The following is a 144,179-nucleotide window of genomic DNA, read 5'->3' as shown; positions in this document are numbered from 1 at the left end:
TTAGTGGCACGATAGTCCAGTCGAACGGAGAGTTGCATCCGGTCTTCCCATGGTGAGATAAGCAGTATGCCGATTCCGCTGCCTTGCCAAGTGGACGAGCCATCCATATATATCTTCCATGTTGCCGTCGGCTTATTACTTTGGACTTTTATGATGAAATCTGCCAAGGCTTGAGCCTTGATTGCTGCTCGAGGTTGATACTGAATGTCGAATTCTCTTAGCTTGATCGTCTATTTGATTAGCCTTCCTGATGCTTCTGAGTTGAGAAGGACTCGCCCCAGGGCACTGTTAGTTAGCACGATGATTGTGTGCACTAGGAAGTACGAACGAAGCCTCCGAGCGACGAGAATCAAAGTATACGATAGTTTTTCAAGACCGGTGTAGTGAGATTCAGCATCCTTCAATATATAACTCAAAAAATATATAGCTTGCTGCTCTTGTCCATTCTACCTAACCAGAGCCGATCCAACGGCATGTTCGTTAGATGATAGATAAATCCACAGTGGCTCACCAACAACCGGCTTGGCTAATACAGGCGGAGAGTTTAAATATTCCTTCAGCTCTTCCAACGTCCGATCGTACTCGGCGTCCCATTAGAATTTCGTGGATCGGCGAAGCACTCTGAAGAATGACAGACTATGATCGGACGACTTGGATATGAACCTGGACAGCGCCGTGATCCGACCGGTCAACCTTTGAGCTTCCTTCAAGTTCCGAGGCAGGGGCATGTCTTACAAAGCTTTGACCTTGCTCGGATTGGCTTCAATGCCCCACTCGGTGACTATATAACCCAGGAAGCGAACACTCTTTACGCCAAACAGACACTTGCCGGGGTTCAGTTTTATCCTATAAGTCTTTAGGTCTGGCAAGTCTCGTTGATATTTGCACATAGGTCAGCAGCTCAGAGGAATTTAATCAGTATGTTGTCGATGTATACCTTTATATTACGGCCAATCTATCGTTGGAACACCTTGTTCATCAACCTCTGGTAGGTGGCTCCAGCATTCTTGAGTCCGAACGACATGACGTTGTAGTAGTACATTCCGTCGGCTGTAATGAAGTCGACCTTCTCCTGGTCCTCGCGAGCGAGCGGTACTTGATGGTACCCCTGGTACGCGTCGAGCATGCAGATCAGTTCGTTGCCCACTGTTGAGTCCACCATTTGGTCTATCCTGGGCAATGGATAAAAATCCTTTGGGCAGGCCTTGTTCAGATCGCGGAAGTCGATGCAGACCCACCATTTGTTGCTCGGCTCGGAGACTAGCACAACATTATCTAGCCAGCTCGGGAATTGAACTTCCCTAATATGGTCGACCTCTAGCAGTTTCTCTATCTCTGCCCGGATGATCACATTTTGCTCCACGCCGAAATCCCTTTTTCTTTGCTTCACCGGCTGAGCGTCCGGTCGGACATGAAGCTCGTGTTGAGCCATGCTCGGGGAGATGCCGGGAAGCTCGTGTGTCAACCAGGCAAACACATCATGATTTTGTTTAAGGCAGGTGACCAACTCTGCCTTCTTCTCCTCCTCTAGGTCGGCAACAATGAAGGTTGTTGCCTCCGCTTGGTTGGGATGGATCTAGACCTCCTCATTTTCTTCGTATACCAAGGTAGGAGGTTTCTCCATGATCGTGTTTACCTCCAACCGCGGAGTCTTTCAAGCGCTCCTAGCCTCGGACTTGACCATCTCGACATAGCATCGCCGAGCGGCCAACTAGTCGCCCTTGACTTCACCCACCCAGTCGTCTACCAGGAACTTGATTTTTTGACAGTAAGTAGATACTGTCGTCCGAAACTCGTTGAAGGCCAGTCGGCCCAATATGACATTGTAGGCCAACGGTGCGTCCACCATGGTGAAGTTGGTAGTCCTGGTTCTCCTCAATGGTTCTTCTCCAAGCAAGATGGCCAGGCGGCCTTATCTGAGCGGCAGTACTTCATTCCCCATGAAGTCGTACAGCGAGGTCATCATGGGCAGCAGCTCACTTCGATTAATTTGTAATTGATCGAACGCCTTTTTGGAAATAATGTTCACCGAACTTTCTGTATCAACAAAAGTTTGGTGAATTATGTAGTTAGTGATTACCGCTCGAATGATCAACGTGTTATCGTGGGGGATCTCCACCCCCTTTAAGTCGCTGGGGCCGAAGCTGATCTGGGGGCCTTCAGCCTTCTCCTTTCTGCATCCCATGGCATGGATCTCTAACCGCAGAGCGTATTATTTCCTGACTCTGTTGGAGTCGCTGCCGGTCGGCCCTCCAGCGATCATGTCTATCTCTCCTCAGGAATCGTTGTTCCTATTTTCTTCTTCTTGAGCGGATGGACTATTTCGCTTAGCCAGGACTTGGTCGGGGTCCGTGTCATCCCTCTGCTGATGTTGGTGATGGCGCTCGGGCTCCCTTCTTTCTTCTTCTCACCGCCCGGTCGATCAATGCCTTTGTCACTGATCGAGAGAAGGGGTTCAGCGGTGATATCCTCATGGAGCCGATCGGCTGAAGATTGGTGTTAGGTCGCGACAATCGCACGTGTTGTGGGTTGCCGACTGGTGGAAAGAACAAAACATCGGCATCTATATTTTGCCCTTTGACGCCTTCAGCCGACCAGATGCCACATGCTTTAAAGTATGTGCCCTAGTCTCCTGGTGTGGCCGCACTCCTTTGACCTCGACCTCTTGGGCAGTTGATGGTTGCTCGATGGTCGACGCTCGATCGGTACCTCATTTCTTCTGGCCGCTTGGGCCTCTTCCATATTTATATACTTGTTGGCCTTCTTGAGCATGTGGTCGAAGTCCCTGGACAGCTTCCTGATGAGCGATCGGAAGAAATTTCCCTCGGCGAGCCCCTGAGTGAAGGCGTTCATCATTGTCTCTAATGAGACCGAGGAGATGTCCATGACCACTTGGTTGAAGCGCTGTATGTACGCTTGGAGCACTTCCTTAGGCCCTTGCTTTAGGGCAAAGAGTGTTGACGGTCGTCTTTTGATAGCGTCGGTTGTTGGCGAAATTGTGCTGGAACGCGACTTGGAAGTCTTTGAAGCTCCGTATTGAGCCGTCTAGCAGTCTTCGGAACCAGCACTACGCCGATCCAGAGAGTGTAGTGAGAAAGACTCGGCACTTCACTCCGTGTGTGTACTGGTGCAGCATGGCTTCGTTATCGAACCGATCCAGATGATCATCTGGGTCGGTTGATCCGTTGTATGTCCCGATCGCCAGTGGGGTATAATGTCTGGGCAGAGAGTCATGTAAGATCTCCTCTGAGAACTTCCGGTTGATCCATTTGGGTGACATGTTGCTTCATGGCGCCTTGTCCTTTCGTGCATCCCGAACGGGAGCATCATTCGAAGATGATCCTCACTCTTGATGCGCCTACGCTATTTCTAAAGGGGTTTGGAATAAGGCGCGATGGAAGGGGATCAGCGCGGGCGGCGCTTCCCCCTATGTGTCGGTCGACCTTCTGTTCTGTCCCCATACAAAGAGTTGCTCCGCTCAGTCTTCTTGCCATGCTCGCCTGTCGGCCACCGATGTTGCAGGCTGCGACGCTAGCCGATTGGCTAACGCTTGTTGTTGTTGTTGCTCAATCATTTTTGCTGCTCAGGCTTGAATTAGCATCTCAAGCTCCTCTTGGGTGAACGTTATGGTGGTGAGTCATCCAACATCCTCCATCTTCTCGGCTCGGATGCATGCTATGTTTCCACAGATAACGCCAAATATGATCCTGTCCGAAAGTCAAAGAGATGGAAAGCTGGGGATGTGACACTCACGCTGACCCCTTGTGGACTCTACGCAGACCTGTAACACAGATTGCCTCAGTGCTGAGCCAGGAAAGGGGTCCCCAGTGTTGGCCCTCCAACGCTCAAATCAGTCATCGGTGATGAGGAATAAGGCGGAGCAATAAGAAGATTGTAGCACAAACAGTAAATATCGCGTGTATTGTGTACCTCTACCGATGCTTGGACCCCTCCTTTATATAGAGCTCTGATAGCGCGCGTGCGTGCTTCCCAAGGCGAGCACGCTTCTCAAATTTTTTCCTGAAAAGATTTATCAATAAAGTGTCCCTGACACAGTACCTTAACGGACCGAGCATATCTCTGAAGTGACAGTGGAAGCTTCCGTCGTATGATCTTCTGGCAGTCCATGCCCGGTGTCGGCAGCACCAACTCCCAAAAGAATGTTGATGGATATCCATGTACTGTACCGCTAGGCTGAACGGGTTCACCACTTGACCGTCTAACGCCGCTCTGGTACGCCATCCGGTCGACCAGAACCTCGATACTCCTTGTCTGCTTGACCGAAGTTCCACTCTGCCACTATCGAGACCTGCTGTCAAGCCGAGCGGGGTAGCCGCTCGACCGAAGTTGAACTCTCTCGATGTCAGGCTTTGTTGTTTGGCCAAGCAGGGTAGCCGCTTGACTCAACTTCTGCACGTCATTCTCCCTTGAGCATCAGTTGTTTGATCGCTCCCCGTGTCGAAGAAGTTATTTGATCGTTCGTAAGTCTAATAAACTACCATATTTTGCTTACTCTTGTTATTCTCGTTCTTTTGATTAATTTGTTGCATCTATTCATTGTCTTTCTGAGCCTGAATTTTATAGAGAAGTTGTTTGTAACCCATTTTGGCAGAGTGCTATGGCTGAGGAACTATCTGCTTTGCATCAGAGTCATACATGAGATTTGGTTCCATTGCCACCAGAAAAATATACTATTAGTTCTCGTTGGGTATATAAGATCAAAACTAAATCTGATGGATCTATCAAACGATGCAAAGCTCGTCTTGTTGCTAAAAGTTATTCTCAGGAGTATGACATGGATTATGAATAAACATTTGCTCCTGTTGCAAAAATGACAACTATTCGTACTCTGATTGTTGTTGCTTCTGTTTGTCGATGGAGAATATCTCAGATGGATGTCAATAATACATTTCTAAATGGTGATCTTCATGAAGAAATTTATATGACACCTCCTCTTGATATTTCACACAAATCTAGTGAAGTTTGGAGACTTCGTAAAGCACTTTATGGTCTCAAACAAGCACCTCGTGCTTGGTTTGAGAAGTTATCTACAGTGATTACTTCGTTTGATTTTCATCCTAGTAATCATGATTCAACATTGTTTGTCAGATGTACGAGTGCAAGTCGTATTCTTTTAGTATTATATGTTGATGAAACAATTATTACTGGTGATGATTCTGATGGAATTGCTTCCTTGAAGTCTTAGTGGACTCATTGTTTTGCTATGAAAGACTTGGGTATACTACGCTACTTTCTGAACATTGAGATTGTTTATTCTTTGAAAGGTTATCTTTTATCTCAGTCAAAGTATATATCTGATCTGTTTGAACATGCTTATCTTACTGATAATAGAGTTTTTGATACTCCTATTGAGACTAATGCTCGATATTCTCCATTTGATGGCTCACCTTTGTCGGATCATAGTTTGTACAGAACTATTATTGGAAGCTTGATTTTTCTCATCGTGACTCGTCCAGATATTGCATATATTGTTCATTTGGTTAGCCAATTTGTTGTTGTACCAACTACAGTTTATTGGGCTACTGTTCTTCATATTCTCAGGTGTCTTCAGGGCACTCAATTTCAAAGCCTTTTATTTCCTTCTACTTCATCTCTTGAGCTGTATGCATACTCTGATACGGATTGGACTGGTAATCATACGGATCGTAAATCTACCACTGGCTTCTACATTTTTCTTAATGATTCCCTCATTTCTTGGAAGAGTAAAAAGTAAGATGTTTTTTCTAGATCTTCCACAGAAGCTGAGTATCGTGTCATGGCCTCAACTACTTGTGAGATAGTTTGGTTGCGTTGGTTGCTTGCGGATATGAGTGTCTCTCTTCATCAACCTACTCCGTTATATTGTAATAATCAAAGTGTTATTCAAATTACACGCAATTCAGTTTTTAATGAGCGGACGAAACATATTGAAATTGATTGTCACATTACTCGTCACCATCTTCAGATTGACACCATGACATTGCCTTTTATTCCTTCAAAGCTACAAATTGTTGATATGTTTACTAAAGCACATTTTGCTTTACGTTTTTGTTTCTTATTTGACAAACTCTCAATGCTTTTAACTGTAGCATCGTGAGTTTGAGGAGGGATGTTAGATTATATATTTATTTGTTTATAATTTTTAGGGTAATTTAGACTTTTTTCTTGTTTTTATAGAGTTTAGGGTTTCTTAACTTAACTATATAACATCTTATACTCTATATCAATTTAATATCCAATAATATGATTAATTTTTTTCTTCTTTTAATTTCTACAGAAACTATTGGGGTGGCAGAAAGAGGAGTGAAGATCGGAGTGTCATCCTCCGTTCAAGAAGTGGTTGGAGTGTTCATTGTTGTTTGTTCCTCTAATCTTTATCCAACGATGATGTCGACTCTTGCATTATAAATGAAAGAAAAAAAATTTACGGGTGATCGTCATGACGATTACTTGTAAGAAATTGATAGATTTGCACAAATAATATTCCGATTGATCAGTTTAAGAAGAATATTGAAGTAGTCATGCAACGTCTGTACGATACCAAAATATTCTGGTTTGAATATCTCACGCAGCGTTAGAAGTCCATCCGTCACAAAGAATGATGATGCTGTTGTATCTTTTAATCTTAGTAATCGCTACATGTTAGGAGCTTGGGAGGTTCAAAGGTTGCAGTACATCGGGTAGTCAATGAGTCAGCAACTTGGGAGATCGAAAACTTCATTGGTTCGATGAGTTGGAAAGCTGGGAAGTCAATGAGTCGGCAAGCCGGGAAGTCAGTGAGATGATAACTCGGGAGATAGAACCATAGAGAATAATCATTGGAATGTGCCACATAATTTATGTATTGACTAAAATTGACTTTGTCATATGACTACCTCTATATATATATATATATATATATATATATATATATATATATATATATATATATATAAATAATAAAAGATGATTCATTCACCCTAATACTTTTATCAATCTAGTTTTAAACTGACAAAAAAAAAATCATAATGACCACTAATCATTAAGTACAGATGACCAAACTCTCAAAACATTATACGATAACACCTCATATTTTAACAATAACATCCCGGGAATCATATGACTCATTGTTTGCTATGCCACCACCACCATTTCAATTTATCATATCAAATTAATTTTATTTTGTATAGGTTCTATTTTTTTTAATTAATTAACTCTCGCAAAAAAAAAAAATCAACTAAACATAAATAAACGACGAAGAACACCTAAAACATTCCCCCAATCGAACGGCAGGGGAGAACCGATGGCTGTCTCCGTCGGATATTAGCGATTCTTGTTACCACGCTTAACGATAAGGCCCAACGTTTTACCTGAATTGTTAGTGGAAATGAAGTAGGAACTGGAAGTGTAGACCCATGGGTAGATTAACGTGGCACAGGAGCCAACCTGGCGCTGGTCCACGTTAATTTAATCAGTTCTGTATCTTTTCTCTCGGCGCAAACAAGGACGGAGAAGTGAAGGAAATCTAAAAATAGCAACGTTCGACGGAGATAAGAAAACCTTATCGGTCTTCGTCTCCTCCTCCTCCTCCTTCTCGTCCCCATGATAGGGAGGGCTGCCTCCGGCCAGGGGAATCGCGAATCGCCCCATGGTGGCCTACCAGCCGCCGGCGACTATGATCACCTGGAATTGCTCCATGAGATCGAAGCCTTGGGAAAAGCCCTCTCCCTCGACCCCAAACACCAACGTCGCCGCCTTCCTCCTCCGCCCTCCTCCGAAGAACGAGTCGCTCTCTCTGCCGGTTGTTCCTCACCTGCCTCCTCTGTCTCCTCCTCTTCATCCTTGAAGGGCAAGGAGAAGAAGAAAACATCGTCTCTGTGGGGATGGAATCCGATCAAAAAGGCGCTTTCTCAGATCACCGGCCAGCGTCGCTTCGTTTGCTGCTTCTCCCTCCACGTCCACTACATCGAGGGCCTCCCCACTGCCCTTTCTGGCGTCCCGCTCGTTGTGCAGTGGCGCCGCACCACGGATCCTGCCTCCTCTTCCGTTTCCACCAGCCCCTCCCGCGTCATCCGCGGAGTCGTCCAGTTCGAGGAGACACTTACCTACCGATGCGCCGTGCAGGGCGCCCGCACCGGTCGGAGTGGAACGGCTAAGTACGAAGCTCGGCATTTCCTGATCTATCCCTCCCTCGCAGGTGGCGTCGCTGAGCTGGACCTCGGTCGCCATCTGGTGGATGTTACCCGTGTGCTCCCGGCCACTCTAGAGGAACTCGAGGACGAGAAAACATTTGGAAACTGGAGAACCAGCTACCGGTTGTCCGGGAAGGCAAGGGGCGCATCTCTTAATGTTAGCTTCGGGTTCTCGCTTGTTAGGAATGAGTCCTTGGTCGGGGCTGGTCCTCTGGACTGGGAAAAAGGAGAGAGAAAGGTCTCAGAGGATTCTGAGCTTGATTTGATGAATACGCAGAGTAGTCCGCTAGAGGAAGTGAAGGTGCTTCATGCGGTGTTGCCAAGATCAACAATAGAGATCTCACAAAAAGCTAACGTGGCTGGGAAATTAGACACACAGAATCTTAATACCTCTATGGATATGCTGAAGCCTTGTATGTTGCCGGAGCCTGACAAAGGAAGTGATGAATGGGATTGCAATGATCCTGATTTTATGGTGATTGAGCAAGGTGCAGAAATTTTGTCAGGAGACCAAACATGCAAAGCTGTGGTCGATGCCACCACCTTTCATGCGGAATACAAGGGCAATAAGGAAGGGCCAGGTATGAAGCTCGATAAACCTGATGGTGAGGCCAGAATTGAAAGGCCCATTATGGAATCAGGTAAACCACATATAGACGAGGCTGCTCTTCGGGATAACCTTGATCTGCAAGTGATTTTACAGGAAGAAAGGCTGGGCACCAAGTCATATGAATCAGCTCAGGAGGGGTCTTGTCATAGTAGTCTTAACATGCAAGAGTCTACATTGCTGAATGTGGATACTATGAACCATGCTGATAAAACTCAAGGTGATGAACAACTAACCGCGGATTCAGCAAGAGAAGAGCTGAACACTATCTTCCAGAGTACATCAAATCTCGAGCAAGGGGAATTGGACATCTCTAATATTGGCTACAAGCCAATGGAGCAATTAAATCATGGCGACGTTGATTCTAGTTACAAGATGGCAAGCTTGAGCAGGTCACGTAGCATAGATGCTGTCACAGAGTCCGTTGCCGATGAGTTCTTAAGTGTGCTAGGCATAGAACACAACGCTTGTGGATTGAGTACAGACAGTGAACCAGAATCACCCAGGGAAAAGCTGTGGAAGCAATTTGAAAAAGAATCCTTGGCATCAGGAAGTGATTTCTTTGGTCCTGATCATGGAATAGAACAACTCTCTTACTGGGGCGACTTCTCTGACGATCTTAATCTTTCACTGATGGTCCATGAAGTAGAGAAAGAGCTTCAGAAGATAAATATGAGGATGAACAATAGCAAATCTAGGGTTGAAATACTGGAGGATGCAGAAACAGAAGTTTTGATTCAGGAATGGGGATTAAATGTGAACAATTTTAATTTTTCTCCACCTAGAAGCAGTGGGGCATTTGGTAGTCCTATTGACCTCCCATCAGAGGAGCCATTGGAGTTACCACCACTTGGTGAAGGGTTGGGTCCAATTGTTCAAACCAAAGATGGAGGTTTTTTGCGGTCCATGAGCCCTTTGCTTTTCACAAATGCAAAGAATAAGGGTAAGTTGATAATGCAGGTGTCTAGCCCTGTAGTGGTTCCTGCTGAAATGGGTTCCGGGATGATGGAAATATTGCAGAGATTAGCTTCAGAGGGCCTTGAAAAACTATCAAGGCAGGCAAGTAAATTAATGCCTTTGGAAGATATAACAGGGAAGACCATGCAACAGATTGCATGGGATTCTGTCACTGCTCTGGACTCTTGTGAAAGGTTTGAAAATTTGTTCTCCGGTTATTTTTAGTTTAATTTCTTATGTGAAACCTTTGTATTCTATGGTTCTTTGTTGTCATACTAAACTCTTTTTGTTTGGACAGCCATGTCAAGAATCATTATCCAAATGCTGTTCAGAATGTTTCTGTAAGGAGGAAGAAAAGTAACAGCCTGGCTTTGAGTTTCAATGGCAGAGAAGTCTCAGAATACATTACTTTAGAGGATCTTGCTCTAATTGCAATGGATAAGATTGAAGTACTGTCATTTGAGGGGTTGAGAATACAAACAGGCACATCAAATGAAGAGGCGCCTTCAAATATTATCCCCCAGTCTATTGGGGATCTTTCAACATTGGAGAGTAGAGGAGCTAAAAGCAGCTGGTCACTAGATTTGGAGGGCACAAGTGGATTACAGCTTTTGAATGTTAAAGAAAGTGATGATGACACTGATGGTTTGATGGGCTTGTCTCTCTCGCTTGATGAGTGGATGAAGCTTGACTCAGGCATCATCGATGATGAAGATCAGGACAGTGATCGAATTTTAAAGATTCTGTTAGCGCATCATGCTAATTCTGTGGACATGATTTGTAGTGGGTGGAACGGAGATAAAAGAGGGAAAAGATCAGGAAAGAAATGGGGGTTTCTTGGGGATAACTTCACTGTAGCACTAATGGTACAACTCCGAGATCCCTTACAAAACTATGAGCCAGTTGGCATGCCCATGCTTGCTTTAATTCAAGTTAAGCGTGTTTTTCTTCCTCGAGAGCCAGGAAAAATTTACTGCAATGCCTCAAAGAAAGGAAACAATGAAGAGCAAGACGAGGTTGAGACTGAAACCAAGCCATTGGGTAAGCAGGAGAAACATGAAGAAGAGACTATCCCTCGGTTTAAAATCACGGAGGTGCTTGTTGCTGGTCTAGATACTGAACCTAGCAAAAAAACTATCTGGGGTGATCCCAAGCAACAACAGTCTGGTTCTGGGTGGATGCTTGCTACTGGAATGGGAAAGCCCAAAAAGCGTCAATTAATGAAGTCAAAGACAGTGGTAAACCTTTCTCAAGGAAAAATAGCCACATCACAGCCAGGAGATACACTTTGGAGCATTACATCACTAGTCCATGGCAATGGTGCCACAGTGAAAGGCCTAGCATCTTCAAAGCCTCACACAAGGAATCCCAATATTATACTTCCAAATGGAATTATTAAACTGTCTTAAGTGCATGAAATATGTTACACCACTGATCCACTAGCATACGAGTCTTTGTACAGACGATACTAATGAGATTGATGTGATACACTATATCCATTGTACAAACCTGCAGCTAATCACCACATCATCCCTAGTATGTGTGATTTTCTTTTGTAATCTTGTAGATATCCAAATTATTGATCTGTCTTGTGCATCTTTTAGCACATTGTTAATAATATCTTAATTCTCATTCCTACGAGGCTATCTGTGCATATTTCTATAGAATGTTTTCATACAAGTTACTTGCATTGCTCTTGAACTAAGGATGAACAGAGTTAGATTGGGGTATATTACCATTTCTGTATGACAATTGCTTGTCTTGAGAACCTTAGATCTTTTAAAGATATTTTCTATGCCATGAGTCACATTATTTTAACAACTATCTAAACATCATCAGGGTTATGTAAACTTGACAATGCTATTTTGTTTGAGTCTAACGATCAGCAGAAGTTTATTGGTTGACAAGTTCAAGGAACAGAAGGAATTAATGCAAGTATAATAGGAACATGCCAGTTGAAGTCCAAAACATGTGAATTGTTGTACTGGTGACTAATTTCTTTACTTCAACAATTGGCATTATTTACTTTATGAGATTGCTCTCTACGTTGTGGAAGTCTTGGGTGTAATTTATTTATTTTGGACAAAATTAGCAGATGAATGTGGGTTAAAGCTCAATTATATATGTGTTATTGGCTGCGTCGTGGGAGCTAAAGTGGGAGTGAACGACAAGGAGATGGAGGAGAGGGCCGAGAGCTCCAACCTCGATGACTCTGGTTTGATTGGCGCGGACACACCAGTGTCGATTACTACTTCGATTCCTACTCCTACCTCAATTTGGTACTGCTCATTCTCTCCTACCTCAATTTAATTCTGTATTAGCTTCTTGTCTTAAGAAGGGGAGCCTTGGTCCAACGGTAAAATTGTTACTTTGTGACCAAAAGGTCACGGGTTCGAATCCTGGAAACAGTCTCTTGCAAAAAACCGGATAAGACTGTGTACAATGGATCCTTCCCCGGGACCTTGCATAACGGGAGCTTCGTGCATAGAGTTTTTTCCCTTATTTTTTATGGGTTAATTGCTATTTTTTTATATACTTTATAACTTCTAACAAATCTATCACATATTTTTAAAAATAACAAATCCTACTGTATAACCTCAACGTTGTATCAAAAGATGGGCTTTAAATTTGATATTTACCAAATCATGAATCATAGTTTTCCAAATTTACCAAAGGGTGTGACTCATTCTCAAAATACCCTTGCAATTCTCTTAACGACTCTTAGAAGATCATTTGAATTATTATTTTAAAATATTTACATCAAAAGAGTTATGTATAAATAAAAATGAAATTTTTTAACCAATGTCTATTAGTACATTCATATTTACATTTTAGCCCTGATGCAAAGGACCGTTGTGCTAAGGCAAAATGTACCTTATGATTTACCTACTTGAATCTTACCCTTGCCGTGGGACCGGATATACTAGTTGATATCACCTTTTGCTCCAATATTTATATTTTAACTCCTTTCCTCTATTTGGTTATTGGAGAAGCCAGAACAGATACATTCTAGGTGTTTTTTTTGTCTAAATGGAAATTTTTAAGTTTTTTTTTGGTGATAATTTAAGCATCAACAAGTTAACTACGGGACTGACTCCTTATTTTGTCTTTCTATTTGTAGGTATCCATGAAGTAATTTATGCATTTCTGATTCATGAGCTACTATTGGTTGCCATCTTGTGTAATGTGGTGGTGTAATGTTTCTATTTAGTGAAATTCTTAATATTATTGATTTTTTAAAATTTAGCTTATATTTACTCAGGCAAACAGTTTCTTTGTTTGTTTCTGATCCTTCGTGTTTAGTAATCACTTGCAGATAAACTAAAAGGGAGGCAATAATACTCATCAATATTATCTGCTTTCTCTTGTCATGATTCTCTGCAACCATTTTCCTCAAATTTTTTCTGACAATAGACAACAACCTCCAGTTATAGTGATTTGCTAGTAGCTGAATATTATTTGACTGGTTTGGAGATCATAACAATCTTATCATGCGTATAAGGGCTATTACAAGCTAATAATAGACCTTATTAGACATGACAAGCAGTTAAGGGATGTGCCACATTTGAGAAACGTAAGATTAAATGTAATTTTGTATAAGTTGTCTCCTTTGCTAAGTAGGTTACTCAGAAGCACTCAGATGCTTTTTTTTATTGTTTATGCACGTTTAACTGTTGACAAAACGTTCTGTTATTTCTTTGGAATATTTAGTAGCCTAAACTAAATGTTGTAAGGGAGGCATCTGTATGACATGAGCTTCTTGGTCTGCATCATAGAAGCGTACTCAGTCTGCGGTTATATGCTTAAATTGTTAGTATATTTGTTTACTTGATTTATACTGATAAATTTCCGGGAATCATTGATGATAGTAGGATTTTCATTCTCTTTTAATTGTTGTTGGTATTTCCTATTGCTATCTTTTGTGCTATTTCGAAATCATTTATCTTTTTTTTTTTGATGCACTCGATTCCCTTAACTTTCTTTGTCTGACAGGAAATGTTAAAGGATGTTGTTAGGACAGAAACATATTATAATGTTATTTATCAGAATGCGTTTCTATTCAAGAACAAGGTTGTCCTTGTCTCCTTGATGTGGTTGCAGGAATACACTTGTTGGTTAATCCTAGGAAAACGTACCGGTCCCACTAGACAAAAAAAATTTTTGTACAAGTGTTGAATCTTTCTTTAAATAACCTATTGTGTTCTTTAGAAGTTAAATTAGGAATCGCAGACGGAACTTAACATCATTGATTCCAAATTTAACTTATCTGTTCTTAATGGTTTAGATTTGAATCGCAAGCGGAACTTAACACTATTGATTCAAATCTACCTAAGTTATTAATTTCATTAAATATTAATTTCTAAAATTGGCTTCCAGGACTGCATAGCGAGGCACATGACCTTCTTGGATATGGGAGCAACCACCACCGCCTAGGCAAAGCCTTTTAAGGAAAGCTAATATTTAATTTCCTTAAATAACTCTAAGTTAACCAAAAAGAACAATAGAATCACAAATTCGAAAAAGAAGAAAACACAAACTCGAAAAACTAGATCTAATTGCCTTTTATATTTAGAATTCTTACAAAGAAAATAACTAGTATGATGCGGAAGAAAACTACTAGTTATACCTTCTCTTTGTAAGCTAATGACCTCGAGATCTTCTGCCGTATTCCTCGCCTCGCCTTGAACGTCGTGTGAGCGATGATCCTCCAAGATGAACACCACCCAAAAGCTTCCTCCTCCTCTTCTAAAATCCGGCCACCAACACCACCAAGGAGAAGAGAGCAAAAGGGAAAAGAGAGAAGAGAGGGAGGGCCGGCCACTTGATGATCTCTTGTCTCTGTTTTGTTCTAAAGCAGGGGCAAAGTGTCGAGCAGCATGTTTGATCTAGTCACATGGAGGTTCAGAAATTCACACAAAACAGGGAAGAAAATTATAAGCTACTAGGGAAAAGAAATCCCTTTCAAGATGCTCAAAGAACAGTTCTACATATATAAAACTAGTTCGGGAATAACTATCATTTTCCTATTACACGATTGCTCATTTCACAGATGTGATAGGATTTCCAACTATTTATGCAGTTAATTATTCCATTTGCATTCCATTATTGCACCCAAAACTTTCACAAGTGGTGCACTGGATCAGAGAAGAGAAGGTATTTCAGAATCACAAGTATAGACTTTCCGACTCTGGAGTTCAAGTGTCTTTTTTCTTCTTGTGTCCTTCCATGAACCAAGTTATCTAGTATTCTAGTTCCTACTTGCATATTACTTTAGAATACAATGTTTTGTTTGGAACATGAAACAACAAAAAGTGATTTGTTGCTGTCCTTATTAGTTTTTCTTCTTATTTTTTATTATTTCCCTGATTTGATTGGTGTTCTTGTGTTAAATCTGATGTGCAGGTGGAATGCTCTCAAATGGCTGACATGGCAAAAGAAATAGTTCGATCTGATGGTGACCAGTGATTATCTAAATTTGATTATTGCACTCCTAAGTTCCATCTTACTTATTTGTCATATTTTATCTATACAGTTATAACTGTGTTAAAAGGGAAAGTTGAAGAGATTGGCTTCCAGTCTCATGTAGATGTTATCATCTCTGAGTGGATGGGCTATTTCTTGTTGTTTGAGAACATGCTAAACACAGTTCTTTATGCGCGCAATAAATGGCTTGTAAGTGATATTCCTGTCAGTTTCTTTTCCCCAAACATCAAATTTGCATTTTCTTTCATTGCCATGATCGTACCTACTTAGTTCTTTATATGGTGTTAGGTTATGTTTACTATCTCTTGATGTGCCTCACTAACCCCTAGTGCTCGAACATCTGAGGCTCAGTATAATTGCTCTTAAGTCTGATTAAAAACTTAATGGTCTATTGTCTGTACAGGCTAAACATAATGACAGTATCAAATCTTCCTCTGAATCTTCAGTTTATTCTGTGGGTAATTGTTTTTTGAAAAATTTGTCAAAGCAGGTAAGCTTCTTTGTGTGCACCACTAGCGTAATAACCACATTTGATGTCCTCCAATGATACACCAAAATTCATGTGCAACTTGTAAAAGGCAAAATATAATGATCAATGAAACACATACCACATCATTGTCTCAAAGTGCTGATCGGTCTTGTTGGTATGACTGAAACTTATTGTTCCAACGATTGACTATTATTGATATTGTTAGGTATCAATAAATGTCACTACACCAACCTTGCTGACATGGTTTTACTGGCATCAATTGAGATAGGCTTGTGGATAGTATCCAAATTGACTGATAAAAAATTTGACCAAGGTAGGAATATTCTCAACAACATCAAAGAGGATCAATTATACCACGGCGAGAGAAACTCAAATGAATTTATATCGTGTATTTGTGCCACTTTAATTCTACTTGTGCCAATCTAATTCAACTTTAATGGTTCATTTAGAGATATTTATAGACATGTAGGGAAATTAGGTTCGACATTGAATTTCCTAGGAGCATTATGTAAAATTATGGACTAACCTTATTAGAATGTTATAAGAATCAATACTCTTATCTGTTGCACAACATTGTGGTATTAGGAAAAAACAATTATTAGTCAAGATGCTTGCCATACTTCTATAATGTTTGGCTTTAAAATTTTAATTTAATTGACTCTAATTTTTATAGGCTTATATTTGGAGATGTAAACAAAGCAACTAACAGATTAAAACTCACGAGTTGATCTTGGGTTGAGATAAACTTCAGGAATGAATGATGTTGGACCTTGCATCCTGTAATTTGATAATTCAAAGAACACATACAAAGTTCTTTCCCAAGCTGTTTGTTTCCAAATTTATAAATAATCTTTTCATTAAAAAACCAACATGTAACATGAGTCTAGACTGCCCTGCAGGTCTAGTAAGTTAAATTAAAAAAATAACAATTATGAAAAATTCACAATAAGTCTAACAGAATATTATCTGCAAAATTACAGAAACAACAAAATATACTCTCTTTTTTTTTCATTTTTTAAACAGAAGCACCGCAAATAATTATAAATCACAGAATAGATACTCAAATATCAAAATTGAATATTCATTAATACTTGAAAGAAACAACCCAATATAACACTTCTTTACTAAATAGTCACCATTATTGGCTAATAGAAGAACATCCTTTAGCTCTTACCATAACACAATGTCTCATAAAATTCAATGTTTATTAAAATGGCAAAATAATAAACTAAATATATAAAAAGATAATGCGATAAATCTCAAGATCCACATTGAACTTTACCCTTACTCTCTATACATCAATCATAAAAGCACATCTCTTAATTGAATTAACCCTTCTCTCTATTTGACTTGAGAATTAATCCTTACCCTTACGTGGCAAAAATTTCATTCAATCACCAAAATTGAATCAAACCTCCATCCAATCAAAATCAAAACTCATCAAAAAAAGAAAACTCACCTAATAATAAAGCCTAGCAAATAGTCAAGATTCAAGGGATGCATTTATATATTAACTCAAATATTGATAATTGACTCCAAAACATAACACATAGCTCAAAATAAGTCTTTGAATAACCAAATAATAAATAAAAACAAGTCTAGGACACAAAAGTGATGCATGCATTTTTAATGTTTGGTAGCTTAACATGCATTAGGCAAAAAAATAGTATTCTTTTGAAGATTTGAAGACAATGTTTTGAACCAAGAACCATCTTCTGTACCAATATTGATTTTTTCATTCAACTCAGTTTTGAACGCTTGGGGTGGTGATGAGATTATATAACACCATCAGTATCTTATAAAAGATTAAAAATCACAATATCTGTAAGATAATATATACTTAGTTTGTAAAGACAATTTAAATAGTTTGACCATGTTAAGTTGTGCCATGTTAGGTTAAAAATTGAAAAATAAAATATTATTAGATTGACTAATTTATGAAATAAAAACTAAGATGGGATAGACTGAGGATTGACCAACGTCAGGTAGTGGTACTTGTTATATGGACTAAATATGATATGTTTTATATATATTGAACTACCATAAAATGTAATATCTTACTCCAATCATTCAAGCAGATATTATTTGGTAAAACTTATGAATTGCAGGAGATAAATGACATGTATTATGGATTTTAATGAGAAACACATTATAAGAGCGCCTTTGTAGCTATACAGATGTTTGTTTAGGGTCAATATCTTCATCCAATAATTTGAAAAGATGTACAATCTTTGGTAATTTTGTAATCTAGAACCACCAGAGCTGGGAAGTAGGGTAGAGGTGAGGAGAGGGAAAACTGGACAAGAGAGAAGAGAGGATAAATCCAAAGTAGAGTAACCCCTTACGATCGAAATAGAATACCAAGTATGGTACAAAAGATGCCTTATGTAGACATTCCCATAAGTCCATCAAACTCTCCACTGAACCCACTAAAGTATCCATATAAATTAATTAAATTCCTGCATCGTTGCCTTTTCTTTTGTCTTGGAAGTGTTTAATTTTTTGTTGTTTCATGGTGTTTAACAAAGATGCACTGTTACTAGGCTCGCTCACTTATAAGGCTAATACAGGCAAAATACCAGTTTTATGTTCCTTGGTTTATTCTTCGTCCAGATCAACGATGGCATTATCTTACCAGACAAAGCTTTTCTATTCTTGACAGCGATTGAGGATGTTGAAAAAGAAGATGAGATTGAGTGTGAGTCTGTAGATCTTTTCAGTGCTTGATATTCTGATTATTCTTTTTAGATTCTAATAATTTTCTAATTATTTCTAGCCTTTTTTTATGGTCTTATCCCAGCAGATTCTGTTTTGTCACATTTAAAGTGATTTTACTATTTCTGTTGGAACTATGTTCCTTCTTCCAGTTTGGAACAATGTGTATGATTTTGATATGAGCTACATCAGGAAGCAGCCGATGGTTGAACCACTCGATGATACTTTTGATCAAAAATAAATTGTTGCCTCTGATGTTTTAGTTAAGGTGATTGCTCTTCCTATCTCTCTTTCTTCCATATGGTTGGATGCTAACTCCATGGCAATATTTATGGTTGATTCTCATAGACGATGGACATTTCTAAAATGCCATCTGGTGATGTGTCCTTCCAGACCCGGACCTGAGGTGAGGTCTAGGAGGCGCTTGCCTCGTGCCCACTTCTTAGAGGTACCCAAAAAATTAATAATTTATTATACTATTTAATATTAAAATTTTAATTAAAATGAAAAGTGTTGATCCTCGTCAACCTAATTTTGCCATGACCTCCTCTTCAAGGGTTCTTGTCTCCTACACGGCCGGTGATAGCAGGCTAGCACCCTCTTCGGTTCATCTTTTTTCGCAAGTCTCTATTTTATCTGTCCAGTTTTTGTTTCCGATCAACTTCGTTGTTTTTGCTTGTGGCGTTAGTTCTCTTGCTTTTGAAGCATTGTGTGTCTTTTACAGTTACAAAAGCAGAGGGTTACAAATTTGTTGTCTTTTTCATAGGGCTTTCATGAGGATCTCTTGAAAATGAAGGTCTTATTTGGATGTTTTAGAACCCAATTCCCTAAAGAAAAAACAAACAAACAAGTTTTTTACATTCTCAGATGGAATTCCGATCAAAGTTGGATAAGATTTTGTACCTTAAATTTCTGGGATTTAGCATCCAGAGTATTTCTTGAAACTCTCAGGCAATTTCATTCCCGGTTGTGCCTTCTTTGTACTTTCTCTCTCCACGGCTCCTCCTCATCTGTTCTTTTTGCAAACATATTATCAGGATAACATGAATTTTTCTGAGTTGAAGGCTTTCTCATAATTTGTGAATCGGATAACTTTTTCTTTGATTTTTGTTTGTTTTTATAATTTGCTCAAATTCTCCCTTTACCTTATATAAGGAAGTAGATTAGTGGTGTACCATATCAGCAAGAAAAAATTTAAAAAGTTGTTAAATCAATGTAGCAATTCTTGTTGAATATGTATTGTCAACATAAAAACTGGAAGCAGCTATTAGCTACACATCAATCTTGTAGTAAATGCTCAGCTCACACTATGCATAGTCGATATGAGTGACATGACACTGATAGGAACAGCAAGTCGGCAACATGTTGATGAAGAGGAAAAGTTAATAAAGGCATAAGAAAGTCAGGTTTAGATGTGATTGATTGATGTTGAGCTAGCAATGAATAATGGAGTATATATGTTGCTTGATAGTCTAGGGATTAACACATGCATGGATTGTAGGTCATAGCTAATGAATTAGTTCCCAAGTCTTTGGTGTTGATTACTTTTTATCCTGCCATTGAGCTAGCAATAACAATGGAGAATATGTGTTGCTTGATAGTTTAGGGACTAACTCTTGCATACCTCATAGCTAATGGATTATTTGTTGTTGACCAAGTTGTGCTTCTCCTAATGATTTGGATATGTTCTTTTGCAAATGCTTATGGTATATAATCATGTCTCTAAAATATTTATTTGGATCTCAAAAAAGAAAAAGAAAACAAAGAGAAAAACACTTATTCAAAGACAAGCAAGAGATTAATAAACACTTTAATATCAATTACAAAATGACTATGGAAAAGAATATTAAAAACATGAGGGGTACTGAATAAGAAATTGCGAATGACTTGGATGAAGAAGATAATAATAATATTTTTGATGTTCAACCTGAAATTATAAACCAAGAGATTCCTCACATTTAAATATTGACGATCCTAAAAAATGAGAAAAAATTGATCAAAATTTAAGAGATTTTTTAGTGGAAAATGGTCCGACTAAAATTGATGGCATCTTGTTTCCTAAAGATAAAACTAATTGACATTTTGATGCATTGCATTATGAACAGATATTGCAAAATGGAGAAAAAAAGATAGAAAATGGCTAGTTTATTCATCTTCCTTGCATAGAATATTTTGCTTTTGTTATAAGTTCATAAATCACAACGACACGAATATAATTAGTCAATTAACTACTGAAGGTTACAAGGATTGACATAATTTGATTCGATATCTTACAACGCATGAAGGAAGTAAGGAACATATTGGTTGTATGACAATATGCAATGAATTGAAAAAAAAAAAAGATTGAAAAAATAAGGCAATCGATGAAAGAGGTTAATTGTAGAAATTACAGGTCATCCTAACATCAGTTTTTTCTTATGTTTCGACACTTCGGCTATGATTGCTTGCGGTTGTGGGTTCTTTTGGGGTTGTAATAGTAGTCAAGATTCTGGTCGTAGAATTGATACCATCAGAAGTAGTCGTTCGTGTGTTCACTGTGGTCATTCCAACCATGCTTTCGAGAAGTGTTGGATAAAGTTTGGTAAGCGAGATTGAGCTAATAATGCATCTACCAAACTATCGACTCCATCACTAGATACTGGATTATGAGAAATTGCTTCACTCTTGTACTAGCATTCCCTCCACTGCTGTCTCATCCTCTCTAAGTGTGTTTGTTCTATCTCGTGATAAGTCTTGGATGTTGGATTTCAGTGCGTCTGCTCATATTACTAGTAACAAGTCTATTTTCTCTTCCTCTTTTATTTCCTCATCTTTATTCCCTATCCATCTAGCCAATTGTACATATTCTCCGATTATGGAAAGAGGTGTTGTCAGACCCACTGTAAATATCACTCTTGATAATGTTTTCTTTGCACTTAAATTTCTTGTTAGTTTATTATCCATAAGCCAACTAACAAAAGTTTACAATTGTTTGTATATTTTTATCCATCCTATTGTATTATTCAAGATTTGCACACGAAGAGGATAATTGGTGGAGGACATGAGAGTGATGACCTATACTATCTGGATTCGGTTACACCTGTAAGTTATTGGGCACTCTCAGCAGTTGTGTCTCTTTATCAGTGGCATTATCTTCTAAATCACTCATCTTCTTCCCCTCTCAAAAGTTTAGTTCTCATTGCATCTATTAATTTCTAGTGTGTTCTATGAGTTTAGCAAATACCATCGTACTTCTTTTCCTTATAGAGTTGATAAGTAGTTTTTTTACTTTTGAACTTGTTCATTGTGATTTTTAGGGATCTAGTAGAGTTAAGTTGAGAGGAGGTTTTCAGTATTTTATAATTTTTATTGATGATTATTCTTACATGACTTGGTTATATTTACTCAAAAATAGGAGTGAGATTCTTGAGATGTTAACATCATTTTATAACAAAATAAAAACTCAATATTTTTTGCCTTGCGCATTCTTTGTACTGATAATGCACTTGAGTTCACTCAGAAGACAGTATCTACATTCTGTAATTCTCATAGTATAATTCATCAAACCTCTTGTTCATACAATTGCCAACAAAATGGAGTTGTTGAATACAAACACCATCATATTTTAGATGTAGCTCATACTCTTCTTTATCACATGCATGTTCCTAAGTTTTTCTAGGGTGATGTTGTACTCACAACTTACTTTCTCATAAATAGGATGTCTTCTACTATGTTACATGGGGGTATTCCCTTCTCTTGTCTTCATCCTGAAAAATCTTTTTTCTCTATGTCTCCTCGCATATTTGATTGTTTATTTTGTTCATAATTTTATTCTTGGCTTGTATAAATTGTCTCTTCGCTCTATTAAATACGATATTGATATCCTGATTCACTCACAAAATGTAGTTACACTTGTGTTGATGTTATGTTAGCATCTCCTCCATTACCTATCCCACCATCCATGTCTCTCCCACTACAGATGCTCCATCTCCTAAACCATTGTAGGTGTACACGAGACATGCTTGGCCAGAACCAGATTCATGTCCCTCGCCTCCTTTTCCTACAAATCATGATGCTCCTCACCCCTCCAATATTGATTTGCCTATTGCTCTTCGTAAAGGTATTCGATCTTGCGCTACTCATCTTTTATTAATTATATTTTGTTTGATTACCTTGGCCCTGCATTATGCACTTTTGTTGTTTCTCTATCGTCTACAAAAGTGCCAACTTCCTACTCCGAGGCTTATCAACACTCGGCTTGGCGAACTACAATGGATAAGGAAATGTTTGCCCTTATCTCTCATGGTACTTGGGAGTTGGTGGTCGCACCACCTTTTGTTGATATTGTTGTTTGTAGTTGGGTATTTATTCTGAAGTTTAAAGCGGATTGTACTATTGATTGATACAAAGCTTGTCTGGTGGCCAAAGGATTTACACAGACTTATGATGTTGATTACTTTGAGACGTTCTCTCCTACTGCTCGCTTGTATTCTATTAGAGTTATGTTCTCCTTGGCTGTCAATCAATCTTGGTCAATGTATCAGCTAGATGTGAAGAATGTCTTTCTGTATGGTGATCTGCACAAGACTGTGTTTATGGAACAACCTCCAGGGTATGTTTATCAGGGGAAGAATGCTACTATGGTTTGCAGACTTAAAAAAACTATATATGGCCTTAAACAATGCCTTAGAGCTTGGTTTGATAAATTTATAATCAGTGTTGTTGGCTTCAAATAGTATAAATCAGATCATTCTGTATTTGTATGACAGAGCACGAATGAGATTATCATTCTGCATTTGTATGACAGAGCACGAATAAGATTATCATTCTTATTATTTATGTTGATGACATCCTAATATCCGGTAGTGATATATGTGGGATAGACGAAATTAAGAAGTATTTATAGCAATACTTTGTGACGAGGGATATGGGACGTTCTAAGTATTTCTTAGGAGTTGAAATTGCTCACAACAAATTTAGAGTTTCATTATGCCAACGGAAGTATGCTATAGATTTACTTAAAGAAACTGAATTGCTTGGAACGAAGCTGGTTGATACACCTATAGATATCAATTCAAGTGTTTCTGATGATATTGGAGAGTTCTTTGAGATAAGAAAAAATGTAGACGGCTTGTTGGGAAACTCATCTACTTAACAATAACGAGCCCTGACATCTCTTCTACAGTTGGAATAGTCAGCCATTTTATGGATAAACTGAAGCAAGTTCACTAGGATACCACTATCAGGATTCTTAAGTACATTAAGAAATCTTCAGCAAAAGTGTTAGCATTTAAGAGAAATGGACACATAAAGATTGAAACTTATTCTGATGTAGACTATGCTGGATCTAAGATCGACACACGATTCACTTCTGAGTATTGTACTTATGTAAGGAAAATCTAGTAACATAGCGAAATAAGAAACAAAATGTTGTTGCTAGGTCGACTGCCGAAGCTAAGTATAGAGTCATGGCTCATACTATAACCGAGATTTTATGACTGAATATTTTACTTGAAGAATTAGGGTTCATCTACAATGAGATAGCGAGAGTTTTTGCTGATGAAGTAAACAATATGATTCATGTGGACTCTCATGCTTAGAAGTTGGAATTGTTGTGTTAAAATATTCTATAGTAGTTGATAAGTTTTTAGAAAATTATATAGGGAATCATTTTTAGTAAAGTGCGATTACGTTCATTTTAGGCACCCCTCGCACTCCGTCCTAGAGTTATATGAATAGAGGTAAATCACGGGATCCGTTTATAGCCGATTGTCAAGTGGATAAAGGGTAAAAGGAGTTTTTGTCCGAAGATCCGCCGAAAATTATATTATCCTTGTTGATTAAGATAAGAGATATTAATTGATGTTCCTTTATTTGAAGCTTCTTCTCACAGGACAGTTGTATCTTGTATGTGATCGCTGAATTCTGTTTGCTTAAAATGGTGTATGAATATGACTACTTTAGATTAACCTTCTTTGTTACCATAATATAACACCAACACTAATATAATGTACTAGCGAAAATAGAATGAATACACAATCCCAAACATACATCCTCTCAATACACAATCAGAACAACTTTTGATTTTTTTTTTTTTAAGCTAATTCTCCTAATACACAATCAGAATAAAAAAATAAAAGAGTTTTTTTTAGCTACATGCTCTCAATACACAATCATCAGGAAAACAAAATTAGTTTTTTTAGCTAATACACATCATTAAAATTATACACAATCATCAGAGATCAAATTCGTCGTCCAAAAAATTTTGATCCAGGTCTTCCTAGCTACACGAATCACTTGCTTGTCCTTGGTGAAGTGGGCACTCTCATGACTACAACGTCCGGAGTGGTAAAGTTATTGCATTCATTTTCTCCCTCAAACTGAACCAACGAGGTAAGAATCTCGTCCGAACGCCTGGTCCACGTGATCACAATCACGGGTAATGGTCGAAGAAGGAGACTGTAAAAGAAACAGATGGGTGAAATCAAGGTTGGCAGCCAATTACACGCTCTTGGGCTGCAGCGCTACAGAGATGCATTTAGTAAACAAAGCAGTGGAAACAGACTCAAACGGCTCATCGTTGGAAAGTTGGCGGCCTCCTGCGATCGCTTCATGATCTTGCCGCTTGCCGCCCCCTGGGGTTATCCGGAGTTTAGTGCATAGAAGATTGCTCAATGAGATCGTGAGTTCGAATCGCGGGGTAGTCAGGGTGTAAATCCTTGGTCCCCATGTCTCTCTTCCCACTACGTATTAGCTTCTCCGATTACCGTGATTAACTTCCATCGTAATGATCTTGGATAAGGTACGGCGGGGACATTGGGGACGAGCGTTATCGTCCTTGCCGCCCTGTTTTTGACATGACAGAGGACTCGGGTCTGGAAGATGCTGCCGAGTAAAGTTCATATTCGTGCATTATCTAACCTAAATTTTTATTCTTGCTGTCGTTGAAAGACAAGCAGCTCTTGCAACCCACAGTGATCTTCCGTTCATCGGTATCCAGCGTGGTCACAAATTCTTCTTTCTTCTTGTACCGGGTCCAAGTCCCTGTTCGATAAATGTTTTGGGAGTTTTGAAAATTTTATTTTGTGCATTTTTTTTTATGATCACAAATGTTTTGATAAAATTAAAAAAATAATTTCTTGAATTGAATTATTCATTAACCTGATTTTCTCCATTTTTACTTAGGTAAATTTAATGTTTAGACTGATCATCCCAGGATTAAGGATTAATTAGTTTGAATAACTAGATAACAAACTAAATTAAAAAAAACAAGGCATGGTAAAAGAAGGGTTTGTATTAGTCTCTAAGATTTTTCATAACAAATTCCATGGGGTTTGACTTGACATTGCGAGCCCAGAAGAGTGACCTCCACACGCTCACAGTTATGTCCAGGTCAAAATTTGACCGCATAGCTATCGAGACAAATGCTTATATCAGAACACTGGGCTTCCATATATGTACAATCAATTCTGCAACTATAATACCTATGAGATAAAAGCTAAAGAGCATTACATTACTGATGTTGTTGTATTCATGCGTAACTTCAGTAAGTTTGTATATCAAGTTGCCAAAGAAAAGATCAAGAGCATAACTAGGCGGCAGAAGAGAAATATTAGCAAGTTGTCAAGGCATTCAGGAGGAAGTTGATCCCAGTTCAGCAAGTCTGTTGATCAAGAGTCATGCTGCTGCCTCTCTTGTTGTATCGATTGGAAAATCCGGACAGCGGACTCTGTGGCAGACCTAGCATTGTGAGGCACAACCTTAATGACCCGAGTTTGGCTATCCCTTCCACTGGACTGGGATGGGCAATTAAGGCTGTTAGCTACTGGAGATGTAGGAAGAGGAGGTATTTGCAATCTTCCTTCTGGACGTGCTGCTGCAATTGGACTGCTTGCAGTACTTCCTTGCAACTCGCTGTTCTTTGATGCCTGAAACTTTCCAAGATTGCCAGAAAATACTTTATCCCTTGGAGGATGGAACATGTTACAAGAGCCCCTGGAGTACTGAACACTTTGGCCATTGGCTTGTGAACCAGCTAGATTCCTGACCTGTTCAACAGCAGAACTTGAGATGATTGGGTTCAAGGGTCGGAGGTTGTAAGGTAAAGGATAATAGTGGGGTGGAATCGCAGGCGGACCAGACAAACCCATGTTTGGTGGTTGATGAGATGCTGGAACACCATAGGCTGGGTTTACAAAGTCCACAGGAAGAGGAGATAGTCCAAGAGGAGTGCAGCCTCCATAAAGAGGGGCCATGAAACTACCAGGTGATGGACAAGGTCCAGAATATGGTTTGTAAACAAGTCCCTCTGATGGTGACATAACTGGAACTAGCCATTGATTTGCCAAAGGAGGAAAACTCCAAGGACTTTGTTTGTCATCAGGAGCCATTGGCAGTGAAGAAGGAATAACAGAGTTTTGCCCAACTTTAGAGACTCGAACTTGTGGACTCATTATTGATCCATCCTCATATGCAGGGAACACTGGGACTCCATCAATGTCATCCTCTGTTGGCTGCTCCAAAGTATGTTTTGTTGTATGAAGATCATCTCGTCCCCTTAATTCCACTGGCTGTGAATTAGCATTGCACTGAGGTAATTTGGTATTATGTGGAGATTTTACCAATGGTTTGTTTAAGTAAGTATTCCCTTCAAGAAGTAACTGAGGTGATGCAGCTATCAACTTCTGAACCTGTTTCAGTAGAATGTTATGGACAGCGCAAGAAGATAAAGGACCAAATGAACATAATTAGCTGAGCTGTTGAAACGAACCTTTATCAACCTGTGAAGCTCAAACACTTGCATTCCAAACACTCTCTGCTGACTAAAGAATAGAACAAGTGTCATTACTTGACAGCATTCCAAGAAAAATGACCCAAAATGCAATACATTTAACCATTGATATCACGTTTGAGGTGTAATGGCAGGTGTAATATGCCAAAAAAGAGTGCTTAACATTTTATACATATATGAGCACTGCCTATTGGGTAAAAGAAGTTGAGGAATTACTATTTCGTGAACAACAAAAAAAGAGCCTTCCCAATTTCACATTTTTTGTGAATTGGACAAAAGAGGTGGTGGAAGTGATTATGAAATTTCAAAGATAACTACTGTGCAGTATGTGAACCTCACCTAGTGGCTAATTGACTTTTGATGCTTACAGTACCTCACCATATCTCTGCCCGCATATGTGCATATGCATTGTAACTGCATAATTATGCTTATGCTGGTTTAGATTATCTAGACTTTAGTATCATCCCGTGACCGCAAAGGAATAGAGATGGCAAGGATCCAGAAACCTTTGCTAGAGCCCTTTCCCTGTCACTCCTATAATCTAATAGTCTAATTCACATCCAAACACCCCTAATACCTTCACATTTCTTTACAAGCCCAACACTTCAACACATTTCTAAAGCAACAAACTACTTGTGCTAACTTCTCCCCAAGTTCATGATCTTAATGGCCTATAATGAACTTATCAGAATGAATAAGCATTTTTCTGCCAGAGTGTATGAAATAACCATGCATTATTTAAGACAATTCTAATGCCCTTTTCCATATCTCCATAATTGATTGACTCAGATCTAGACTAATCAAACAGTGGGCTCTACCGAACCAGTAAATTGACAGGTCAGTTCAATTGCATTGGAAGAGTCAAGCCCATTACTTAAAGCCCTTTAATTGGTGCCTCAAATACGATTCACTGGTTGTAAATAGTATCAGACATACAAAGGACAAAAATTTGGTCACTCATAATATGAAACAATAAAGAGAAACAATGCTTATTGGTAATCTAAGTAAATGCCACCTAAAGGGTAAGGCACAACATAGATTGTGAAGACCATTCTCAAGAATGTGCCTCTAGAAATAGTAAATCAGTGAAAGTTTTATACATACTTGATAATAGCTCTTCGGGCCTTCCAAAAGTGCTTGGTACCAATTACTCCAACAATATCATCTGGGGATATTTCCAAGCTTGAGACTGTCTCACCCATTGAGGGCTCATATGCATCATGTTGCCTCTCAGTGACACCAAATACCAATGACCCATTTATCTTTGCATCGTCCTTGTTATGGAAGTCCTTAGATAAATTTTTTGAACTTTTTCTAGATGACAACTTGGAATACAGATCAGTTTTGGCCTTCAGAGATTTTCTACTATCAGAAATAGCAATATCACTAACACCACCATTTTCTCGACATAATATTGTATCTGACTTATCAGTTAAATGAAAATTATTTGTATCAGTCTTAACATAATCTTTTGAACTGTTTGGTTGTTTAGCAATATTATTGGATGGAGACTTTTCTTTGGTTTCCTTGGTCTTATCAATTGCTGAAATTTCTTTAAGATCTTCAAGATGAGTTCTATCAGAATTTTGTAATCTAATTTCTGTAATTTCAGTTTCTTCTAAGGACTTCTCATCTGAATTTGGGTATTGAAATAAGGAATTAACAGCTGTAAGATTCTCTTGCATTTTTGATGAAATGAAGGTAGTTAACATTCCTGCATTTGTCATATCTGTATCCTTTGGCATGGATGCAACCATTTCTGACTGATCAAAGGAAGGAACCACTATATCATCTGCAACATTCAAAACCTTCTCACTAGAATTTCTCATCCCAGGGTTTTCTTGTCTCTGAAAGCTACATTCAGCAGCTGATCGTGTGCCAAACAAATTCCCAGAACTAACTTGCTTTGAGGGTTTTCTCCCCAATTCTATCCTTTTTGTGACAGGATTCATACCATCAGAAGTTCTAGAGGTTTCTGCTGAACGAACAGACACTTGAGGGGTCATACAAAAAGGAGAAATTATCTTCCTCAGCTGACCACATCCCTAAAACATAAATGCTTGTCAACTCTTAAAAAAACTGAAGAGATCCAAAATATATAATAGCAATCACCTTTTGCTGCTTTGATTAAAAAAATATAAGGAATAAGAGCATTTGAAGTACACCATGGTTTTAATATTGGACCACACGAGATGATACGGTCAGTATAGAAGATAGCACATCATTGAAGTCCCAACAAGCTTAAAAATACTTAAGGAAACAAAAAAATATACCAAAAAAAAAGTAGCCTAGGGAAAAAGATATAAATTCAACAGCATATTTATTAATTGTATTATGCAAGATTACTATATGCAGTTTGAATCTTCTTTGAGGATGCTATGTGCACATTTCAAACTCAGATGCTGCAAGCAGAGTTAAGCCCTAGTGCAGGTACATGTAATTTCATTTTCAAAATGAAGTCAATCATGGTTGATTTGTTATGCAGAAACCCAAACCTGACTACCAATATAGATTAAGGCTTAAATGTTAAGTATATGCATGCTCCTTATATATATTATCTATTTTACATCATTGGTTAATATTGATTTATTCCTATTAGAAAGTATAGTTTAGATGGGTGGATTAATATTCTTTATTAAATCTATGAAGTTTTAAGATTTTTATGCTTGACAGCATATACTGATCACCACAAACTTTTTAATTTTTTCATGCATTTCTGTTAACCACAGCAGTTTGGATTTGAACATACACTTCTTATTTGGCCTAGGCCAATATAATTCGTTAGTGTTTTTCCTCCCCTTACCGCTCGTTTTACCCATCTAGCAAACAAAATTAAAAGATGATACATCATAAGAAAATCTTCCTGTCTTGATTAGTTTCAAATAGTACCGACTAAGACAAACATTGTCTCTATTGGTACCATTTAGATTCTGTTGGCATAGACAACATAATGACATTTACCTTGTGTCATCACAATTTTGGTACAATTAGAAATAGAACAATACATTCAATGTGTCGATTGATACCAGTTGATACTTGAAACCATGCTTGGATGTTGATATTTAATGAGCTCATCTATTGAGAATTTGAGATGTGAAAGGGTGGAAGAGGAATCAAGGTGACAAAAATCAAAAGAGTGCATACAAAGAGAGTGTGACATGCATGCAAGTTAATTTCTTTCTGAAATTTCATATTTCAACAATAATTCAAAAACAAGTGTCATTATATAGAAAAAAAATAAGCTTTGTTTAAATGAGTTAATTAAAACTTCAAAAACAAATAAGGGTAGCAAAACATTAAGGAAATAGCACATATTACACTGCTCCAAAATTGCAATTAATCTTTTTTTACCATTCCTTTGTGAATTGTGGTCGTACCCATTACATCCGTTTTAACTTCAAAGGAAAAGAATAAATTAAGTTTACAGCATTACAATGATGTGTCATGCAAAATTTACTTCTGTGCAATACGTTAGATGAATAATAGCAGCAAGATAAACAGTTCAACAAATTTAACCGAGCTAGAAAGTGGACAAAGGGCATCACCAACCTGACTCGACGAAAGCGAAGGAGCCAAACTGTTGGTGTTCCGAGAAGGAAATGGCATGGCAGAGGAGGTCGAGTTGATCCTCTGAGAAGGGATGCTTAGCTGCTCGTATAGCGCCATCTTGTTCCTCGGAGGCGCCCTCGGACCCCCTTTATCGGTGTCTTTCACGTGCAGCCTCGGAAAGAGAGGCCCCATGACCTTGTCCTCCTCCCTCGCCCCTTTCATATCACTCGATTCCCCCGATCTCGAAATTCTAAGAATCAACCCGTCTCCACCGAAAAACCCCTAATTAACCACTGAAAAGAACAAAACCCTCAATGAAAACTGCCAGAGAAAGCAGATAGACATCCAATCCCTCAAAGAATCTTTAACCAGTGCCGGAAGCCTACAACAATCCATCTGTCAATTTGGGTAAAAAAAATCCAAACTTTTCGGCAGAGTTCGTGAGGGAAGAACAGAAACAGTACCTGAAAGCGCCAACTCGAGCATCATAGACTCCACCGCGACAGCTGAGCGGCAATCTCGAGCAGGATCTCGTGACGAGGAGAATCTATTAACAGTAATCCAATAATCGGCGGAGAAGTAGCAGCTATGAATCGGACCGAATATGGGAGAGAGAAAGGGTTTGGGAAATAAAGATTCGGTGGAGATCAATCGGGAGTCGCTTTTAGATCCTCATCCCATTTCATCAATTTATAGATGCGAATAAAATAAAATTTCACTTTACAGCTCATAATTTACAATTTATTATTTTATTTTTTATTTAAAATATTACATTTTAACTTTTATGTTAATAATAATAATATTAATAATAAATTCTCTTCTGCTGCAACGCCCACAAAATTTAATTGACGTTATAAAATGGAAAATTTTACATGTAATCTCTAAAGCAAAACTTTACCCTCTCTATTAAAAAAAAATCTTTATTTTAATAATCTTTATTTTCACTCTCTAATTAAACATAATATATCAATTTATCTAATTATTCTTTATAATTTTTAGATATAAAAAAATCTTAAAATGAATATAATTCCTCTTAAATTCAGCATGTTAAATTATAATGTAGTCTATCAAATTGAGCATGCCTCTTTTACCATCTTAATAGGATAAAAAACTAGATTTTTTTTTAAATAGTATTCAATTAGATGAAAAATATATTAGATTTTCTTTAAATTATATTGAATTAGGTCTAATTATATTTATAAGCGAGAAAAAAATCATACTCAAATTTTCACTCCCTAACCAAACATAATGGATATCAATTTATCTAATTACCTTTCATATTTTTTAGGTATAAAAACTATAAAAATGAGTATAATTCCTTTTAAATTCAGCACATTAAACTAGAATCTAATATATTTTCTATTAAATTAAGTACAACCCTTTTTCTACCTTAATTGGATGAAAAATATACTAAATTTTTTTTAAATAGTGTTGAATTTAGTAGGAATTATATTAAGTAATAAAAAAAATAGTGATCAATTTGATAGAAAATATACTCGATTCTAGTTTAAAGTACTGAATTTATGAACAATTATATTTATTTTTAAATTTTTTATATTAAAAAATATGAGGGATAATTAGATAATAATATTGGTATGAAAGAGTAGAAGTAAATAAAATTTTATATGTAGAGTGGAAATAAAATTTTTTAAAGATGAGAACTATATGTAAAATTGAAGTTTCATTTAGGGGCTTTTATCTAACTTACTGTTATAAAATATAATTTCAATTTACATATTTAATTATTTAACTTACCTCTTAAATCTTTCTTCTCTTAGTGTCATTTTTCTTTTTCTCAAACTATTTTAGTCAAATCATCATATAATAATTTTTTGTTCGAATTTATCAAAGGGGTTGTTACTTTGTTATTTATGGAAAGATGTATCTTTTTATATATTTCTTCTATTTACTTTCCTGGTTATTTTTTTTATTTTCTCATTTCTCTCTCTCTTCTTTTTTTCTTCTATGCATAAAACGTTTTTCTTTACTTTTCCTTTTTTTTCTCTCTTTTGCACATCTATTCTTCTAAAAATATTTTAATACTTCTAAGAATTCGAAATAAATAATGGATAACATATTTGAACTCCTTACAACTTTAGAAATCTATAAAAATTGAAATGAATGCAATCGGAGCTCTCTAGGTCCATTAGTGTATTTCGACCAAAACTCACTAATAGATCTAAAGAGCTCCGATTGCACTCATTTCAATTTCTATGGATTTCTGAGGTTGCAAGGAGTTCAAATATGTTATTCACTGTTTATTTCGGCTTCTCAGAGGTGTTAAAATATAAATAAGGAAGAATCGTTAAAATTTTCAACGTTGGACCTGATATAGAATCATATCAGACCCAATGTGGGCCTGATATCATTCCATATCAGGCCATTTCAGGCCTAATGTGGGCCTGATATCATTCTATATTAGACTCAATATGGATAATTTTGGTGATTCTTCCTTATTACATTTTAACACCTCCGAGAAACTGAAATAAACAATAGATAGCATATTTGAACTCCTTGCAACCCTAGAAATCCACAGGAACTGAAATGGGTGTAATTGAAACTCTCTAGGTCCATTAGTGGATTTTGACCAAAATCCACTGATAATCCTAAAGAGCTCCGATTACACCCATTTTAGTTCCTGTGAATTTCTGGGGTTGCAAGGAGTTTAAATATGTTATTCATTGTTTATTTCGACTTCTCGGAAGTATTAAAATATAATAAGGAAGAATCGTCAAAATTCTCCACGTTATGCCTGATATAGAATGATATCAGACCCACGTTGGACTTGATATGGAATGATATAAGGGTCACGTTGGGCCTGATATGATTCCATATCTGAAAAATTTTGACGATTCTTTCTTATTACATTTTAACACCTTTGAGAAGTCAAAATAAATAATGGATAGCATATTTGAACTCCTTGCAACCCTAGTAATCCACAGAACCTAAAATAGGTGCAATCGGAGCTCTTTAGGTTCATTAGTGGATTTTGGTCAAAATCCACTGATGAACCTAAAGAGCTCTAATTGCACTCATTTAAATTCCTGTGGATTTCTGGGGTTGCAAAGAGTTCAAATATGCTATCCATTGTTTATTTTAGCTTCTCAGAAGTGTTAAAGTGTAATAAGGAAGAATCGTCAAAATTTTTCACGTTGGACTTGGTATGGAATTCTATCAAGTCCAACGTTGGGCCTGATATGGAATGATATCAGGCTCATGTTGGGTCAAAATTCTTCACGTTAAGTCTGATATAGAATCATATCAGGCGCACGTTGGGCCTATATCATGCCCAACTTGGAGAATTTTGATGATTCTTTCTTATTACATTTTAACACCTCTTAGAAGTCGAAATAAACAATGGATATCATATTTGAACTCCTTACAATCCTAGAAATCCACATGAACTAAAATGGATGCAATCGGAGCTCTCTAGATCCATTAGTGAGTTTCAACCAAAATTCACTGATGGACTTAGAAAGTTACGATTGTACTCATTTCAGTTCCTGTGGATTTTTAGGGTTGCAAGGAGTTCAAATATGTTATCCATTGTTTATTTTGGTTTCTTAGAGATGTTAAAATATTTTAAAAAAAATCGACGTACAAAAGAAAGGAAAAAAGATAAGAGGGAAGAGAAGAAACATTACATGCATAGGAGGAAAAAGAAGAGAGAAAAATAACAGAGAAAGTAAAAAATAAAAATAATCAAGAGGATAGAATAGAAAATAATACTATAAACTAGTATATCTAAATAACAAAATAATATATATCTTTGGATAAATTTAAAAATTTGGATACATCTTTTGATAAATTATTTTTGAAAAAAAAAATCAAATATATAAAAACGGATTGGATTGGAGTTTTGAGGGTCGGTGATGCAAACAAATTGAGCAGGTTCATAAAGTTTTTCCGACAAGTTCAAAAACTACTTAATTTATATTTAAAATTATCAAAATCAAACTCAAACATGCTCCATGATTTTTTCAAACCAAATTTAAACTCATAATATTTTATTCAATTACACACAAACCATTTATAATTCAAATTAAATTCTAATTATTTTACACAATTTTAATTTAAATATACTTAAATTAAAATTTAAATAATTCGAATTGAATTCAAATTTAAATTTTTTCAATTCGTTCAAACAATTTGAATCGAACTGAAATTTTATTTTGAATCAAACTCGAACTAAAATTATTTATATTTTTAAATTTTAAATTGAGCTTAGTATAGCTCAAACTCAAACATCAATATTTTCTTATTATTCAACTCGATGTAATTTGTTTACCCCCCTAATCACTATACTGCGATAATCTAGTTTGAATCTAACCACAACAAACAGTTAATTAGTGAACTTAATAGAGGCCATGATGAACAGTTCATTAGTGAACTTAATAAAAGCCATGATGAATGGTTTGTCATCCAATAATACTGGAAGGCTGGTAGCCAGCCAACCTTTTACAGCAGAAGCAGAAATAAACAAACAATACACGGCGCTTGTGACAGTCATAAAAGCAGAGGAGAGATGGCAAATTCTAAATAAATTTACAAACACTGACAGCTCCTCAGACCCACCATCAATCTACTGTCTGTGAAAGAAAATTTCTCAAATCCAGTTATCCAGAGTAATATACCAGATCAGGTGAAGGCTGCTGCAATCCTTGTGTTCTAAAAATTTTACAAAGATAAGAGACCGCGACGTGAAGCTTTCTTGGCAAGGCTAATACTGGATCCGTTCCTCATCGTCAAAACTAAGGCCCTCGATCCCTCTGAGAGTCGACTCGAAGTTCTTCAAGTTTGGTTGGTTCCTTACCTGGGAAGAGTGTCTGGGTTCTGCAGAACTAAACGGGGAGCTTCTTTGGGAACTTGAAATTTTACGGAAGGTCCCAGGACTGGCCTCCGTAGTACGAGTTCGTGATTGATCAGCCTCAGAGCCTATTTCTCGGCTGCTAGAAACAACAGCTCGCCTTGAAGATCCGCTTGATTGACCCAAAAAAGTTGAACTGGAAAACTACAAATGCCTTTTCAGTGTTAGAAGACATAGAATCAATTAGCACATGCAATATAACATGCCCTACTAACGACTTGGAAGCTAGACAATGTAATCAGTAGGTAAAAAGAGCATGACCAAATGAGGTCGTAAAGGTTGTTAAACATTCCCGCTTACAACAATAAATCACCAAGTCGATGGCATAGACAAACAAGAGCTTGAACAGAGAAACTCTACTAAATGTACTATTGCAGAAGAAGAACAAGACATTCACAAAAGTTCAAGGCAGGCATGTAATTCAAGGTTTGTGGAAACTATGCTCTCATAGAGCATTGATTGTCTGAACAAAGCTCACAGCCAGGAATCCAATACTACAAATAGAAGGACAAGGCCCATTAAAAATTCACTTGTATGATGCCCACCTTAGTAATTGACATGGCTGAATAGGAAAGATAAAAGCAAGGATGAACATGAGCGATTCCAAGCAACTTGTGTAACACACATTAACTTCAAGAATGAGAAATGTTCAATAATATGATTTCACAAACATGTACATAACAATTGTCTCAATTGACTATCTTCATTCTTCACATCCCAATTAAAGAAACAGAAAGCCCTCAAATTTCTAATGGGCCCAGAAACGAGTCAATTAATACATGATACGAATATTCAAGATCGTAGAAAAATTGTTGCTAAGTGAGACACAAAAAAGTTATTCTACGAAGAGTAATCCTAAGCTATGTGTTTTAGTAAGTCATTAAAGTAGGGTGAATTACTAAGCAGGAAAACCTTAAAGATAATCACCATCATTCCCTTATTAAATTACAAGAACAAGAGATTATATCTACCTGATTTTTGCACCACAGAAGAATAGGGTAAATCTCTAAAAATTTAAAGGTAGATACAAATGAAAAACAAGAACCAGGAATATAAATTTCATATCAATAGAGGACCATCCACATGGAACAAATTTCAAAAAAGGCATTTTTTTTTAAAAAAGAAACAGAATTAGTTTTTTTTTGATGGAATAACAGAAATGTTGAGCATCTCAAGCATAGGAAAGTTACAAATTTCATCTCCTAAATGGGTTTTGTGACAGAATGGGATTCTGCCAAATTCTATGAAATCTTGACTAAATCAAGCCATGTGATTCGTGTCAAATCCCATGTGTAGAGAAGATTCTCTTACAAGGGCTAAGTTGCAAACTTGAGTGACTATGCAATATAAACCATAGTTATATCCAAAAAATGGTGTTTATTAGATGTTATAATAGCCCAAACATGATAAGTGAGACTTTTTCCTAGTCTAACATATAGCAACACAAACTTCTAAGCACCTGACACCGACTTAGTTTGATGCATGTGAATTCACATCTTTGTCAAACTTTGATACAATAGACCATACTTATATTAACTAATTCATCGTAGTCCATATCAAAACAAATTATTACAACCATGAAATCCAACTTTTATGAAGACGACTTTTGAATATCTATTCCAACAATCATAAACCATGCTTGCTACTACACAGAAAGGTGAAAAGAAGATACAAAACTCACAACAGCTTCTTTGTTTGCAGGTGAATCATGACCAACAGGAGCCTTCTGCTTGGTCAAGTTCCCAGGATGCACAGCTGGAGGTGGAACTCTTGGGCGATAAGTGGGGTCCAATGTTGCCCAACCACTTGTCCTTGCTTCTTCACCACCTAACAGAACAAAAAAAGAACAAATTAATCTGTTCAACCAATAATGGTTGGAAGAAGTTATGATTTGCAACCTCCAATTGGAACACATACTGCACTACTTTGAATGTTGTGTCAACAACAAGAACATTCAGATTAATAAACTATCTAACAGCAAATTCATGTGAAGGTTCTTTTCTAAGTAATGATATTTCAAATGTTAGTGAAACTATAATTCTGCATTGATTCACAATAGCACAGAAGTTATTGCTTATTTCTGGGCAGATTATAAGTTGGTAAAGACATATGAGTAAATTCTAAGAGACAAGACAACATATATGTGCTGAAATCATGCTAAAAGGATTAAATTACATGAAAATTATCAGATTTGCAAAACCTAATTAGATATGCAAGCTAAAAACCAGTAACTATAGCACCAGGTAAACAGGCATACCAGGCTGTCTATCATTTGTAGTAGCATGAGCCAAGCCAGAACTAGGTCCCACACCTGGTCCCTAAGAAATAAGAGATAATACAACTTAGTCACTAATGCAAAAGACTATTTCAATTTATAAGTAAACATGTTCTTCAAACTAACAATAGCTCGTGAAGGAGCATTAGCACTCTGTGATTGTTGGTACTTCAAAATTGTCCAATCAAAAACATAATCAAACTGAAATCCTGCAACATATAGCAAGTGTTACAACCATTCATATAAAGATTAAAAAGTTATCAGTTATGAGATATCTGACACAAGTTTGGAAAAAAAAAAAAATCTAAGAAGAAAATTAACCTTCTCGGATGAAGAGGTCCCTGAACAATCTCTTAAGGTATGCATAATCTGGCTTATCATCAAAACGTAGCGAACGACAATAGTGGAAATATGATGCAAACTCTGAAGGATAACCCCGACATAAAGCCTGATTGCACCAATAGCTCTCCATCCTCAAGTGAAAATGTCAAGGGAAAAAGAACTCAACTAGTGACATGAATAAAAACAAACCTCAATGGATGTGGCAACTTTTCTTTCACTAATCTTTTCATACTTTTGTTTCTTGGTTCCAGCTTTCAGACCTTGCCATGGAAGACTGAAACAAAGAATCAGCAAATTTATATTAGAAAAGTTAACAGATATAGGAAAAGAAATTTTGGGAAACCCAAGTGCACCTTCCCCTTAAGAAGTACATAAGAACATATCCAAGAGATTCCAAATCATCTCTCCTGCTTTGCTCTTTGCAGTAAAAACCAGAAACATAGAAGTCAGACTATGGATTCATAATGAAGAGCAAAACTGAAAATAAATCAACCAAAATTCAATTTAGCAAATATTTATCATAACAGATAGATCCAGATTAAACATATAAATATTGAGTGAAGTAAAAATTAGGTTCCATACCTATGCCAAGATGTGTGTTAACACTTGCATACCTTGCTGTTCCAGTCAGGTTCTTATTCTCTCTGCGAAGAGGATATTGACAAATGAAAAGGAGCATCAAGTTCAAACAACATGCTAATGAAACTGAGGTAGAATATAAAGAGACTACTACAACAACAACAACTAAGGCTAATCCCACTAGGTGGAGTCGGCAGTATATAAAGAGACTACTAAAAATATGAAAAAGAAACAATGTTAAAACATGATAAAATACGCACACTAAAAGGAGAATCCATAAAGGTAACCCCACTTAGTAGGTTAAAGGCTTGATTGTTATCATTGTTGTTAGCAACTGAAACTGCAGATTCTGCTGACAAAAACTAGACAACACCGTTGCAACTATGGACTGCTTGGTTAAGAACTTGATATAAACTAGTACTATCAAACATTTTTTTTTACTTGGAATTTTTCGAGATGTCACATAACTGTATATGGATTTTGCCAACCAGTATTTGCTGATACAGATACGAGAGTGGAATGGCCATTCTTGTTATGCCTTCCTATAAGACAGCTTACTGGTGCTGCAGATCTTACAAATTTGATCATGTGCAGAAAACCTCCAATATTTACAATGATTCTAATAGATGAAACCTATAATTGCTAATTCTCCTTCTGAATAATATATATGCTATAAATTCACACAATTAACTTCCTAACTGTAAGTTCACTTAACTAAACGCACAAAAGGTTCTAATACTGACTGAAATATAATGTTGAGCAAGATTTTATGTGATACAATTATTGCTAATTATTACATTTCCTCAACTCTGGGGAAGAAAGGTCATCTCAAATCCTTGTTAGTTGGCAGTAATTACATTTATCATCAAAAAAATTCTTCTTCAATCAAATAATTAATCTTCCTTTCCGATATGTCACATGGAAACATAAAGCCTGGATGGGGGAAATCGATGCCAATGCTACCAGCTGATGGCGGATATTTCATCTATCTTCTTCGTCTCTCCTCTTTCCTCCTCCCTCACCCCCATATTCTCCTCCTTAAAGTAAATAAGATTTAATCCCTCTTCTCCTCTCCCCTCCCCTCCTCCCTCCTCTCCTTTCTCTCCAACTTCTCTTCCACTAAGTAAACATAGCTTAATAATTGGAAGGAATAGACATTGTCCTATTTTGCATGTAAGACCAAAAATAACACTAATATGGAAAGGCTATGACAAAGGAATACCTGGAATTTTTCTCTAATAAAGAATAAGTATATGGGATTAGAAAAAAAAAATTCTAAATCCAAACCAAGTGCTCAAGTAAAAGGGGAAAAATCAAAAAATTATTATTTCCACAATGATAACTCTTGGCATAACAAAAAAACTAATTTTCCCATGATTTGGACATACAACCATGATTCTAATGCCTAATACCAAAGAAGCAGCCAAAGCACAAAAGGGTCATACCAATTCAGATATTGGGAAGTGTCATAAGGAATAAACTCCACTTCTCGAGGCACTCATTTCTATAAGCCTCTACTTCAAAAAATAGGATATTAACATGTTTACAAAGTACATCACAATAGAACTATAGAAGTCTCTAAAAACATGTCAGCTATCTGCTAGTGCTTAATGCAATAGTTCTGATCGAATAAATAGAAGAAATGGCCATAAAGACTTACCTATAAGGAATATGCTGGTGAGTAGAACTATCTCTATACTTCTTGGCAAGTCCAAAATCAATAATATAGACCTATATGAAAATCCAAAGTAACTTAACAACAAGGCATAACACACGTGTATTTTATATGCATGGTAGAGGGAAGTTAAAATCTTACTTGATTAGCTCGTCTCCCAAGACCCATCAGAAAATTATCTGGCTTGATATCTCGATGTAGAAAATATTTTGAATGAACAAACTCCACTCTATTTATCTGATAAAAGGAATGAAAAGATTCATCCAACAAGGAAGGTGAGCCAAAGTTGTAATATTAAGTACTGTGCAAACAACGTGGCAGTCAAAATGGCAGGTGCATGGAAGGCAAGAATCAAGAACAACAAATAAGTTGGAAATTGCTCAATAATCCCCAAAAAACACAGTATTAATATGAATTTTCATACCATCTGGTCTGCAAGCATTAACACTGTCTTTAACGAGAATTTTCTGTTACAAAAGTTGAACAAATCTTCAAGACTAGGTCCTAGTAAATCCATCACCAGAACATTGTAGTCACCCTCAACACCATACCATCGAACATTTGGAATTCCAGCTGCCAGATCAATGAAGGAAGAAAAAGGAATGAAGAATTAGAATGACAAAATCTAATTTCCAAAACTAACAAACGCATAAAGCAGTTTCATACTTCCTCCCTGTAGAATCTTGTATAGCTTTGATTCATATATCAACTGTGGATGCTTCGTCTTAACATTTTCCTAGGAAAATAAATAGCAAGTGGCCATCTTAGGGAAGGTAGAAAATCCAAAACTTGGACCAACAGAAAGAAACTCTTGCGATCCAATGGGAAAAAAAAACTTACATATTCTCTGTGTAGTGTGTTGCATATACATTAGCACAATTTCAGATTACAAATAAGGAGTGTGAGGTATTTATTTCATATAACAGGTGAATCCAACTGTAGTAGCCATCTTCAGGGTTTGTGTTAATTTAAGCTTTTAATGGCTAAGATGTTGATCAAAATGGCATAATAATCAGAAGATTAATACGCAGTCTAGTTTGCCTACATTTAATCAATAGATTAAATGAGAAATGCTATCTAACTATGTATTTATGTATAAGGTGGGCTGTGTAATATAATTAATAAACAAATTTAATTAGTATATAAAGTAGTTTATATTATTGTTGCAAATGTCTCATGACAATCATTGAGTATTATGTTATAAATGCTTGTATAATAAATATTAATCTTTTGAAGTTATATTCTATTGTGTTAGTTTATTCTCTGAAAAAAAAATAGTTTTTGAAAAGAAATCAAAGCATCCGTTATGTTTGAAGGAAGTTTCTTGAATAGTGTGAAAAAATTAACTAGCAATTTGAACATTAGTATGTTACATTCAACGAAAATTATTATTTATAAGTTAAATGCTTCAATATAACATCAAAGTTAAAGAAAATATTTCTAATTATAAATATAATCAATGATAATCAACAAAATATAATACCATCTACAGAAATGAGCATGTCCAAGTGATTAATAAAATAAATAACTTATCTTTAATAAAGTAATTCAAAATAAGTGAAGATAAAACAACCAGAAGTCAAGTCCCAACTATTTGAAGTAAATTATATTACTGACAAAAGACAATTATTTTCACTAATTATTTTAATTATTTGTCAAAAAAATCTAATTATCATAGTTAATTATTAAAAAAAACATTGAATCAAAGAGGATAACACTAGTTGTCTCATATCATGGAATACAAAGGGCAATAATGCTATCTTATATGCCTGAGGTTTAACTTCCCAAGAGTTTCTTCACAAGTGATGCTTCAAGCATCACCTGCAAATTTCAATCCAAACTTTCCTGTAACAAGCTCCAGGGCGAAAGCTACTGCATTTTCCCAAACAAGCACCCAACGCTAAGAGAGACACAAGTAGATGATGGTAAAAAAAAACTGACTTTGTTTCTGATTTTCAAGCTGAAACTATCTATTTCAATGGTGCCCTAGCTTGAAAAGAAATAAATAAATAAATTTCTATTTCAGCTAAATCAACTACATACGCAAAGGCATCAAAGATACACAAATACCTCGAAGCCCACACTAAACACTCCAAAAAATAATTTTCACACTTTCATTGATTGCTGAAGAAGGCAAACTATCCTCGTCAAAACTCTACACTTACAAGTTTAATGGCAACTTCTTCGTTCGTTTGGATATTTGTTCCTGGAAAGCGAAACCACCACAGAATCAGACATTCCAATTCCTACCACAAAATAATAACAAAAAAAATCTCGATTGCAAGCTGAATCAGCGACAAACCTAGATAAATCTCGCCGAAGGACCCGCTCCCTATCTTTCGGCCGAGGCGGAATTTGTTCGCCACGCGAGGCTCCATCCGAGCGCGATCGGAAACCGGATACAACCTGGCTTCAAATCAACCCCTAATTCGATCATTCAAACTGGAAAAAAAAAGGTAGGTAAACAACAATAACGAAACCTCTGCTCCTACCCACCACGACGATGAACAAAAGGAATCTAGCAGCTCGATGGAGAGAGGCAGCCGGGCTCAATCGACGGAAGAACCGGAGATTGGATTGAGCGGGGACCTGCCTCGTCAATTCGTCGCTCAGAAACGAGAAGAAAAGGGGGGAGAACAAGCGAGGCGATGGCGTATTCTCGCACGCTTTATTCGCACTGGATTCTGAAGAAAGTGTAGTTAGTACTGTTCGGTGAAGTTGCCTGTTTAGCGGAGGCCGAGCCTATCCGTTTGTTTCCGGCCTTTTGCGTTGTTTTTAAAATAACGGCGTTTCATTTCGCCGTTAAAATTACTGAATTAGTTCAATTGAGATATCTTTTAATATTAATTAACAATAATGGTACGAGTTTTATCTATTTTTCATTTTTCAAATTCTTTTTTTCTTTTTGGGGTTTGGTAAACAAAGACATCAACATTTTCTCGAGCTGTGCATTTATTATAGTATTTAGGCAATTTTCCAACTAAAAATTTAAAAATTGACTAATTTTTTAAAAGTTATAAATTGTTCGGATTAAGTAGAGATGCCAATAGGCGTGACTGAGCCCCGTGAGGAGACATGATGAGTCAAGCCTAACTTGGACTCAAGTTGGTCAGAGTCTAACCCAACATGAGCTCGCGCCTAACCGTTTGGTTGAAGAAGGGAAGAAATCGAAATAGAGTAAATAATTTCCTTCACTCAGACACAATAAACAACAAATCTATTTCTTTCTTCTTCACTTCACGCCAAGCCATGAATGCAGTGCGGCAACAAATCGCTACCTTCTGGCAACCAATGCTCGTAGTAATTGATGTAGACACCATCCTGAAATTTAATATGACTTTTCAAGTATCGAAAGCTTGTAATTTTTGATTCGTGATGGATAATTTGAAAACTTACATTATTAAAGGTAAAATCATAAAGGTTAAATTTTGATCACAAATTTTATCGTTTAAATTTTTTTTAGAGTTTTTTACTTTTTTATTAATTTTTATTTTTATAATATTTAGGATACTTTTAATATTCTTGATATTTAAAATAGAGAAGGTGTCTTTCCCATTTTGAGTTAAGATCCTTAAATTATATACTTTTGTTTTCAAATAAAAGTTATATATTTTTTAATATTAGAATTAATATTTGATTCGTGATTCAAAATTAGACTTTGTCGATGGTTACAGGTGTAGAATTCGAAAATCTATATTTTTATGGGTAAAATCGTAATGGTCAAATTTTGACCCCAAATTTCACCATTTAAATTCCCTTTAAAGGTTTTTTTTTTATTAATTTTGATAATTTTTATTTTTTATAATATTTAGGATAATTTTAATATTTCTTATATTTATAAGACGGGAATTGTCTTGATACTTGTCTTGTTTTGAGTTAAAATATTTAAATTATGTACTTTCATTTTTAAATAAAAGTTCTATTTTTTAAATATTAGAATTAATATTTGGTTCGAGATTTAGAATTAGATTCTGTCCACGTGTAAAATTTAAAAACCTATATTTTTATAGGTAAAATCTTAACGACCAAATTTTGCTCCCAAATTTCACAATTTAAACTCTTTCTAGAGTCTTTTTGTTATTTTTGATAATTTCTATTTTTTATAATATTTAGGATAATTTTAATATTTTTGATATTTATAAGAGAGAAGTTGTGATCCGTATCCTGTTTTGAATTAAACTCATTAAATTATGTACTTTCATTTTCAAAAATTAATATTTGATTGGTGATTTGGTATTAGACTCTATCAATGATTACACATATAGGATTCGAAAACCTATATTTTTATAGGTAAAATAGAAATGGTCAAATTTTGACCCCAAATTCCATCATTTAAATGCTTCTGAGTCTTTTACTATTTTTTGGTATTTTTTATTTTTTATAACATTTAGAAAGATTTTAGTATTTTTGATATTTATAAGAGAGGAGTTGTCTTGATACATATGTTACTTTTTTTTTTTTTTAGTTAAAATCATTAAATTATGTACTAAAGTTCTGATACTCGATCCTCTAATAAATATGAGGATGAAATAAAAGTTAAATACCCGACAAATATATAATAAATGAGAATAAATATAAAATCCGATCCAATTCCAATTCATTTTCATCCCTAACTAAACTTTGCTTTCTGCCATTGTCATGATAATTATTTCACGAGGTGGTTGAATAAGAATATATCTACTGTTTTTTTTTCAGCTGCTTAATGATGTAACAAAGTAAAGAAAAACATTAACCAAGAAGTTACTTGTTCTCTATTACTTTTGAAAATTTGATCAAGTGATAAAAAATTCGATAAGCATTTTAGTATTGCAAATTCTATAATCTTGCAAGCTCGGTCCAGCAGTGGAACTTGGACTTTGAATTCCGCGTCGCGTGTAGCGCAGACTTTTGACAGTCTCTAGTATTCAGCAAACAGTGTTAGTTAATTAGCAATATTAACTAACTTGGTATTAAGAAAATATGCATGAAGCTTAGAAACAGTGTGTTTCTATATATTACTGTAAATCAAATTTGTCCACTTCATGGACTCAGTCAGTGGACGACTCCGTCTTGTCCTAAGTAGCTTAAAGCAAGAAAGAAACATGAAAAAAGGAAAAGGTTTGCTGATGCTCAAATCCTAATAAGAGTTTCAGTGTAAATTAATCTCTTTTCAGTTCCATCTGTTAAACCACCGTTTCTTGTAAACACAATAAATAAAGCTCGGCCACTCCACAAATATTTCCATCTACAAGTTCCAATTTACATTATATTCCACTGATCGACTAGCTAGACTCTCCATGCATTCCATGATCAGAGCTCTTGATTCACTAGAACAAGAACAATTCATCTACCAGGTGAGTTACGTTCTTCCCAATTTGTTGGAGAAGAACTGAGAAAATTTGTTCAGTGTGCTCTGTTTAGAGGATTATATTAATTCGATTTCATATTTGTGTTGGCAGGAGGAGCCGATGAGCTTTGGCCGGCAGCTGCAAGGCGTGCAGTTTCCGGCGGATCGTGACGAGGCGGCGATCATGACGGCCATGGTGGCCGTCATCGCTTCCGCCGCCGCCGCCGCCTCGTCCTCGTCCGCTTACTCTTCTTCCACGTCGGCGATGTCCAACCCGGCTCGAGAAGCTTGTACCGACTTCAACAACTTAAACGAGCGAGCATTTAGGCCTTACAGCTCTGCTCTGGCTCCGAATTATCACGAGCCCAAAGAGTTCCTGTGGGGGCAAAAGATGATAAAGAACTCGATCTGTTTTCTGAGAAGAGTAAAGCGCGATCAAGAGCCGCCGCCGCCGTCAACAAGCAGCCATCAGCAGCACGTGGTATCGGAACGGAGGCGTCGCGAGAAGCTCAATGACAGCTTCCACAGGCTCAGCATGATCCTCCCTCCGAGTTCCAAGGTAATTTAGCTTCTAGAAGCGGAGTCTTGACGCAACAGTAAAATTATTATTTTGTGATCGAAAGATCATGAATTTGAATTATAAAAACAATCTTTTACAAAAAACAAAATAAAACTGTGTACAATTCATGCACCAGACTGTTCTTTATAATTTGACTTAGCTTCTATACATTTTTCTATCATCTTCACTGTTGACGTGCTTTTACAGAAGGATAAAGCTTCGGTGCTGATCGATGCAAGGAACTACTTGAAGACCCTGAGAGCTCAAATTTTGGTGCTTCAGGAGAAGAACCGAAAACTGGAAGCACATCTGCCAAACAAGGAGATGGCAGATCAGGGCTACAAGGCAGGCAATAACGTTCAGGTTGAAGTCCTGAAATTAGGCTCAGAAGAGCCACGCTCGCAGTTGGAGCAGATCCACATCAAGATAGCTGTGGGAGTGGAATGCAACATTGTGAACTTGATCCTGCATGTTCTGGAATGCCTCAGAGGGATGAGGGTTGTGAGCATAGCTTCAGTGGATGCTCGTGCCTACTCCCCACAGATGCAGCAGATATCTGCAGGAGCGAATCTGAAGTTACAGATTAAGGTACAAAAACTAGTTAATTAGCCAAGAAGAAATTATAGCTCATCCATGGCAATTGCCGAGTAGTTTTCTCTTTTGTTAGAGAGAGTTTCTGATAAGTTTGGCAAGTCAATGGAGAAAAGGGCAATAATTTTAGGGAGAGTAGTGCAAGTTGCATGCATGGCTGATGTGATGGACCATTGCACTCCAATTTGGACCTTCCATGAAGCTACTTATTATTATATATATACGATAAGAGTGACTTGCAAGGAAAGGAAAAGGAAGTGAAGTTTACATTTCTTGACTTATCCGTTATAGTTGATGGGTGAATGATTAATGAGTCTTTTGGTGGTGCAGAGGTGCGACTGGAACGAGGCGCTATTCAAGGAAGCCATGAACAGGGCGGTTGGAGGCGTTGCCGCAAGTGTTGAAACTCTTTTGGTGGCGTAGATATGCATTGTGTGTAATTAATGAAGGAGGTTGAGATTAATTATAAAAAAAAACTGCAGAATAAGTATTCCAGTAACATTTTCAATTTGTTTTCCCGTTCAATGATGTAAGAATTGGAATGATAATTTATCTTTGGCGAACATGATGTCTTCCACAGTTTGGCATTGAGATTAATTAACAGGTCATTATATTAGAGCAAAAGATAAACGGGCATTTTAACTGTCCGATTTTATTTTTTTTAAAGAGTGAATTATGAGGGACATTTATTCTTAATATATATAATTCTTTGTATAAAGAGGTTAAATATATAATTAAATATTTTACATCGACTGATCATAATCCTAAATTTTATTAAGTAAATATTCACGTACATAGATACCACATGTATTATTGTGGATAAACAAAACGTTACACTTTTTTTTTTTTACATAACTAGTGCATTCTATACAATAATTTTATAGTAAATTTTTATATTTTCTTATAGTTTAGGAGCCTTTAGAGTTCTTTTCTCTTATCCTGGTAAAAACTTTTAAACAGGTACCCAATCTGCATGGTGCAGGTCTCCTTTGTAAGGATATCAACCAATCAAGCCGAGTTAAATTCAACTTATTTGATAAGAGTAATTAAGTCAAGCTGAATATAAAATAAATCAAGTTATTAAAATAATTATTTAAAGTTGAGTTGATTCTTTTTTACGAGCTTAAATTTAAATTGAGCTGATTCATTTAAATGTAATTTTTTAATTTAAAATTATTTGAAACTTTTATATTTTAAACTTTTTAATTAGTTATTGAATTTGATATTTATTTATTTAGCAAGTTAATAAGAAATTTTTTAATAACATACTTCATAAATATTGTTGACGAATGTTGTTTACGATCATTAATAAATTGAATACGTGTTCAAATTTATTCGTTTAGTTAAATGAATTATTAAAGTTTATTCATTTAATTTATCTTGTAAATATTGAATGAACATAAATAAATTCTTAGCAAGCCTGATTTGATGTATGATCCTGTCCGAATGCTGAATCAACGGACACTGGGCACGTGGCACTCTCCGGTGGCTGACGTGGATCTTCGACTGGTTGCACGAACCTCCGGCGAACCTGCACAGAAGTCGGGCCGGGAAGGGGTTCCCGGCGGCGACCCTCCGACGCTCAAGTCAGGCAAGCAAGTAGTGAAAAAAGTGGCTTCAAAAATGTCTCACGCGTACCTCCGGCGAAGTATAAGGCTCTTTATATAGAGCGGTGAAAGAGCTCCTGCACGTCCACCGAGGCGCATACGTGTCCGCAGCCCATACCTCAGTATGTGTCTGTCAGAAAGCTTACCTGACGCCATACTGCTATAGTCCAAGCACGTCTTCGATGGGACAACAGAACACCCCGTTGTCAGACTTGGAGCATGGCCTAGCCATAAGACTTGACAGCTGTCAGAAGATGTTCTTATCCCTCTCTACCGATCACAGGCCAGGGCGTCCTGCAAGCCGGCTGGACGGGGAGTCCATCCGGCCAGCCCTCATCTTAAGCGCTGGCTGGACGACACTCACATCCCGTCCGGCCTGCCGTTGGCATCGATATGCTGGGGATATTTTCGGTAGGGTGTCATGTAGGGACTGTTTAGCAGCGTCACCTTCTCTTAGGCCTTCCGCTCGGCTCTTTGCTACTGTTCAATTGAGCGTCGGAACCCCGACTTCTGTCGGGGCGACTTTTGCCATCGGCTATTCACCGGTCGGCCCCTCCTTCTCCGATCGGCCACCTGGCCTTTTGACTCCCGCGTGGCATTGACCCCTCAGAATGGGGGTCCCTTGTTCTAACCGCCGGATCACTTGCCTCCCCCTCAAGTCTAGTCGAGGGAGGCGAAGTCCGACTGACTGGACTGCCGATCTGACTGGATAACGGCCGCTATACTAGTCCGCTCGGCTAGGCATAGAGATGCACATCCGGTCGGCGGTGTCTTGCTCGTGCCTTGTATTCCCTTGAAATTCCTATCAAATCCTTTCCCTGACTGCCAATCACGTGCGCCGCGCACGGTAAGGTGTGCTCATTAAATGCGACCTGTGTCCTGCTGACACGTGGTGACCCTGCTCTTGTCAGCGTATGGCGGTGGCGTTACCTCCGATGGGACAACAACCGTTTGAAATGAATGACTGGATGATGACCTCGTTCTTCGTGACCTGAATCGGACGGCCACGGTCGTTCGACGCTAACGTTATAAATCTCGTGGCCAATTCTCTCCGCCGCCTTCTTGTTTCATCGACTTCGCCCTCACGCTGCTCTCTCTGCTCCGGCGATCCTCATTCCCTGCCTGTTTGGTGCGCTCACCATCTTCTTCCTTTCCTCGATCTTTCTAACACCCGTAAGCCCTCCTTTTCAGCTCCCCACCTCCTGTATTGCTTGCTTTTTCATTCTGTTGGCATTTTCCTTTAGTTTTTCTGTCAATATCTCTCCTGTTTCAGCCATGGCGAGTACTTCTACGCCTACAGTCGGCGCTCCTGGTCTCTGGTATACGACTATGGAGAGCCGATTCGATGAAGAAGACGCACTACGTCTTATTCGAACGTATGAAGTTCCGGGCGACCACGAAATAGTTGTAGCCACTCCTTCCGATCGGCCTAATGATCCGCCGCCCGGCACCATTTGCTTCTTCTGTGATCAATTTTTGGCCGGGCTGCGCTTTCCTCCACATCCGTTCATTGTCAACATATGCAACCACTTTCGCCTCCCGCTCGGCCAATTAGTCCCGAACTCGATTAGGTTGCTGAGCGAGGTGATAGTCCTTTTCAAATTGAACGATATCCCCTTGGACCCCCAAATCTTCCACTATTTCTTCTACCCAAAACAATCCGAGTGGGGGACCTTCATATTTCAATCTAGGTCAGGTTTCGTTCTATTTACCAACATGCCGAGCTCCAATAAGCATTGGAAGGAGCATTTCTTTTTTATGTGTCTCCCCGAGCAGCCCGCCTTCCGAACAAAGTGGCAGACGGCGGTGCCGACTCAACCGGGTCTTGGCAAATTCAAGAGCCATCCGGCGTATCTTCATGCGGCCAACCAGCTGGTCGGCCAACGTTACGATATCGACAAGTTGCTCCTTCCTGGAGTAATGTATATATTCGGCTTGTCTCCCATCCAAGCCGATCTGCCTTGCAGCATGAGTAAGCGATTCTTATCTCCCCTTTTTCTTTTGTTCTAACTGATTTATTCTTTGTTTCTGCAGCTGAAATTATGTGGCGTGCTAAGGCAACCGAAAAGCTTAAGCTGAAAGCCGCCAATATTGAGGCGGTGAAGGACAAAGAGGCAGCCGAACGGGGTTTGGTTCTGGCCGGCTCAACAACTGAAGGGAGCGAGGGAACTCAAGTTGCTCCCGAGGCTTCGGCCGCCCGCGTCTCCACTGACGAGGTCGCGGCCCATATCACATCTGTCCAGGCCGAGGAGGAGGGCCGATCGGCTGACGAGGCGCCTTTGGTGACTCGTAAACGCCGTCGGCTAGAGCAAGCCGATCAACACCCTCCACCAGGGGAGCAGATTTCCGAGCGGAGCGATGATGCTCATGTGGTTTTTGAGGCGGTCTCCTCGGAGCACACTCCGACTCAGCTTGACTTGCCGCCGACCATCGCTGAGGCTCAACCTTCCGCCACTCAGACTCTACGTCGTCTTAGGCGACTGGGCGACCGTCCGGTCCCGATTGGTGAGTCCTCTGGCCATGCTGCTGCGTCTCAAGATGACTCGAGCGGCCCGAGGGTGATTAAAACTGTCCTCAGATTTTCCTCGGAGGAATACTTACTGGCCGTCGATCGGCCATCGGTTCCCGAACAGCAGATCACCCTCACCGGTCCGCTCGCCAAAGTTTGGGAGGACGTGCGCGTACGCATCGCGCTTATGTCCCCCAGTCAGCTAGGGGACAGTAACCTGCAGCAGGTGACCGGGGTATGCCTTTCTGCTTTACTGATATTTTTTATTTGAGTTTTTAACTTAACTGCCTTCATTCGCAGAGTTGGGTAGAGCAGATCGCAGTCAGCAATCGACTGGCTGAGCTGGAGGAAGAAATGAAAAAACTTAAACTTTCGGAGGCTAACCAAGGGCAATCCACGGCTGCCTTGGAGAAGAGCAAAAAGCTTTTGGAAGCCGAACGGAGACGTGCTTCCGATCTGGCGAGCGAGGTCGCTCGACTTGAAGCTGTGGTCAAACAACGGGATAAAGAAATCAAGACGGCGACCACTCGGAAGCGCAAGGTCATCGATGACATGGACCTAATGAAGGTGGAGATCAGAGGGCTAGAGCAACGCGTCAAGGATCTGGATGCCCTTCTGACCACCGAGAAAGAGAGTCGTTCGGACGATCGGCTTAAATTTGAAGGGGATTTAAACGATCTCCAGACTGCCCACGATGCTTCCCGAGTCGCGCTCAAAGAGTATCAGGATGGGGAGTCGGCTCGCTCAGACGAAGTGAGGAGGGCATTTGTCCGCTCGGACGACTTCGAAGAGAAATTCACCGACAAAATTTCCCTCACTTTCGAAGAGGCGATTAAGGCGGCGGTGGATTACTTGAAGACTAAAGGCCACCTTCCTACCGAGCTGACCATCCCCCCAGAGGATCTGGCTACCGTGATGGGCGCCATTCCAGATGCTCTTTTTGATTTTGACGCGTGAGGCGTGTTTTTTATCAACCTTTTTGTATCGCCGTTCGACAAAACTTATTTTTGTTGTAATTCCTTTTGTTTGCCCAACATTTGACGTAAATATATCATCTTTCCGTTCCTGCAACTTTTGTTTTGGCAAGAAATTTTTCTTTCGTCATGTTTAAAGTGTTCTTTAAAACTCCTCCGCTCGGCTTTATATTCTGACACGGACTCAAGCCGATTGTCTTCAAAAAACGTCTTTCTCCATGCGACTGCGTAGCCGCTCGGCGCGCGAACGTCACTCGTTCACATGCTCACCTCTTTACTTCCTATTAACCATCTTTTGCTTTGCACCTTACCTCAAAGGGGTTTTCCATTTATTTTTGCTAAGCGAGCCGCTCGGTCGTATGTTGGCCTTAAATACAGGCTCTGTCGTCGGTCGGCTCTTACCGCCGAAATGTATCACATGGATGCTATCCGCTCGGACGTTTATAGACGCCGGCTCGTCTCTCGATATTTAACGTCGGAGCTCGACGGTCTTCCACTCGGACGTTTATAGACGCCGGCTCGTCTCTCGATATTTAACGTTGGAACTCGACGGTCTTCCGCTCGGATGTTTATAGACGCCGGCTCGTCTCTCGATATTTAACGTCGGAGCTCGACGGTCTTCCGCTCGGACGTTTATAGACGCCTGCTCGTCTCTCGATATTTAACGTCGGAGCTCGACGGTCTTCCGCTCGGACGTTTATAGACGCCGGCTCGTCTCTCGATATTTAACGTCGGAGCTCGACGGTTTTCCGCTCGGACGTTTATAGACGTCGGCTCGTCTCTCGATATTTAACGTCGGAGCTCGACGGTCTTCCGCTCGGACGTTTATAGACGTCGGCTCGTCTCGATATTTAACGCGTCGGAGCTCGGCGGTCTTCCTCTCGAACGGTTATAGACGCCGACTCGTCTCGATATTTAACGTCCGGGCTCGGCGGTCTTCCGCTCGGACGTTTATAGACGCCACTCGTCTCGATATTTAACGTCGAGCTCGGCGGTCTTCCTTCGGACGCGTTTATAAGCGCCGCTCGTCTCGATATTTAACGTCCGAGCTCGGCGGTCTTCCGCTCGGGCGTTTATAGGCGCCGGCTCGTCTCGATATTTAACGTCCGGAGCTCGGCGGCCTTCCGCTCGGGCGTTTATAGACGCGGCTCGTCTCTCGATATTTAATGTCGGAGTTCGACGGTCTTCCGCTCGGACGTTTATAACGCCGGCCCTCGATATTTAACGTCGGAGCTCGACGGTCTTCCGCTCGGACGTTTATAGACGCCGGCTCGTCTCTCGATATTTAACGTCGGAGCTCGACGGCCTTCCGCTCGGACGTTTATATGCGCCGGCTCGTCTCTCGATATTTAACGTCGGAGCTCGACGGCCTATTAAGGCTAATTTTTATTATATACTCCCGAACGGCAGGGGGTCTTCGTCATTGAGCCTCCGACTTGGCTAACATACTCCCGCCCGAACGGCGCGGGATCTTTGACCTCGATCTTGCTTCGAATAATATACACCCCACCCGAACGGTACGGGGTATTTGCCATCGAGCCTTCGACTCGTGTAATTTATATGCCATGCCGAACGGCACAGGGTCTTTGCCTTCGAGCATTTGGCTCGTATAATTATACGCCCGGCCGAACGACACAGGGTCTTCACGCAGTAGGCCGTTCGGTGGATAATGCTCAATGCGTTTTTATCTTTTTGCTTCCTGCATTACAAGGACATAGGCGACTAGCATATACACAAAAATGAGTTACATCGGTGCACCTCTCATCCAGCTCGATAAGGCTGGAGATGATTCGCGCTCCATGGCCGATCCAGCTGCCGTCCGTCTTCATCCTCCAAATAGTAAGCGCCCGAGCGGAGCTTTTCGATAACCTTGAAGGGGCCCGCCCAGGGAGCTTACAGCTTGCCGACGTCGCCGACCGGCTTGACTTTCTTCCAGACAAGGTCGCCGACCTGGAACGATCTGGGGATTATGCGGCGGTTGTAGTTTTGCTTCATCCGCTGCCGATACGCCATCAGTCGAACGGACACCTTGGCTCGCTCCTCGTCGACCAAATCCAACTCCATGTTCCTCCGTTCGGCGTTGCCATCATCATAGCTCTGGATCCGGACGGACTCGACGCCGACCTCAACAGGAATGACCGCTTCGCCGCTGTACACCAGGTGGAAAGGCGTGACGCTCATCCCTTCCTTTGGAGTCGTTCGGATGACCCATAAGACGTCCGACACTTCATCCACCCAACTTCCTCCCAAATGGTCGAGCCGAGCACGCAAAATACGAAGAATTTCCCGATTAGCTACTTCAGCTTTACCATTGCTTTGGGGGTATGCTACGGACGTGAAGTGTTGCTCGATGCCATAGCTTTGGCACCAATCTTCGAGCAACTTTCCTGTGAATTGCCGCCCGTTGTCGGAAATCAGTCGGCGAGGGATGCCGAACCGACAGATGATATGCTGCCATATGAGCTTTTTGACCATTTATTCGGTGATCCTGGTTAGCGGCTCGCCCTCCACCCACTTTGAAAAATAATCGACCGCCACTAGCAGAAATTTCCGCTGTCCGGTCGCCATAGGAAATGGACCAACGATATCCATTCCCCACTGATCGAATGGACATGAAACTGTTGATGCCTTCATTTCCTCTGCCGGTCGGTGGTAGGAGTTATGGTACTTCTGGCACGAAAGGCACGTCGACACGGTCCGAGCGGCGTCTGCTTGTAAGGTTGGTCAGAAATACCCGGCCAACATGATCTTCTTAGCCAGCGATCGTCTGCCCGGATGCCCTCCGCATGATCCTTGATGTACTTCTTGGAGGATGTAAGCCGAGTCCTCCGAGCTCACGCACTTCAACAGCGGGCGTGAGAAAGCCTTCTTGTAAAGCTGATCGCCGATGAGTGTGAACCGACCGGCTCTCCTCCTAAGCAGCTGGGCTTCATTCTGATCGGACGGTGTGGCGCCCGAGCGCAGAAACTCCGTGATGGGTGTCCTCCAGTCGCTCGGAAACGTAAGACCTTCCATACGGTCGACGTGCGCCACCAACAATACTTGTTCAATTGGCTGCTGAATGGCGATCGTCGTTATTGAGCTCGCGAGTTTGGCTAACTCATCGGCCGCTTGATTTTCTGCTCTAGGTATCTTCTGGACAATGACTTCTATAAAATTGGCTTTATGCCTGTCAAATGCTTCAGCGTAGAGCTTGAGCCGAACACTGTTGATTTCGAAGGTACCAGAGAGCTGCTGAGCAGCCAACTGGGAATCCGAATGAAGCGTTACCCGACCGGCACCCATATGTCGTGCTGCCTGCAAGCCGGCTATGAGGGCCTCATACTCTGCTTCATTGTTTGTAGCTTTATAATCCAGCCGGACGGATAAGTGCATCTTTTCCTCTTGAGGAGAGAGCAACAGTATTCCAATCCCTCTTCCGAGCCGAGTGGATGATCCGTCCACAAATATTTTCCACATAGCTTCCGGCTCTGAATTCTGCACCTCAGTCACAAAATCTGCCAAGGCCTGCGCTTTGATTGCCGAGCGGGGCTGGTATTGGATGTCAAATTCACTTAACTCCGTCGTCCATTTGATGAGCCGCCCGGACGCTTCTGGATTTAGTAATACACGTCCGAGCGGGCTATTGGTTTTGACAATGATGGTATGCACCAGGAAGTATGGACGAAGGCACCGAGCGGCGAGGACCAGAGCGAAAGCCAGCTTCTCGAGCCCAGTGTAACGAGATTCAGCATCTTTTAAAATATGACTAAGAAAATACACAGACTCTTCTCCGCTCGCCTTCACTAATGCCGAGTCGATTGCTCGCTCGGTTGAAGACAAGTACATACAAAGTGGCTCACCCGCAGTCGGCTTGGCTAATACCGGGAGAGAGTTCAGATATGCCTTCAAATCATCGAACGCCCGATCACATTCTTCGTCCCAGTGAAACTTAGTAGCCTTACGCAAGATTTTGAAAAAAGGAAGGCTCCAGTCGGCGGTTTTGGAGATGAATCTGGACAGAGCAGTTATCCGACCGGGCAGACGCTGCACTTCCCTTGTATTTCTTGGCGGCGGCATGTCTTGTAGAGCTTTTACTTTGCTGGGATTTGCTTCAATACCCCGCTCGGTCACTATGTACCCCAAGAAACGCCCTCCTTTTGCTCCGAACAGGCACTTCTGGGGATTTAGCTTGACTCTATATTTGCGTAGCGTTCGGAAGGTTTCCTCCATGTCTTTGTGGAGATCGGCCGCTCGGACGGACTTGATGAGAATGTCATCCACGTACACTTCCAGATCTCGCCCGATCTGCTCTCTGAATACTTTATTCATCAGGCGCTGATATGTGGCTCCCGCATTCTTCAATCTGAACGGCATCACATTATAGCAATAGGTGTCGTCGGCCGTCACGAAGCTGACTTTTTCTCGATCTTCACGGGCGAGCGGCACTTGATGATAGCCTTGGTAAGCGTCGAGCATACATATTAATTCGCAGCCGGCCGTAGAGTCCACTAGCTGATCTATCCGAGGCAGAGGATAAAAGTCTTTCGGGCAGGCTTTGTTGAGATCCCGAAAATCTATGCATACTCTCCACTTGTTGCCCGGCTTGGAGACTAATACTACGTTCGCCAGCCAGCTGGGGAACTGCACCTCGCGTATATGGCCGGCTTCCAAAAGCTTCTCCACCTCCGCTCGGATGATGGCGTTCTGCTCGGCGCTGAAATCTTTTTTTTTCTGCTTTACTGGCCGAGCGTCCGGTCGGACGTGGAGCTCATGCTGCGTAATACTTGGTGAAATTCCGGGCAGCTCATGTGTTGACCAGACGAAGACATCATGGTTTCTTCTGAGGCATTGGATCACCTCCTCTTTCTGATTTGCCTCTAGATCGGACGCGATGAATGTCGTGGCCTCCGATCGGGACGGGTGCATTTGCACTTCTTCTTTTTCTTCGTAAACTAAAGAGGGAGGCTTTTCAGTTATAGCATTCACCTCGATCCGTGGCGACTTCCAAGCGGAATTTGCTTCTGCTCGGACCATTTCGACGTAACATCGCCGAGCTGCCAGTTGATCTCCCCGTACTTCTCCCACTTTGTCTTCGATGGGGAACTTGATCTTCTAGTGGAAGGTGGAGACGGCAGCCCGGAACTCGCTGAGCGCCGGTCGTCCCAAAATGACGTTGTATGATGAAGGAGAGTCGACCACCACGAAGTTTGCTGTACGCGTCCTTCTGAGCGGCTCTTCTCCCAGTGAAATAGCCATCCGGATTTGTCCGACCGGCAGGACTTCATTGCCCGTAAACCCGTAGAGGGGGGTTGTCATGGGCAGCAGCTCGGCACGGTCAATTTGTAGTTGATCGAACGCCTTTTTGAATATTATGTTGACCGAGCTTCCTGTGTCAATAAAAACGCGGTGAATAGTGTAGTTGGCTATTACCGCTTTGATGAGCAGAGCGTCGTCGTGGGGCACTTCAACTCCTTCCAAGTCCCCAGGCCCAAAACTGATTTCGGGTCCACTCGCCCGCTCTCTGCTGCAGCCGACTGCATGGATCTGGAGCTGCCGGACGCTTGCCTTTCTTGCTCAGTTGGAGTCTCCTCCGGTCGGCCCACCAGCTATGATGTTGATTTTGCCTCGGGAAGTATTGCTTCTATTTTCTTCTTCCCGAGCGGATGGTCGGGACCGTTCTCTTGACATTCGGCGATTCTCCAGCCTCGGAGAGCGATGCCGATCGGGAGTCTGTTGTTGTCACCTGTCGGCCTGCGTCCGATCGGCTTCATGAGTTCTCTGTCGCCTGTCGACTGAGGGAGACCGTTGGCCGCCATTCCGGGGAACGGGATGAGCCACGAAGGGAAGACTTCGACAATCCCTTGTGTTGTGCGTATCCGTCCGGTGGAAGGAGCAGAACATCGGGGTCCATTTCTTCTTTGGCTTGGGCCGGGCAGCAGCTACCTCTTGCACGTGGGACCTGGCATGGGGGGAGCGGATTGCTTCGGCCCTTGGTCCTCTGGGCGGCTGATAAGCAGCGTGCTGTTTCCGCTCGGCAGGAGGAGCTTGCTCGGCTGGAGTTTCTTTTTTCCAGGCTGCTTGGGCTTCCTCCACGTTGATGTATTCGTTGGCCCGGTGTAGCATGTGGTCGTAGTCTCGGGGCGGCTTTCGGATGAGCGATCGGAAGAAATCCCCATCCACTAGGCCTTGTGTGAAGGCATTCATCATGGTCTCCGAGGTGGCCGTTGGAATATCCATTGTCACCTTGTTGAACCGCTGGATGTAAGCTCGGAGCGATTCACGGGCTTCTTGTTTGATGGCGAACAGACTAACGCTGGTTTTTTGATAGCGCCGACTGCTTGCAAAATGATGGAGGAGGAAGGTCGTTCGGAAGTCCTTGAAGCTTGTAATGGATCCGTCCGGCAGCCTCCGAAACCAACGTTGAGCCGATCCAGATAGGGTGGTGAGGAAAACTCGACACTTCACCCCATCTGTGTATTGATGCAGGGTTGCCGTGTTATCAAACTTGCCCAAATGATCATCCGGATCGGTGGTTCCATTGTATTCGCCGATCGTCGGAGGCACGTAGTGCTTGGGCAGAGGGTCTCGTAGGATAGCCTCTGAAAATTGGCGATTAATCCGCTCGGGCGATGAGTCCGCTCGAGGGGCTTTTCCTTTTCTGTCATCTCGTCTCGGCATTTCATCCGAAGAAGATCCCCGATCTCTATGAGTGGGTGCGACTTCGGGGGTGCGGAATAGGGCCCGGTGGAATGCAACGGTGGCTTGAGGTGCTTCCGCTCGACCACCAGATGCTGAGGTTGCTTGCTGCTCTGGCCGCTCGGCTATTGCCTTCTGTTTTTGCTCCACCAGCTTGGCGGCCCTCAACTCGATCAGAGCGTCGAGTTCCTCCGTGGAGAGCGTTACCGTGTGTTGTCGTCCAGTCTAGTCCATTGTTTCCGTTTGGATGCAGGAGCGTTCCCACAGACGGCGCCAATTTGATCCTGTCCGAATGATGAATCAACGGACGCTGGGCACGTGGCACTCTCCGGTGGCTGACGTGGATCTTCGACTGGTTGCACGAACCTCCGGCGAACCTGCACAGAAGTCGGGTCGGGAAGGGGTTCCCGGCGGCGACCCTCCGACGCTCAAGTCAGGCAAGCAAGTAGTGAAAAAAGTGGCTTCAAAGATGTCTCACGCGTACCTCCGGCGAAGTATGAGGCTCTTTATATAGAGCGGTGAAAGAGCTCCTGCACGTCCACCGAGGCGCATACGTGTCCGCAACCCATACCTCAGTATGTGTCTATCAGAAAGCTTACCTGACGCCATACTGCTACAGTCCAAGCACGTCTTCGATGGGACAACAGAACACCCCGTTGTCAGACTTGGAGCATGGCCTAGCCATAGGACTTGACAGCTGTCAGAAGATGTTCTTATCCCTCTCTACCGATCACAGGCCAGGGCGTCCTGCAAGCCGGCTGGATGGGGAGTCCATCTGGCCAGCCCTCATCTTAAGCGCTGGCCGGACGACACTCACATCCCGTCTGGCCTGCCGTTGGCATCGATATGCTGGGGATATTTTCGGTAGGGTGCCATGTAGGGACTGTTTAGCAGCGTCACCTTCTCTTAGGCCTTCCGCTCGGCTCTTTGCTACTGTTCAATTGAGCGTCGGAACCCCGACTTCTGTCGGGGCGACTTTTGCCATCGGCTATTCACCGGTCGGCCGGTCAGGAGGTCGACCCCTCCTTCTCCGATCAGCCACCTGGCCTTTTGACTCCCGCATGGCATTGACCCCTCAGAATGGGGGTCCCTTGTTCTAACCGCCGGATCAATGTATATTTTAATTTATCTTGTAAATATTGAATGAACATAAATAAGTTCTTAGCAAGCCTGATATAATGTATATTTTAATTTATCTTGTAAATATTGAATGAACATAAATAAGTTCTTAGCAAGCCTGATCTGATGTATATTTTAATTTATCTTGTAAATATTGAATGAACATAAATAAGTTCTTAGCAAGCCTGATCTGATATATATTGAACGAATATAAATAAGCTCTTACCAAACTAAACTCTAAATTTATTTACGAAAATTCAATTTATTTATAACCATACTCCTTTGTGTTGTATATATACAAACATTTAAAAAAAACAAAATAAAATAGGGCTACTTAGAATTTTTTTTTAAAAAATACAACAGCAACAACAACCAAGTCTTTTCCCACTAGGTAGGGTCGGCTGTATGAATTCTTTTATGTCATTGAGCTATATCTCCTATTATATCATCCTCTATATTTAAATAAATTTTATCTTATTTTATTGTTACTAGCCAAGTCTTTTTTGGTCTTTCTCTTCCTCGTTTGATATGCATGTTTATCATAGTTTCATATCACCTAACTGGAGTATTTATTGGTGGTCTAACTACATGTCCGTACCATCTTAAACGTGCCTCTAGGAGTTTTTCATCAATAGATGCAGCTCCGACTTTCTCTCTAATGCTTTCATTTCTTATTTTGTCCATCCTCATATGTCCACACATCCACCTAACATCGTCATCCCTGCAACTCTCATTTTCTGCTCATGTGCTCGAGTCATAGCCCAACAGTTAGCTCCATATAACATAGCAAGTTTAATTGTAGTTTTATAAAACTTACCTTTAAGTTTAAGAGGTACTTTACGATCACATAAAACACTTGATGCTCCTCTCCATTTCAACCATCCTACTTGTATATTCTATATAAGACATCTCTCTCGATCCCTCCATCGTTTTACAAAAATGATCCTAAATATTTAAATCTCTTGATTCCGAGCAACTCGTCCTCTCCTATCTTAATAATTGTCTCATTACTTCTAATATTGCTAAACTTAAATTCCATATATTCTGTCTTTAATCTACTAAGCTTAAAACATTTCTCTTTTAATGTTTTTCGCCAAGATTCTAATTTAGCATTTACTCCTTCACGTGTTTCATCTACCAAGATAATATCATCTACAAATAACATGCACCACGGTACTATGTCTTGAATATGCGTAGTGAGTTCGTCCATAATTAATGTAAAAAGATAAGGACTTAGAGTTGATCCTTGATGTAACTCTATCTTTATTGGAAATGCTTCAATTACTCCGCCTAAAGTCTTTACTCTAGTCGTTACATCCTCGTACATATCCTTAATTAGTTCAATATATGTTACGTTAACACATCTCTTTTCTAGAATTCTCCATATAATTTCTCTTGGGACTCTATCATAAGCTTTTTCTAAATCAATGAATACCATGTGTAGATTTTGTTTTTGCTCTTGATATTTTTCAATTAATTGTCTAGGAAGATGTATAGCTTCTATTGTCGACCTTCCAAGCATGAACTCAAATTAATTTTCGGCCACTGTGGTTTCCTTAATCTTTTTTCTATTATTTTTTTTTTCAAAATTTTATAGTATGACTCATTAGTTTAATACCCCTATAGTTTGCACAATTTTGTATGTCTCCCTTGTTCTTATATAAGGGAACTAGAATACTTATCCTCTATTGATCAGACATTTTTTTTTCAATATCATGTTAAATAATTTTGTAAGTCATTCAATACCTTGTTTCCTTAAGCACTTCCATACCTCTATCAAAATATCATCTGATCCAACGACTTTTCCATTGTGCATCTCATTTAAAGTTTGTTTTACTTATGAAGTTTGAATTCTATGATAAAAATTAAAATTTCTATGCTCATTTGACCTACTTAAATTACCTAAGTTAAGTTGGTCACCTAAACCTTCATTAAAAAGTTGATAAAAATACCTAAGTTAAGTTTGTTACCTAATTTAAGTTAGTTACCTATCATCTTTACCTTCTCGCTTATCTATTTTATCTCTTGTATACACAAAATACTAATTCTTCTCCTAATTATCATATCTACTACCTCCATTGATTTACCAGTGAGAATGCCTATGTTGCATGTTCCAAATTTTAGATTATTAGTTTTCCTATCATATTTATTCTTATCCAACGTATGATGTAAAAACTCTTGCCTATTTAACACTATACCTAAGTTCTCATGGAGATATAACGATCATTGCTGAGACGTTACAATCGAATCCTGTAACGTGAACTCTTGCATATTTAGCACTATACCCGAATTATGGAGATGTAGCGATCTTTACTGAGACGTTACAATTGGACCCTATAACGTGTTCCTTCCGAGGAACAACCTAGCATTAGCACAATAATTTAACAGATTCATTCATTGAATATCTACCGTATATAGTTTTAATGTTGATTGACAACCTAACACAACTCTCCTTTATCCGGACTTAAAACCGACCATGACCGATCGTCATGGGCGGAATTAAATTTTAAAAAAAAAAATCAATTGATTTTTTTTTTACTTATAAAAATGGTCACTAGATTACCTGACACTCCAATATTCAAATATTATATATGTAAGCATAATTACACATCTCTAATGATATTTTTAATATTTAAAACATGTTTAGGGGTAGACGCTAGAATCATATTACCACCCAACTCAAACAAGCAAATAGTGAACTTAAACAAACAAATAGTTGTAGAGGTTTATCTTGACCTACGCTTTTAAATAGCAAACGTTTGTTTCGAACTAACAAGACATGATAAATCTCTGCATAGTTGCAGGAAAGACAGCATAATATTTAGCAAACAGTGGTAGATTCGCCGTACGAGTTTAGTTACAAACTACAGAAAAATCACTGCATGGGAACCAAAACATTCAAGAGAAAATGATAAGAATCAACCCTATCCTAAACTTAAATGCTAGTCCAAAGAATTACGATAACTGCAATAAAGAAGCAACAAAAAAAGACATACCCAAATACACAATTTTCGTACAAAACATGTCTGCATTTTTGTCCGTGTATAATCTAATTGAGAATTTGAAAAAAGATTAGATATTAATGGTGGCTTCCCAAAGTCGGAGTAGTCCATTGCGGCCACCACTGCATATCCTTTTCCTATCGAGGTCAGAAGATACACAGCGTACCTGATACAAAACAATGAATAAAGAAACTAAATATAAGGGATTAAAAGAACAGATTAAAATGTCTCATACTAGTGAAGGCTCTAAATCATTTAGCAGATGACAGAACTAAAAGTTTTAGTAAATTCATACAAACTTCAGGTGACTATACTCTCTCAAGGTCGTTAATTATTGTCTCGTGGATTTAATATTTTTTTAAACATTTTATCTTGTGAATTTTTTATCCTGTTTCCCGTATTCTAGGTATTACAATGTTTAGCTTCTACAGGACCTGAGAATTATGTAAATCATGTAACCTTGACATTCTATAACCTCGGCAACTAGGAACAATTATCATAGTAACAACACAATTATCATAGTAACAACAAATAAGTGAGGTACGTCAGCAAGATTTTCCCATTCAAGATTTAAAATGAATAAAATTTTCCCTGGATTGGCAAGATTTATTTTTTTTTAATGCATTTGATAATTCTTCTCTGCAAAAGTCGCTAGACATGTTCATTTATTAATCTTTACCCAAATAAAATTGAATGTGATGTGAACATACCATAGCAACTGTTTTTTGAGGAGTTCTATACAGTTGCCAACCAGTGGTCTTGGCTCCTGTGCTGGAGAAACCACCACCTAGTCTTTCCTGAGGACGATGGAAAAGAGACATGGAATTGTCGGCTGCTCCAATGCCCAACCAATGTTCTCCAGCAGTGATGGATACAATAGAAGAAGAATGCAAGGTCAAATTTTTAACACATCGCATTCGTCCTGCAAGTAGAGATGAAAAACAACAGATCAGATAATATAAAAATTTCCATTCTGAACATAGGTGCTAAATTGTCATCATGGAAATTCCATGATCACCATTTGTCATCACTGGTTTGTCATATTTAACAACATAGTATTGTGCCTCTATGTATTTGAAAATTAAAAGGTCTATGAAGGATGTATTTATTATTTCATTAAGTAGCTCAGTTGTCAATTATAGATAATATGATAATGCTGCTGCCTTTGTGCTCATCTCCTCCGTTTCAAATAGGTAACCAATTTGCTGCAGCAACTTATCCACCTCTAATTCGATGCTAGCATCACAGATTGAGGAAGATCCAAGTGAGGGGATGCCGGAGAAGAGAAAGGAGGAGAGTCCTGGGGCTTGCTGAGTAGTGTGGCTGCTTGGGGACATCCAGGAGATCTTTATCTTTGCAAGGGACATGTGAGGGAAAAGAGATTTCTGCAAGTGGGATGGAAGAATTTTTACATAATGAAGGGGAGTGAGGGTGGAGCATAGGCCTGCACTGTCATATCTAACCCATGGTTAGGCACCTGCGGATCTGCCTACACATTTTGGCAAGGGATTGCTTCGTCTAGTTGCTATGTGATCCTTGCTAAACGGCTCTTTTAAATAGTGATCTAGGTAGACTGCTTCGATAACCAAGGTGGTGAAAGTAGGTCAACAGAAAAAAAAATAGATTTTTCTTAATAAATTGTTGGTTGATTTGATATTAAAAACCAAACTTAATTCTCCTCATTGGTGAATCCAATACTTATAATACTTATTGTTTGCTTGATCCTCCCATCCCACATGATTCACACTTCCCCTTTTCCACTAAATATCGACAGCCTATCATGGTTTAAATTGTCGTGCCGAGACGGTCGAAACGGGCGAAACATCTCGTTCCGCTCCGTGACCGGCATCTACACGACCCCGACACCAGACCCACGATAGCTGCGACATATTGCTTGACCCCGTGGCTGCAACGGAGGGGTCAGCACGACCCCGACACCAGACCCACGACAGTTGCGACGTGTTGTGTGACCCCGTGGCTGCAACGGAGGGGTCGGTTGACCTCGCAACAACATCAGAGGAGTCGCATAACCCTTTCACTACCGCCACAGAGACGTTGTGTGACCTGTGGATGTTGTAAAGGGGTCGCACGACCATCGTGGTCGCACCGGAGGAGTCACGCGAACCCCGCGGCCATGGCTCAGGGGTCGCAAAACCCCGCGACACCGCCGAAGTAGCGCGAGCTTGCGAGTGGTGTCGGATTTCGGATTTTTTTTAATTAAACTTAAGTTAATTATTTTAATTAACACCTAATTATTAAGGAGATAATCTAAATAGGCTTTATTAAACTCTCATGAAATTTTTATTTATTTATTATCTATTTTCATATCTTTTCCTTTTTTTAAAGATAATTTTTTTTTGAAAAAAAAAGGGGTAGCTCGGTACACGAAACTCCCGCTATGCGGGGTCCCGAGGAAGGATTCATTGTACGCAACCTTACATTGCTTTTTTACAAGAGGCTGTTTCCAGGATTCGAACTCGTGACCTTTTGATCACAAAGCAAAAAATTTACCGTTGCGCCAAGGCTCCCCTTCATTTTTTTATATTGTTTATTTTGTTTATTTTTAAAATATTTATGTTAAATATTTTATTTTTAATTAATATATTTTATATTTAAAAAACACCGAAACTATATCGGCACAACACGATACGGTACTGAAACTATATCGTTCTGATCCAGAACCGAAACCTCGACACGGGTCGAAATTTTAAACCTTGCAGCCTATACTAATTTTTGGTCATTTTCTTGGCTATCTTTTGTTCCTTGTCTTCCATAAGTGTGCTCTTTTTTCTTATCTTTTTTTTCTCCTTTATAATTAAAATTTCCATTACAATACACTAAGAAAGCTTGTTTTTTTAAATTTTTGTGGTTTATTTTTCTTAATTGCAATGTGAAATATTAAATGTTCAGTTTTTTGTGCTTAGTGTTTACTTATGGCATGCCTATTTGTAATTATAAACTTACATTTGCATTGATTGATTAAGAATGAGTTACACACACACATATATACCATTCTTAATTTAATGCTTTTATTTCCTATTTTAATTTTTTTTTCCTACAGCCTAGGCATTAGACAGTGCGCTGAGTATCTACTGCATGAATTTACATTTTAATAACTTACATATATTATGACCAACATATATTTTATAGGTACCATGGTTGTCTAGAAAAGTGAAGCATAGTGACTTCTTCAAGAGACGGATTCAGTATCAAGTAATGGCTCACTAAGTGTAAGAAATAATGTCCACTAACCCTTGAAGGAAAAGTTTGGTGCAAACCATCTAGATTGTGACTAAATCCAGTCTTCTATGAACATAGATGATTTCAATTTTATTTGTGATGAAATTCTCTCCAAGAAATTATGAACTTACAATGTCACACAACTGAATCAAACATCAAAATCACAAAAAAATAAATAAATAAATAAATACATGAGCCATTCTGGAGTTTCTCATTTTTCAAAATGATGTAACAAACTAACTACCCTCTAATGAATATTTTAATTTGTGGTGTATCACTTGGCATCTCCTCTCACAATATACAGAATAGTGTTATTTGATTAGATTGATCATATAGGATTTTTACTTCCGACTACCAGTGATCAAATGGTAATAGAAATGCAACACTATAAGAATTGCATGAAAAAAGGAACACGCCATATTCCATGATTTGGATCATCTTGGGATAGCTTGTACATGTTCATGAGCAATTTGATTATCTACAAGTTGCCATGAATAAAAAGGTATATTCATTGATCAATAAATGGTAATAAAAATACAGCATTGGAAAAAATTGAATGGGAAAATACAAATCAAACTGTCCTTACCTTCTTCATTTTCCCAAAATTTTATAAGACCATCAGTTGAACCTGAAAAGAACCAAGACAGTATATACCATAACAATTCACAAATACTAAATGGTATTTGACTGATAATACACTGAACAAAAGATTTGAATATAAAAAAGCAGAAATGACAAACCGGTAATAACTCCTTTATCAGATGGTGAGTATTCCACACAGAGAATCGGACCAGTATGACAAGACAAAACTGCTTCACATGTTCCACGAGAAACAGACCATGTACTAGCCGTCCAATCATCACTTCCAGTAAGTATGGTGTCTCCTACCATCCGTAATGACCTGATAAGATATGGTGACTCAATCAATAGAAAGAAAAACAAAGATGATACAAGTTATATCTCCTCCCAGGTTACCGAATCCATTTAGTGTGGCCAACAAGTTTTTGCATTTGTCTGCCAGCACGTATATCCCAAATATTTGCTACCCTGAGAAAGTGAACATATCAAAAACTCATCACACTATCTTTGTTGACAGGTAACATCATTAGAATGCTTTGTGCATCACGTACACATCTCTTCCAGCTGCTGCTAATATCCCTGTGGAATCATCATATTCCATGCAAAGAACAGCATTTGAACAGCGACCAACTGTCGCAACACAAGTATCAGTTCTGACATCCCACATCTTCACAGTACCATCATGTGCAGCAGTCAAAACGCGTTCTCCAGAAAGCATCCGGACACAACTGACCTATGGAGTTCAAAAAAGATTAGCTCAAACATCAACTAATTAAGCAACATCCCAAGCAGCTCAGTTGTGTAATCTAGTTTTGCTGTTCAAGGTGTCAAGCCCAAATATTAAGAGACGTGTTAAATAGGAGATTAGTTGGTTCTGAATTTTTTGTGCTTCTGAAAGAACCCAAGAACCACGACCCAACTAAGTTCATGATGTGATCTGACCTCAACCAGACCTGACAAATATTTTTGAATTGTGACTCAAATCTTAGTTTTCAGGTCAAAACATTATTGATTAAACTGGGTTATTTAGTGCTTATTTTAAGCTTTTGGAATTTTTTTTTCTAAAAAAAACTAGTCTTGTGGTAGGTTGGGCTAGATCGAACTGGGAATTTAACAAATTGTTTCAATTTTATGAATTATTCTAAAACAGACTCTGCTGGTACTTCAGAATCTCTTTGTATACTGAGAAGGTACAATATGGTATAACATGCTAGGCAAAATGTGCTGACACACTTGTGAATGAGAAATACAGAAATATATTATGAGTTGGGAAGTTAACAAATTAAGAATCATATTCTGAGCTGGGATGTTAGCACATCATGTATTCCAGATTTTTTTTAATATTACAGTTCAAGTAATAGTTTCTGTGTAATTTTATGGCAATGAAGCTGATGCTGATGCTCTAAGGTATCGAGGCCTAAAATTAGCCAGCAGGGTTATATACCATACCAAACTTGTGTGACTTTGCAAAATCAGAGACCCTCTTATGTAAGAGATTCAAAAGGATAAGCATAAGCACGTCTATGGCCACGGTTATTTTATTTGCATAATCAGTTCATAAATCACTAAAATACCGGTGCTTCATGGCCCTTTAGTTCTTCCAGAATCTGAGAAGTTTGCTTATCCCAAACTATGATAGAATAATCATCAGATCCTGATACCACTTTACTCCGATCAGAATTAATTGCACGTACAGGCCTGCAGGAAACAAAAATGTTATAGATGAATGTTTATGTAGAAATGACCACCTGAAAGTCCTAAGCAAGTGAAATATCTCATAGAATGAGAAGCAAACTTAAATATTGAGTACATTGCAACTGAAGGTTGAGAAATAAAAATCGCAAAGGAATTTGACCATCATACTTCTTACAAAATGGAACATAGAAAAACTGACCACCTTGCATGCAAACATAGGTTTTGCTTAAAAAATAATGAACTCTCTCTGAATTATGAGTGAAATTTGGGTCTAGCTAGGAATGGAGCAAGAATTATCAAAGATGATTTTCTGATCTTTACATACAGATTGAAATGTGCTTGAACAGACACAGCAGGGACCTGCACAAGATAGAAGCCTGCGTGCAGGCGTATAAATATGCCATTTATTTTTTTGGGTGCTAACTGGCCTACAAGAAGTGTTGTTTACCTATCCAACAAATAATATTGTTGTCATTAAGAACTATGTTTGTGCCAAAAAACAATAGCATCTGAGTCCCATAATGACTCATCAAAAGTTTCAGGTTTAGATCAGGTTGGAAATAAGTGATGTCCGTCGAATACTTGAATTCATTCATACTGAAAGTATATACCTTAGATACAAAACTGACAAGTACTAATTCTTATTGTTTTCTTACCATTAAATATATAGGTTTAAGGTCTCATTTGGTGACTCACCGCAACAAGATTATGTAGGTGCCATCAGTGTACTGTGTGACAGTGTGAGGTGACGTCGGTTAGCACTAACTAGGAGCAACAAAAAGGAGAGGAAGATAATAATCATGCAGAGACATCATTACAGAGCAACCTTGAGAAATTGATTAACTTGGAACAACGGCATGATGTTGAAGCCTATTTCAAAACAATATTCATTTTAGGGAAGAAACATCTTCATAAGGCAATCAATGGAATGATGGATAAACTGGTATTCTCGTAGAAATCGCAAACCCTAGCAGTGGGTGGACAACCAACACATATAAGCCTTCTTTTTCTTATTTTCCCCCTTCTAATTCTTCTTAGTCATCTTCTTTTTCTTCCCTATTTGTCCCCCTTTCACTAGACTACCAGATCAGCGTAGCTAATCAATGCCAATCTATGTTATGTGTCCACATTGTCGGTACTAATACGGACGGGATCCTGTCAAGGCCTGAAAGCGATTTCAATATAAATATTTTAAACCTTGACAATATCCTCCAAAATTTCATAATTGTAAAAAAGCACTTAGAGTTCCGTCTTCCTTTACAAGGGTCCTCTGATTGTTGCTTCAAATCACTTTAGTTAAATTAATTTTATGAATAGAATTAGTGATTAGAGTTATTACTAGTCATGCGTTTAGTCCCATATTCTACATCTAGTTATCATGTTAGTTGTTCCCTTTTTACAAATAAGATAATAATTTTCCCTTTCAATTACTTCAAGATATGGGAAGTAGTATCTCATTCATCAGAATTTAAAATACTACTATTGTTTCTAAACCAAATAATTATTTAATGCTAAATCACAATTAACAAAACTCTAAGAATTGATGTTCGGATGATACCTAGATTAATGGAATCATGTGTTGGATAAAGAGTTCTATGCTATAATGACTTGTCATGACCAGAATCTGTTGTATAAATTACATGATACATTATGTAACTGTTGCCTGGCACAACACAAAATTCAAAGCATATTTCGAACAAATCAAATCATTTTTTAACAACTTGGAATAAGTAATAATACGGATGATAAAACAAGATTCTTTAGGGTAAATTAGACTATTACCCAGTGTGCCCCTTGAGTGTTGTTTTAAGTTCAGAGCCACGTAGACTAGGATCCCAAATCTTAACCTGCAAGAATATAGGCCTCACATATTCAGAAAGGGATCTTGTGATCCAAATCCACGTGAAGAAAAAGGAACCAATAAATTGACTGTTCCCTTCAAAACAAACAGAAGCAGGACCTGCAGAGTTAATTATATAAAGCAACCAGAGTGAAATCATGATCGAAGGGATTTGGAAAGCACATGTTTTTACAGATGTCATTATTAATCTTGCACCACTTAAAATAGAACTTCCTATTTTCTTGCATTGTATAATATGATATGAGAGCTCCTACATGCTTCTTCCCTTTTTTTATGCACATCTACCTTAGTAAGCATATAGGATGTGGCTACTAGTAGTAAAACTAAAAAAAATTGTGACCCAAGAACTAATAAAAAAGAAGGCATGATAAATATAAGATGCTAAAATCAAGTAAACAACACTAACGGAAGTTGCTAGTGAAGTTTATCTTTTACTAGACACAATACATCTTTGTTTGTTGGTAAGCATATACTCTGGGAACAAACTTATTGATGTTTTTGACAATGATGATGTCTAATAGGACAGGTTTCTTTGAAGATAGAGGTCAACATCTGGATAGACATCCAACAATCTGAATATTAAATATTTGCTGGTAGTAAATTCACTAATTTGGAGGAGGAAGAAACAAATTATAAATGCAAAGATACAATGATAAAGTAGAGAGTCATGTTATAGTTCATAGTGTCACTGAGTTGTCGTGTTTAACAACTTATAAATGAAATAACTTCTGCTTCACTGAACCTGAGCTTGTACTGTGACATTTGAGCAGCTATTTACATTGCTCACAACCAAATCTTCAATGAATGAACCAAGTATATCAAGGTCAGTTATCATTAGGTTTAAGATGTACTCATGAATTAGTATCTACCATGCACTGAAATGCTATTCCATTTTGGTTGGCATGGAAAAACATACCATTCCTGTTACATACCTTGTATTTTATCTTATTTCCTGTTAAATTAGGATTAATTGTGTTTTTAATGGCTAATTAATGCTACATCAAACCAATTAGGATTAACAGGGGTTTTAATTGGAAATTTAATGGAGTAATTTGGTTAAATTGGATTCAACTTCGGTTTGTTTTCAATTCAAATTAGAAGAATTTGCACTATCCAAGGTTAGCTCAAGATAATTTGATCAGGTCCAGTGGAAGAAGCCCAGTTTTGATTAGGTTTCTTCTGTCAATAGCTGTAACAGCCAATCTTTATCTCTCCCGCCTAGTGATTTCTTCCTCCCTATCCTCTAATGTGATCACAGTTCTCCATTTTTCTCTAATCATAGCTGCAATATAAGTTCTCCTTTCTTCGATACTCAAGTTCTGGTGGTTTCTCCTCCAAGCTAATCGACGATCGAGCAAGATTTGCAATGGCTCTCTCTCGGACAAGCACCAACCACAAACAAAGGAGCAGTAATACTTCTCTTTCATTTTCCTTTGTAAAGCGACTGTGAGGAATTCTTCCTCTAGTCATGTGTAGCAACCAACCTTCCTTGAGATGAGCTTTTTCCTCTTCTTTTTTGTTCTTTTTCTCCCAAACCATGAGCGATAGAGGTGGTGAGTAGCAAGGTTGTAAGTAGCTTATTCTTCTTTTCTTTTCAATATCCAAAAGTGAGCTTTAGATCAGCCTTTTGCGAGTTGATCATCAGACGTGAACGTTTCTCTTTAAGTTATGGAAGGTTGAACCCTTGAAAGCCATCCTAGGTTGGTTGATGTCTTGTTATAGAGTTGTAGCTTTACTAAGGTGTCATTTGTACAAATTGGATATAAGATAGCATTCTTTTGGTAGGACTTTTGGTTCTGCTATCTGTTATAACATTTAATTGGATATGTTTTGGTTATCATATTAGGATCAGCATTTTACTAGTAAGCACTAAAATTATAATAGTATGAAACAACACTTAGTATTCAAACCAACCAAGCAATCAGTGCTTCCACTGATGAAAAAACCAGCATCTTCACGGTCACCAACAAGATCCCAAACTTCCCGTCTTGTAACACAGTGAAGAGCAGTGATAGCGCCTGTATGACCTTTTAGTATGCGCATGCTGGACTGAAGTTTCTTCTGCCCAGGAGTAACGTCTCCCTTTGCAGAATCAGCACCAGTCTTTGTGCCATCACTGGAAACTGATAAAGAAAGCATGAAGAATTGTGAGATACCTTATATTATTTAGCAGATCAAGTACAACTCCAACACAGCTTGGTATTTTCGTCTTTACAAAACATGATGGTGAGCATCCTACTTACGAACTCGGCCAAAAGAATTAGCTCTTATACTTCTGTCTCTGCTAAACATGCTGTGCACCCAACTCCGCCCAACAACAGAGGCTTCTGTAGGTTCATGACTTCCATCTGCTCCATCCTGTAAATGAGGCGAGGGCAATCCATATGGTGACACAGACTGGCCTTTCCCAGACGAGAATCCCCAATAACCCACCCGAAGTTGTTGGATATGCGACAAAAATGCCCTGAGCTTTATCTGAACAATGTATGGATAAGTGCTAACCAAGATAAACAGGAGGGATATAACATTTTCATAGAGCTGATGAAGAAATACGATAACTCACAAGCTGTTTGTAACCTAGGTTGTTTTTCTCCGCAATTTTCTCAATCATGTTCCAAGCATCAGAATCAGGAAGTCCTAGTCCATCCTCCAGGATGAAGTAGAAGGCATAATTAAACAGGGAGATTAAAATGAAACCCACAGAACCCCAGTTTAGGAAAAGTAGGTACCATGTGAGTTGCAATTACAATGAGCTGAGCAGTGACTAAAGTTACATAGTTCGCTGACCTGAAGATATGATGGCACTAAATTATCAAATTTAAAATCAAAGTGTACAAACAAAATTCTTGATGCATAATTCTGCAAATACGTCAAAGACGAAGGCTTACATGAAGTTTTTGTATGAAAGAAAGGTTCAAAAGTGTGTGTCTATATTATCAAATTTTCTCAGCCAAGAAAAGCTTATTTTTCAGGAAAACACTTGGTTGAAACTTGAACGTACATTTTGATACATTCTTTCCTTAAGTAAAATTTAGAGCAAAGATAAGCATCTATATGTTGAAGGATTTGTATTCAAACTGTATGAAGACATATTGGAGAAACAAAACTAGAAACCAGGAACCAAGGAAATAAACCAGATGTTACTAGCAAGAAGAATCAGAACCTACTTGTTTGCAGACTGCTCCATTAGATACTCAAAATAGGCATCCCAGAAGCTGCAGAGAAAAAGAAAATCCAAACTTAAAAGTAAGACTGATGATAGGAATGACTTTTCTCGTCTAGACAACAGCATGCCTAGTCAAAATCCATGTATTAACACTTGAAGGGTATTGCTATAAGATGCAATTTTGTGGCATTCTGGTACGTATAAACACCAAATGAATGTTGCTGCACGAGGCAACTTCTTGGCATTATTACTTGGCTGACCTGAAAACCTTCCAAATCCCCTTTTTAATAACATTACCACTTCAGATATTATTTGAAAACTGTGAGACCTTCAAAAATGAATAAAATGTCCTAGACTCATAAATAAGAATATGAACTATTTCCTACCCTCCGTTCATTATGAATGGTTGAGCAACTGGTTCATGCGCTTAACTCATCTTCCATTCATTACATTAAGCAGTTTGTCAGATATATTACAAGATAAAATGACAGTAACAAAACATGCAATCAGATATTTATGCCATATCATCACCTTCTATCTATTATGCAAAATAAAATTTATATTGGTTTATGCAAGAAATTACCTAATACAAATCATTTAGTCAGGTTGATGCTGGTTTTAAAGAGAATGTAGTACTAGAAGAAATAGAATGCAACAGAAAGATTGTTTAATTGCAATAAGATTATAATGGAACTCTTCTGCCCACATGATAAAGAATCACTAACTGACATCAATCAAAAGATCATTCTTATGCTTTTTTGGGTACTATCCAAATTAAATAGAAATTTGAATCCAGGATAAAAGCTGTACCACGTCAATATCAAGAACTATGCAATGTCAATTCAAACCTACTGGTTTAAAGTATTAGACAGACTATTAGATATATGTTAATTGTGTAAAAAAACTATTTGAAATTACTTGAATTTTTATCCATATTAGAATTGGAATAATAATTAGATATCATGTTTCTGTATAGCTATAAAAACCATTCAAAAACTCTACTGCTGTATTTGTTCAAGTAGCTCAAATAATGGTTCATAAAACTAAATACCGTAGCTCATCCCAAATGCAGAGAGATAGAAGATGGCGTTGAACATAATCTGGAACATTGTTGGAATCCTTTCTATACATTTCAGCAGATACTTCAAGAGCATCTCTGATGGTAGCAATGTCATTTCGAGAGGAAGCTCGGTTTATAGCAGTTTTGAGCTGGGCAAATATTTACAACTTAAGTATTTAAGTTAAATAAAATGTTTATATGGTAGTTGCAATCTGCAAGCAATTGTAAATAGCAGCATATAGAAGTAATGAATGATTATTAAAGATCAAAGTAGCTAAGCTAATCAAAGCAATAATCATCTTTTAACTGTCTGATTGGAAGCACTTCAGTGCCACCAACTTGACATCTCAACAACAGAAGTTAAGCCTACTAGCACACCCCATAGGTCTAAATGTGGAGCCCATGTCTCCATAGTGTGGATAATCTAATCCAAGGTACATGAGATTAGTTGGAAAATTGCAAGTTCAGTGCCACTAATTTGACTTCTCATTTGTCCTTAAGTGTCATCAGACAATTTCTTGAGGCTTTATATCATGATCATTAGAAGGAATCATCAATGCAGACTCTGCAATACCTCAACAATGCTGGAAGAAATTATCACTTGTATTGTGATTGTGGCCATCTTTTGATTATAAGGTAGGCATGTGAAGTTTGGACAAGTTCTCAGACAACTAGGCAACCCATATTAAGCTATTGTGTTTTCTATGAGACAATCCGATATCTTGTTAGAGTAAGAAACAAAGTGTGATGATCAAATTTAGTTCACAGGTAGAATACAAGGGCATGGCTATCTCACATGTGAGTTTGTTTGGCTCAAACAATTGATGACCAAGTTGAGTAGTGCCTCTGCTGTGCCGATGAAACTATATTACAACAATCAAGTTGCCTTGCACATCAGTTCAAATCTAGGAAAAAGGTACGATCCAAAGAGATCATTTCCTTTCTGAGTTCTAGTGACTAGCTAGTTAAAGAGTAAACAAGTAACAAGGCAAAACAAAAATATATGGAGGGGAAAAGTTTGGGGATTTACCCTAAGAAATTCTCCAACTTTAACTGAAGAAATTGACAAAAGTATCAACATGTATTTCAACAAATTAATAGTTCACAACATCAGACCCTATGACTCACTTAAGCATTTGTTTGCCATAATCTGGAATAAGGTAAATATTGATTATAAATGCAAGACTTATATCTATCAGAAGTTCTAATTAGTATATTGCAAACAGCTAGGATCCATCACTCTATGACTTCCATCACTCTGATATGGTACATTTTACATTGTACTGTACTATACTAGTCTGTCTTATCCAAGAAACACAAAATAATTCAACTTCAGAGCAATAGAATATACACAGACTAAAGATGGTCTTTTATCCAGCACAGACATAGAAGACAAACATGAAATAGCAATTAGTCAGAAATTATTATTAACCCACCAGTTCTTTAACTGCGATGAATTGTTCATCAGTCAAACGGCATTGCCAACCCTGTAAAAATAATTTCATTGTGAATATATGCAACTACTAGATTACTGATTCAATATTCATCAAGTTCGATGATAATATTTACCGAAATAATATGCTCCCTTATACATTCAACAAACCCACTACCACCAATCCCCTCAGCATCAGATTCAATTAGAGCTGTAAATTGTGGTCATAAAAAGAAATGAGACTAGAAAGATATACCTCACAACTAAAACAAAAAATATCAGTAACACATTTATGTATTTAGTACCAAGAATGGTGCCATATTCGAAAGATGAAAGAGGATCCTCTGTTGCCCCAAGCCTTAGAAGACGTAACCATAAGCCCTAACCAACAAACAATTGTATGATTGTGAACGTCTAGTGTGCTTAGATCAGAAGAAACAAATCAAAGGAATAAATATAACATCTAGCCCAAAGAAATTATGCATGATCATAAAATGGATATAGATAGTAAAATACAAAAAAAATCAAAGAAAGCAATAAACATTACTATCAAAGAGAAACAAATATAAATTATAGCATACCATGTGTGATTGTTCTTTTCATAACTCCATTGATATCATATTAAATCAAAAGTCTAAGTTGTTTTTGACAAACCCTTTAAGAATCTGATAAACACTAAATAAATCAAATTTGAAGACTTGTAAATCCCACGAAATAAATTCAGGTAAATTATGTGAAACTAACAAAATGCAAGACAGGACATGAGCAAATTTACAGTCACACAAAAAAAAAACATTGTTGATTTTAAGAATTGTAACTTCACGTCCAAGTTTGTTTTTGAATAAATAAAAAATGCTATTGATTCAATAACCCACCTGCAATTTCACTTTTATATCTAAGACCATCCTATCTCTCTCTGCCTGCAGATAACAACCCAAAAGATCGGTCAACGACTTTACTGATGCTTATATAGAATCCTTGCCCAAAGATGACTGCAGAGAACTTACAGCTCTCTCCATTGAACTTAAGCTTTCTGCTTTTGGATCACCATTGGCTACCATTGGAGAACTGGAAACATGAAAACAGAAAGTTAAGTCTAAGAAGAGAATATGACATCCCTGAAAAAGCTTTTAAAACTCATATTTTGGCAGGTAAAACAAAAATGCCAAACTTTCAAAACATAGTTTAACTGGAGACGCAATAAAAATGAAGTTTCACCTAATTGTGTGTCTCCCAGAATGAGCAGAGTTTGCCAATGCCAGAATTGACCTGCGCTTCTCTTCTTGCTCTTCTGTTCTAACTGTTGAAGGAAACCGCTTATAACAGTGCCTAGAACCTGGTTCTGAGAAACAAAAGAAAGAGTTCAACAGTGGAGGAAAATATCAAAGTTACCACCCCAACATAATCCTTTAATTAAATAGTAATCAACAATATAAAATTCAGTGTGCCTTCAAACCTGGAAATATTGTAATTAATTTGTATGGAACATTATATGGACATGACTGTTACCTGAAACTTCAACTTCAGTCACTGATACAGTAGTGATCTCAAATTCTGAAGATGGTGTTGGAAAAATTGAAATAGGGTCCTGACCCCTCCCTGTGGCATCTTGTAATTTGTCCAGTAGGTTATTGCCGCTTTCCTCTGACATGATACATCTTTCCAAATAGTCCATAAAACCTTGCGACTCTAAGAACTGAGTCATCTGACAGGATAAGAATAATGCAGAAGAACCTCTCATAAGTATGATAGAGAATCAACTCCATATGTCTCGAGACCATTCTAAACTTGGGCATTACAGATTTTGCCCATAGCTAATAGTAGCCTGATTCAGCTGATTGGATTGGACTAAGCTAAGCTAAGCTATGCATACAAATCAATTACTGCGTTATCCAAAGCAACATTTAGTTACAGAAGCGTCAAGAACTAATGAGTTATCCAACTGAGGATCCAAAAATTTGCTTATATCTGAATTCTGATAATAGAAATTATGGAAACACAGATGGTTTAAATGGCAATATGTGACGCAATAAATGAGGAATTCAATGACTTATCTTCTTTAAAAAAATTACCATTTTTGCACAAATATTTTTTAGCCTTTTTGTATAAGTACTACATATTTTGTCAATTTGTAAGTATTAGAAACTTAAAATATATTAAATATAGTTAGTGTAAACTTTTACAATGGATTGTCTAAACAATTATTTAATATTATATTGTATATTGGCTGCATATAGAGATTGAACCAATAGCCTTCAGGAAATTAGCCAACCCCTAAATCATTAACCACAATGACAATAGTGCATGGCGACAATTATATACTTATATGGATATAACTAAGCAAAAAAATGCTAAAATGGTTTCATAACCAATGACATATTGACTCACATATTGGAAATATAAAATAGTTATTTAATTAATTCTTTATGGATACAATTGATGACCACAAGTTTGCTAATAATGGATGCATATACACTAACATATTGACTTGCATATATATGATCTAAACTGCATGCTGATATACACACTTTTAAGAATCTTAAATATTCTAAAAAAACAGCATCGTTGTTTTGCTAAAAAGAAGAGTGTGCTTTGTTGAACAAAATTTGGTAGTCTTAAAATACATAGTAATTCATAAAAATTCACATTGACAAACATTTCAATCTTATTGATGCTTGACAATTTAGTAGAAGGAACTACAATGCATGGAGATGTAATTCAATATGAAAATTTTATATCCCATCAAACAAATAGCACCATTAAGTTGATAATAAATGTGCAATGATATGGAAATTAAATTTAAATAAGAATATAACAGGAACAATCAAACTAAATTCAAAGATGAAGCAAATTTAAAACAATCCAAGAAAGTAGAATTTAGCAGTAAGTGCACATAGAAACTAAAATCATACCATTAACATTGATTCAATAGGTTCGCCAGTAGCGCGAGAACATTTCTTCAAAAATGCTTGAGAATTGAACACATTTGTAGTTGGTTCCTGGAAATCAATGATACTAGGACCTTAGGAAGTTTGTTGATATGTACAAAAACATTTATAAAACAATTTTAAGAATAACTTACAATGAAGTTACGATATCCGCTTAGGAGCAATGCCAAAAACCTTAAAAATATCAATCTGCACAATTATATTTTTGAGAAGATCATTCAAACAGCCACATGGAGAGGTTAAAAATACCAGAAAGATCCCGTGTCATTAGTATGTTATTATCCTCTAAAAAATTAGAACAGAAATTAACACAAAAAAAAGTACGTGAGAGAGAAGCACTCAAATTTTCTGCAGTTAAATTATCAGAGTACAACTGATTCATAGAATGTGCAAATTACTTTCACATTTAGATAGTATCAGGTGTTTTACAAAAAATGGGTTTTTCTTTTTGAACTATGAAGCTTTTTTTCAACATCTTAAAAAATGCAAATCTAGAAATAGAATAATATTTCTATGAGGGTGCACCAAATGGCCAACTAAATTTGCAAAAAAAGATGCATCAGCGAATATTTCCTAGTCCTAGGTTGCCATGGACCCAAACAGTACGTTCAGAGTCATGTAATCACTTTCTGGATGCTGGAAAGCAGAGGCTCCCCACCAGAGATGGACAAGAGTATCAGGAGGATTGACAATGCACAAAAGTATATGTTCTTCCGGTGCCCCCCTATTACGGACCTATGGAGGAGGATTTGAGACTGACTTCATATGCGTCCATAGATGTCTACCTTCAGTGTGTTCGGACGACATTACAGAGGGAGTAGGATGGTGATAAAGGCTCGATATTTGGCTTTGTCATGGTTGATACATTATATGTTGATGGCTCAAAATAGTAGTTTTTTTTTGTGAGGTATTGAGAAGATATTCAGGAGCATGCAAATACATGTATACAAGTCTTTAGGTATCTATTCAGATATAAATATACCCTAAAACCTCATTTTGTACATTTTGGATACATGATATACCACTTTTACTTATACAAAAAATATAGAGTACATCAATGGACCAATCAAATTTGAAAAAACAATCCACCAGATTCAATAGGTAATTAAGATTGTGACATGCAAGTAGGGAAATATAAGGTGCTAAAATGAAATGCCCAGTGCAATACTGTAAGAAATAGAAGATCACCTAAGTTGAAAGTTATGCTCCTCTCCCCAGGGTTTGTTGCCACACTTAATATACTGCTCTGACATACTACCAAAATTGATCTTCAAGTGATCTATCAATGTGACATTTGGGTGTAGCAGCTTTAGTATCTCACTGCGTAAGAAACTTAGTTCAGGCTCTGGTATTGGAGGTATTTCTTCTGATGTGGTAATGCGATTGTAGTCAAGATCCACAACAACTACCTGCAGATGGAAAACAGCAAAATAAGGTTTAAGCCTTTAAGGTTTATTATTTACGATGGTATTAAAGCAATCTATCCTATAAACTATAAAGATCATTGAAGGTAACTGCAAATCGGCAACAAGGACCCATTTAAATGGAATAACATACTTATATTATGATCACATTTCCTTCAATACATCATTATTTCTCTTGAGAAATCAACTGTCAACAAAAAATAAACAAGAGAATGTTTGAGGTAAGATTTCTGCGATTTTGTTAGCCATTGTAGGATGAGTAGAATGACAAAATTTCTGGTAAGATAATATGATAACTTTAAAATGAGTGATTTGCCCCCAGGGCGTAGCGCAGACGGTGGGTCGCTAAGGTAGCGGATCTACCTTTTTTAAAATGAGTGATTCAATATAGTCAGCTAGGGATTAGGATAAGAATGCAAGATCACTTACTTTTGAGTAATCCAATGATATTATATAGGATAGGAATAAGATGACTCCTGTAGAACAAACAATTGCACACAACCTAAGTTAATCCAAGTCAAAAACTGAATGCTACCCTCCAGTTACAAGATCAATCCTAATAGTCCATCCTACATGATAGTGGTTACAATTATGAGGATACCGAACCTAATAAGTGCAAGCCCTTTCCATTATTTGTCTAATTGCTTAGGCTATCTCCATTTAAGTGCTTAATGAGCATAAGTCATCAAACTTGGTGAAAAATAATGATAACTGCACTCATTAAGCAATCAACTTTGGGAACATATTTTAGGATTTCATATTTTTGAGTGGATAAGCCAAAGGGAATCCAAATGACTTAGTTGATTAATTTACCACATTCTAGTGGAATTTTATGTTCTGAAAATTATTGAATGTCACAATGGGAACTAAGTAGGTTTAGGATATACCTAAAGGGCCCAGAAAGATCCAAAGTTAGTTTAAGACTATGAATTCGAGTAAAAGCATGTGAGAAACATTTTGGGTACTGAACTTGCTTTAATGGATGGCCTAATGGGATCTTATTATGCTTTCCAATATTCTAATATTTGAATTTGATGTCAACTTAAGTGACTCAACAAGATCAGCTCAATTGGAGGCATATATTATCCAAGAACTTTGAGCTCAATTGATCATGACAAAGACTAGGGCTCTGTTTGTTTCATAATAAATATTTTTAGGAAACAAACAGAATTAAGTCGGATCAAGTGGCTCAAAGGGGATTAGATAGGATTTTCTTACCAAGTAGGCTATTGAGGAGATCAGATTGGCAAGATATTTAGCCAAATGTCACAATGGAGTTTGGGTAACTTTTGTATTTGGCCATACAATTAAGTGATCCAAGAGGTCACATGGTAAAATAACTAGCTAACAACTCAATGAGGTGTGATGGGGCATGAGAGAATAATAAGATTCACCTTCCCCCACTAATTCATGATTATGTGAGACTCTCAAACAGGCTTAATGGTCCAAGTAATCTTTCAACTATGTGCCTAAGGATCTCGGGCCGGAAAAGGCCTCGGGCTTCTGCAATTTGCACTTTTAGGATGTAATATTTAATGAAACACATGAACATTTCAATACTAAATTGATCAGCACAAAAGGATGTAGCACAAGAACACTCTGCCAAATTGATTCAACAGTAAATCGAACTCTTAAATCACATAGAACATTAACGAAATTGAAAAAGAAAAAACAATAGCTTTGTCACACAGACAAAAAGACCCTCACATAGAATAAATGAAAGGAAAATTTTATTATTCAAAAGTTGCAAAATACATAGAAATGAGAACTTTTTGATACACTCAACTCTAACCAAATCAGGAAAGAAATATCATTAATTCAGAACCACAATACCCCTATTATATAGTGTTACCAAATCAAAAAAAGAACTAACTACCCAAAATTCAATTGCAATTCAAAATTTAAATAAATGCTATTTTCCCTAATCTGCATCAGTATTATACAACATAATCATGTATTTATTTATCAATTATAATCATGGATTTATTCCTTCTGAATTTTCATGTTAATAAAATTTTACACCACACATCAACATCAGCACATATGAAATAATTAAACTGTTCAATATGTTACTGAATAATAATTTCTGTATCACAAATAATCTCATGCTGATAAAATGAAAACAGTTAGCTCATACAACATAATCATCTAATAACAAACAAGTAATCTGAAACTTTTTAACTAGATTTTTTTTTTAAAAAAAACTGCACGAAATATGAGAACAATAAAAAAGAATTTCTACAAATATCACACAATTTACACACCCTATGTTATATGAACATACAATGAAACCCTAATCATGTGAAGGTTCGACTGAAACAAAACTCTCATGTCAAGTATCAAACTCTAAATGACGAGTTTCTAGGTAGAACGACCTAGAAAATTGGAAGAACACATACTTGCATCAACTAAAGGTTTCAAGAAGAAAGGAAAAAATGTTGGCTTGTGTAAAACTTACACCATCCATCGACAAAGAATATGTGTCAACGCCTGAGTGAAGTCCCATCATATATGGTGTAGGAGCATCAATGTAGTCTACTCCACTAAAGAAAAGCAGTGGAATATAGACATGCTACAACATGAAAAGAATAAAATTTTAAAGAAAGCTAGGAATGAGCAATAATAGAAAAAAAAACTAATCAAAATAGAATCAATATATGATTAGAAGTTCAGTGCCACACAAAAAAAGAGCCTCTCAACTAACTTGTTACAAGTCAATAAAAATTTTCTTATGTAAAGGAAAAAAGAGAAGTAATGTCCCTATGTCTGACCTGCCATCTGAAAGGATATATCAAATGGCAAATTGCTTCCGATGCTAGAGTTAATAGTGAATACCTGCAAAAGTTAGAAAGGAACAAACTTTGAGAATGTTATAACACAGACGACAGCCATGTACTTTATCTAGTCAAATACTCCAATAATGTAACAACGTGACTTCTAACCAACCAATCCCACACAAACCTCCGTAGCCTATACATTTAGGCAACATCAGCAACAAGATATCAGCATCACAGATTTCTATATCAGCACAGTTGACTGATGACCAGTTCGGCTTTAAGATAGTCTTGTGCTGGTATTTTGGTGCCTATTAGAATAAAGAATAAGCGTTTCAATAATATATTACTGGACTTGGACTCTTAGTAGATTTAAACATATTAAGTTGAATTTAAATAAGTTTTAATCCTTTAATTCTTCACTCTTCCACTTTCCACTTAGTCTATTTGCTTCTAAACATAAGAATATAATAATTAGACAGTTAATTAAATTAAAATTCTATGGTAGCATATGCCCTACCAATACTTGACATGTTTCGACATGTGATAGTGTACCTAGATCAATTGATTTTACTCATTAATCCTTTACTAGTTAGATTTTTTACTTTTAGCAATTATCTCAAACAATGGAATTAAAAATGAGGGGTTTTGTATTGAGATGAATTTAGATATGTTTGCATATTCTACTCCCTTCTTCCCATCTGACTAACATTTGATTGGAGGTTACTTCAAAACACTTTTTCAGCAAGGTCATCATAGGTTGAAATCACAATGATGCAATCTCAGAAGCTAGTAACTTCAATACAGATATGCTACAACTAGTAAACTGTATTTGGTGTAGTACATGGAAGCTGATTGCCTAAAAGATTTTCATGAAGACTATTCCTCTTATTATAAAAAGGCATGTAGAGTGTATTATGTATCCAGTAAATGTCTTTCATTTTACTATAAGTGCGCACTTGAGATGACTTTGGCCCCTCCATCTCCTCCATGACTACTATAACCACTCCCATTATCAATAGCCCACTCTTGGAGCAAGAATAAAAAGGGTAAAATCAATCTTGCATAGTTCAAAAGGTATGTGATTGTAGTCGAGGCACACATCATGCTCATGAGAATGACAAGTAGAATAAGAGAATGTCTAAATATTTTTTTCATTTATCTTCTCCATGGTGATATTCATAGAGTCAAAAAACTTAAGAAGGCTGTAGAAGAAAAGAATGTGAAGTAGTCAAACAACTTGATATATTTTTGAATATGGACAGCCCTTAGTGAATGACTCGAATGAGGTTCAGATCCGGTGCACAAGTGATAGAGATCTTCAGCAAATCAAGGAACCAAGATGGAGGAGGTGTTGCAAGCCATTCTGTGAGGAGATCAGGAGGGATATGACCAGGTGAGTTAAAAGAGGAATTTGATTAATGATGGTCAACTGGAAGAGGATTCAGTGCGAAGATATAAAGTAAAAAACTCACGTTCCAGAATGCTGGAGTGCACTAGCAATGAAGAAGATGGAAGGAAGAAGACAGCTGCTATCAAAGTGCTGTGAGGAGATGGCTGCAAAAGCTTTAGGAATCAGAAGGGAAGGGTTGTGATCAGCAAAGAACCGTAGGGAGTTTTCCATTCAAGGATATGATGGAGAACTCAAGGCTGGGAGAACTCGCAGAGTCCAATATGCAAACAAAGACAGTCAGAGGGATGCTACAACGAAGGAGGAAGAAATTGAGGCAATGTTGCATCGGAAGCATTGAGGTAGAGGTAGAGAACTCACATTGCAGCTGAGAAGTGAACTAGCAAGGAGGAGAAAATACATGTGACGAAAAGGTGAAGTTAAGGCATCTTCTCTAGGAATCAATCACTGTAGATAGCCACTTCCAATTTGTTATGGCCCTTGGATCTAGATCGCATAATGAGACGGTTTACCGGCTGATCGGTGGAATTAATCTGTCTTCTTGGTCTTACGACCTTGACGGCCTATGGTGGTGGGGATAATTTGAGGGGATTAGAGAACCTCTTGATCTAGGGGGTTTGATTTTTTTTATAAACTCAGTCGTAATCTTTATGCTTCTTTGTTTGCAGGTGAATCATGACCAACAGGAGCCTTCTGCTTGGTCAAGTTCCCAGGATGCACAGCTGGAGGTGGAACTCTTGGGCGATAAGTGGGGTCCAATGTTGCCCAACCACTTGTCCTTGCTTCTTCACCACCTAACAGAACAAAAAAAGAACAAATTAATCTGTTCAACCAATAATGGTTGGAAGAAGTTATGATCTGCAACCTCCAATTGGAACACAGACTGCACTACTTTGAATGTTGTGTCAACAACAAGAACATTCAGATTAATAAACTATCTAACAGCAAATTCATGTGAAGGTTCTTTTCTAAGTAATGATATTTCAAATGTTAGTGAAACAATAATTCTGCATTGATTCACAATAGCACAGAAGTTATTGCTTATTTCTGGGCAGATTATAAGTTGGTAAAGACATATGAGCAATTTCTAAGAGACAAGACAACATATATGTACTGAAATCATGCTAAAAGGATTAAATTACATGAAAATTATCAGATTTGCAAAATCTAATTAGATATGCAAGCTAAAAACCAGTAACTATAGCACCAGGTAAACAGGCATACCAGGCTGTCTATCATTTGTAGTAGCATGAGCCAAGCCAGAACTAGGTCCCACACCTGGTCCCTAAGAAATAAGAGATAATACAACTTAGTCACTAATGCAAAAGACTATTTCAATTTATAAGTAAACATGTTCTTCAAACTAACAATAGCTCGTGAAGGAGCATTAGCACTCTGTGATTGTTGGTACTTCAAAATTGTCCAATCAAAAACATAATCAAACTGAAATCCTGCAACATATAGCAAGTGTTACAACCATTCATATAAAGATTAAAAAGTTATCAGTTATGAGATATCTGACACAAGTTTGGAAAAAAAAAAAATCTAAGAAGAAAATTAACCTTCTCGGATGAAGAGGTCCCTGAACAATCTCTTAAGGTATGCATAATCTGGCTTATCATCAAAACGTAGCGAACGACAATAGTGGAAATATGATGCAAACTCTGAAGGATAACCCCGACATAAAGCCTGATTGCACCAATAGCTCTCCATCCTCAAGTGAAAATGTCAAGGGAAAAAGAACTCAACTAGTGACATGAATAAAAACAAACCTCAATGGATGTGGCAACTTTTCTTTCACTAATCTTTTCATACTTTTGTTTCTTGGTTCCAGCTTTCAGACCTTGCCATGGAAGACTGAAACAAAGAATCAGCAAATTTATATTAGAAAAGTTAACAGATATAGGAAAAGAAATTTTGGGAAACCCAAGTGCACCTTCCCCTTAAGAAGTACATAAGAACATATCCAAGAGATTCCAAATCATCTCTCCTGCTTTGCTCTTTGCAGTAAAAACCAGAAACATAGAAGTCAGACTATGGATTCATAATGAAGAGCAAAACTGAAAATAAATCAACCAAAATTCAATTTAGCAAATATTTATCATAACAGATAGATCCAGATTAAACATATAAATATTGAGTGAAGTAAAAATTAGGTTCCATACCTATGCCAAGATGTGTGTTAACACTTGCATACCTTGCTGTTCCAGTCAGGTTCTTATTCTCTCTGCGAAGAGGATATTGACAAATGAAAAGGAGCATCAAGTTCAAACAACATGCTAATGAAAATGAGGTAGAATATAAAGAGACTACTACAACAACAACAACTAAGCCTAATCCCACTAGGTGGAGTCGGCAGTATATAAAGATACTAAAAATATGAAAAAGAAACAATGTTAAAACATGATAAAATACGCACACTAAAAGGAGAATCCATAAATGTAACCCCACTTAGTAGGTTAAAGGCTTGATTGTTATCATTGTTGTTAGCAACTGAAACTGCAGATTCTGCTGACAAAAACTAGACAACACCGTTGCAACTATGGACTGCTTGGTTAAGAACTTGATATAAACTAGTACTATCAAACATTTTTTTTTACTTGGAATTTTTCGAGATGTCACATAACTGTATATGGATTTTGCCAACCAGTATTTGCTGATACAGATACGAGAGTGGAATGACCATTCTTGTTATGCCTTCCTATAAGACAGCTTACTGGTGCTGCAGATCTTACAAATTTGATCATGTGCAGAAAACCTCCAATATTTACAATGATTCTAATAGATGAAACCTATAATTGCTAATTCTCCTTCTGAATAATATATATGCTATAAATTCACACAATTAACTTCCTAAACTGTAAGTTCACTTAACTAAACGCACAAAAGGTTCTAATACTGACTGAAATATAATGTTGAGCAAGATTTTATGTGATACAATTATTGCTAATTATTACATTTCCTCAACTCTGGGGAAGAAAGGTCATCTCAAATCCTTGTTAGTTGGCAGTAATTACATTTATCATCAAAAAAATTCTTCTTCAATCAAATAATTAATCTTCCTTTCCGATATGTCACATGGAAACATAAAGCCTGGATGGGGGAAATCGATGCCAATGCTACCAGCTGATGGCGGATATTTCATCTATCTTCTTCGTCTCTCCTCTTTCCTCCTCCCTCACCCCCATATTCTCCTCCTTAAAGTAAATAAGATTTAATCCCTCTTCTCCTCTCCCCTCCCCTCCTCCCTCCTCTCCTTTCTCTCCAACTTCTCTTCCACTAAGTAAACATAGCTTAATAATTGGAAGGAATAGACATTGTCCTATTTTGCATGTAAGACCAAAAATAACACTAATATGGAAAGGCTATGACAAAGGAATACCTGGAATTTTTCTCTAATAAAGAATAAGTATATGGGATTAGAAAAAAAAATTCTAAATCCAAACCAAGTGCTCAAGTAAAAGGGGAAAAAACAAAAAATTATTATTTCCACAATGATAACTCTTGGCATAACAAAAAAACTAATTTTCCCATGATTTGGACATACAACCATGATTCTAATGCCTAATACCAAAGAAGCAGCCAAAGCACAAAAGGGTCATACCAATTCAGATATTGGGAAGTGTCATAAGGAATAAACTCCACTTCTCGAGGCACTCATTTCTATAAGCCTCTACTTCAAAAAATAGGATATTAACATGTTTACAAAGTACATCACAATAGAACTATAGAAGTCTCTAAAAACATGTCAGCTATCTGCTAGTGCTTAATGCAATAGTTCTGATCGAATAAATAGAAGAAATGGCCATAAAGACTTACCTATAAGGAATATGCTGATGAGTAGAACTATCTCTATACTTCTTGGCAAGTCCAAAATCAATAATATAAACCTATATGAAAAGCCAAAGTAACTTAACAACAAAGCATAACACACGTGTATTTTATATGCATGGTAGAGGGAAGTTAAAGTCTTACTTGATTAGCTCGTCTCCCAAGACCCATCAGAAAATTATCTGGCTTGATATCTCGATGTAGAAAATATTTTGAATGAACAAACTCCACTCTATTTATCTGATAAAGCACAGACAAAGGTTCAATTCTTTGAAAGCAATAATTGGGGGGGGGGGGGGGGGGAGTATTGAGGACTGCCATTTCAGAATTAAGATGAAGTTAGAAATGTTGGTCTAAAATTTTGAGAGTAAAAGATGGGCATCAGCTGCATTCCAAAGGGAGTTCCTAAGATTACAAGGAATGAAAAGATTCATCCAACAAGGAAGGTGAGCCAAAGTTGTAATATTAAGTACTGTGCAAACAACAAACAACGTGGAAGTCAAAATGGCAGGTGCATGGAAGGCAAGAATCAAGAACAACAAATAAGTTGGAAATTGCTCAATAATCCCCAAAAAACACATTATTAATATGAATTTGCATACCATCTGGTCTGCAAGCATTAACACCGTCTTTAACGAGAATTTTCTGTTACAAAAGTTGAACAAATCTTCAAGACTAGGTCCTAGTAAATCCATCACCAGAACATTGTAGTCACCCTCAACACCATACCATCGAACATTTGGAATTCCAGCTGCCAGATCAATGAAGGAAGAAAAAGGAATGAAGAATTAGAATGACAAAATCTAATTTCCAAAACTAACAAACGCATAAAGCAGTTTCATACTTCCTCCCTGTAGAATCTTGTATAGCTTTGATTCATATATCAACTGTGGATGCTTCGTCTTAACATTTTCCTAGGAAAATAAATAGCAAGTGGCCATCTTAGGGAAGGTAGAAAATCCAAAACTTGGACCAACAGAAAGAAACTCTTGCGATCCAATGGGAAAAAAAAACTTACATATTCTCTGTGTAGTGTGTTGCATATACATTAGCACAATTTCAGATTACAAATAAGGAGTGTGAGGTATTTATTTCATTTAACAGGTGAATCCAACTGTAGTAGCCATCTTCAGGGTTTGTGTTAATTTAAGTTTTTAATGGCTAAGATGTTGATCAAAATGGCATAATAATCCGAAGATTAATATGCAGTCTAGTTTGCCTACATTTAATCAATAGATTAAATGAGAAATGCAATCTAACTATGTATTTATGTATAAGGTGGGCTATGTAATATAATTAATAAACAAATTTAATTAATATATAAAGTAGTTTATATTATTGTTACAAATGTCTCATGACAATCATTGAGTATTATGTTATAAATGCTTGTATAATAAATATTAATCTTTTGAAGTTATATTCTATTGTGTTAGTTTATTCTCTGAAAAAAAAATAGTTTCTGAAAAGAAATCAAAGCATCCGTTATGTTTGAAGGAAGTTTCTTGAATAGTGTGAAAAATTAACTAGCAATTTGAACATTAGTATGTTACATTCAACGAAAATTATTATTTATAAGTTAAATGCTTCAATATAACATCAAAGTTAAAGAAAATATTTCTAATTATAAATATAATCAATGATAATCAACAAAATATAATACCATCTACAGAAATGAGCATGTTCAAGTGATTAATAGAATAAATAACTTATCTTTAATAAAGTAATTCAAAATAAGTGAAGATAAAACAACCAGAAGTCAAGTCCCAACTATTTGAAGTAAATTATATTACTGACAAAAGACAATTATTTTCACTAATTATTTTAATTATTTGTCAAAAAATCTAATTATCATAGTTAATTATTAAAAAAAACATTGAATCAAAGAGGATAACACTAGTTGTCTCATATCATGGAATACAAAGGGCAATAATGCTATCTTATATGCCTGAGGTTTAACTTCCCAAGAGTTTCTTCACAAGTGATGCTTCAAGCGTCACCCGCAAATTTCAATCCAAACTTTCCTGTAACAAGCTCCAGGGTGAAAGCTACTGCATTTTCCCAAAACAAGCACCCAACGCTAAGAGAGACACAAGTAGATGATGGTAAAAAAAAAAAAAAACCGATTTTGTTTCTGATTTTCAAGCTGAAACTATCTATTTCAATGGTGCCCTAGCTTGAAAAGAAATAAATAAATTTCTATTTCAGCTAAATCAACTACATACGCAAAGGCATCAAAGATACACAAATACCTCGAAGCCCACACTAAACACTCCAAAAAATAATTTTCACACTTTCATTGATTGCTGAAGAAGGCAAACTATCCTCGTCAAAACTCTACACTTACAAGTTTAATGGCAACTTCTTCGTTCGTTTGGATATTTGTTCCTGGCAAGCGAAACCACCACAGAATCAGACATCCCAATTCCTACCACAAAATAATAACAAAAAAAATCTCGATTGCAAGCTGAATCAGCGACAAACCTAAATAAATCTCGCCGAAGGACCCGCTCCCTATCTTTCGGCCGAGGCGGAATTTGTTCGCCACGCGAGGCTCCATCCGAGCGCGATCGGAAACCGGATACAACCTGGCTTCAAATCAACCCCTAATTCGATCATTTAAACTGGAGAAAAAAAAAGGTAGGTAAACAACAATAACGAAATCTCTGCTCCTACCCACCGCGACGATGAACAAAAGGAATCTAGCAGCTCGATGGAGAGAGGCAGCCGGGCTCAATCGACGGAAGAACCGGAGATTGGATTGAGCGGGGACCTGCCTCGTCAATTCGTCGCTCAGAAACGAGAAGAAAAGGGGGGAGAACAAGCGAGGCGATGGCGTATTCTCGCACGCTTTATTCGCACTGGATTCTGAAGAAAGCGTAGTTAGTACTGTTCGGTGAAGTCGCCTGTTTAGCGGAGGCCGAGCCTATCCGTTTGTTTCCGGCCTTTTGTGTTGTTTTCAAAATAACGGCGTTTCATTTCGCCGTTAAAAATTCTGAATTAGTTCAATTGATATATCTTTTAATATTAATTTATCTATTTTTCATTTTTCAAATTCTTTTTTTTCTTTTTGTGGTTTGGTAAACAAAGACATCAACATTTTCTCAAGCTGTGCATTTATTATAGTATTTAGGCAATTTTCCAACTAAAAATTTAAAAATTGACTAATTTTTTAAAAGTTATAAATTGTTTGGATTAGGTAGAGATGCCAATAGGCGTGACTGAGCCCCGCGAGGAGACATGATGAGTCAAGCCTAACTTGGACTCAAGTTGGTCGGAGTCTAACCCAACATGAGCTCGCGCCTAATCGTTTGGTTGGAGAAGGGAAGAAATAGAAATAGAATAAATAATTTCGTTCATTCAGACACAATAAACAACAAATCTATTTCTTTCTTCTTCACTCCACGCCAAGCCATGAATGCAGTGCGGCAACAAATCGCTACCTTCTGGCAACCAATGCTCGTAGTAATTGATGTAGACACCATCCTGAAATTTAATATGACCTTTCAAGTATCGAAAGCTTATAATTTTTTATTCATGATTCATAATTTGAAAACTTACATTAGGAGGCGTTTGTTTTATATTTTTCATGTTATTTTTTATTTTTCATGAGAAAATAAAAAACGTAATTGATTTACATTATCCATGTTCATTTTCAAGAAAAGATAGAGCAAGAAAATAAAAAATATAGAAAAGTTATTTTCTGAAAAATGAGAAAATATGATTTTCTGAAAAAAAAATGAAATGAAAATATAAACAAACCAAATACATCCTAAATTTTGATCCCAAATTCATCATTTAAATTATTTTGAGTCTTTTTTTTTTGTTAATTTTTATTTTTATGATATTTAGGATAATTTTAATATTCTTGATATTTAAAATAGAGAAGTTGTCTTTGATTCGTATCCCGTTTTGAGTTAAGATCCTTAAATATTATACTTTTGTTTTCAAATAAAAGTTATATATTTTTTAATATTAGAATTAATATTTGATTCGTGATTCGAAATTAGACTCTGTCGAAGGTTACATGTGTAGAATTCGAAAATCTATATTTTTATGGGTAAAATCGTAATGGTCAAAATTTGACCCTAAATTTCACCATGTAAATTCCTTTTAGAGGTTTTTTTTATTATTTTTGATAATTTTTATTTTTTATAATATTTAGGATAATTTTAGTATTCCTTATATTTATAAGAGAGGAATTGTCTTGGTACTTATCTTGTTTTGAGTTAAAATACTTAAATTATGTACTTTCATTTTTAAATAAAAGTTTTATTTTTTTTAATATTAGAATTAATATTTGATTCGTGATTTAGAATTAGATTCTGTTCACGTGTAAAATTTAAAAACCTATATTTTTATAGATAAAATCTTAACGGCCAAATTTTGCTCCTAAATTTCACAATTTAAATTTTTTTCAAAGTCTTTTTACTATTTTTGATCATTTCTATTTTTTATGATATTTAAGATAATTTTATTATTTTTGATATTTATAAGAGAGAAGTTGTGATCCGTATCCTGTTTTGAATTAAACTCATTAAATTATGTACTTTCATTTTCAAAAATTAATATTTGATTCGTGATTCGGTATTAGACTCTATCAATGATTACACACGTATAGGATTCGAAAACCTATATTTTTATGGGTAAAATAGTAACGGTCAAATTTTGACCCCAACTTCCATCATTTAAATCCTTCTGAGTCTTTTTACTATTTTTTGTTTTTTTTTTATTTTTTATAATATTTAGAAAGATTTTAGTATTTTTTATATTTATAAGAGAGGAGTTGTCTTGATACATATCTTATTTTTTTTTTAGTTAAAACCATTAAATTATGTACTAAAGTTCTGATACTCGATCCTCTAATAAATATGAAGATGAAATAAAAGTTAAATACCCGACAAATATATAATAAATGAGAATAAATATAATGAATATAAAATCCGATCCAATTCCAATTCATTTTCATCCCTAACCAAACTTTGCTTTCTGCCATTGTCATGATAATTATTTCACGAGGTGGTTGAATAAGAATATATCTACTGTTTTTTTTTCAGCTGCTTAATGATGTAACAAAGTAAAGAAAAACATTAACCAAGAAGCTATTTGTTCCCTATTACTTTTGAAAATTTGATCAAGTGATAAAAAATTCGATAAGCATTTTAATATTGCAAATTCTATAATCTTGCAAGCTCGGTCCAGCAGTGGAACTTGGACTTTGAATTCCGCGTCGCGTGTAGCGCAGACTTTTGACAGTCTCTAGTATTCAGCAAACAGTGTGTTTCAGAATCAACCTCATCACTCAAATTAACAATATTAACTAACTTGGAATTAAGAAAATATACATGAAGCTTAGAAACAGTGTGTTTCTATATATTTCTGTAAATCAAATTTGTCCACTTCATGGACTCAGTCAGTGGACGACTCCGTCTTGTCCTAAGTAGCTTAAAGCAAGAAAGAAACATGAAAAAAGGAAAAGGTTTGCTGATGCTCAAATCCTAATAAGAGTTTCAGTGTAAATTAATCTCTTTTCAGTTCCATCTGTTAAACCACCGTTTCTTGTAAACACAATAAATAAAGCTCAGCCACTCCACAAATATTTCCATCTACAAGTTCCAATTTACATTATATTCCACTGATCGACTAGACTCTCCATGCATTCCATGATCAGAGCTCTTGATTCACTAGAACAAGAACAATTCATCTACCAGGTGAGTTACGTTCTTCCCAATTTGTTGGAGAATAACTGAGAAAATTTGTTCCGTGTGCTCTGTTTAGACGAGGATTAATTCGATTTCATATTTGTGTTGGCAGGAGAAGCCGATGAGCTTTGGCCGGCAGCTGCAAGGCGTGCAGTTTCCGGCGGATCGTGACGAGGCGGCGATCATGGCGGCCATGGTGGCCGTCATCGCTTCCGCCGCCGCCGCCTCGTCCGCTAACTCTTCTTCCACGTCGGCGATGTCCAACCCGGCTCGAGAAGCTTGTACCGACTTCAACAACTTAAACGAGAGAGCATTTAGGCCTTACAGCTCTGCTCTGGCTCCGAATTATCAGGAGCCCAAAGAGTTCCTGTGGGGGCAAAAGATGATAAAGAACTCTATCTGTTTTCTGAGAAGAGTAAAGCGCGATCAAGAGCCGCCGCCGTCAACAAGCAGCCATCAGCAGCACATGGTATCGGAACGGAGGCGTCGCGAGAAGCTCAATGACAGCTTCCACAGGCTCAGCATGATCCTCCCTCCAAGTTCCAAGGTAATTTAGCTTCTAGAAGGGGAGTCTTGACGTAACAGTAAAATTATTATTTTATGATCAAAAGATCATAAATTCGAATTCTAAAAATAGTCTTTTGCAAAAAATAAAGTAAGACTATATATAATAAATCTTATATAACGGGAATTTCGTACACCGAACTGTCCTTTATAATTTGACTTAACTTCTATACATTTTTCTATCATCTTCACTGTTGACGTGCTTTTACAGAAGGATAAAGCTTCGGTGTTGATCGATGCAAGGAACTACTTGAAGACCCTGAGAGCTCAAATTTTGGTGCTTCAGGAGAAGAACCGAAAACTGGAAGCACATCTGCCAAACAAGGAGATGGCAGATCAGGGCTACAAGGCGGGCAACGTTCAGGTCGAAGTCCTGAAATTAGGCTCAGAAGAGCCACGCTCGCAGTTGGAGCAGATCCACATCAAGATAGCTGTGGGAGTGGAATGCAACATTGTGAACTTGATCCTGCATGTTCTGGAATGCCTCAGAGGGATGAGGGTTGTGAGCATAGCTTCAGTGGATGCTCGTGCCTACTCCCCACAGATGCAGCAGATATCTGCAGGAGCCAATCTGAAGTTACAGATTAAGGTACAAAAACTAGTTGCCAAGTAATTTTCTCTTGGTTATTATTGTGTGCATGAGGAAAGTAGAGAGAGTTTCTGATAAGTTTAGCAAGTCAATGGAGAAAAGGCCAATAATTTTAGGGAGAGTAGTGCAAGTTGCATGCATGGCTGATGGGATGGACCACTGCAGTCCAATTTGGACCTTCCATGAAGCTACTTATTATTATATATATATACGATAAGAGTGACTTGCAAGGAAAGGAAAAGGAAATGAAGTTTACATTTCTTGACTTATCCGTTATAGTTGATGGGTGAATGATTAATGAGTCTTTTGGTGGTGCAGAGGTGCGACTGGAACGAGGCGCTATTCAAGGAAGCCATGAACAGGGCGGTTGGAGGCGTTGCCGCAAGTGTTGAAACTCTTTTGGTGGCGTAGATATGCATTGTGTGTAATTAATGAAGGAGGTTGAGATTAATTATAAAAAAAAAACTGCAGAATAAGTATTCCAGTAACATTTTCAATTTGTTTTCCCGAACAATGATGTAAGAATTGGAATGATAATTTATCTTTGGCGAACATGATGTCTTCCACAGTTTGGCATTGAGATTAATTAAGAGGTCATTATATTAGAGCAAATTAAGATAAACTGGCATTTTAACTGTCCGATTTTACTTTTTAAAAAAGTAAATTATGGGGACATTTATTTTAATATAATAATTCTTTGTATAAAGAGGTTAAATACATAACTAAATATTTTACATCGATTGAGAAATAATCCTAAAATTTATTAAGTAAATATTCACGTATATAGATACCACATGCATTATTGTGGATAAAAAAAACGTTACACTTTTTTTTTTACATAACTAGTGCATTATATACAATAATTTTATAGTAAATTTTTATAGTTTATTATAATTTAGGAGCCTTTAGAGTTCTTTTCTCTTATCCTGGTAAAAACTTTTAAACAGGTAGCCAATCTGCATGGTGCAGGTCTCCTTTGTAAGGATATCAACCAATCGAGTTAAATTCAAACTTATTTGATAAGAGTAATTAAGTCAAGCTGAATCTCAAGTTATTAAAATAATTATTTAAAGTTATTTTATCTTATTTTATTATTATTTAATAATTTTTTTTTCTTCCTCTTTCTCGTTTGATATGCATATTTATCATAATTTAATATCGTCTAACTAGAGCATTTATTGGTCATCTAAGTACATGTTCGTACCATCTTAAATGTGTCTTTCGGAGTTTTTCCTCAATAGATGCAACTCTGACTTTCTCTCTAATGCTCTTATTTCTTATTTTGTCCATCCTCGTATGTCCACACATCCACCTTAACATCCTCATCCCTGCAACTCTCATCTTCTACTCATATGCTTGAGTTTTAATCTAATATTCAGCTTCATATAACATAACAAGTCTAACTGCAGTTTTATATAACTTACCTTTAAGTTTAAGACGTACTTTACGATCACATAAAACACTCGATGCTCCTCTCCATTTCAATCATCCTACTTGTATTCTATGTAATACATCTTTCTCAATCCCTCCATCGTTTTGTAAAAATGATCCTAAATATTTAAATCTCTTGGTTCCAGGCAACTCGTCCTCTCCTATCCTAACAATTGTCTCATTAATTCTAATATTGCTAAACTTAAATTCCATATATTTTGTTTTTAATCTACTAAGCTTAAAACATTTCCCTTCTAATATTTCCGACCAAGATTCTAGTTTAGCATTTACTCCTTCACGTATTTCATCTACCAAAATAATATCATCTGCAAACAATATGCACCACGATACTGTGTCTTGAATGTGTGCAGTGAGTTCGTCTATAATTAGTGTAAAAAGATAGGGACTTAGAGCTGATCCTTGATGTAACCCTATCTTTATTAAAAATGCTTCAGTTACTCCGCCTGAAGTCTTTACTCGGTTGTTATATTCTCATATATATCCTTAATTAGTTTAATATGTGTTATGCTAATACCTTTTTTTCTAGAATTCTTCATATAATTTCTCTTGAAACTCTACCATAAGCTTTTTTAAGTCAATGAATACCATGTCTTGCTCCCGTTATTTTTCAATTAGTTGTCTAAGAAGATTATAACTTCTATTGTTGACCTTTCAGGCATGAATCCAAATTTATTTTTAATCATCATGGTCTTCTTTGTTAATCTTTTTTCTATTATTTTTTCCAAAATTTTATAATATGACTCATTAGTTTAATACCCCTATAATTTATATAATTTTATACGTCTCCCTTATTCTTATATAAGGGAATTAGAGTAGTTACCCTCCATTGATTAAGTATTTTTTTATTTTCAATATCATGTTAAATAATTTTATAAGTCATTCAATACCTTGTTTCCCTAGACACTTCCATACCTCTATCAGAATATCATCTGGTCCAACGACTTTTCCATCGTGCATCTCATTTAAAGTTTGATTTACTTCTGAAGTTTGAATTATACAATAAAAATTAAAATTTCTATGCTCATTTGACCTGCTTAAATTACCTAAGTTAAGTTGGTCACCTAAACCTTCATTAAAAAGTTGATAAAAATACATTTTCCACCGCTCTTTTATTTCTCCATCGTTTATTAATACCCTATTACATCATCTTTAATACATTTTATTTGGCTAAGATATCTTGTTTTCCTTTCTCTCACTTTAGTTATTCTATAAATGTCTCTTTCTCCTTCTTTTATATCTAATTTTTGATATAATCATTCAAAAGTTTCATTTTTTGTTTCACTCACTACTTTCTTAGTTTCTTTCTTAGCTATTGTATATTTTTTAAAAGTTTTCCTCGTTCTTATAAATATATAATTCCTTATAAGCTATTCGTTTTTCCTTCACTTTCTCTTGTACTTTCTCATTCCACTACCAAGATTCCTTACTTAGTGGTACATGTCCCTTTGATTCACCGAGTATACTCTTAGCTGCTATTTTCAACTTCGATACCATCTTATCCCATGTTGTATTAGAGTCATCGTATATTTCACTTAATACTTGTACTTCTATCTTCTCCTTAAATATATTTTGCTTCCCATCCTTTAACTTCCACCACTTAATTCTAGGAATTGTATATATTTTCTTTCTATTGATACTATGTTTGAGGCGTATATCCAACACTACTAACTCATGTTAGGTAGTTAAGCTTTATACAGGGATGACTTTGCAATCTTTACAAATCTTTCTATCCTCCTTCCTAATCATAAGAAAGTCAATTTGTGATTTATTATTCCCATTGTTGAACGTGACTAAGTGTTCTTCTCTTTTCTTAAAAAATGTATTAGCTAATATAAGGTCATATGCTATCGCAAAATCTAATATAGTTTTCCCTTCCTCATTTCTCATTCCAAACCCATAACCCCCATGTGCGCTCTCATATTCCTCATTTTTCACTCCGACATGCTTATGTAGATCACCTCCTATTACAATGACGGAATGTTTTGTAATATTTCATCTAAGTCGCCCCAAAACCTTGATTTGATAGCTTCATCTAATCCTACTTGTGGTGCATATATACTAATTATGTTCATATTTTTTTCACCACTATTATCTTAAGAGCTATAATTCTATCTCCTTTTCTAACTACTCCTACAACTTCATCCTTTAACAAACTATCTACAATAATACTCACTCCATTTATTGCTTTACTCTTTCCAATGTACTATAATTTAAAACTCAAGTTCTCTATCATCTTTGCCTTCTCGCATATCCATTTTATCTCTTGTACACACAAAATACTACTAATTTTTCATCTAATCATCATATCTACTACCTCCATTGATTTACTAGTGAGAGTTCCTATGTTCTATGTTCCAAATATTAAATTATTAATTTTTCTATCATATTTGTTCTTATCCAAACTATAATGTGAGAACTTTTACTTATTTAACACTACACTAAGTTCTCATGGAGATGTAACGGTCCTTGCTGAGACGTTACAGTCGGATCCTGTAACACGAACTCTTGCATATTTAGCATATATTATACCCGAATTCTAGAGATGTAGCGATCTTTACTGAGATGTTACAGTTGGATCTTATAACATATTCCTTCCGAAGAACAATCTAACATTAGCACAATAGTTTAATTGATCCATTCATTGAATATTTACTATAATTTTAATGTTGGCTAACAACCTAACACAACCCTCTTTTATCCGGACTTAAAATCGACCATGACCGATCGTCATGAGCAAAATTAAATTTTAAAAAGAAAATCAACCAATTTTTTTTTTTTACGTATAAAAATGGTCACTAGATTACCTGACACTCCAATATTCCAATATTAGATTAACACCATTGATCAAATATATTTCTCTCTATCGACTGATATTATATATGCAAGCATAATTACACATTTCTAATGACATTTTTAATATTTAAAACATGTTTAGGGGTAGACGCTAGAATCATATTACCACCCAACTCAAACAAGCAAATAGTGAACTTAAACAAACAAATAGTTGTAGAGGTTTATCTTGACCTACGCTTTTAAATAGCAAACGTTTGTTTCGAACTAACAAGACATGATAAATCTCTGCATAGTTGCAGGAAAGACAGCATAATATTTAGCAAACAGTGGTAGATTCGCCGTACGAGTTTAGTTACAAACTACAGAAAAATCACTGCATGGGAACCAAAACATTCAAGAGAAAATGATAAGAATCAACCCTATCCTAAACTTAAATGCTAGTCCAAAGAATTACGATAACTGCAATAAAGAAGCAACAAAAAAAGACATACCCAAATACACAATTTTCGTACAAAACATGTCTGCATTTTTGTCCGTGTATAATCTAATTGAGAATTTGAAAAAAGATTAGATATTAATGGTGGCTTCCCAAAGTCGGAGTAGTCCATTGCGGCCACCACTGCATATCCTTTTCCTATCGAGGTCAGAAGATACACAGCGTACCTGATACAAAACAATGAATAAAGAAACTAAATATAAGGGATTAAAAGAACAGATTAAAATGTCTCATACTAGTGAAGGCTCTAAATCATTTAGCAGATGACAGAACTAAAAGTTTTAGTAAATTCATACAAACTTCAGGTGACTATACTCTCTCAAGGTCGTTAATTATTGTCTCGTGGATTTAATATTTTTTTAAACATTTTATCTTGTGAATTTTTTATCCTGTTTCCCGTATTCTAGGTATTACAATGTTTAGCTTCTACAGGACCTGAGAATTATGTAAATCATGTAACCTTGACATTCTATAACCTCGGCAACTAGGAACAATTATCATAGTAACAACACAATTATCATAGTAACAACAAATAAGTGAGGTACGTCAGCAAGATTTTCCCATTCAAGATTTAAAATGAATAAAATTTTCCCTGGATTGGCAAGATTTATTTTTTTTTAGCATTTGATAATTCTTCTCCCGCCAAAGTCGCTAGACATGTTCATTTATTAATCTTTACCCAAATAAAATTGAATGTGATGTGAACATACCATAGCAACTGTTTTTTGAGGAGTTCTATACAGTTGCCAACCAGTGGTCTTGGCTCCTGTGCTGGAGAAACCACCACCTAGTCTTTCCTGAGGACGATGGAAAAGAGACATGGAATTGTCGGCTGCTCCAATGCCCAACCAATGTTCTCCAGCAGTGATGGATACAATAGAAGAAGAATGCAAGGTCAAATTTTTAACACATCGCATTCGTCCTGCAAGTAGAGATGAAAAACAACAGATCAGATAATATAAAAATTTCCATTCTGAACATAGGTGCTAAATTGTCATCATGGAAATTCCATGATCACCATTTGTCATCACTGGTTTGTCATATTTAACAACATAGTATTGTGCCTCTATGTATTTGAAAATTAAAAGGTCTATGAAGGATGTATTTATTATTTCATTAAGTAGCTCAGTTGTCAATTATAGATAATATGATAATGCTGCTGCCTTTGTGCTCATCTCCTCCGTTTCAAATAGGTAACCAATTTGCTGCAGCAACTTATCCACCTCTAATTCGATGCTAGCATCACAGATTGAGGAAGATCCAAGTGAGGGGATGCCGGAGAAGAGAAAGGAGGAGAGTCCTGGGGCTTGCTGAGTAGTGTGGCTGCTTGGGGACATCCAGGAGATCTTTATCTTTGCAAGGGACATGTGAGGGAAAAGAGATTTCTGCAAGTGGGATGGAAGAATTTTTACATAATGAAGGGGAGTGAGGGTGGAGCATAGGCCTGCACTGTCATATCTAACCCATGGTTAGGCACCTGCGGATCTGCCTACACATTTTGGCAAGGGATTGCTTCGTCTAGTTGCTATGTGATCCTTGCTAAACGGCTCTTTTAAATAGTGATCTAGGTAGACTGCTTCGATAACCAAGGTGGTGAAAGTAGGTCAACAGAAAAAAAAACAGATTTTTCTTAATAAATTGTTGGTTGATTTGATATTAAAAACCAAACTTAATTCTCCTCATTGGTGAATCCAATACTTATAATACTTATTGTTTGCTTGATCCTCCCATCCCACATGATTCACACTTCCCCTTTTCCACTAAATATCGACAGCCTATCATGGTTTAAATTGTCGTGCCGAGACGATCGAAACGGGCTGTCTAAAGCTCCGTGACACATCTACGACCCGACACCGGACCCACGATAGGCTGGGCATATTGTGACCCGTGAAAAAGCTCGCGGCGGAGGTCAACCGCGACCCGACACCGGACCCACGACGGTTGCGGCGTGTTGTGTGTGACCCCGTGGGCGCAGCGGAGGGTGGTTGACCTCGCAACAACATCGGAGGTCGTAGCCTTCACTACCTATACCCGTTGGCGCGGCTGTGGATGTTGTAAAGGGTCATACGATCGCCAAGTAGCGCATGACTGCGGTGGTGTCGGTTGATTTTTAATTAAACACGGTGGTGTTTGTTAACACCTAATTATTAAGGAGATAATCTAAATAGGCTATTAAACTCTCTTAAATTTTTATTTATTTATTATCTATTTTCATTCATTATGCATAACCCATTGCTTTGAACAAAATTGTTTCAGTTCGAACTTCGTGACACTGATCCGCAAGACGCGCCAAGGCTCCCCTTTATTGACGAGGTGACCACGATACGGTCTTGGAACTGTGATCGAAAAAACCATTTTCCACTAAATATCGACAGCCTAATAGCCTATACTAATTTTTGGTCATTTTCTTGGCTATCTTTTGTTCCTTGTCTTCCATAAGTGTGCTCTTTTTTCTTATCTTTTTTTTCTCCTTTATAATTAAATTTCAATTGCAATACACTAAGAAAGTTCGTTTTTTTTTTTAAATTTTTGTGGTTTATTTTTCTTAATTGCAATGTGAAATATTAAATGTTCAGTTTTTTGTGCTTAGTGTTTACTTATGGCATGCCTATTTGTAATTATAAACTTACATTGCATTGGTTGATTAAGAATGAGTTACACACACACATATATATCATTCTTAATTTAATGCTTTTATTTCCTATTTTAATTTTTTTTTTCCTACAGCCTAGGCATTAGACAGTGCGCTGAGTATCTACTGCATGAATTTACATTTTAATAACTTACATATATTATGACCAACATATATTTTATAGGTACCATGGTTGTCTAGAAAAGTGAAGCATAGTAACTTCTTCAGAAGACGGATTCAGTATCAAGTAATGGCTCACTAAGTGTAAGAAATAATGTCCACTAACCCTTGAAGGAAAAGTTTGGTGCAAACCATCTAGATTGTGACTAAATCCAGTCTTCTATGAACATAGATGATTTCAATTTTATTTGTGATGAAATTCTCTCCAAGAAATTATGAACTTACAATGTCACACAACTGAATCAAACATCAAAATCACAAAAAAAAAAAAAAATACATTAGCCATTCTGGAGTTTCTCATTTTTCAAAATGATGTAACAAACTAACTACCCTCTAATGAATATTTTAATTTGTGGTGTATCACTTGGCATCTCCTCTCACAATATACAGAATAGTGTTATTTGATTAGATTTATCATATAGGATTTTTACTTCCGACTACCAGTGATCAAATGGTAATAGAAATGCAACACTATAAGAATTGCATGAAAAAAGGAACACGCCATATTCCATGATTTGGATCATCTTGGGATAGCTTGTACATGTTCATGAGCAATTTGATTATCTACAAGTTGCCATGAATAAAAAGGTATATTCATTGATCAATAAATGGTAATAAAAATACAGCATTGGAAAAAATTGAATGGGAAAATACAAATCAAACTGTCCTTACCTTCTTCATTTTCCCAAAATTTTATAAGACCATCAGTTGAACCTGAAAAGAACCAAGACAGTATATACCATAACAATTCACAAATACTAAATGGTATTTGACTGATAATACACTGAACAAAAGATTTGAATATAAAAAAGCAGAAATGACAAACCGGTAATAACTCCTTTATCAGATGGTGAGTATTCCACACAGAGAATCGGACCAGTATGACAAGACAAAACTGCTTCACATGTTCCACGAGAAACAGACCATGTACTAGCCGTCCAATCATCACTTCCAGTAAGTATGGTGTCTCCTACCATCCGTAATGACCTGATAAGATATGGTGACTCAATCAATAGAAAGAAAAACAAAGATGATACAAGTTATATCTCCTCCCAGGTTACCGAATCCATTTAGTGTGGCCAACAAGTTTTTGCATTTGTCTGCCAGCACGTATATCCCAAATATTTGCTACCCTGAGAAAGTGAACATATCAAAAACTCATCACACTATCTTTGTTGACAGGTAACATCATTAGAATGCTTTGTGCATCACGTACACATCTCTTCCAGCTGCTGCTAATATCCCTGTGGAATCATCATATTCCATGCAAAGAACAGCATTTGAACAGCGACCAACTGTCGCAACACAAGTATCAGTTCTGACATCCCACATCTTCACAGTACCATCATGTGCAGCAGTCAAAACGCGTTCTCCAGAAAGCATCCGGACACAACTGACCTATGGAGTTCAAAAAAGATTAGCTCAAACATCAACTAATTAAGCAACATCCCAAGCAGCTCAGTTGTGTAATCTAGTTTTGCTGTTCAAGGTGTCAAGCCCAAATATTAAGAGACGTGTTAAATAGGAGATTAGTTGGTTCTGAATTTTTTGTGCTTCTGAAAGAACCCAAGAACCACGACCCAACTAAGTTCATGATGTGATCTGACCTCAACCAGACCTGACAAATATTTTTGAATTGTGACTCAAATCTTAGTTTTCAGGTCAAAACATTATTGATTAAACTGGGTTATTTAGTGCTTATTTTAAGCTTTTGGAATTTTTTTTTCTAAAAAAAACTAGTCTTGTGGTAGGTTGGGCTAGATCGAACTGGGAATTTAACAAATTGTTTCAATTTTATGAATTATTCTAAAACAGACTCTGCTGGTACTTCAGAATCTCTTTGTATACTGAGAAGGTACAATATGGTATAACATGCTAGGCAAAATGTGCTGACACACTTGTGAATGAGAAATACAGAAATATATTATGAGTTGGGAAGTTAACAAATTAAGAATCATATTCTGAGCTGGGATGTTAGCACATCATGTATTCCAGATTTTTTTTAATATTACAGTTCAAGTAATAGTTTCTGTGTAATTTTATGGCAATGAAGCTGATGCTGATGCTCTAAGGTATCGAGGCCTAAAATTAGCCAGCAGGGTTATATACCATACCAAACTTGTGTGACTTTGCAAAATCAGAGACCCTCTTATGTAAGAGATTCAAAAGGATAAGCATAAGCACGTCTATGGCCACGGTTATTTTATTTGCATAATCAGTTCATAAATCACTAAAATACCGGTGCTTCATGGCCCTTTAGTTCTTCCAGAATCTGAGAAGTTTGCTTATCCCAAACTATGATAGAATAATCATCAGATCCTGATACCACTTTACTCCGATCAGAATTAATTGCACGTACAGGCCTGCAGGAAACAAAAATGTTATAGATGAATGTTTATGTAGAAATGACCACCTGAAAGTCCTAAGCAAGTGAAATATCTCATAGAATGAGAAGCAAACTTAAATATTGAGTACATTGCAACTGAAGGTTGAGAAATAAAAATCGCAAAGGAATTTGACCATCATACTTCTTACAAAATGGAACATAGAAAAACTGACCACCTTGCATGCAAACATAGGTTTTGCTTAAAAAATAATGAACTCTCTCTGAATTATGAGTGAAATTTGGGTCTAGCTAGGAATGGAGCAAGAATTATCAAAGATGATTTTCTGATCTTTACATACAGATTGAAATGTGCTTGAACAGACACAGCAGGGACCTGCACAAGATAGAAGCCTGCGTGCAGGCGTATAAATATGCCATTTATTTTTTTGGGAGCTAACTGGCCTACAAGAAGTGTTGTTTACCTATCCAACAAATAATATTGTTGTCATTAAGAACTATGTTTGTGCCAAAAAACAATAGCATCTGAGTCCCATAATGACTCATCAAAAGTTTCAGGTTTAGATCAGGTTGGAAATAAGTGATGTCCGTCCAATACTTGAATTCATTCATACTGAAAGTATATACCTTAGATACAAAACTGACAAGTACTAATTCTTATTGTTTTCTTACCATTAAATATATAGGTTTAAGGTCTCATTTGGTGACTCACCGCAACAAGATTATGTAGGTGCCATCAGTGTACTGTGTGACAGTGTGAGGTGACGTCGGTTAGCACTAACTAGGAGCAACAAAAAGGAGAGGAAGATAATAATCATGCAGAGACATCATTACAGAGCAACCTTGAGAAATTGATTAACTTGGAACAACGGCATGATGTTGAAGCCTATTTCAAAACAATATTCATTTTAGGGAAGAAACATCTTCATAAGGCAATCAATGGAATGATGGATAAACTGGTATTCTCGTAGAAATCGCAAACCCTAGCAGTGGGTGGACAACCAACACATATAAGCCTTCTTTTTCTTATTTTCCCCCTTCTAATTCTTCTTAGTCATCTTCTTTTTCTTCCCTATTTGTCCCCCTTTCACTAGACTACCAGATCAGCGTAGCTAATCAATGCCAATCTATGTTATGTGTCCACATTGTCGGTACTAATACGGACGGGATCCTGTCAAGGCCTGAAAGCGATTTCAATATAAATATTTTAAACCTTGACAATATCCTCCAAAATTTCATAATTGTAAAAAAGCACTTAGAGTTCCGTCTTCCTTTACAAGGGTCCTCTGATTGTTGCTTCAAATCACTTTAGTTAAATTAATTTTATGAATAGAATTAGTGATTAGAGTTATTACTAGTCATGCGTTTAGTCCCATATTCTACATCTAGTTATCATGTTAGTTGTTCCCTTTTTACAAATAAGATAATAATTTTCCCTTTCAATTACTTCAAGATATGGGAAGTAGTATCTCATTCATCAGAATTTAAAATACTACTATTGTTTCTAAACCAAATAATTATTTAATGCTAAATCACAATTAACAAAACTCTAAGAATTGATGTTCGGATGATACCTAGATTAATGGAATCATGTGTTGGATAAAGAGTTCTATGCTATAATGACTTGTCATGACCAGAATCTGTTGTATAAATTACATGATACATTATGTAACTGTTGCCTGGCACAACACAAAATTCAAAGCATATTTCGAACAAATCAAATCATTTTTTAACAACTTGGAATAAGTAATAATACGGATGATAAAACAAGATTCTTTAGGGTAAATTAGACTATTACCCAGTGTGCCCCTTGAGTGTTGTTTTAAGTTCAGAGCCACGTAGACTAGGATCCCAAATCTTAACCTGCAAGAATATAGGCCTCACATATTCAGAAAGGGATCTTGTGATCCAAATCCACGTGAAGAAAAAGGAACCAATAAATTGACTGTTCCCTTCAAAACAAACAGAAGCAGGACCTGCAGAGTTAATTATATAAAGCAACCAGAGTGAAATCATGATCGAAGGGATTTGGAAAGCACATGTTTTTACAGATGTCATTATTAATCTTGCACCACTTAAAATAGAACTTCCTATTTTCTTGCATTGTATAATATGATATGAGAGCTCCTACATGCTTCTTCCCTTTTTTTATGCACATCTACCTTAGTAAGCATATAGGATGTGGCTACTAGTAGTAAAACTAAAAAAAATTGTGACCCAAGAACTAATAAAAAAGAAGGCATGATAAATATAAGATGCTAAAATCAAGTAAACAACACTAACGGAAGTTGCTAGTGAAGTTTATCTTTTACTAGACACAATACATCTTTGTTTGTTGGTAAGCATATACTCTGGGAACAAACTTATTGATGTTTTTGACAATGATGATGTCTAATAGGACAGGTTTCTTTGAAGATAGAGGTCAACATCTGGATAGACATCCAACAATCTGAATATTAAATATTTGCTGGTAGTAAATTCACTAATTTGGAGGAGGAAGAAACAAATTATAAATGCAAAGATACAATGATAAAGTAGAGAGTCATGTTATAGTTCATAGTGTCACTGAGTTGTCGTGTTTAACAACTTATAAATGAAATAACTTCTGCTTCACTGAACCTGAGCTTGTACTGTGACATTTGAGCAGCTATTTACATTGCTCACAACCAAATCTTCAATGAATGAACCAAGTATATCAAGGTCAGTTATCATTAGGTTTAAGATGTACTCATGAATTAGTATCTACCATGCACTGAAATGCTATTCCATTTTGGTTGGCATGGAAAAACATACCATTCCTGTTACATACCTTGTATTTTATCTTATTTCCTGTTAAATTAGGATTAATTGTGTTTTTAATGGCTAATTAATGCTACATCAAACCAATTAGGATTAACAGGGGTTTTAATTGGAAATTTAATGGAGTAATTTGGTTAAATTGGATTCAACTTCGGTTTGTTTTCAATTCAAATTAGAAGAATTTGCACTATCCAAGGTTAGCTCAAGATAATTTGATCAGGTCCAGTGGAAGAAGCCCAGTTTTGATTAGGTTTCTTCTGTCAATAGCTGTAACAGCCAATCTTTATCTCTCCCGCCTAGTGATTTCTTCCTCCCTATCCTCTAATGTGATCACAGTTCTCCATTTTTCTCTAATCATAGCTGCAATATAAGTTCTCCTTTCTTCGATACTCAAGTTCTGGTGGTTTCTCCTCCAAGCTAATCGACGATCGAGCAAGATTTGCAATGGCTCTCTCTCGGACAAGCACCAACCACAAACAAAGGAGCAGTAATACTTCTCTTTCATTTTCCTTTGTAAAGCGACTGTGAGGAATTCTTCCTCTAGTCATGTGTAGCAACCAACCTTCCTTGAGATGAGCTTTTTCCTCTTCTTTTTTGTTCTTTTTCTCCCAAACCATGAGCGATAGAGGTGGTGAGTAGCAAGGTTGTAAGTAGCTTATTCTTCTTTTCTTTTCAATATCCAAAAGTGAGCTTTAGATCAGCCTTTTGCGAGTTGATCATCAGACGTGAACGTTTCTCTTTAAGTTATGGAAGGTTGAACCCTTGAAAGCCATCCTAGGTTGGTTGATGTCTTGTTATAGAGTTGTAGCTTTACTAAGGTGTCATTTGTACAAATTGGATATAAGATAGCATTCTTTTGGTAGGACTTTTGGTTCTGCTATCTGTTATAACATTTAATTGGATATGTTTTGGTTATCATATTAGGATCAGCATTTTACTAGTAAGCACTAAAATTATAATAGTATGAAACAACACTTAGTATTCAAACCAACCAAGCAATCAGTGCTTCCACTGATGAAAAAACCAGCATCTTCACGGTCACCAACAAGATCCCAAACTTCCCGTCTTGTAACACAGTGAAGAGCAGTGATAGCGCCTGTATGACCTTTTAGTATGCGCATGCTGGACTGAAGTTTCTTCTGCCCAGGAGTAACGTCTCCCTTTGCAGAATCAGCACCAGTCTTTGTGCCATCACTGGAAACTGATAAAGAAAGCATGAAGAATTGTGAGATACCTTATATTATTTAGCAGATCAAGTACAACTCCAACACAGCTTGGTATTTTCGTCTTTACAAAACATGATGGTGAGCATCCTACTTACGAACTCGGCCAAAAGAATTAGCTCTTATACTTCTGTCTCTGCTAAACATGCTGTGCACCCAACTCCGCCCAACAACAGAGGCTTCTGTAGGTTCATGACTTCCATCTGCTCCATCCTGTAAATGAGGCGAGGGCAATCCATATGGTGACACAGACTGGCCTTTCCCAGACGAGAATCCCCAATAACCCACCCGAAGTTGTTGGATATGCGACAAAAATGCCCTGAGCTTTATCTGAACAATGTATGGATAAGTGCTAACCAAGATAAACAGGAGGGATATAACATTTTCATAGAGCTGATGAAGAAATACGATAACTCACAAGCTGTTTGTAACCTAGGTTGTTTTTCTCCGCAATTTTCTCAATCATGTTCCAAGCATCAGAATCAGGAAGTCCTAGTCCATCCTCCAGGATGAAGTAGAAGGCATAATTAAACAGGGAGATTAAAATGAAACCCACAGAACCCCAGTTTAGGAAAAGTAGGTACCATGTGAGTTGCAATTACAATGAGCTGAGCAGTGACTAAAGTTACATAGTTCGCTGACCTGAAGATATGATGGCACTAAATTATCAAATTTAAAATCAAAGTGTACAAACAAAATTCTTGATGCATAATTCTGCAAATACGTCAAAGACGAAGGCTTACATGAAGTTTTTGTATGAAAGAAAGGTTCAAAAGTGTGTGTCTATATTATCAAATTTTCTCAGCCAAGAAAAGCTTATTTTTCAGGAAAACACTTGGTTGAAACTTGAACGTACATTTTGATACATTCTTTCCTTAAGTAAAATTTAGAGCAAAGATAAGCATCTATATGTTGAAGGATTTGTATTCAAACTGAATGAAGACATATTGGAGAAACAAAACTAGAAACCAGGAACCAAGGAAATAAACCAGATGTTACTAGCAAGAAGAATCAGAACCTACTTGTTTGCAGACTGCTCCATTAGATACTCAAAATAGGCATCCCAGAAGCTGCAGAGAAAAAGAAAATCCAAACTTAAAAGTAAGACTGATGATAGGAATGACTTTTCTCGTCTAGACAACAGCATGCCTAGTCAAAATCCATGTATTAACACTTGAAGGGTATTGCTATAAGATGCAATTTTGTGGCATTCTGGTACGTATAAACACCAAATGAATGTTGCTGCACGAGGCAACTTCTTGGCATTATTACTTGGCTGACCTGAAAACCTTCCAAATCCCCTTTTTAATAACATTACCACTTCAGATATTATTTGAAAACTGTGAGACCTTCAAAAATGAATAAAATGTCCTAGACTCATAAATAAGAATATGAACTATTTCCTACCCTCCGTTCATTATGAATGGTTGAGCAACTGGTTCATGCGCTTAACTCATCTTCCATTCATTACATTAAGCAGTTTGTCAGATATATTACAAGATAAAATGACAGTAACAAAACATGCAATCAGATATTTATGCCATATCATCACCTTCTATCTATTATGCAAAATAAAATTTATATTGGTTTATGCAAGAAATTACCTAATACAAATCATTTAGTCAGGTTGATGCTGGTTTTAAAGAGAATGTAGTACTAGAAGAAATAGAATGCAACAGAAAGATTGTTTAATTGCAATAAGATTATAATGGAACTCTTCTGCCCACATGATAAAGAATCACTAACTGACATCAATCAAAAGATCATTCTTATGCTTTTTTGGGTACTATCCAAATTAAATAGAAATTTGAATCCAGGATAAAAGCTGTACCACGTCAATATCAAGAACTATGCAATGTCAATTCAAACCTACTGGTTTAAAGTATTAGACAGACTATTAGATATATGTTAATTGTGTAAAAAAACTATTTGAAATTACTTGAATTTTTATCCATATTAGAATTGGAATAATAATTAGATATCATGTTTCTGTATAGCTATAAAAACCATTCAAAAACTCTACTGCTGTATTTGTTCAAGTAGCTCAAATAATGGTTCATAAAACTAAATACCGTAGCTCATCCCAAATGCAGAGAGATAGAAGATGGCGTTGAACATAATCTGGAACATTGTTGGAATCCTTTCTATACATTTCAGCAGATACTTCAAGAGCATCTCTGATGGTAGCAATGTCATTTCGAGAGGAAGCTCGGTTTATAGCAGTTTTGAGCTGGGCAAATATTTACAACTTAAGTATTTAAGTTAAATAAAATGTTTATATGGTAGTTGCAATCTGCAAGCAATTGTAAATAGCAGCATATAGAAGTAATGAATGATTATTAAAGATCAAAGTAGCTAAGCTAATCAAAGCAATAATCATCTTTTAACTGTCTGATTGGAAGCACTTCAGTGCCACCAACTTGACATCTCAACAACAGAAGTTAAGCCTACTAGCACACCCCATAGGTCTAAATGTGGAGCCCATGTCTCCATAGTGTGGATAATCTAATCCAAGGTACATGAGATTAGTTGGAAAATTGCAAGTTCAGTGCCACTAATTTGACTTCTCATTTGTCCTTAAGTGTCATCAGACAATTTCTTGAGGCTTTATATCATGATCATTAGAAGGAATCATCAATGCAGACTCTGCAATACCTCAACAATGCTGGAAGAAATTATCACTTGTATTGTGATTGTGGCCATCTTTTGATTATAAGGTAGGCATGTGAAGTTTGGACAAGTTCTCAGACAACTAGGCAACCCATATTAAGCTATTGTGTTTTCTATGAGACAATCCGATATCTTGTTAGAGTAAGAAACAAAGTGTGATGATCAAATTTAGTTCACAGGTAGAATACAAGGGCATGGCTATCTCACATGTGAGTTTGTTTGGCTCAAACAATTGATGACCAAGTTGAGTAGTGCCTCTGCTGTGCCGATGAAACTATATTACAACAATCAAGTTGCCTTGCACATCAGTTCAAATCTAGGAAAAAGGTACGATCCAAAGAGATCATTTCCTTTCTGAGTTCTAGTGACTAGCTAGTTAAAGAGTAAACAAGTAACAAGGCAAAACAAAAATATATGGAGGGGAAAAGTTTGGGGATTTACCCTAAGAAATTCTCCAACTTTAACTGAAGAAATTGACAAAAGTATCAACATGTATTTCAACAAATTAATAGTTCACAACATCAGACCCTATGACTCACTTAAGCATTTGTTTGCCATAATCTGGAATAAGGTAAATATTGATTATAAATGCAAGACTTATATCTATCAGAAGTTCTAATTAGTATATTGCAAACAGCTAGGATCCATCACTCTATGACTTCCATCACTCTGATATGGTACATTTTACATTGTACTGTACTATACTAGTCTGTCTTATCCAAGAAACACAAAATAATTCAACTTCAGAGCAATAGAATATACACAGACTAAAGATGGTCTTTTATCCAGCACAGACATAGAAGACAAACATGAAATAGCAATTAGTCAGAAATTATTATTAACCCACCAGTTCTTTAACTGCGATGAATTGTTCATCAGTCAAACGGCATTGCCAACCCTGTAAAAATAATTTCATTGTGAATATATGCAACTACTAGATTACTGATTCAATATTCATCAAGTTCGATGATAATATTTACCGAAATAATATGCTCCCTTATACATTCAACAAACCCACTACCACCAATCCCCTCAGCATCAGATTCAATTAGAGCTGTAAATTGTGGTCATAAAAAGAAATGAGACTAGAAAGATATACCTCACAACTAAAACAAAAAATATCAGTAACACATTTATGTATTTAGTACCAAGAATGGTGCCATATTCGAAAGATGAAAGAGGATCCTCTGTTGCCCCAAGCCTTAGAAGACGTAACCATAAGCCCTAACCAACAAACAATTGTATGATTGTGAACGTCTAGTGTGCTTAGATCAGAAGAAACAAATCAAAGGAATAAATATAACATCTAGCCCAAAGAAATTATGCATGATCATAAAATGGATATAGATAGTAAAATACAAAAAAAATCAAAGAAAGCAATAAACATTACTATCAAAGAGAAACAAATATAAATTATAGCATACCATGTGTGATTGTTCTTTTCATAACTCCATTGATATCATATTAAATCAAAAGTCTAAGTTGTTTTTGACAAACCCTTTAAGAATCTGATAAACACTAAATAAATCAAATTTGAAGACTTGTAAATCCCACGAAATAAATTCAGGTAAATTATGTGAAACTAACAAAATGCAAGACAGGACATGAGCAAATTTACAGTCACACAAAAAAAACATTGTTGATTTTAAGAATTGTAACTTCACGTCCAAGTTTGTTTTTGAATAAATAAAAAATGCTATTGATTCAATAACCCACCTGCAATTTCACTTTTATATCTAAGACCATCCTATCTCTCTCTGCCTGCAGATAACAACCCAAAAGATCGGTCAACGACTTTACTGATGCTTATATAGAATCCTTGCCCAAAGATGACTGCAGAGAACTTACAGCTCTCTCCATTGAACTTAAGCTTTCTGCTTTTGGATCACCATTGGCTACCATTGGAGAACTGGAAACATGAAAACAGAAAGTTAAGTCTAAGAAGAGAATATGACATCCCTGAAAAAGCTTTTAAAACTCATATTTTGGCAGGTAAAACAAAAATGCCAAACTTTCAAAACATAGTTTAACTGGAGACGCAATAAAAATGAAGTTTCACCTAATTGTGTGTCTCCCAGAATGAGCAGAGTTTGCCAATGCCAGAATTGACCTGCGCTTCTCTTCTTGCTCTTCTGTTCTAACTGTTGAAGGAAACCGCTTATAACAGTGCCTAGAACCTGGTTCTGAGAAACAAAAGAAAGAGTTCAACAGTGGAGGAAAATATCAAAGTTACCACCCCAACATAATCCTTTAATTAAATAGTAATCAACAATATAAAATTCAGTGTGCCTTCAAACCTGGAAATATTGTAATTAATTTGTATGGAACATTATATGGACATGACTGTTACCTGAAACTTCAACTTCAGTCACTGATACAGTAGTGATCTCAAATTCTGAAGATGGTGTTGGAAAAATTGAAATAGGGTCCTGACCCCTCCCTGTGGCATCTTGTAATTTGTCCAGTAGGTTATTGCCGCTTTCCTCTGACATGATACATCTTTCCAAATAGTCCATAAAACCTTGCGACTCTAAGAACTGAGTCATCTGACAGGATAAGAATAATGCAGAAGAACCTCTCATAAGTATGATAGAGAATCAACTCCATATGTCTCGAGACCATTCTAAACTTGGGCATTACAGATTTTGCCCATAGCTAATAGTAGCCTGATTCAGCTGATTGGATTGGACTAAGCTAAGCTAAGCTATGCATACAAATCAATTACTGCGTTATCCAAAGCAACATTTAGTTACAGAAGCGTCAAGAACTAATGAGTTATCCAACTGAGGATCCAAAAATTTGCTTATATCTGAATTCTGATAATAGAAATTATGGAAACACAGATGGTTTAAATGGCAATATGTGACGCAATAAATGAGGAATTCAATGACTTATCTTCTTTAAAAAAATTACCATTTTTGCACAAATATTTTTTAGCCTTTTTGTATAAGTACTACATATTTTGTCAATTTGTAAGTATTAGAAACTTAAAATATATTAAATATAGTTAGTGTAAACTTTTACAATGGATTGTCTAAACAATTATTTAATATTATATTGTATATTGGCTGCATATAGAGATTGAACCAATAGCCTTCAGGAAATTAGCCAACCCCTAAATCATTAACCACAATGACAATAGTGCATGGCGACAATTATATACTTATATGGATATAACTAAGCAAAAAAATGCTAAAAATGGTTTCATAACCAATGACATATTGACTCACATATTGGAAATATAAAATAGTTATTTAATTAATTCTTTATGGATACAATTGATGACCACAAGTTTGCTAATAATGGATGCATATACACTAACATATTGACTTGCATATATATGATCTAAACTGCATGCTGATATACACACTTTTAAGAATCTTAAATATTCTAAAAAAACAGCATCGTTGTTTTGCTAAAAAGAAGAGTGTGCTTTGTTGAACAAAATTTGGTAGTCTTAAAATACATAGTAATTCATAAAAATTCACATTGACAAACATTTCAATCTTATTGATGCTTGACAATTTAGTAGAAGGAACTACAATGCATGGAGATGTAATTCAATATGAAAATTTTATATCCCATCAAACAAATAGCACCATTAAGTTGATAATAAATGTGCAATGATATGGAAATTAAATTTAAATAAGAATATAACAGGAACAATCAAACTAAATTCAAAGATGAAGCAAATTTAAAACAATCCGAGAAAGTAGAATTTAGCAGTAAGTGCACATAGAAACTAAAATCATACCATTAACATTGATTCAATAGGTTCGCCAGTAGCGCGAGAACATTTCTTCAAAAATGCTTGAGAATTGAACACATTTGTAGTTGGTTCCTGGAAATCAATGATACTAGGACCTTAGGAAGTTTGTTGATATGTACAAAAACATTTATAAAACAATTTTAAGAATAACTTACAATGAAGTTACGATATCCGCTTAGGAGCAATGCCAAAAACCTTAAAAATATCAATCTGCGCAATTATATTTTTGAGAAGATCATTCAAACAGCCACATGAAGAGGTTAAAAATACCAGAAAGATCCCATGTCATTAGTATGTTATTATCCTCTAAAAAATTAGAACAGAAATGTACACAAAAAAAAGTATGTGAGAGAGAAGCACTCAAATTTTCTGCAGTTAAATTATCAGAGTACAACTGATTCATAGAATGTGCAAATTACTTTCACATTTAGATAGTATCAGGTGTTTTACAAAAAATGGGTTTTTCTTTTTGAACTATGAAGCTTTTTTTCAACATCTTAAAAAATGCAAATCTAGAAATAGAATAATATTTCTATGAGGGTGCACCAAATGGCCAACTAAATTTGCAAAAAAAAGATGCATCAGCGAATATTTCCTAGTCCTAGGTTGCCATGGACCCAAACAGTACGTTCAGAGTCATGTAATCACTTTCTGGATGCTGGAAAGCAGAGGCTCCCCACCAGAGATGGACAAGAGTATCAGGAGGATTGACAATGCACAAAAGTATATGTTCTTCCGGTGCCCCCCTATTACGGACCTATGGAGGAGGATTTGAGACTGACTTCATATGCGTCCATAGATGTCTACCTTCAGTGTGTTCGGACGACATTACAGAGGGAGTAGGATGGTGATAAAGGCTCGATATTTGGCTTTGTCATCGTTGATACATTATATGTTGATGGCTCAAAATAGTAGTTTTTTTTTTTGTGAGGGTATTGAGAAGATATTCAGGAGCATGCAAATACATGTATACAAGTCTTTAGGTATCTATTCAGATATAAATATACCCTAAAACCTCATTTTGTACATTTTGGATACATGATATACCACTTTTACTTATACAAAAAAAATATAGAGTACATCAATGGACCAATCAAATTTGAAAAAACAATCCACCAGATTCAATAGGTAATTAAGATTGTGACATGCAAGTAGGGAAATATAAGGTGCTAAAATGAAATGCCCAGTGCAATACTGTAAGAAATAGAAGATCACCTAAGTTGAAAGTTATGCTCCTCTCCCCAGGGTTTGTTGCCACACTTAATATACTGCTCTGACATACTACCAAAATTGATCTTCAAGTGATCTATCAATGTGACATTTGGGTGTAGCAGCTTTAGTATCTCACTGCGTAAGAAACTTAGTTCAGGCTCTGGTATTGGAGGTATTTCTTCTGATGTGGTAATGCGATTGTAGTCAAGATCCACAACAACTACCTGCAGATGGAAAACAGCAAAATAAGGTTTAAGCCTTTAAGGTTTATTATTTACGATGGTATTAAAGCAATCTATCCTATAAACTATAAAGATCATTGAAGGTAACTGCAAATCGGCAACAAGGACCCATTTAAATGGAGATAACAAACTTATATTATGATCACATTTCCTTCAATACATCATTATTTCTCTTGAGAAATCAACTGTCAACAAAAAATAAACAAGAGAATGTTTGAGGTAAGATTTCTGCGATTTTGTTAGCCATTGTAGGATGAGTAGAATGACAAAATTTCTGGTAAGATAATATGATAACTTTAAAATGAGTGATTTGCCCCCAGGGCGTAGCGCAGACGGTGGGCGCATGGTATCTCTGGCGTAATGGCTAGGGGTTGATTCTCAGGAACTGACGACCTGGGGTTTACCCCGCCATGCGCCTATGGCCTGTGTACTTGCATGAACCTCCCTCCATATCCGTGGGGCCGGCACTAGGAGGGTCGCTAAGGTAGCGGATCTACCTTTTTTAAAATGAGTGATTCAATATAGTCAGCTAGGGATTAGGATAAGAATGCAAGATCACTTACTTTTGAGTAATCCAATGATATTATATAGGATAGGAATAAGATGACTCCTGTAGAACAAACAATTGCACACAACCTAAGTTAATCCAAGTCAAAAACTGAATGCTACCCTCCAGTTACAAGATCAATCCTAATAGTCCATCCTACATGATAGTGGTTACAATTATGAGGATACCGAACCTAATAAGTGCAAGCCCTTTCCATTATTTGTCTAATTGCTTAGGCTATCTCCATTTAAGTGCTTAATGAGCATAAGTCATCAAACTTGGTGAAAAATAATGATAACTGCACTCATTAAGCAATCAACTTTGGGAACATATTTTAGGATTTCATATTTTTGAGTGGATAAGCCAAAGGGAATCCAAATGACTTAGTTGATTAATTTACCACATTCTAGTGGAATTTTATGTTCTGAAAATTATTGAATGTCACAATGGGAACTAAGTAGGTTTAGGATATACCTAAAGGGCCCAGAAAGATCCAAAGTTAGTTTAAGACTATGAATTCGAGTAAAAGCATGTGAGAAACATTTTGGGTACTGAACTTGCTTTAATGGATGGCCTAATGGGATCTTATTATGCTTTCCAATATTCTAATATTTGAATTTGATGTCAACTTAAGTGACTCAACAAGATCAGCTCAATTGGAGGCATATATTATCCAAGAACTTTGAGCTCAATTGATCATGACAAAGACTAGGGCTCTGTTTGTTTCATAATAAATATTTTTAGGAAACAAACAGAATTAAGTCGGATCAAGTGGCTCAAAGGGGATTAGATAGGATTTTCTTACCAAGTAGGCTATTGAGGAGATCAGATTGGCAAGATATTTAGCCAAATGTCACAATGGAGTTTGGGTAACTTTTGTATTTGGCCATACAATTAAGTGATCCAAGAGGTCACATGGTAAAATAACTAGCTAACAACTCAATGAGGTGTGATGGGGCATGAGAGAATAATAAGATTCACCTTCCCCCACTAATTCATGATTATGTGAGACTCTCAAACAGGCTTAATGGTCCAAGTAATCTTTCAACTATGTGCCTAAGGATCTCGGGCCGGAAAAGGCCTCGGGCTTCTGCAATTTGCACTTTTAGGATGTAATATTTAATGAAACACATGAACATTTCAATACTAAATTGATCAGCACAAAAGGATGTAGCACAAGAACACTCTGCCAAATTGATTCAACAGTAAATCGAACTCTTAAATCACATAGAACATTAACGAAATTGAAAAAGAAAAAACAATAGCTTTGTCACACAGACAAAAAGACCCTCACATAGAATAAATGAAAGGAAAATTTTATTATTCAAAAGTTGCAAAATACATAGAAATGAGAACTTTTTGATACACTCAACTCTAACCAAATCAGGAAAGAAATATCATTAATTCAGAACCACAATACCCCTATTATATAGTGTTACCAAATCAAAAAAAGAACTAACTACCCAAAATTCAATTGCAATTCAAAATTTAAATAAATGCTATTTTCCCTAATCTGCATCAGTATTATACAACATAATCATGTATTTATTTATCAATTATAATCATGGATTTATTCCTTCTGAATTTTCATGTTAATAAAATTTTACACCACACATCAACATCAGCACATATGAAATAATTAAACTGTTCAATATGTTACTGAATAATAATTTCTGTATCACAAATAATCTCATGCTGATAAAATGAAAACAGTGAGCTCGTACAAAATAATCATCTAATAACAAACAAGTAATCTGAAACTTTTTAACTAGATTTTTTTTAAAAAAAACTGCACGAAATATGAGAACAATAAAAAAGAATTTCTACAAATATCACACAATTTACACACCCTATGTTATATGAACATACAATGAAACCCTAATCATGTGAAGGTTCGACTGAAACAAAACTCTCATGTCAAGTATCAAACTCTAAATGACGAGTTTCTAGGTAGAACGACCTAGAAAATTGGAAGAACACATACTTGCATCAACTAAAGGTTTCAAGAAGAAAGGAAAAAATGTTGGCTTGTGTAAAACTTACACCATCCATCGACAAAGAATATGTGTCAACGCCTGAGTGAAGTCCCATCATATATGGTGTAGGAGCATCAATGTAGTCTACTCCACTAAAGAAAAGCAGTGGAATATAGACATGCTACAACATGAAAAGAATAAAATTTTAAAGAAAGCTAGGAATGAGCAATAATAGAAAAAAAAACTAATCAAAATAGAATCAATATATGATTAGAAGTTCAGTGCCACACAAAAAAAGAGCCTCTCAACTAACTTGTTACAAGTCAATAAAAATTTTCTTATGTAAAGGAAAAAAGAGAAGTAATGTCCCTATGTCTGACCTGCCATCTGAAAGGATATATCAAATGGCAAATTGCTTCCGATGCTAGAGTTAATAGTGAATACCTGCAAAAGTTAGAAAGGAACAAACTTTGAGAATGTTATAACACAGACGACAGCCATGTACTTTATCTAGTCAAATACTCCAATAATGTAACAACGTGACTTCTAACCAACCAACCCCACACAAACCTTCATCAACCTATATACATTTAGGCAACATCAACAACAAAATGTCAGCATCACAATTTCTATGTCAACTGGTTGACACAATGACTTGGTTCAAAGCTTTAAGATAGTCTTGTGCTAGTGTTTTGGTGCCTGACCAGAATAAAATAGTTTCAGCAGTGTATAATGCTAAGACTTGGGACTCTTCGGCGTAGATTTAAACATGTTAAGTTGAATTTAAATAAGTTTTAATCCTTTAATTCCCTTCCACTCTTCCACTTTCCACTTAGTCTATTTGCTTCTAAACATAAGAATATAATAATTAGACAGTTAATTAAATTAAAATTCTATGGTAGCATATGCCCTACCAATACTTGACATGTTTCGACATGTGATAGTGTACCTAGATCAATTGATTTTACTCATTAATCCTTTACTAGTTAGATTTTTTACTTTTAGCAATTATCTCAAACAATGGAATTAAAAATGAGGGGTTTTGTATTGAGATGAATTTAGATATGTTTGCATATTCTACTCCCTTCTTCCCATCTGACTAACATTTGATTGGAGGTTACTTCAAAACACTTTTTCAGCAAGGTCATCATAGGTTGAAATCACAATGATGCAATCTCAGAAGCTAGTAACTTCAATACAGATATGCTACAACTAGTAAACTGTATTTGGTGTAGTACATGGAAGCTGATTGCCTAAAAGATTTTCATGAAGACTATTCCTCTTATTATAAAAAGGCATGTAGAGTGTATTATGTATCCAGTAAATGTCTTTCATTTTACTATAAGTGCGCACTTGAGATGACTTTGGCCCCTCCATCTCCTCCATGACTACTATAACCACTCCCATTATCAATAGCCCACTCTTGGAGCAAGAATAAAAAGGGTAAAATCAATCTTGCATAGTTCAAAAGGTATGTGATTGTAGTCGAGGCACACATCATGCTCATGAGAATGACAAGTAGAATAAGAGAATGTCTAAATATTTTTTTCATTTATCTTCTCCATGGTGATATTCATAGAGTCAAAAAACTTAAGAAGGCTGTAGAAGAAAAGAATGTGAAGTAGTCAAACAACTTGATATATTTTTGAATATGGACAGCCCTTAGTGAATGACTCGAATGAGGTTCAGATCCGGTGCACAAGTGATAGAGATCTTCAGCAAATCAAGGAACCAAGATGGAGGAGGTGTTGCAAGCCATTCTGTGAGGAGATCAGGAGGGATATGACCAGGTGAGTTAAAAGAGGAATTTGATTAATGATGGTCAACTGGAAGAGGATTCAGTGCGAAGATATAAAGTAAAAAACTCACGTTCCAGAATGCTGGAGTGCACTAGCAATGAAGAAGATGGAAGGAAGAAGACAGCTGCTATCAAAGTGCTGTGAGGAGATGGCTGCAAAAGCTTTAGGAATCAGAAGGGAAGGGTTGTGATCAGCAAAGAACCGTAGGGAGTTTTCCATTCAAGGATATGATGGAGAACTCAAGGCTGGGAGAACTCGCAGAGTCCAATATGCAAACAAAGACAGTCAGAGGGATGCTACAACGAAGGAGGAAGAAATTGAGGCAATGTTGCATCGGAAGCATTGAGGTAGAGGTAGAGAACTCACATTGCAGCTGAGAAGTGAACTAGCAAGGAGAAGAATACATGTGACGAAAAGGTGAAGTTAAGGCATCTTCTCTAGGAATCAATCACTGTAGATAGCCACTTCCAATTTGTTATGGCCCTTGGATCTAGATCGCATAATGAGACGGTTTACCGGCTGATCGGTGGAATTAATCTGTCTTCTTGGTCTTACGACCTTGACGGCCTATGGTGGTGGGGATAATTTGAGGGGATTAGAGAACCTCTTGATCTAGGGGGTTTGATTTTTTTTATAAACTCAGTCGTAATCTTTATTGCATTATTCCAATCATTTAAATACAACTACTTACATTCCTTCTCGACAAAGGAAGAAAACACACATGGAATAAGAAGGTTTTATTCTTACTTTAAAAAAAGATACTAGACTCAATTCTACTGAAATCCTACTAAAAATAAAAGATACTCGACTTAATAAAAATCAATTACTATAATTGAATCAATTCTCTTGATATGCATTCTTCTTTCTAAATCTGTCGTGTGTGTATCTCTTGTATTTGATGGACTCCAAATGGGCTTGCCTACGGTCCATAATATTATTTGTTATAGCCCTTGGATCTGGATCGCATAATGTGACAGTTTACCTGATCAGTGGAACCAATCTTTGTTTCTTGATTTTACAACCTTAACGACTTATGGTGGTAGGGATAATTTGAGGCTCGTTGGGATTAGAGAACCTCTCGATCTAAGGGGTTTGATTTCTTTTTGTAAACTCAGTTGTAATCTTTATTGCATTATTCCAGCCATTTAAATACACCTACTTACATTCCTTCCCGACAAAGGAAAAAAACAAACATTGAATAAGAAGGTTTTATTCTTATTAAAAATAAAAGATACTAGACTCAATTCAATTTTTAGATACTTGACTTAAATAAAAATCAATTACTATAGTTGAATCAATTCTCTTGATATGCACTCTTATTTCTAAATATGTAGTGTGCGTATCTCTTGAATTTGATGGGCTCCATACGAACTTGTCTACGGTCATAACATTACTCCCTCCCTAAAAAACGGATTTGTCCACAAACACAATGATGAGTAACGTCCCTGGTAGCTACTGCCCTTGGATTTAGATCGCATAATGGGATAGTTTACTGACTGATCGGTGGAATCAATATTTGTCTTCTTGGCTTTATAACCTTGACGGTCTATGATGATAGGGATAATTTGAGGCTCGTTGGGATTAGAGAACCTCTAGATCTAGGGATTTGATTTCTTTTCGTAAACTCAGTCATAATCTTTATTGCATTATTTCAGCCATTTAAATACAACTACTTACGTTCCTACCCCACAAAGGAAGAAAACAAAGATTGAATAAGAAGGTTTTATTCTTACTATAAATAAAAGATGCTAGACTCAATCCTACTTAAAATAAAAGATACTCAACTCAATCCTACTAAAAATAAAAGATACTCAACTTAAATAAAAATCTCTTGATATGCACCCTTCTTTCTAAATTTGTCATGTATGTATCTCTAGTATTTGATGGGCTCCAGATGGGCTTACCTACTGTCCATAATATTACTCCCTTCTTGAAAAACTGGTTTGTCTGCAAACACGAATGATGGGTAACGTCCCTGATGACTACTGCATCTTTCCATGAATCCGCATGGTTTGAGGAGAGCGGGTGTCTGTGATCGCATTGAGGGAAATTTCAACATCCTCGACGTGGTCTTGTTCATCAGAATCTTCTAATCCCTTAAGACAGAAAAGACATTTGCAACGCTGGCTAGGAGTGTAAAGTTCATCACAATTAAAACAAAGGCTCTTAGCATGTTGTTATTCCATTTCCTCCCTATTTAAATCGTTTGATAAATGATTACTTCAGTGGTTGGATGGGGGCGCATCATGATTGGATGGGGGCAAAACTCATAGCCGATGTGAGATCTTTTGGGTGATGAAGCTCGACGATATGATCTTGGAGGCCACTAATGAATATTTGAACTTCTTGTTCTGATGTTAAGGCTCTCGCTCGTGTCACCAATTGTTCGAACTTTCGCGGGTAGTCTTCCACGAATCTTGATTGTTGAAGTTTGGCAAGCTCACCCAATTTGTTGTTGCGAATAGGTGGCCCAAACCTCAAATTACACTGATCTTTAAATTCCTCCCATTGAGGTCGATCACGTTTTAGATTGATGAACCATAATTGGCCATCTCCCTTAAGATGGAACGAGGCTAGGCCAACGTTTTCTTCCTCTGGAGTGCGTTAATGGTGAAAAAAATGGTCACATCGATTGAGTCATCCCAAGGGATAAACTGACCATCATAACACGGGAAATCTAGTTTCGAATACCGTGGTATACATGAGGATCCCTCCTCATTGCCACAATACCTTTTCGAGCGATGCCCTTATAAGTCAGGATGGTTGCTGCTCTCTTCACCTGGATGATTGTTGTGCGAGTGTAGCTTAGAGAAGCCTTTGGACAATTCCTCTAGTTTAGCGTGGATGAGTTGTTGCCGCTTGTCATTGGCGACTTTGTCCTCCCGTTAAATTTTGAGAAAAGCATCAAAGCGTTGTGGAAGTGCTTGTGAGTCACGACGAGCTCATATACCAATTTGTTATGGCCCTTGGATCTAGATTACGTAATGGGACAGTTTACTGGCTGATCGGTGGAATCAATATTTATCTTCTTGGTTTTACGACCTTGACAACCTATGGTGGTAGGGATAATTTGAGTTTAATTGGGATTAGAGAACCTCTCGATTTAGGGGGTTTGATTTCTTTTTGTAAACTCAATCGTAATCTTTATTGCATTGTTCCAGCTATTTAAATGTAACTACTTACATTCCTTCCCGAAAACAAACACATAATAAGGTTCTATTTTTACTTTAAAAAAAAAGATATTAGACTCAATCCTACAAAATAAAAGATACTCGACTCAATCCTACTAAAAATAAAAGATATTTGACTTAAATAAAAATCAATTACTATAGCTGAATCAATTCTCTTGATATGCACCATTCTTTCTAAATTTGTCGTGCATATATCTCTTGTATTTGATGGGCTCCGGATAGGCTTACCTACGGTTCATAACAGAAGCATTGAGGTAGAATGTGGTAGAGAACTCACATTGCAGATGAGAAGTGAACTAACAAGGAGAAGAATACATGTGACAAAAAGGTGAAGTTAAGGCATCTTCTCTAGGAATCAATCACTGGTATATAGATATATATATAGACTATCTGCAGATAGGTCTCCCCAAGAGGCACTTGGGATCTAGAAAAGCAAAAACAAAAAAACATATAATTGGCACAAGGAAACACAATGAAGCCAAAAATACACAGTTTATTGATCAAGTGAAAGCAATGTGGCAGTGGAAACCCATCACAGGAGTTTCTAGTCTAGGACTAATTGGTAAATCAATAACAATGGCAAAAACAGATAAAGCTATTTCATGTGTCTATAACTAAATGGTAAATCTATAACAATGGCAAACAGATAAAGCTTTCATGCTTGTGAAGAAAGCTTAGACTAAAATTTTTTTATCAAGAATCCCATTGTGTATTATTTGAAGACTAAAGAAACTATTTTCAACAGAACTATTACTAAAAAGAACACATAGGAAGGAAAACCAAGTATGATTATTACTTATTTGCTCGGAGTAATATTCTTCTTTCAAGAAGCACAGCGGTAAAAAATTGAATCAGGTTATCCACATCAAGGCACTGTACCAAGGGTTGAAATGAAATCTGCACATGATGAAATAGCTACATCAATATCAACACCTTGATCTTAACAATATCCATAAAAGTGAGCAAAACAACAACAACAACAACAAAAACATAACAGAAAAAGCAAGATGTATACATCTGCATGAGGAAGCCCTTCCTTTGGTGGCGTTTCCGCACAAAGAAGACAATTTTCAATAGCAAATAAAACACGATCTTTTCCCGGTGTAGGTAAAGGAACATTAGATACCATATCAGCTATTACATCCCATAATGGCTTGCTGAAAATTTGACAAGATATTGTTAAAGAAACAAAGAAAATCCCTATATTTTCAACAACTCCCCAAATCAACCATAAAAATTTGCTGGATTCTTATATTACAGAAATAACTTACCTGCAGCCAGCAGGAGAAAAGCAGAGAATGAACAGCTCCTCCAATGCATCCTTGAGAACCTGAAAACTGGGAGAGCGAGATACAAGACATATGCATTTGTCGGCAAATGAATTTGCAGGTATCTTATATGCTTCAATAATATCGTCGCAGACCAGATCACGGAATGCAATGCATGCAACATAAATTTTGGACCCATCCCCCTCTGCAATTGAAAACAATGTCAAAGCACTAAAAAAAAATTCCGATGTAATTCTTTAAAGATGGTATATGAAGATGGAAGCAAACATTTTTTATTTTGCCATCAATAGATGCAGACACAATGTTCCTGATCAATTAATACAAGTCTAGTTAAAGGGCACAACTTCCCGCAAACAATTTTGAGGAAGCAAATGAAAAATAAAATAATTAAATTTTGACTAAAATTGTTACAGATTGAACTTCCTAACAATTTTTTTTGTTAGTTTGGAGCAAATGGTATGGAAATTAAGTTGATTAAATTGGTTAAATTAAATATTAGAAAATAATCTTCTTGATTTCTGATATAACAAAATACTATCTGTATATCAACTGCATTCACCAACTCTATTATTTTTAGATTGGGACAGAAAATAGAAAATTTTCAAAATGGAAACCAAATGACAGATCTGTATATAAGAGAGCCTAAAAACTTGGTAGCCTCTTCAATCATATTTCCCCTGGAGTTTAGTACAGAAATACATTGCAATAATCGTAAAAAAAGGCAATTTCTTTGAGAAAAACAAACTATAATTCAAGTGATTAAATGAATTGACCTTCTATTTCATAAAATAAAACAAATTAATAATATCATCACTGAAATGTATTAGATCCCAACTTGGGATCACCTATATGAATTTTACCCTCCATTGACCTCTATGCAATGCTATATCCCTAGATTTCTTTTATTCAAGTCTCAATAAGTAACTTCTAATTTAGTTACCTAGAGATTTCTTTTGTCTCTCACTATTTCTTACACCTTCACATCTAAGTGACTTAGCTTATCTAACTACAGATCCTATTAGTTGTCTTTGAATATGATGATACTATCTCACCTATTTTTGTCTCATTTGATCATCTATACAAACTACATCTACACCTAATTTCTAGCTCCAAATAGCAGTATTTTTTATCTTCCACATGAAGGAATTTTACCATGGAGATGCTGTAGGTCCAAATAACAACTGTGTTATTGAAGAAATAGCAAGTCTGAGCTAGTAGGAGAGATAACTCATGAAGTAGTTATGTTTGAAGATCTAACATTAATCATGGGTAGAGGAGTTAAGGGCAAGTGCAACAGCAGAAAGATGGTGGTAAAGTGAAATGAGATGAGAACATTTGTGGCAAGGGTTGAGGTTCGAGAGTTCAGGTTGAACATCCTAAATACAGTTAGATTAAGAACATGCCCATATTCAGAAATGATTTGTCATTTTGGGATGAATTAGGCCATGTCTAACTCTAACATAGTATTAGAGTGTGCGAAAACCAATAACTGGGCATGGGGAAGTTTGTGGATGCTAGTGGTGGAGGGCAGCGTTCAAGCATGGATACTACACCACAGTCTCATATGAGCACCATAGGAGTCCTTTAGATGCTTATGTAGACCATCCCCTCCCAAAGTGACTAGGCATTTCAGGATAAATCTGACTTAGCCTTGCTTTATTATGATATTAGAGTCCTAAACTATACCTCTCAATCTAGCAGGCAAGAGGAGTCCAATTGAAAGAAGATTGCTACACTCATAGTTATGGCAAAGTCTGGCCATTATAGGTATTCTTGTGCCCAATCGACTAGGCTCCATTCAGCTTCAGCATATTGTAATGGACACAACAAAATTTGCAATTTGGTCAGTATTCAATGGACATGACACTAGAAACATTTCAAGTTAATCAGGTTAAAATGAAGAAAGATTCAAGTATTGAGCTAGTATGCTTACCAGGGTTATTAATTGCATTTAATTAATCTGGATGCGTTGTTAACTTAGTGTCAATCAAGAGGTCTTAAGGTGAATCATGTTAATAGGAGTATCTTTTGGCGTATGCACAATAAATTCCATAGCCCCAAAGTTAAGGTCAGGGTCAGAACTATAGAATTGAAACCTTTGGAGAAGTTAAATACTGACACCTAAATATCTCAACTTTAGAAATGTATGACTATTGATAAATGTTGCTCCTTTGCAACTTTGGTAACCAAAGTTTTTTTTAATAAGTAAAATGTATATATATCAAAGCAAGTCCAGAGTACAACACCCGGTAATTAGTAGCGTCCCATGTCTGGTGTAATGTCAAATCAGAAAACACTCCCAATGACCGGTAAACATGGATTTGTACATTTCTAAAAATCTTCTCACTCTCAACTGTTTCTCATCAAAGATACAACTGTTCCTAACTCTCTATATAAAGTGTATCAAAGCTGACACGCTGGCTTTAGCGATGCTGTCCTCTAGTTACCTTAGTCTGGTAACCAGGGTTTAAGTGAGAAAATAGTTTGTTTTCTGCTTGACATGGAAATTTATATCTTACTAGACCCCATACACACAAGAAACTCATAAAGTGAATTGGTCTTGATTGGTTTTATTAATAATAAGTTGGAACTAAGCATGCTCCATAGATGATCTGTTTGCCCATGCCCTAGAGCTAGAAGACCGTGGAGTCATAAGCTATATCTGCTTAGACAATTTGACAACAATATACAAATTTCTATGAGCAGACCTAAATGAACAGAGATTTGCCCGATGTCAAAGTGCTGAAGACATTTTACCAGTGCAGATTTAAGCTGTAAAAAGAACACCTTGTAAACCTTTCAATGTTTCTCCTAGTGTCAAATTAACCAGGCTATAAAATACCTGTTAAAACAATTGGATAACTCCGAGGATAAGTTGCAACATCATCAGAGTTAAACCCTGAAGTATAGAATTCCACCCCTGCAGGTAGAACACACTGCAATAGTAGCTCATCGTGAGAAGAAAGAAAAATACTTATTCAACAGAAAATTGTGATAGAGTTAACATGAATACTACTTATGTGTTTAGATAAAAAGCATAGAATGTCGCATGAAAAAACTAAAGTCTAAATATCATAATAAATTGACAAGCTCAGCAAAAATCAAGAATCTTGGCTCCTGTAAGACACAAACCCAGAGTAATTGAATGTTGGAGAATCAAATCCAGGGTGCTAAAGGGCCTAAATTAAGGTGAATTTATTTAGTAGAGTTGAATAAAGTTAAATTGATTTTTGTAGCAAATCCCTTGATAATTTTTTAATTGCGCCATATATGTATTTTTGATACTTAAAAGACAATGGCCTTTGTGACAATTACGAATTGAAACATAGTATTTACTATTTAGTTTTTGCAATGAAGAATGGGCACATAGAAAATAGCGATCTATGCCAAGAACTTATGAACAAGCTCAACTTAAACAATCCAACTTCAACAAAGTCAACAAGAGGGAAAGTAGATATGTGAGTTGAGGTTGTGGTCAAAATCAAAATAAACTTAGTCAGATTCATAATAACGCAATTTTTAAATGGCAAATGATGTGGCGAGTAATCTGATTGATAATATTACAAAAACGCACATGAAAACAATTGCAGAAAATAACCACTTACTATTATCTCATGAGGTATTTCTATAATTCGATAAGAGTTGCATCAAAATCCTGTTGCCTTAACACACCAAATTCATGTTCCGACATCGTATAGAGATAGTCTAACTAGTCTATTGGTCGATTTCTCACTTTTAATAAGTTAAATCAAGGAGATGCAAAGAGAAGCTGGCAGGAAGAAAGGGTCGGAGTAAACTTACGGTCGGCAGCTGCGGCGGAGGGGGAGGATAGAGAGACTGGTTGGAAGGAGGGTACTGGTCGAGGAGGGAAGGCATGTACATGACCTCCATTCCCTGGAACCCCTTGTTCCCCTCCAGGGTCGCGATCTCCGGCCCGATCCCGCACACCACGAAATATTCGAAGATCTTCGCCGGAGAAGATGCCGCCATCAGATCCGGCCGAGGATGACAACGAATATCCTATCGCTATAGCATCCCACCGCTTAGCCTGCGATTCTTCTATCCGATCTCAATGCTGACCAGTTCCTGTTGGAGATTGATCCGCCAACGTCGCTAGATCTCGGTTTCGGAGTAGACGGAAAAGAGCAACAGATTTGCTCGCGAGTGCGATTTTCCTTGTCAATGGATGGTTTTTTTTTTTTTTTTTTTTTTTTTTTTTTTTTGTAACGGTGACCAGGCAGCCGGTCGCTGAGCGAGGGATGACTGACGAGTCTACTCGGCGCACGCCCGGTCGGAGAGATTACTCTTTGGGTTTGGGTTGGGTTAAGAATGATGAAGGCGAGGAGGATCCAATAACAGGGGATTCGGACACGTGGATTTGTATCATAGACCGGAGAAGTGGAAAAGAATGAAATGACCACGGTGTCAAAAATAAATCCGATGTATTAATTCGATTAGAGTCGATATTAAAAAAATTAGATTTGGATTAAAAGTTTTTGGATTCGGATTAAGAGTTTTTGGGTTGATTTAGTTTAGGTCAGATACGGATTAGTGTTGATCTAAATATACAATTTAAGAATATTTAGGGTTTAAATCTAATCTTATTTTAAAAATTAAAATATTTTTTAGAATACAGTATAACAATAATAAAATATTAAAATAAAAGTGAAAACTCTTAAAAAATAATAAAAAAGTTTTTGGTATCCGGATTTGAATTTTAGATTTTTAGATTGAGTTCGCATCATATTTGAGTTGATATTTTTTTATTAACCGATTTTTAATTTAGTTATCTGAATTAATATCCATTAAACTGTTTACTTAGATAAATAAAATAAATAAATAAATTATTTATTGTCTAAAATATCCTATCTTAATACAATTTTGTTTTCGACAATTTACCAACAGTATATGTAATTTTGATATTGTTCGTGTAAGCTTCTATGGTAAAATTACCCTTACATGTTGACATATGTCTGAAGCAGGAATTAAATGGGAGTTTGAAGCATATCACTGAACCACTCGTTTTCATGTAAAAAAATTACGATACTTCCTCACTCTCGCTTCATCAGTTAAAAGACAACTTTTACTTTACCGGGTCAGCTCTATTTAGTATTAACAAACGATTTTACTAGACGAGCTCAAGTATCATCAATGAAACCTTGGATGGTAGGTCTCAGTGCTTCATCGACGACGGCATCATCCCCCATTGGCACAAGGCTTCCATCCCTTTAGTTGGTGTTTGTTCATTAGAAGAAGCAGTTCTGAGTGAGTAGTGACCAAAGGTGACAGTGTTAATGCCAGTTTAAGACAAACCGACGTTAATTATACTTAGCTTGAATAGCCCATCAGTTACATAATTCTTTATTAAAAATATTTTATTTTTAGACAGAAAAACTCTATCTAACTAAAAAATAATACAAAAGTCATACTTGTTTGACGATATCCAGACACTAATTTTTTTTTTTGAATATCCGGAACATATAGCACATTATTGAGAATCAACTCCTTGCCAAAGTCAACTTCAATATAACTTTTCCTTTGACCATTGATCCTGTCCGAACCAGAAGTCAACAGACGCTGGGCACGTGGCGCTCCAAGGCTCGCTGATGTAGATCTCCAACTAGTGTCGAGATGCTCCGGCTATCCTGCACAAAAGTCGAGCCGGGAAGGGGATTCCCAGCGACGACCCTCCGACGCTCAAGTCAGGTAAATCACGATGAACAAGGTGGCTCCAGAAGTCTCAGAGTACGTACCCGAATCCTCCTGCCGGTGAAACCTGAGGTTCTTTATATAGAGAGCGGTGTCCAGTTTGGGCACGCGTACCGAAGTGCATAAGTGTCCTCTGTCCTTTCCTAGGTATGCGGCTGTCAGAAAGCTTACCTGACCCCTATCGCTACAGTCAGAGCATGCCCTCGATGGGACAGCGGAATCCCGAAGTGCATAAGTGTCCTCTGTCCTTTCCTAGGTACGCGGCTGTCAGAAAGTTTACCTGACCCATATCGCTACAGTCAAAGCATGCCCTCGATGGGACAGCAGAATCCCCTGTCACAAGATTTGGAGCATGGCACACACGTGAAACCTACAGGTTGTCAAAGAAAGAAATCCTCTGGCCTTTTCCTTTGCTCCAAACTTGTAGTCCGAGCGGACGGATACCTAAACATCCGACCGGACATCCGCAATGGTTTACTTGTGCTTTGTGGAGGCTAACAGGGGTGCTTTATGACTGCGGTCGGTCAAAAGGTCAGCTCGGTCCATGACCTTTTTAACTGAGCGTCGGAACCCCGATTTGACAGGGTGCCTCCCAACTATAAGTGCGAGCCGGCCGGACCCCTCCAGGTACTCGATTCCATCGACCGACCGACAGTCCAATCGGACCGACCGTCTACGGCCGTCCGTCCGGTCGGACCACACTCTCCTCTGGGTGGGCGGCTGTTCCGGTGACTTCCACTTGGCGTTGACTTTGCAAGAAGGGGGGGGGCCACTCTTACTACCGGATCAACCATGATGTCTAAGGTTGTTGAGTTTTCCATGAAAAGTTTCTCCCTAACTTTGATTTCTTTAAAATTGTAGAGCAGCTCCTTGTTACAGCAGGTATATCTGGTGACATCAGTATCGATCCACCATTACTGCAGATTTGAACCCACTAGGTTCAGTTTAGAGACCATGATGTAGTGGTCGTCCATTTATAGTCTCTCATTTAGGTTGGTCTCCTGCTTCTTCTTCAATTTTTTTCACTCCGAAGATTTGTGACTGATACGGTCACAGTTGAAGTACTTCCTAAAGAATTTTTTCTTGATATGCCTCCTTTGAGTCTCATCTTGGAAGCTTTGGAGTTCTTCCATTTTGAGTTTTGACCGTGTTTAACTATATTGGCTTTTATAGTAACATGTGAGAATAACTTTCTCTTAAACGTTTCCGTGGCCATGTCAATAGAACATATTCTGTTTCAAGATTGTTGAACAATCTTGTTGTTGGAGATATTGGGAAAATATTCTGAATTTGCAAAACATAAATTCAAACATATCTGTTGAGAAGCCTAAGCAGATGATCTCAAGCTGCCAGGAGGGTTGGTTTCTGCCAAGTGCTGCCAAGTTACCGACTGCCGACTATGAGTGTCGAGTTTGAATGCTTAATCCAAGTGGTGAGCCGGCTGGCTGCTCGAGTCGGGAAGAAGTCGTAGTATCACCTGAGTTGATGTCGAGTGTAGCTGAGTCATGAACAGAGTGCTCCCAAGTGGGCAATGAGTCTCTCGAGTGATGTCGAGTTGGGACGCAAGTCATCAGAATCAGGAAAGATTCCTAATTGCTCGAAAATTAAGACGTCAAGACCTGCGTTCAATACAGTTTCCTTGAAACAAATTTGTCCACCTCTGACTGTGCTTCAAGATTATCTCAGGTCGTCTATTTCCCAAGATACAACGGATTGCCAATAAGCACTAGTGAATTACGGTCAACTGAGAAGGTACCCGATTACTATCATGGGTAATTCTGTAGAGCGGGTGCATGACAGAGAGGAACAGAGCGAGGGGGAATACAAGTGGATGGAGATTTGGGTCTTTGCTATAGCTTTTGTTGCTATCTCTTTTGCTCAAGATCTAGCCTCTTTATATAGGAGTGTCTTCCCTTTGGTTGTGTTAAATAACCGATTAAAGGTTATTTTACTACCATTACCGCCCGAGTGAATGATCTCAGGCTGCAAGTGAGGCTAGTTTCTGCCAAGTGATGTCGAGTCATCGACTGCCGACTACAAATGCCGAGTCCAAGTGTCAAATCTGAGTGCCTAGTCGGCTGACTGCTAGAGTCAAGAAGAAGTCATAGTATCACCCGAGTTGATGTCAAGTGTAGCCGAGTCAGGAATAAAGTGCTCCTAAGTGGATAATGAGTCTCCTGAGTAGATGTTGAGTCGGGACACAAGTCGCCCGAAATAGGAAAGATTCTTGATTGCTTGAAAATTGAGTCGTTGAGATCTGTGTTCAACGCAGTTTCCTTAAAACAGATTCGTCCCACCTTCGGCTGTGCTTCTAGGTTCTCTTGGGTCGTTTGTTTCTCAGGATACAATGGTAGATCATGATCGCTACCAAACACTGGGGGATCATAGCAAACTAAGAAGGTACTAGATTGTTATCACGGGTAATTTTATTGAGCGGGTGCACAACAAAGAAGAAGAGAGCAAGGGGAAACGCAGGCAAATGAAGATTTGGTTCTTTGCTATAGCTTTCGCTGTTATCTCTTTTGCTCAATCTAGTCTCCTTATATAGGAGTGTCTCCCCTTTGGTTGTGTTTAATAGTTGATTAAAGGTCATTTTACTGTCATTACCGCCCGAATCAATCACCCAAGAGGTTACGGATATCCCATTAACATTAGTTAATACATCCTTTATTCACCAAAGCAAGTAGCAAAAATGTTTCATGTAGCAAAATATTGGTTGATTCACTTAGGTAAATTTTATCCTGACCAGTTCGACATTTGACTCACGTAGGTCGTGCTTGCACAAGAGTCAACTTAATTCAGTACAATCTGAACCCTGAATTTACACCTCTCGTGTATCCACGCATGAGATAGAGTCTTTCCCTATGCATTTGTTCACATCATACAACATACACGTGTAACAATATAAACCAACTAACTAATCCTTAAATTACCAATGTGAAACTAAAGTTCTCATGTACAATGAAATCCTCTCCCTAGACCACTTGGCTTCATTCAAATTTCAACACATACTTCACTAACTTAAGCCTTAAATATAATTTTTCCTCAGCTAGACCTAAAAACGAAAAGAAATATTTTGGAACGGATTGAAACTGATAAATTCCCAAGTTCCAAATGTTTTGTTACGATACTCCTATGCTTTTAGTAGAGTCAAAGAAAATCTAATGATGAACCATTTCAATGATGTACAAATTATTTCATAGCATAATTTGATACTCACTTGTAGTAAATGGACCTTCAGTTCAATATTTTTAGACTAATCAACTGTCCATCGCTGAGACTTTAATTTTTAAATATCTAAAAAATTCAAAAAGATGTTTTATCACTGTACCATTGACCCCGACCAAATTTTTCATCTATTTGAAACTCAAAACAGGGAGAGAGAAGATACTTTTACTTGAAAATTAACCTAGGCGAAGTAGTCCTGGAATCATGGATGGAAGACTTGGAATTTAAATGCTTAAAGGAAATGCATTTGGTGTTGTGCCACCTCCCGTGATCAAACTTAATGCAAGGTTTGTGGGCAATCTAAATTAATAGAAACCCACATCCAATCTTACGGGGAATCGATGAATTAAGGAGAGGGAAAGGAGACGGGATGATGGATGAACTCAATAATTTAATTATTTAATTGAATAACTTATCTATATATAATCATACAATAATTTTAAATCAATATAGAAATTTATTTGGAGATCCTATCACAAATGCACCTTCAGGAGTACGACCAAGAACGATCTAGCTCTGCCAATTCCCAAGCCCTATTTGCATAATGTTGTCGTAGAGCTGAGCAAGGATCGATCGTCATTCAAAGTAGATTGGTGCCCCCTGACTCTTGAGTATGCAGATCGGCTGGCAAACTGTGCGTAGGCGGTCAGAGGTCAAGCCTACGTGGTAGTCAAAAGTCCGGTCTACATGGAGGTCAAAAGTCCAGCCTACGTGGGGTGCAAAGGGCCAGATTACATGATGGACCTGATCGGGCACAAGTGGCCTTCCAGAGATAAGCCTACATGTCAAGTAGGGGTCAAGCATAAACTCAGAAGGTAAGACCTACAGGTCACGATTTACGAACTCGCGACACAGGAGATACAAGGACTAAAGCGTATAGGTCGGGATGTGCAAATCAAAGACCTACAGGCCGGGGTTTACGGACTCGCAACACAGGAGATACAAGGACTAAAGCGTACAGATCGAAATATGCAAACCAAATACCTACAGGTCAGAATTTACGGACTCGTGACACAGGAGATACGAGGACTAAAGCGTATAGGTTGGGATATGCAAACCGATGATGACAGGTCAGGGTTTACGGACTTGCAACACAGGAGATACACGGACAAAACGTACAGGTCGGGATATGCAAACCAAGGAGGGCATGTCAGAATTTACGGACTCGCGATATAGGAGATACGAGGATTAAAGCGTACAGGTCGGGATAGTCAAACCAAGGATGACAGGTCAGGGTTTACGGACTTGCAACACAGGAGATACACGGACAAAGCGTACAGGTCAGGATATACAAACCAAGGAGGGCAGGTCAGGGTTTACGAACTCGCGATATAGGAGATATGAGGATTAAAGCGTACAGGTCGGGATAGTTAAACCAAGGATGACAGGTTAGGGTTTTCGGACTTGTAACACAGGAGATACACGGACAAATCGTACAGGTCGGTATATGCAAACCAAGGAGGGCATGTCAGGGTTTATGGACTCGCGATATAGGAGATACGAGGATTAAAGCGTATAGGTCAGGATAGTCAAACCAAGGATGACTGGTCAAGGCTTGCGGACTTGTGGAACATGATACAAGGACAGAGCGCATAGGTCGGGATATACGAACCAAGACTCGCAAAGCAGGATACGTGGAGCCAAGACACAAGTCAAGATATGTGAAAGAAGGTTTACAGGGCGGCAGGCACAGGGCTAGATATACCGGAATAGCCCGAAGGGTAAATACAGGGCGCGATGTACACGTCTGGATTGACGGGACAACAAACAAGTACAAAGAAAGGCAATCCTAGGCCTACAGGTCACGATTTACAGGTACAAAGACTCAGTCTAAGGATTAACAGACCAGAGCGAACAGGCACTACGTGACAAGCAAGTCAGAGAATTGTAACAACCTGTCAGAGGATAATTACCACATGTCAGGGAATATGCTAACGGCCTATGGCTCGTTGTCTCCGAATCCCTTCTTAGACCTATAGAAAGGTGTCACGTGTCATTCACCACCAGACAAAGCCTGACACCTGACATTCCTTGACACCCGTCAGACTCCAGAAGCATCTACTGCCATATAAATAGGGAGACTTTGTCTCTATGCAGGTACGCTCACTCATCATTTCATTCTCGTCTTTTACTTTTCATCCTTTCACTGTGCTTCTGGGGAAAAAGTACCTGATTTGAGCGTCGGAGGACCTGACCCGGGGACTTTTTTCTTGGTTCTTGGTCTCTAACGCAGAGGGGGCTCGTCTGAGTGTGCGCAGGGCCCTTGTATCATCATCCTTGTCATCACCCCCCATCATCCGCCCGTGTAAGCCCTTCCGGCAGGTGCCAGATCGACCAGGCTTCGCAATGACTTTCTGTCAATCGCGAGGACAGCGCGGCCCGTCTCCATCCGACTCAGTTTCCGGACGGGATCATGCGGAGTTTACGACGCTCAGGTGTCTCTCGGACCACTCTTGTACCATCGTGCATACTTTAGCGAAAGATCGACCTTCAAACCGACCTTTCAAGTTCCTTAATATGTGGTCACTCAAAGAAGGTTTCACCGAGCTTGTGTTGAACTCTTGGTCGACGCTGATTTTTGGGAATACTCAATATATTCTTAAAGCAAAGTTGACTCGTTTAAAGAGTAAGTTACGTGAGTTGAATAAAAATCATTTTGGGCACATTTCAGAGAAGGCGAGAAGATCAACTGCAGATTTAGAAGAGATACAGAAAGGGGTCCTAGCAGGAGGAACAATTCCCATTGACTATGATCATATACAGAGGAAGAGCACTCTACTTGCGGAAGCGGAGAAATAGTTTTACCAGCAGCGTGTGAAGAATGTTTACTTAAGAAGTTGTGATAAGTGTACTAAATTCTTCTATGATGTGGTGAAGCGCAATAACAAAAAAAATGTAATTATTACACTCACAAAGCAGAATGAGGAGTAAACAACTAGCTTGGGTAATGTGACAGATGAATTTGTGGGCTTCTTTCATGATATACTTGGGCAAAAGGTAGCATTAACCCTATGGACAGTGGTGGACTTCCTGGAAGAAAACTTACTCATGGCCAATCTGCGGACTTAATCAGACCGGTGGAGGTGGAGGAAATTAAAGCCGCCTTATATGACATCGGGAGCGACAAGGCACCAGGACCGGATGGATATGGAGCGAAGTTTTTCACTTCATCTTGGGATATTGTTGGGCCAGATTTTATCGCAGCTGTTCAAAAAATTTTTCTGAGTGGTGAGCTCCTCAAATAATGGTATCACTCATTGATATCCTTGGTGCCAAAGGCAGACCATGCCCTGAAGGTTACAGATTATCGGCCTATCCCCTGTTGCAATGTGTTCTACAAAGTCATTGCAAAGGTATTGGCTGGCCGGTTAACAGGAGTTTTGGGGATTTGTTGGATCCGGCACAAGCTGCTTTTGTCAAGGGGCGTTCTATTGGTGATAACATTAATCTCACTCAAGAGTTGCTATGGAAGTATGTCGCAAAAGAATATCCTCGAGATGTATGATCAAGGTTGATTTACAGAAGACTTTTGATGCAGTAGATTGAGATTTTCTTATGGAGGCTCTCGTTGATTTTGGGTTTTCCCAATGATATTATGGATGGATTAGGAGTCTGTAACTACGGCCTCTTACTCTATTTCCCTAAATGATGGTATCTATGGATTTTTTTAGTGGGCGTTGAGGTCTAAAGTAAGGTGACCCCCTATCTCCTCTACTTTTCAGTTTGTGTATAGAGGTATTATCTTGCAAGTTGTAGGTCGCTTCCTTAATGCCTTTTTTTCACTTTCATCATATGTGTAAAGAGGTCGACATCATACATCTTGCTTTTGCTGATGATTTGATGTTGTTTGCACGGGCAATGAGTCCTCAATAAAAGTATTGGCGGATTGTTGGGAGGTTTTTGGCAATAAAGTAGGACTTCGGGCTAATTCATTGAAGTCTCATATATATATGGCGGGGATTGATGATAGAATGAAGGACTGATTGCTCCAACTTATTGGGTTCCAAGAGGGTACATTTCCATTCCGGTACTTGGGGATTCCACTAGCGACGGAGAAGTTACATATTACAAATTATGGGTCATTACTTGATACTATTACAAGGAAGATTAATTCTTGGCCAAAGCATATCTTATCTTATGCGGGGCGCTTGGAGTTGGTGAACACGATGCTTCAAGGAGTGAAGTGTTATTGACTTTCTATGCTCCCCATTCCCGGTGGAGTCATTGACAAGAGCAAAACTATATGGCGTGCATTTGTGTGGTCTTCAAAGCATCCTCCTATTTCTTGGGCCACTTTATGTCTTTCAAAACAAAATGATGGTTATGGACTTCGCGACCTTTATGCATGGAATGAGGCTCTTCTTAGCAAAACACTTTGGGCGATCCAAACCAATGTGGATTCGCTATGGGTAAGATGGGTGCACCATCATTATCTCAAAGGGGTTAATTTTTGGCAATGGGAGATCAAAGCCTCGGGCTCTCCGCTTATCAAAAGACTTGTTGGCATTCAGAACAAAATTCAAGGGACTACAAGTGGAAGTGGAGAGGCGAACATATTGATGGTTGAGTGGTTTGCGACTGGGAAAAATGGGACCACAAATGCATATGACTTTGTTATGTCGAGAGGTCCTAAAGTGTCGTGGGCATCATTGGTTTGGAGGTCGGAGATTATGCCGAAGCATCAATTCATTCTTTGGTTATTTGCCCATGGGAGGCTACAAACAACTGATAGATTGTCATATAAGGAAAACAAGACATGTGTGCTTTGCCACGGCCAAGACGAGTCGAATGGTCACTTATTCTTTGAGTGCCCTGTCAATGTTAACTCAGTGGTGGATCTATTCCACATTCTCAGTTAGCATTACAAAGGTGCAAGTTGGAAAATGAAAGCTCGGTATTTTGGAGTTTCTTGTATGATATATGTTTTGTGGGAATCCCGTAACAGATGTCGCTATGAGCGAATGACTCCTAATATTGATAGGATGTTGCGGAATATTCAAATTCATGTTTATCGTTTTGTGGACTTATGTAGAAGTTGAAGTGGCTGTTGCCCGTGAGGAGTTTATTGTTCCCTGGTTTTGGATGTCCGTGGTTTTGAAGCTTCTTATGCTATCCAAGATTTTGAAGCTACCTATACTGTTCGTGGATTTGAAGACTAAACATGTTCGTGGTTTTGTAGCTTCTGTTGCTATCCGTGCTTTTGAAGCTACCTCTACTGTTCATGGAATTGAAGACTCATGGTTTGTGTGTGTGCATGCAAGGTATGTTGAAGACTTGAGTATATGCAAGCTAGTTCAAATGTTGACTTATGCATGTCTTGTAATTGGTGGTGAGAGTTAAAATGTTGACTTGTGAGAGGATGTGTGTTGGGGGCATGGGAGAGATGGTGAATAGATCCGTCATAATTGATCTATCTAATCCGTAGCCAATTACTCGCGGTAAAGATAGTACCAAATCCGTTGATGACTGAGGTTTTGCTAAAAAGCCCAAGAGGGTGAATAGATTCACCATAATGATTTATTTAGTCTACAGCAAACGACTCGCGATAAAGACAGCACCAAATCCGTTGATGGCTCCGTTGATGGCTGAGGCTTTACCAAAAAGTCGAAAAGGGTTCATAGATCCACCATAAGAACCTATCTAGTTCGCAGCAAACAGCTCACGGTAAAGATACGACAAATATGTTGATAGCTGTCTACTTGCTAAAAGTGAGACAATGTTATATGAAGGGATGCTTTCTGTTTGCTGCCCGTATTTTGCAGCCACTGTTTGTGCAATTGCTCCTGTCCGTGATTTCCCATGGTCGAACATCACTCCACACTTCGGTTATGCTTGCTCACGTTGTTTGATTGCCGTTTGAATTGCATGTCATGATGTTGTGTGAGTAAGTGATTGGTGGTTAGTTTGACTTTGTTTTATGGTCATGGTGTTGTGATATGCTGTGAGTGAGTGATTGGTTGGTGTTTTGACTTTGGTTGTGATGATGTGGTTCCTTTGAGTGCATTACCATATAAGTGAATTGAGTGATAATCAAAGGATTTACCTCGATTGTAGAGGATAAACTCCTAGCTATGATGTATGTGTTTGGTATTCGGTTCGAGAGTCTTTTCCTCTCAAACCTGTTTTTATACATATGTACCTATTTCCGTAAACAGTAAATAACACATACCTCCGTCGGTATATGGACCCTCCTTTATATAACACCCTCACGGGCGACATACACGTGCCTCAAGGCGAGCATGCTTCCCTAACTATCCTATGAAAAGACCTATCAAGAAAGTGTCTCTGGCACCATATTTTAATATAGCATGTAAATTCTTGATGCGACAGTGGAAGCTTTCGTCGTATGATCCGTCAGTTGGCCATGTCTTGTTATCAGCAACATTACCTCCCAATTGGATATTAAGGGATATAAAAGGGGTCTCACTATTTGGCTGAGCGGAGGAGCCACTCGGCCAGGTATTCCCGCCCTGTCGACATCAATCGGTCCGTTCCATAATCCCTTAGCTTAGTTGATTGTTTTCGCCCGACCAGACCAGCGCCTTAGTCGCCTTAGCATTGCTCCACTTCATGATGAGCAGCTGATGTTCTTGGCATAGTGCTCTTGGCCGTACATGCGCTCTGCTCCAACAAGCTACTTGTCGATCGAACACTTCATGTCCAATCGGCAATTGCAGTGGACCTCTGCTCGACTCATCTTTGGCGAGTCTATCGATTTCATTGCGTTGACCGTTTTAATTTTGACATCCACGCAGACTGCTATCTCCACTCTTGACCCGTACTTGGTGGCCCCCCTTCATCGCCACATCATCATAGATGGCGATGCAAAGAGGAGGCAAAATGGGTGGTGCCGATCGACTTCCGTTTCCTTCAACAGACGAGCTAATTCTAGACTATCTGGCTAAGAAAGCGGCTGGAAAACTTGAAATCTTTGGAGAAACGACGACCAAGAAGAACGCTGTCGGGACCAAGGTGGATCGAAGGACTCGAACAGGTACTTAGACCCTGTAAAGTAAGAAAGGAGAATCTGTAACCACATTGGATGCCGATAGACGGGAGATCACCGTGGGTTGCAAGAGCAACTTGTCTTTCAACAACAGCAATAATAAAAACTTTAAGTGGAAGGTCAAGAAGCATTAGCTGGAGGCCGCCCCACCTTTTGTAGAAACAGTCTTTTCTAAATGCATCTCTATGCTGTCGCCGAAGAGGGCGTGTCTTAAACCGTCTCCCTCTTGAACCATTACTAGTGATTATGATATGGACCCGTCGTTCATTCTCCCAATACACAATCAGAAAGAAACAACCCATAACTACTGACTATTAGTGCAGATGACTAAAATATGAAAAAAAAAGCATACTAGAACGTATCAAATTTCGACCCCAAATCTCATATACCTCATGTCTCAACCATCGCACCGTCCCGAAAAGAAACATGATACAATAACATGTCTCGACACCCCATGTCTTAATAGCATACATGATACAACCATCCTGTGACAAGAAGCATCAAATAATATCTCTAATGTCTCTCTTATCTTAATCAACAAGGATGATATAATTTCTTTTGCTCCAAGAGGATGATATAATTTCCTTAAATCTTATCAACTGCTACACTATTATTTTAACACAACAATTTCAACTTCCAAGCATGAGAGCCCACATAAATCATTGTTTACTTCATCGGTAATAACTCCAGCTATCTCATTTTATAGTGTTGAGTTAGAGAAACTTGACAATGTTTCCCATTTAAAGAATAGTTGATTGTAATCTCCAGATCCCGCGGGTTCTTCTTATTGGGCTCTACAGTTATGCTCCCTTCGATTACTTCATCCTCGCAAATCGTTAGAACTTCATCAAGGTAAAGAACGGTTTGTTTCCAGTGTGTAGCCTTTGATCTTGGGCCTGTACAAAACAGATTATATATGCTTTGTTAAGCTTGTGAGAAAATCGATGGAAATAGGAACAAGCATGGATTGCAAACATTCCTACTTCACATTAACCCACGTTCATAAATATGGATGAAATTTCAAATCATCTACAATTGAACAGGTTATTATTTATTCTGAGCATCTACAATTGATCAACATTCTAAGAGAACTTTCTGCTCAACCTTTGTATTTATGAAGTTATTGACAGCTTGAATCATAAAAACCAATTAATCAAATCATAAGGACAAAAAGGTAGATACGTTAACAATTTATGATGACTCCCTTAAGTATGAAACCTTACCGGTAGAAAAGCTTATCTCCTTGTGACATTGAGTGAACAGGACATTAAAGTATGCCACAAATGCATGTATGTAATCATCACGTTGTGCTATTAGTTTGAAAGGAGCCGTGAAGGACACATCACCAGATGCCATTTCAGAAATATCCATTGCCTATAAGAATCAACCGTAAATATTGCCATGGGGTTAGTATTCAACCATATGATAGAAAGAGAGACAGTAACAGAAATCACCTTAACTAAGACATCAGAGGTAACAATTTGTTTGGGATCAAAAGTATCAACGAGTGGTTCAGCCATAGCTTGCTTCCTGATGCAGCTCATATCAAAACCATACACATTGTTCCAAACTGGAAGAAGGAACATAGTTCGAACAGAAACAGTAAATCATCACTTTAAATGTGACAAAACAGAGTCTGCCAGGATAAAGCCATAAAAAAATGCTTGGAATAATTAGAAATTTATTAGAATCTAAAAGGAATAATTAGAATATTATAGCAATCAAAGGACTACAAAGACTCACATTCAATCTTATCTTCTTTGTATTCAGCATCCTCAATTGCTGTCAAGAATAGTAAAGCTTTGTCTGGTAAGATAACACCATCATTGATCTGGAAGAAGAATGAACCAAGAGACATAAAACTAGTGTTTTGTAGCCTTATAAGTGAGCGAGCCTAGTAACAGCGCATCTTTGTTAAACACCACAAAACAACAAAAATTAAACACTTCCAAGACAAAAGAAAAGGCAACGATGCAGGAATTTAATTAGTTTGTATTAGTAATTGGTGCAATCAGATAGCACCTTTATTTAGTGGGTTCAATGGAGAGTTTGATAGACTTAATGGGAGTGTCTACATAAGCCATCGCGTTCCATTTTGATTATAAGGGGTTATTCTACTTTGGATTTATCCTCTCTTCACTCTAGTCCAGTTTTCCCTCTCCTCACCTCTACCTTACTTCCTAGCCCTGATGGTTCTAGATTACAAAATTACCGGAGATACTAACAAACATCTATAGCAACAAAGGCACTCTTGTTTTTTCATTAAAATTCATAATACATGTCATTTATATCCTGAAATTCATAAGTATTACCAAATAATATCTGCTTGAATGATTAGAGTAAGATATTGCATTTAGTCCATATAACAAGTACCACTACCTAACGTCAACCAATCCTCACTCTATCCATCTTAGTTTTATTTCATAAATTACTCAATCTAATAATATTTTTTAAAATTTTATATATTTTATTTTTCAATTTTTAACCTAACATAAAAATGTGG

At 37.4% G+C, this 144,179-nt stretch overlaps 9 protein-coding genes across 11 annotated transcripts in view; 3 read left to right on the top strand and 6 right to left on the bottom strand.

Annotated features, from left to right (window-relative positions):
• Positions 1-7,478: 7,478 nt before the first annotated feature.
• Positions 7,479-11,376, top strand: LOC121979237 (protein PLASTID MOVEMENT IMPAIRED 1-RELATED 1-like). The gene is made up of 2 exons (XM_042531196.1): positions 7,479-9,929; positions 10,034-11,376. Exons 1-2 carry the CDS (start codon positions 7,582-7,584, stop codon positions 11,142-11,144), a joined length of 3,459 nt encoding a protein of 1,152 aa, XP_042387130.1. The 5' UTR covers positions 7,479-7,581; the 3' UTR covers positions 11,145-11,376.
• A 14,455-nt stretch (positions 11,377-25,831) lies between these two features.
• On the bottom strand, positions 25,832-31,400 carry LOC121979236 (protein HEADING DATE 3B-like). Of its 3 annotated transcripts, none has more exons than XM_042531193.1 (5): positions 31,208-31,400; positions 30,744-31,139; positions 28,299-29,239; positions 27,174-27,225; positions 25,832-27,093 (listed from the first exon to the last, which is right to left on the bottom strand). In XM_042531193.1, exons 2-5 carry the CDS (start codon positions 30,963-30,965, stop codon positions 26,074-26,076), a joined length of 2,235 nt encoding a protein of 744 aa, XP_042387127.1. In that variant the 5' UTR covers positions 30,966-31,139; positions 31,208-31,400; the 3' UTR covers positions 25,832-26,073. The 3 variants fall into 3 exon arrangements, with proteins under 3 accessions (XP_042387127.1, XP_042387126.1, XP_042387128.1); XM_042531192.1 differs by having other exon boundaries at positions 30,744-31,125; XM_042531194.1 differs by having other exon boundaries at positions 30,744-31,036.
• Positions 31,401-35,106: 3,706 nt separating this feature from the next.
• LOC121979235 (casein kinase 1-like protein 2) lies at positions 35,107-43,120 on the bottom strand. The gene is made up of 15 exons (XM_042531191.1): positions 42,978-43,120; positions 42,784-42,887; positions 42,647-42,687; positions 41,148-41,217; positions 40,906-41,054; positions 40,623-40,718; positions 40,467-40,537; positions 38,810-38,871; positions 38,581-38,644; positions 38,417-38,501; positions 38,207-38,333; positions 38,012-38,094; positions 37,868-37,928; positions 37,292-37,437; positions 35,107-35,754 (listed from the first exon to the last, which is right to left on the bottom strand). The coding sequence occupies exons 2-15, from the start codon at positions 42,857-42,859 to the stop codon at positions 35,464-35,466; spliced, it is 1,422 nt and encodes a 473-aa protein (XP_042387125.1). The 5' UTR covers positions 42,860-42,887; positions 42,978-43,120; the 3' UTR covers positions 35,107-35,463.
• Positions 43,121-45,595: 2,475 nt separating this feature from the next.
• LOC121982565 (putative transcription factor bHLH041) lies at positions 45,596-47,539 on the top strand. Its single transcript, XM_042535716.1, has 4 exons — positions 45,596-45,814; positions 45,920-46,366; positions 46,574-46,954; positions 47,288-47,539. Exons 1-4 carry the CDS (start codon positions 45,758-45,760, stop codon positions 47,378-47,380), a joined length of 978 nt encoding a protein of 325 aa, XP_042391650.1. The 5' UTR covers positions 45,596-45,757; the 3' UTR covers positions 47,381-47,539.
• A 24,602-nt stretch (positions 47,540-72,141) lies between these two features.
• Positions 72,142-84,649, bottom strand: LOC121982670 (DENN domain and WD repeat-containing protein SCD1-like). Its single transcript, XM_042535790.1, has 19 exons — positions 84,501-84,649; positions 83,023-83,086; positions 82,710-82,823; positions 80,016-80,236; positions 78,962-79,016; positions 78,792-78,878; positions 77,389-77,584; positions 77,098-77,221; positions 76,887-76,947; positions 76,755-76,799; positions 76,185-76,260; positions 76,017-76,090; positions 75,884-75,934; positions 74,439-74,596; positions 73,389-73,436; positions 72,951-73,008; positions 72,785-72,868; positions 72,461-72,696; positions 72,142-72,344 (listed from the first exon to the last, which is right to left on the bottom strand). Exons 1-19 carry the CDS (start codon positions 84,647-84,649, stop codon positions 72,335-72,337), a joined length of 1,911 nt encoding a protein of 636 aa, XP_042391724.1. The 3' UTR covers positions 72,142-72,334.
• A 435-nt stretch (positions 84,650-85,084) lies between these two features.
• On the bottom strand, positions 85,085-91,143 carry LOC121979233 (casein kinase 1-like protein 2). Its single transcript, XM_042531189.1, has 14 exons — positions 90,945-91,143; positions 90,749-90,852; positions 90,612-90,652; positions 89,112-89,181; positions 88,870-89,018; positions 88,412-88,507; positions 88,256-88,326; positions 86,602-86,663; positions 86,373-86,436; positions 86,209-86,293; positions 85,999-86,125; positions 85,805-85,887; positions 85,661-85,721; positions 85,085-85,230 (listed from the first exon to the last, which is right to left on the bottom strand). The coding sequence occupies exons 2-14, from the start codon at positions 90,822-90,824 to the stop codon at positions 85,085-85,087; spliced, it is 1,131 nt and encodes a 376-aa protein (XP_042387123.1). The 5' UTR covers positions 90,825-90,852; positions 90,945-91,143.
• A 2,690-nt stretch (positions 91,144-93,833) lies between these two features.
• On the top strand, positions 93,834-95,690 carry LOC121979234 (putative transcription factor bHLH041). Its single transcript, XM_042531190.1, has 4 exons — positions 93,834-93,975; positions 94,079-94,513; positions 94,742-95,119; positions 95,438-95,690. The coding sequence occupies exons 1-4, from the start codon at positions 93,919-93,921 to the stop codon at positions 95,528-95,530; spliced, it is 963 nt and encodes a 320-aa protein (XP_042387124.1). The 5' UTR covers positions 93,834-93,918; the 3' UTR covers positions 95,531-95,690.
• Positions 95,691-99,639: 3,949 nt separating this feature from the next.
• LOC121979232 (DENN domain and WD repeat-containing protein SCD1-like) lies at positions 99,640-129,924 on the bottom strand. Its single transcript, XM_042531188.1, has 31 exons — positions 129,535-129,924; positions 128,576-128,669; positions 125,716-125,917; positions 125,460-125,601; positions 125,241-125,341; positions 119,835-119,898; positions 119,522-119,635; positions 116,693-116,913; positions 115,633-115,687; positions 115,463-115,549; positions 114,059-114,254; positions 113,768-113,891; positions 113,557-113,617; positions 113,425-113,469; positions 112,857-112,932; positions 112,689-112,762; positions 112,556-112,606; positions 111,111-111,268; positions 110,061-110,108; positions 109,623-109,680; positions 109,457-109,540; positions 109,137-109,368; positions 108,808-109,016; positions 106,815-106,879; positions 104,912-105,035; positions 103,889-104,070; positions 103,734-103,805; positions 103,499-103,659; positions 103,345-103,386; positions 100,571-100,782; positions 99,640-100,027 (listed from the first exon to the last, which is right to left on the bottom strand). Exons 1-31 carry the CDS (start codon positions 129,721-129,723, stop codon positions 99,932-99,934), a joined length of 3,639 nt encoding a protein of 1,212 aa, XP_042387122.1. The 5' UTR covers positions 129,724-129,924; the 3' UTR covers positions 99,640-99,931.
• A 12,182-nt stretch (positions 129,925-142,106) lies between these two features.
• Positions 142,107-144,179, bottom strand: part of LOC121979231 (probable protein arginine N-methyltransferase 1) — a 7,060-nt gene continuing 4,987 nt past the window's right edge. Inside the window, exons 6-9 of the mRNA XM_042531186.1 lie at positions 143,420-143,507; positions 143,131-143,246; positions 142,900-143,050; positions 142,107-142,572 (exon numbers count right to left, since the gene is read on the bottom strand). Of these exons, the coding sequence (XP_042387120.1) occupies positions 142,367-142,572; positions 142,900-143,050; positions 143,131-143,246; positions 143,420-143,507 (561 nt within the window). The 3' untranslated portion in view covers positions 142,107-142,366. The remainder of the gene's footprint in view (positions 142,573-142,899; positions 143,051-143,130; positions 143,247-143,419; positions 143,508-144,179) is intronic.

The sequence above is a fragment of the Zingiber officinale genome, chromosome 5A (genome assembly GCF_018446385.1).
Source record: "Zingiber officinale cultivar Zhangliang chromosome 5A, Zo_v1.1, whole genome shotgun sequence".
Lineage (NCBI taxonomy): Eukaryota > Viridiplantae > Streptophyta > Magnoliopsida > Zingiberales > Zingiberaceae > Zingiber > Zingiber officinale.
This window is presented reverse-complemented; position numbering and strand designations above follow the sequence as displayed.

Coding starts and splice junctions, on each gene's coding strand:
- LOC121982565 (XM_042535716.1), top strand. CDS start 45,758: ATGCATTCCATGATCAGAGCTCTTGATTCACTAGAACAAGAACAATTC. Junction 45,815..45,919: donor AAGAACAATTCATCTACCAG/GTGAGTTACGTT, acceptor TTGTGTTGGCAG/GAGGAGCCGATGAGCTTTGG. Junction 46,367..46,573: donor TCCTCCCTCCGAGTTCCAAG/GTAATTTAGCTT, acceptor GTGCTTTTACAG/AAGGATAAAGCTTCGGTGCT.
- LOC121979235 (XM_042531191.1), bottom strand. CDS start 42,859: ATGGAGCCTCGCGTGGCGAACAAATTCCGCCTCGGCCGAAAGATAGGG. Junction 40,719..40,905: donor TAATGCTTGCAGACCAGATG/GTATGAAAATTC, acceptor TCCTTTTATCAG/ATAAATAGAGTGGAGTTTGT. Junction 35,755..37,291: donor CTGCAAACAAAGAAGCTGTT/GTGAGTTTTGTA, acceptor AGGCATTTGTAG/TTTTCCAGTTCAACTTTTTT.
- LOC121982670 (XM_042535790.1), bottom strand. CDS start 84,649: ATGGAAAACTCCCTACGGTTCTTTGCTGATCACAACCCTTCCCTTCTG. Junction 79,017..80,015: donor GAGCATAACTTTCAACTTAG/GTGATCTTCTAT, acceptor ATAATTGTGCAG/ATTGATATTTTTAAGGTTTT. Junction 75,935..76,016: donor TAAGGGAGCATATTATTTCG/GTAAATATTATC, acceptor TTATTTTTACAG/GGTTGGCAATGCCGTTTGAC.
- LOC121979234 (XM_042531190.1), top strand. CDS start 93,919: ATGCATTCCATGATCAGAGCTCTTGATTCACTAGAACAAGAACAATTC. Junction 93,976..94,078: donor AAGAACAATTCATCTACCAG/GTGAGTTACGTT, acceptor TTGTGTTGGCAG/GAGAAGCCGATGAGCTTTGG. Junction 95,120..95,437: donor ATCTGAAGTTACAGATTAAG/GTACAAAAACTA, acceptor TTGGTGGTGCAG/AGGTGCGACTGGAACGAGGC.
- LOC121979236 (XM_042531193.1), bottom strand. CDS start 30,965: ATGAAAGGGGCGAGGGAGGAGGACAAGGTCATGGGGCCTCTCTTTCCG. Junction 29,240..30,743: donor CTTCGCTTTCGTCGAGTCAG/GTTGGTGATGCC, acceptor TTTATGTTTTAG/GGATGTGGTCAGCTGAGGAA. Junction 27,226..28,298: donor GCCCGAAGAGCTATTATCAA/GTATGTATAAAA, acceptor TCTATTCTTTAG/TCAGCAGAGAGTGTTTGGAA.
- LOC121979237 (XM_042531196.1), top strand. CDS start 7,582: ATGATAGGGAGGGCTGCCTCCGGCCAGGGGAATCGCGAATCGCCCCAT. Junction 9,930..10,033: donor GCTCTGGACTCTTGTGAAAG/GTTTGAAAATTT, acceptor TTGTTTGGACAG/CCATGTCAAGAATCATTATC.
- LOC121979232 (XM_042531188.1), bottom strand. CDS start 129,723: ATGGCGGCATCTTCTCCGGCGAAGATCTTCGAATATTTCGTGGTGTGC. Junction 110,109..111,110: donor TGCATTTGGGATGAGCTACG/GTATTTAGTTTT, acceptor TTTTCTCTGCAG/CTTCTGGGATGCCTATTTTG. Junction 109,681..110,060: donor ATGGAGCAGTCTGCAAACAA/GTAGGTTCTGAT, acceptor TCATATCTTCAG/GTCAGCGAACTATGTAACTT.
- LOC121979233 (XM_042531189.1), bottom strand. CDS start 90,824: ATGGAGCCTCGCGTGGCGAACAAATTCCGCCTCGGCCGAAAGATAGGG. Junction 86,126..86,208: donor AAGTTGCCACATCCATTGAG/GTTTGTTTTTAT, acceptor TGGTGCAATCAG/GCTTTATGTCGGGGTTATCC. Junction 85,722..85,804: donor ATGCTCCTTCACGAGCTATT/GTTAGTTTGAAG, acceptor CTTATTTCTTAG/GGACCAGGTGTGGGACCTAG.